The sequence below is a fragment of the Larimichthys crocea genome, chromosome III (assembly GCF_000972845.2).
Source record: "Larimichthys crocea isolate SSNF chromosome III, L_crocea_2.0, whole genome shotgun sequence".
Lineage (NCBI taxonomy): Eukaryota > Metazoa > Chordata > Actinopteri > Sciaenidae > Larimichthys > Larimichthys crocea.
In genome coordinates, this window is record NC_040013.1 from 51,539,922 (window position 1) to 51,668,123 (window position 128,202).

At 41.1% G+C, this 128,202-nt stretch overlaps 11 protein-coding genes across 15 annotated transcripts; 5 read left to right on the forward strand and 6 right to left on the reverse strand.

The window, feature by feature from the left end:
* Nucleotides 1-949: 949 nt before the first annotated feature.
* ift81 (intraflagellar transport 81 homolog) lies at nucleotides 950-14,545 on the reverse strand. The gene is made up of 18 exons (XM_010740213.3): nucleotides 14,402-14,545; nucleotides 14,205-14,308; nucleotides 13,941-14,121; nucleotides 13,766-13,855; nucleotides 13,577-13,642; nucleotides 13,166-13,276; nucleotides 11,890-11,974; nucleotides 11,262-11,425; nucleotides 11,081-11,176; nucleotides 9,792-9,938; nucleotides 6,535-6,684; nucleotides 5,532-5,660; nucleotides 4,359-4,448; nucleotides 3,537-3,623; nucleotides 2,587-2,658; nucleotides 2,248-2,333; nucleotides 1,935-1,980; nucleotides 950-1,704 (listed from the first exon to the last, which is right to left on the reverse strand). The coding sequence occupies exons 1-18, from the start codon at nucleotides 14,543-14,545 to the stop codon at nucleotides 1,522-1,524; spliced, it is 2,031 nt and encodes a 676-aa protein (XP_010738515.2). The 3' UTR covers nucleotides 950-1,521.
* si:dkey-91m11.5 (BCR activator of RhoGEF and GTPase) lies at nucleotides 14,541-46,711 on the forward strand. The gene is made up of 24 exons (XM_027277487.1): nucleotides 14,541-15,456; nucleotides 15,628-17,369; nucleotides 29,719-29,834; nucleotides 31,564-31,668; nucleotides 32,824-33,009; nucleotides 33,783-33,890; nucleotides 34,122-34,182; nucleotides 34,288-34,340; nucleotides 34,434-34,574; nucleotides 36,334-36,455; nucleotides 36,728-36,893; nucleotides 37,124-37,243; nucleotides 37,489-37,564; nucleotides 38,471-38,575; nucleotides 38,713-38,787; nucleotides 40,029-40,126; nucleotides 40,226-40,357; nucleotides 42,719-42,778; nucleotides 43,668-43,777; nucleotides 43,885-44,024; nucleotides 44,179-44,313; nucleotides 44,404-44,509; nucleotides 45,035-45,194; nucleotides 45,276-46,711. Exons 2-24 carry the CDS (start codon nucleotides 16,046-16,048, stop codon nucleotides 45,363-45,365), a joined length of 3,789 nt encoding a protein of 1,262 aa, XP_027133288.1. The 5' UTR covers nucleotides 14,541-15,456; nucleotides 15,628-16,045; the 3' UTR covers nucleotides 45,366-46,711.
* A 938-nt stretch (nucleotides 46,712-47,649) lies between these two features.
* On the reverse strand, nucleotides 47,650-50,183 carry LOC113745676 (uncharacterized). Its single transcript, XM_027278183.1, has 2 exons — nucleotides 50,058-50,183; nucleotides 47,650-49,060 (listed from the first exon to the last, which is right to left on the reverse strand). The coding sequence occupies exons 1-2, from the start codon at nucleotides 50,133-50,135 to the stop codon at nucleotides 47,762-47,764; spliced, it is 1,377 nt and encodes a 458-aa protein (XP_027133984.1). The 5' UTR covers nucleotides 50,136-50,183; the 3' UTR covers nucleotides 47,650-47,761.
* Nucleotides 50,184-51,570: 1,387 nt separating this feature from the next.
* Nucleotides 51,571-72,226, forward strand: specc1la (sperm antigen with calponin homology and coiled-coil domains 1-like a). 2 transcript variants are annotated; one of them, XM_010740220.3, is made up of 17 exons: nucleotides 51,571-51,788; nucleotides 54,714-54,850; nucleotides 58,947-59,109; nucleotides 59,210-59,348; nucleotides 59,427-61,057; nucleotides 61,202-61,409; nucleotides 61,638-61,711; nucleotides 62,381-62,556; nucleotides 62,825-62,988; nucleotides 63,087-63,205; nucleotides 63,767-63,857; nucleotides 64,373-64,462; nucleotides 64,579-64,735; nucleotides 65,046-65,148; nucleotides 67,493-67,609; nucleotides 67,715-67,774; nucleotides 68,682-72,226. In XM_010740220.3, the coding sequence occupies exons 3-17, from the start codon at nucleotides 58,984-58,986 to the stop codon at nucleotides 68,769-68,771; spliced, it is 3,345 nt and encodes a 1,114-aa protein (XP_010738522.3). In that variant the 5' UTR covers nucleotides 51,571-51,788; nucleotides 54,714-54,850; nucleotides 58,947-58,983; the 3' UTR covers nucleotides 68,772-72,226. The 2 variants fall into 2 exon arrangements, with proteins under 2 accessions (XP_010738522.3, XP_019119989.2); XM_019264444.2 differs by lacking the exon at nucleotides 54,714-54,850.
* A 300-nt stretch (nucleotides 72,227-72,526) lies between these two features.
* On the forward strand, nucleotides 72,527-80,045 carry adora2aa (adenosine A2a receptor a). The gene is made up of 3 exons (XM_010740221.3): nucleotides 72,527-72,733; nucleotides 75,242-75,957; nucleotides 77,095-80,045. The coding sequence occupies exons 2-3, from the start codon at nucleotides 75,614-75,616 to the stop codon at nucleotides 78,101-78,103; spliced, it is 1,353 nt and encodes a 450-aa protein (XP_010738523.2). The 5' UTR covers nucleotides 72,527-72,733; nucleotides 75,242-75,613; the 3' UTR covers nucleotides 78,104-80,045.
* A 1,309-nt stretch (nucleotides 80,046-81,354) lies between these two features.
* c8h22orf15 (chromosome 8 C22orf15 homolog) lies at nucleotides 81,355-83,458 on the forward strand. 3 transcript variants are annotated; one of them, XM_019264418.2, is made up of 5 exons: nucleotides 81,355-81,594; nucleotides 81,799-81,885; nucleotides 82,082-82,204; nucleotides 82,454-82,525; nucleotides 82,665-83,458. In XM_019264418.2, exons 1-5 carry the CDS (start codon nucleotides 81,570-81,572, stop codon nucleotides 82,790-82,792), a joined length of 435 nt encoding a protein of 144 aa, XP_019119963.1. In that variant the 5' UTR covers nucleotides 81,355-81,569; the 3' UTR covers nucleotides 82,793-83,458. The 3 variants fall into 3 exon arrangements, with proteins under 3 accessions (XP_019119963.1, XP_019119964.1, XP_019119965.1); XM_019264419.2 differs by having other exon boundaries at nucleotides 81,803-81,885; XM_019264420.2 differs by having other exon boundaries at nucleotides 81,806-81,885.
* A 930-nt stretch (nucleotides 83,459-84,388) lies between these two features.
* On the forward strand, nucleotides 84,389-88,861 carry upb1 (ureidopropionase, beta). Its single transcript, XM_010740222.3, has 10 exons — nucleotides 84,389-84,656; nucleotides 86,003-86,174; nucleotides 86,282-86,369; nucleotides 86,449-86,543; nucleotides 86,628-86,786; nucleotides 86,870-87,039; nucleotides 87,425-87,506; nucleotides 87,771-87,813; nucleotides 87,897-88,051; nucleotides 88,169-88,861. The coding sequence occupies exons 1-10, from the start codon at nucleotides 84,553-84,555 to the stop codon at nucleotides 88,250-88,252; spliced, it is 1,152 nt and encodes a 383-aa protein (XP_010738524.1). The 5' UTR covers nucleotides 84,389-84,552; the 3' UTR covers nucleotides 88,253-88,861.
* A 2,162-nt stretch (nucleotides 88,862-91,023) lies between these two features.
* On the reverse strand, nucleotides 91,024-94,409 carry gucd1 (guanylyl cyclase domain containing 1). Its single transcript, XM_010740223.3, has 6 exons — nucleotides 94,030-94,409; nucleotides 93,865-93,949; nucleotides 93,560-93,725; nucleotides 93,389-93,480; nucleotides 93,062-93,303; nucleotides 91,024-92,178 (listed from the first exon to the last, which is right to left on the reverse strand). The coding sequence occupies exons 1-6, from the start codon at nucleotides 94,034-94,036 to the stop codon at nucleotides 92,087-92,089; spliced, it is 684 nt and encodes a 227-aa protein (XP_010738525.1). The 5' UTR covers nucleotides 94,037-94,409; the 3' UTR covers nucleotides 91,024-92,086.
* A 1,232-nt stretch (nucleotides 94,410-95,641) lies between these two features.
* On the reverse strand, nucleotides 95,642-99,202 carry p2rx4b (purinergic receptor P2X, ligand-gated ion channel, 4b). Its single transcript, XM_010740228.3, has 12 exons — nucleotides 99,072-99,202; nucleotides 98,798-98,945; nucleotides 98,056-98,127; nucleotides 97,297-97,369; nucleotides 97,092-97,188; nucleotides 96,926-97,006; nucleotides 96,690-96,831; nucleotides 96,421-96,560; nucleotides 96,244-96,337; nucleotides 96,078-96,143; nucleotides 95,879-95,983; nucleotides 95,642-95,773 (listed from the first exon to the last, which is right to left on the reverse strand). Exons 1-12 carry the CDS (start codon nucleotides 99,200-99,202, stop codon nucleotides 95,741-95,743), a joined length of 1,182 nt encoding a protein of 393 aa, XP_010738530.2. The 3' UTR covers nucleotides 95,642-95,740.
* A 1,212-nt stretch (nucleotides 99,203-100,414) lies between these two features.
* Nucleotides 100,415-105,281, reverse strand: zbtb26 (zinc finger and BTB domain containing 26). Of its 2 annotated transcripts, none has more exons than XM_010756648.3 (2): nucleotides 105,015-105,281; nucleotides 100,415-103,784 (listed from the first exon to the last, which is right to left on the reverse strand). In XM_010756648.3, the coding sequence occupies exon 2, from the start codon at nucleotides 103,768-103,770 to the stop codon at nucleotides 102,463-102,465; it is 1,308 nt and encodes a 435-aa protein (XP_010754950.1). In that variant the 5' UTR covers nucleotides 103,771-103,784; nucleotides 105,015-105,281; the 3' UTR covers nucleotides 100,415-102,462. The 2 variants fall into 2 exon arrangements, with proteins under 2 accessions (XP_010754950.1, XP_027134257.1); XM_027278456.1 differs by lacking the exon at nucleotides 105,015-105,281 and adding an exon at nucleotides 104,766-105,005.
* An 11,187-nt stretch (nucleotides 105,282-116,468) lies between these two features.
* On the reverse strand, nucleotides 116,469-127,417 carry susd1 (sushi domain containing 1). Its single transcript, XM_019264375.2, has 20 exons — nucleotides 126,985-127,417; nucleotides 126,707-126,847; nucleotides 126,077-126,232; nucleotides 125,563-125,715; nucleotides 125,250-125,429; nucleotides 124,489-124,668; nucleotides 124,164-124,343; nucleotides 122,341-122,520; nucleotides 122,074-122,253; nucleotides 121,726-121,905; nucleotides 120,733-120,912; nucleotides 119,715-119,879; nucleotides 119,115-119,279; nucleotides 118,892-118,986; nucleotides 118,498-118,684; nucleotides 118,243-118,336; nucleotides 117,246-117,498; nucleotides 117,112-117,151; nucleotides 116,826-116,919; nucleotides 116,469-116,603 (listed from the first exon to the last, which is right to left on the reverse strand). The coding sequence occupies exons 1-20, from the start codon at nucleotides 127,034-127,036 to the stop codon at nucleotides 116,585-116,587; spliced, it is 2,874 nt and encodes a 957-aa protein (XP_019119920.2). The 5' UTR covers nucleotides 127,037-127,417; the 3' UTR covers nucleotides 116,469-116,584.
* Nucleotides 127,418-128,202: the final 785 nt, after the last annotated feature.

Sequence of the window (128,202 nt, forward strand, 5' to 3'; positions counted from 1 at the left end):
CAACCAGTCCATTCCCTCACACTGACTGCAGGCATCCCATTACAGATCCTCATGTCTTATTGTATTACTACCTCATTTACACTCGACTAGGGGGGCTGTGTTTTCCTTTGGCAGGAATGTGTGCATGCTCAGAGACGAGAACAAAAAGATGGGCTAACATCTCAGACAGTTTAAATGATCAACACTCACTAAGGACAAAAAATGAGCCACACTGAAGCAACCAGTGCCTCAGTATATATTGCAAGAAAGTCTTATTTGTGAGGCACAATCAATAAAGCCACACTACACTAGATTAATCAACTACATCCGCAGAACTGTAAAGGCAGTGTGAGGGCACTAGGTCAACCCCTGCCCCCCTCCTACTGTGTCCCTCAGGGGGGGCGATATCACTGTCAGATGTTCTACAGGACTGGCGTGCATCATCTGTTAACACATCTTAATAAGGCCTCAAGAAGCACAAGGTGCTGTAACAATAATAACTTGCCACTGCCCAGTTGGACATGAAGCTGCCTTTTACAATGCACACTTGATCCGTTTGGCACTGGAGCCACTAACATTGGTTGTCAACAGCAGATTAAGTTTCTGTTGTGGAGGGAGGGTGGGGTCATGAAACATCCATGAAGACATTTGTTGGGAACAATATGAGACACTCAAGCCATAGTCTATGTGGGCAGAAGTGTGTGCCATGTTACCTTGCTAAAAATAAGTAATCAACCTTAAGCACGGGAATGAAAAACTGTTCGGTCCTGTCAGATGTCAGGTGGAGATTAGTAATAAAGACACACAATTTGCACACACTTCCTTTTGTAAACTGTTTGTTATATATAACATGACACAAGGTGACATGCATTTAAGCTACTCCATTTAAAGGAAGCAAACATAATCAACATCAAATCTGTTACTTGATTTTCTCTCACAGCAGGTATTCACTTTTATGACAACTCAAAATGAATAGTAAATATATTTAATAGAAATACATAGACAAAACATGTCTTAAATGTTGAAATAATTTATCTTCAAATAAGGATCTATTACAGAAAAAGTGTTTGTTGTGATGTAAACAGAAAAGAAACAAGCACTGTTCCAAAGCAAAGGGAGGTCCCAGTAATTTCCAAAATTGGCAAGACACCCTGTCCAAGGTCATAGTAGTCCTTGACAAAAATAGTTGACCGCGACCACATCTGAAGTGCACCACTTTGTATGCTCTTATCGTTGAACACTTTGATTAAACATGTATTCTTAAAGACGGGCCAAAATGGAGTATAAAGGGGGCAGAGACAGTGGATCCCTGTGGCCTGCAACACCTCTCGGTGTCGGTTCTTTAAGTTGTGGTACATAATACATACTGTCAAGTGAAACAGGATGGCAGTGTGTAACAGAGAAGATGGATGGAAAGAATGCCAGTGAACCATGAAACAAACCAGTAACCGTTTACATAACAAAGGTACAGAATATGAAGTTAGACCCTGTGTAGTGAATGCTCTGTAGGGGACCTGCAGCTGACCCTGCCTAGATGTGTCCTCACAGCACTAGCCTATCCTTTCCTTCCTCCTGTATGACCTGCCCAACAGATGCCTGGCTCTGAGCTCTTATGAAGCACTGCTTCTTGCACACCATCAGCTGCTCCAGGTCACACCACATTGTCATCTGCTCCATGTTCGCAGCGTGGCTCTCCCTCACCATCTTCTGCTTCTCACGTAACTTCTGGAGTCCACAAAGGAAAAGAGTGATTAGTCTCGTCGGTGTTTGCAGCCCTTCTGATTACAAAACATTAAGAGGCCAAATTATAAAAATATTCCCCATCTACATTTATGTAAACTTGTAAACCAATAAGTGTCCTTGTCTGCTTTTCTCTTGACAGGATAAAGGAATATTTATTTCCAAGTGTTGCCTCATGGCATCTGCTAGGTCAGTTTCTAACACACTTTTCTCACCTTGCCGAGCAGCTCCTGTTCTGCGATGTTCTTCATGTACACTTCCCTACAAAAGAAGCACAAAGATATATTTCAAATGCAACCCTTTGCAAATTTCAAATGCTGATCTCACCCAGTGTTTTTAAATAAAAGGTGTGGTGCATCAGCATATCTTGATATCACGAGGTGTGGTAATGAGTTTCTGCAACTCGCTGTGCTGTATGAGAGAATAAAGCGACAAAGGCTTAACCGACTGTGTTGTAACAAGAGCTTCCTGAGGTAAAAGGGGTATTTATGTTGCAAGCAGCTGGCTGGCCTGGCTCAGCATGCTCACCTGATGGCTTTCTTCCTCTCTTGCGGATCAGAGGACACATAGGCCTTCATCTCCTCAGCCGCCCGCTGTATTTGCATTTCAATGATCTGTGGAGGACAGAGACGGAGAGATTGAGATTACGGTCACAGTGGGTGTTTGGGGGAAGGCCACATGTAAAATGCTGCAACATTTTGTTCACTCCTCCACATCCAGGTGGGGACAAGTCACTGTTCAAAGTTCAGAGTGTCAATTCTAATATTTTGGCTTGTAAAACAAATAGTGATAATGATGGATGACACACCCACTGTGTTAAATAGCTAAATGTTTGTTTTATTCTGCCACAATCTTTTTAATACTTGCCTCTGACATGGAGTTAATATAATGATATCTGTTTTCATCCTGTGATGTCTCTTCTCTCAGTGCTTTCACCTCCTGAATGAACATGAATAGAGATTTATACACAAACATACACTGAAATTGTCGACAATGAAATTAATGCTTGCCATTCCAAACCATAAAAAAACATTAAAAATGTACAATAAAGTGGAATGACACAGGTAAGAAGTATTGAACACATCGACTGAATTTTATTTAATACTTGGCTGAGAAGCAGCTTCAAGATGGTCTTTAAATTTAACCGCAGATTCAGGTGGGTCCACTGGTAAATCTTGATCTTCAGTTCTTTCCACAAATTCTCTATTGGGTTTAAGTCTGATGATCGATAGTCCAAGACCTTTATTTTGCTCAGACTGTCTCCTTTGCAGTATGTTTTTGATTAGTGACCTGCTCACGTCTCACCCCAGGTGAATGGCAACATATTCTTCTCCCAATACATTGCTCCATTTATCTGCCTATTGATTATTTACCAGTATCATGACAAAAAAATATAGCTCCTTACCATGATGCTTCCATCTCCAAACTTTTTTTGCAAACATATGCTGCATATTGTTGCTAAAAAGATTCATGGTCCTTTCATGATGAAGTGATGCTCCTTCCATTTGTGGATAATATCCACAACAGTACTTATAGGAGCATTTAGGAGTTGACAAATCTGTCGGGACGTAGTGCCACACCTATGTAGCTCAACGATGTTGCAAAGGTGTTGGGAAATCTTTTTGTGTCGACCGATCGTAGATGTTTCTTGTTTGATAGCTCGGTAACAAATGCTAACCCTTGGTGGCTAACCCTTTTTTCACTTTTTTATGGATTGGAATGTTGGTCCGATGTCTGGTCTAAATTTGACGGGAATTGGAAATATGTCAAATGAAAAGAAATGTTGATGTGTTGAATACTTATGTCTGTCTGTATACCTGCTCCAGTTTAGATCTGTTGCTCTCCAAACCAGCAGTACAGCTTTCGTACTGTGCCTTCTTTTCCTCATATTCCTGGCTCAGTTCCTGGTGAGACAGGAATCCAAACAGTCATACACAGGAACTGAGTGATAAATGACTTAACATATTACATACATATACGAATTCAGACAAATACATAGAATACACCATTTTCAAACCTCGTATCACACTCTGTTTCACATCAACATAACATCACAGTTGGCATTTGAGCAGTTAAACTTACAGCAGGCTCTTACAAAGTCTATTTATGTCTTCCTGTTGCAGCTCTTCATTAGCAGACATTACCCAGTAAGATGGAAGAGCGGTTCTGGGAACACGTGTTGGAAAATTTAATCCTCCGCATTAGCTCAGCGATATGGGGGGCTTTCCCATTGTGCATTTTATTTATGGACTACGTAAATTATTCTTAATGGACCCTGTCCATGATAGCACACAAACACAATGCAAGTTAACTCTTACTGGCTTGCAGGCACATGGCAAAGATCACACCATTTGTTTTGAAATTTAGGACTGATTCATAGTTCAGGAAAAATCCTGTGCACTGGCATATATTTCTACATCATCCTACATACTGTACATATTAATTATGTCACTTTTATAGCAGATTAGTGGTGCACAGATTCTGTTGACCCCCATCAGAACAACTCATAAATCTTGTCTGGATTCTTTTATGTCTTAGTTGTGTGTGTAAGGTCAACAACAATAATTTGTCATGGCTTTTGAAGCCTCACACTGATATAGTGAGGATTCTTTGAAGTAGGGGTGTTATGTCATTCTCACCTGACAGCGTTGTCTCAGTGATCTCAGTTCTTTTATAATTGGTGCTAGAGCAGCCTTCTTATCCACGATCATAGAGTTTAATTTCTTTACCTGTAAAGTCAAGGCAAAAACAAGATGAATTTTACAACAAGCACAGTAAATGTAGAGGAAATAGAATGTTTTGGTCAAATTTGTAATGAGCACATTTATCGTCTGCAGAAAAGACACTAGGGAATGTGTCTGAGACTAATGATTTACTGAGATGATGACATTAGACAGCATTATGAGCCAGACTTGAGCAACCTGACAAATCTGAGCAACACTTCTCAGTCGAAGAGGACACAGAGTGTGAAAGCTAGAATAGAGGTTTAGGAACAGTTAGGGAAGTATTCATTCAAACATTATAGATTTCAGCTTTATGGCTTCGCAATCAGATTCCAGAGTAAAGGTTCGCTTTGAGGTTGGAGCCGGGGATGTTCGACTCCGTCGTTAGCAGTGTTCTGCAGCTTGCCAAATGAACAAGCTGCCAAGGTGATCAACTAACTCACTACAGCTTGGAGCATGGCCTAATCAGTTGCAACTGCTTCCCTCTGGGCCTTGACACAAAAGAATGACAGGGTGATGGATAAGGTAGAGGCTGTGAATGATGCTGGGATAATGTTAAGCATTTACATTAAACTCAAACTTTTGAGTTTAATCAAATCCTCTGCACACCTTTTGACTTTGCCTGAGTAGACTTCTGCTAAAACTCGACTCGGGTAGAGTTGTGATGGAACTTACACGAGGTCACCTAACACCATGTGTTAATATGCCATTTTCACTTGTCGTAGCTGGACAAGGACAGGTGTTATTAATAACAGTGACAACGGCTCTGTTCCTTTTGAGTGTCCCAGTGAGCCAGCATCATTGGCCAGCATGCATGACAGAAGGACCCTGGAACCAAAGCAGCTACATAGAATACATCAGTCATTCATTTTATTGAGTACCATCTGTGTTTTTCCTACTGGGATAGGTCAAAATTTGCTGTGGAGATGGCCTGGAAGAAAGTTGTTCTGCGCCAATAGAGTGAGGGATACCACAGGACCTTGACTGTCCAATAAATGTTAGTATATGTATGATATTAAAAAGATAAATAAAAATAAATAAAATAATTTTCAGGGTGGATTAAACCCAATGACCTTTTGGTAAAGTTACCATTTCGGACATGTCATCCAGTGTGCGTCCCTTCTTTTCGTCCAGCTCGCTCTTGATGGCCGACACTCTCTCCAGCTCCTCCTGAGTGTTACTGTAGCCAGCGATCCCCTTCTCAGCTTCCACAGTTTGCTTGAAAAACACAACAGAGACACACAGTAACTTATCCCCGCACGAACAAATTCAGGAGTGAAATCAAATGTTCATATACACTTAGAATGAATTCATCTAAGGGAGTCATCCCAATCTCAGTGTGCTATCAGTGACAACAACTGAAGTGTGTTCTTTTTGGATCTTACAATACAAATGACTCTGGGACAGCATATTTCAGCTGCATTTACAGAGCTACCCGGCTCATCACATAATTCATTTGACTCTCTCTATCCACTACAAAGGTGTTAGAATGCATAGAAGATCCATCTAGCTGAAAAATCTGGCTCACACGTGAAGAGGCGAGCAGACACATCACCAGCTAGACATGTGATCAGAAGGAAAACTTTCATTGCTTTAACAAATCCTAGTGTGGGATGCAGACAGAGGAGGGGCAGCAGATGCAGCTATCAGAAATAGCAGCTTAGCCTGCGTCAGACAGCCTATCAACAAGTCAGGTGCTGGAACCGCACAGCAGTGTGTAAGGCCATTTCCAGGAAGCTTCTACCACTTCACTGTTAATGCAAAATGCGTGAATGGGGAGATCAAGTAAAAACGGCACATACGGAATGGCAGCATGAGTGCAGGGAGGAGAGGGGGTTGGGTACAGTATGAATGCTATGGGCAGAGAGGGCAGTATGGAGGGTTTCTGTGGGCCACGTAGAGCACACATTTAAAGTGATGCTACAGTACATTTAGAGATTCTACCGAAGTACTACCAGTGTGTAATGAAGCTCCATAAAAATATATTAAAAGACTTAATATAAAACCAACAAGTCCCATTTAGACAGTCCTTTCCTCCCTTTGTTTTGCTCTGAGTGTATGAAAGTTAAACACAGGAGTTAGTAAGAGTTACCAGTTTCTGTTGGACGGTCTCATGTTTCTGCTTGAGAATTTCCTCTGTCCGTTGCAGAACTCCGAATTCTGCTTTCAGCTCAGCGATCTCCTGACGTTTCTTCTTGTACACAGTTCCCTTGCTGCGCAGTTTCACTAACAAGCGTTTCAGCTTGGAGGAACAAGGAAAGAGCAATTTAAAGACAATAAAACACATTGATATTAGTTGTGAAGAGAAGTGAATGCTCAACAAAGCTTTTAAATGAAATTTTGTGGTTGCAGAAACAAAACTTTGTGAGTTCATGTCAGCAAATTATTGCTTATTTTGAGCAGTTACTGAGCAGCATTAACTTCAAATGTCACTGCTTTGGTTTGCTCTACACCCACTCACACAATATTTGGCTCTAGTGCTTTTTTTTCCGATCACAAATCACATTTAGCTGCTAAATGCTTCACTATGCTCGGCAGCTAGTCGCTAACTTTGTATGTCTGAGAGTTGGTGCAGGGCTGGCAGTGTACAGTGGGTTTTTAAGAGCTGCTTGCTGCAGAGTCTCATACATACAACACACAACTGTAAAACCAAAACAAGCTGAATGATGATAAAACGATTTGTAGAGTTTGAAGCACCTGCAGTCAGATTAACCCCTTTCCCCTACATATTATAGCATACAAGTTTCATATATTTTAATGTTGGGTCATTCAAATCGGTGTTCACGTGCCTGCTACAAGCAAGAAAACATCAACGTTTCTTCAGGAAATTTTGTGAAAGACATGTTTCTATTTGAAGACATGGTGTCCGGCACAGCTGAGACACTGTGAAAGGCAACAGGAGAAGACAATGGGCTGAGCCAGAGGAGGGAAGGGATTAGCAAACAGCAGTGAGCAGGGGCCATGCCATGATCTGAATCGGTCACTCGATCCTTTCAGAATCACAGCCAGCAATGCACTAGCAAACAGCTTCATCTGGCAGAATAACTGCTTTAAGTGGATGTTCAGTCACTCACCCACCCTGACCGTCTGACTGTCTGTCTGACTGTCTGTCTGTCTGTTGGGACACAATGAAACTCCTCCACAATGAAGAGCAGCTATAAATGAACATGGACACGAGAGAACAGCCCCAGAAATCACAGAATGTGCTTCATGTCCTTTGGGGATCCGTGAAGCTTGATGTGTGTGAGTGTCGTGTGTGTGTGTGTGTGTGTGTGTGTGTACATTTATTCTTTGTGTATTTTGGGACATCAAGGGCAGACATGGCTGAGAGAGGAATTAGCACAGCAGAATAATACTGCATAGCGTTCCCAACAGCATGTCCCCAAAACAACTGCTGTTAAACTGGCCAACAGCACAGTCATCACACCATCACTTGACTCAGTCACAGTCAAGAGAAGCATGAGTGGTGCAGGAGATACGCCAGATGTATAGAACCTTGTGCACAGTAGCAGAGTAACTCTTTGAAAATAAAATGTGGCTAACCACAATAAAGAACGCTGTGATATTTCATAAAAAAGTTACTCAGATCAGTGACAGTGTCCTGACTGCAGTAAGACTAAATTTAACTAGTGCGAAGAGGCTGCTTGATAAAGTGGTTTCACGTTACTGGCCAACCAATGACGAGCAGATGTAGTCATCCTTCTCACAGAGACCCTGCAGTTGGTGGGTGGCATGTGATGACACACAACCAGCAGAATGGAAAATACCTCTGATAAAGTGATCATCTCCACCATGGCTGGTGGCCCGAAACTACGGAGGAGTCTGATAAGCTGCGTTCGACAAAACATTTTCCATTAACTTCATTCATGTCTAGTCTCAAGGGCCCTCTTTGTCTCTACAAACAGGCTCCTTTCATCATTTCATTCAGTCAGACTTAAAAAGGTATGTCAGTCAGTCTTAAATTAATTGGAATATATTGCTATAATCGCCTTTGTCTGAACTTTTTCCATCAACATGTTGTATTTTGCTACTCTTCCACCACTGCTCTACTCAGATGATTGCTTTCTCTCCCCTCCCTGAAAAGAATAAACATGTTAGAAGTAATTTTTCCACTTATATTTCACTCTCTCACTCACTCATCATCTGCCGGAATCAGTGAAAGCATCGGTTTTGTCTCTGCTGCAAAAACACCCACTGTCAGTATTGTGCGATGTAAAAACCCAGACAATCTGTAAAACCATTACAATGCACTGCAGAGGCCAGAGACGGATGTCCACAGTCTGTATGCACTGGACTCACTTCTTTTAAAGTAATGTAGCAATAATGCATTGATGCTAAAATCTGTTGCAATGCTCAAATCTCTATCACAAAGATTAACAATGCTAAATGTTTTCCCTATTTTACCCCACACAGGCAGGTCAGAGGTCAGGTCGATCAGCATCGGAACAACCTCCCTGGAGTAGGAGGCACACATGCACTGGGACTGACGGCAAAGGAGGGAGAGCTGTTGAATTTCAGACATGCTATGGACCCTCTTGCCTTGGCAGAGAGCCTAGCTCATATCAATGTGCGTCAAACGGCAGGCTATAAAAAAAAAAATTCACATCCACACAAGTGCACACGGTCACAGCACAGCCTCCATCTATCAGCATCCCTCTGCTAATACAGAGCCGTTTATAGGCGACTCTTTAAGTGTAATGTATGCAGAGGCAGAGATGTAAACGCTCAAAGGCTTTCTTACTTAAGTGCAACAATATTTAAATTTTTCTCTCCCTGCAAATAGTCAGAGTAGACCATGCCATGCGTCTGAAGGGGGGAGTACATCCTCGTCATGGGATATAAATAAAGCCAAAGGTTTTATGCCCAAAGTCTGTTTAATGTGTCCAGCTGACTTGAATTAGGGGGGTTGATTACACTAAAGATTAGGGAAAAGGCCAACTTTCAGGCACTTTGTCCTGTACAGTTCCTTGTTCTGGATATTCTCTGTTGTGTTCTATTTCTGGCTCTGCATGGGAATGTGGGGGAGAGTAAGGAAAAGGGATAAGTAACATTAGACAGTGAGCCCGTCTGTGTTTGGATAAGAACAGAAATAGCCTCTTGTGTTTTCTGCGGTTTGCAAATCTACTAGAGCACACTTAGATAAAGATGTTAGCAGTTAGCAGAAGAGCACCAAGAAGAGAATCATACAGAAATCATACTTTTTTTTTTGGACTCCTGACAGTAAACTTCCCAGAAACAAGGCAAGACATCCTGTATGTCCACTTAATAAGATCAACATAGACTGAGAGATGGATCACATTTAGAGATTGCATTACTCTGTGACTGGAAGAATCACTTCCAACAGTGTACCTCATCACCCCGGATGACCTCTTCCCCATCTGAAGTTTGTGCCTGGTTGGTTCTCTGCTTAAGCTCCCTCTCTGCCGCGGCCAGCTCCTCCCTCGCTTCCTGAAGCTCCTCTGCCTTTGACTCCTTCCTTCGAATGATGATGGAGGCCTGCAAGAGTCACGTTACACTGGATTTACAAACATGACAGAAGAGTTTCTGAGGGATTATTGTAAACGTGGAAGTGTGAATGCAACTGAGCAATAGCAATGTTATGAGGGAACCAAATGGTCAAGAGATAGGCAGCTAGTATAAAAAGATATGTGTTAGAATGAAATCTAAAGACCCCCTACACTCACTTCACTTGGATGTTTTGCTGCGTGTTCACCAAAACTAGGCTGGGAGCCAGCTGTGGTCCAATGTGCAACTTACACAAGTGTGACGTGAAAACTTGAATCCTCCAGTGCATGTACACTGAGAACAGACTCTTTTTTTTTACTTTATAAATAACCCAAAATATCAATGCATTGACATGAATGAACCTAATTAAAGGTTTCCTGTGTTGCTGACTTTTTGACTTCTAGTAGCTAGTACGAATGGTTTTATTTACTGTATGTAATGCGCATGCATATATGTACACAAGTGTCCCCACACACAGACCTTCCAATAGTTTCACACTATTGAATTGATCAATAAGGTGGCGGTAACATGCCAAGATATGTTTCAATCAAGCGGCTTCCTCGAATGTCCACTCGAGGCTGGCTACAGAACAAGTCAGTCTCCATTAGTCCCCATGTTAAAATGTCCAACTTCACAGCAGAAATAAACATGTTTACAGCCTGGTACAAAAAAAGGTTTTGGTCTCTATACCTAGTTTCCCCGTTCATGACAACTGTACTGAGAGTGAATTTTCAGAGAACTCATCTGTTCATATGATATTAAGGCTTAAAGTTATGCAGGATTAACAGCATGGCTGCTTTTAATGACAGGTGGGTGCTGTTACAGATGTTGTGTGATTGTTTGAGCAACCAGGCGTCATTCAGTCTGTCTCAGGTCTGCCAATGATCTATTGGTCACATATTCTGAGCTTCAAAATGGCTCTTCTGAAATCTACGGATGATGTCATGCATACGCTGTCCATTCTTTACACTGTCAGTGGCTTCAGTGCTTAATTTTTAAATACTTCAGTTACTTTTGGTGAGTAACACTAAACGTAAACATAACTCACACAGCATCACAGTTAGCTCCTGTAGAGCAGAGCTCACCCAAGACAAAACAGACTAACAGAAGAAAGACATTCTATGTAGTCTCACCTGTTGCCTGTAAAGGGTCAGTTTATCGTCCATGGGGTCGTTTCTCATCATCCTCTTCTCAATCAGTTGGTTGATCTGAGAATCGACCTCTTTAATCTGTAAACAGTTACAGAGAACATTCGTCAGAATTTAGGACACTGTATGGAGGTTTAAGGATTTAACGCCACATCCTGGTCCTGACCTTGTCCTCCAGCTCCTGGAGATCGGCCTGGCCCATGGCAGGCTCTGATGCTATTTTGTGCAGGTACTGCACTGTACGCCTCATACCCTCCAGCTCTTTGGGGAGTTTCTCAGAGACCATGTAGGAGTTGATCTTGATCTCCTCTTCAAGCCTCTTCATTAAGCCTGAAAGACACAGAGCTTTTAAGCACTTTGAGCTTAATGTCTTTGAAACAGTAAATATCAGTTACACATGCAAATCAACATGCCGCTAATATCCTGTGTGTCTTTCAAATGTTACTTAGACTGAACAACAGCACCCTGAAATATTATTTTGGACACACGTAGAGTAATTGTGATAAGCGACTTTAATTGTGCGACTCCACCCTTGTCTCCATTGCTTTGGCATTTTAGAAACTGCAAATGTGTAAATCTCTCAGCTAGCTGAACAGTATCAGATGAAAACAAAAGGAGACAATTTCAACATCAAATAAGCTCTATCATAGCACTTCAAAATCAGTACAACTAGAGGATCTCAAAAGATGAAGGCCTATTAACTGTGGGACGCCCCCTCCTAACACTCTGCTGTGTCCTTGAACTACCAATCCAGCTGTGCCCTGCAGAGGAAACAGCAGGACGCGGGTACTCACTCTCTGGATTGGCATCTGCTGCTGCCTGTCGCAAATCCTTCAACTGCTGCTGCAATCTCTGCAGCCTCTGCTCGGCCTGGAACAGCTGAACACACAAAATGATTACTAGTGCAGGTAGCGTGGGAGTGTTAACATCCAGGGCCATGTTTAGAGTGACTTTCTACTTTCATTAGTGGGTAATCTTCTGTTTATTATCTTGATTAATAAATAGTTTGGTTGATAAATGTCAGAACAATGCACGTCATGTGTCCCCAACAGCATTCTAGATTATATCTTCAGATCACTTGTTTTTTCCCAAAGGGATTCATAATAAAAGACTAAAAAAAACAAAGACGAAGAAAATAGGTGGGTCTTCTTTATGTGGCATGAAACACGTTTATCTGCTGACCCCGTCCACAGCAGTTCTTTGCTCGACTTGCATACCAGTACTTCTGTCTGCTTCTCCAAATTGGGAGCACACCAAACGCTGTCCACTGTAGTTAGATATATAACTACCTCTTACAAACCCAAAGTATCCCTTTACTTGATGATCAAATTCATCTTCTCTACGATCTTTTCAACATATTTCAATAAAAGAATTTGAAAGTTGGTTCTTCCCAAGCAACTTCAGAAAATGTGTTTAAATACAATTCAGAAAATTATAGTAACAACAGAAAAAGCTGTAATTTTGCAGCAGGATGGATCAATTTTGTAATATTTAATAGGTCTCTTGATCCTAAAAGGGTGCAACTTTGCAGGAGATTGTTTTCTTTATCAATTAATTTGCAGATAATCTTCATGATGATTCATTGATATCATATCATATATCATTAGTCTATTAATCATCATAAAATTAGTGAAAAAAGAAGGTTCTAGATTTGAACCTCAGCTGGGGCTGTGTGCATGTTCTTCCCACGTGTCCATATAGATTAACTGGTGACTTTAAATTGGCCATAGGTTTGAATGTGAGTGTGAATGGTTGTTTGTTCTCTATGTGCCCTGTGATGAGCTGGTGACTTGTCAACAGTGTACTCCAGCCCCACCCGGATGAGGATACGCAGTCAGAGATGATGGATTGATGTTTCAGCCCTGATAGTAAACAAGAATCTAAAGCTCTTACAGTGTGAGGTGTTGCAAAGACTTAATGATAAATGGAGGAAAAAAACAGCTGAGATACTACATGTTCATGTTTCTTTTCAGTCCTCCAAAGCACAGCAGACAGAATATTGTTTAACTGGTGGAATGATATCTCAGGAGATGATACATCGATGAGTAAATGTGACTGTGAAGCATTTACTTGGTTCTTCTGTTCTTGCTTCTGGTGAGTCAGTGAGTCCTCTCTCTCCTTCTCCACTCGCAGCTGGCTGGCCTGTTCCAGCATCCGCTGATGGTTGGGCACTGACTCCACCTAGTGGATCCACACATTAATATGACAATGATATCTGATCACAGGCTTCCACCTGGTCAGCAGAAATAAGCAAGCATCTCTGACAGAGGGTCCGGTTGCACCTTTTGGCAGGGACTGAGCGTAAGGGTCGTTAAATAAACACCTCATTACTTCACAGCCTTGTTAAAACAGCTTTGCAGCCTGTCAGATCCCTGACAGGTCTATTGGAGAAGCTGGTAATATAGGTGCGGGGTCATGTTTTCATTCCTCAGTGAATCCTAAAGCCTTCGGAGTATTTGAAGAGCGAACAGCCTGCCTTACCCTCTTCTTCAGCCTGTCCACACGTTTGATTAGTTGGTCTTTCTCCTCCTCCATAGCACTAATGTCCTGTTGTTGGAGGAAAGAGAGATTAGTTTAGCGCATCATATCAACTTTCAGGAGGTGAAATATTACATTATTCACACACTGACAAACAGTTTCATACGGAGAAAAGCTTATAGTGTTTGTTACCCTTCTGATTTCTGCTGTGGAGAAGCCTGAAGTCCTCAGCTTCTCACACTCCTTGTGATATAACTTAAAACCTTCCACCAGCTCTTCATACTGTCAACACACAACAGTGTTTTAGATTGTTAGCCTTTTGAAAAGTGTGTAAATGAAATGTATACGTGACTAATACGTCGACGACCTGGTGATAGGTGTCGTTGATAACATCGTCCTGCAAAAACTCTGCAGGAATCTCCAGTTTGACTAGAAAGCGAGCCAGATAAGCCCTTTTCTTCAGCTCGGGGACCCTCTGCAGCAGCCAGTGGAGGATGTGGTGGACCACGGGCTTGCTGCCAGTCACCAAACCTTGTCTGAAGCTGCTCCTGCATGAGAAAAGAGCAGAATAATAGTATAGGATCAAATCTTCACAACATTGAGGTATTAAAACTGTCACCGGATGACTTACACATCAGAGAAGTTGCTGGGAGGTTTGTACTTCAGCATCCCCAGCAGAGCACACGTCCTCTTTATGGTCTGATCAGGCAGTTCTTCACGGATATCTATAGCTTGCTAAAGACAGAAGTAGCAGTGAATCAATGTGAATGTCACACACTTGACGTGGCTGATATGCTTAAACCAGTTTTCAGTGATGTGTGTCCTCACCTTTGGGTCGATTTCAGCCAGAACATCGTTTAAAGTCTGCAGCAGCTGCATCGACTCGAGCGAGTCAAACGTGATGAGGTTCAGGTTTTTCTTAAAAGGCTCTTTGTTGAGTTGTTCAACGACGAATTTCAGCTGTTCGCTCATGCTGGACGACGTAAAGCTCGTCTGCTGGAAGTCAACGAGTCCTCTTCTCTGCTAACGTTTAGCTAACTAACTCAGCTCCGTGTCGTCGACTTACAAACAACACAACGTGCGAATAAACCTTTAAAAGCAGACCTGAAATAATTATTCACACACGACAAAGACAAACTCACAACATTTGCTGGCTGGCCTTGTTGTCAACAAGCCCATGGTAACCGTGAACGCGTCGGGAGTTGGTTGCTAACAGGAAGTAGCTTAGCTGGAGTTATGTTGCGCTGAATATGCGCAAACTGCGTAGTCGCTAAATAAATTATAGAAACTCAGCCGTGTGTGCGTAACAGTCGATAATACGTTGAGCAAAATAGACACATATAACCTGCTGTTGCGGGTGAACAAATATCATAAAAAAAATTTATTTCTTATTTATTTAATTTATTTTCCTTCATTCCGAACGCACTTAAATGTCAAGCAGGTTCAACACGGCTAAAATAAAATGACTTGCTGTTTGGTTTATAATGGCTACATGTCGAGAATGTGGCTGTAAAGGGAGAGTATCTCGTTGTTGTACTTGAACGCACCGCGGTGTCAGTGTGAACTTTTGAACCGTCAGGTGGCGATGTCTGCACGAGGCACGGCTTCAGGTTGCAACACAATGAACTTTAGCAGGATTTAAGCATAGTGTACTCAGAGTAACTGAAAGGAAAAGAGTGCTGTGTCAGAGAGAGAGATCTAGATTTAGGGCTGGACAGGAGGGAGGGATGATAAAGAAGCTGATTTCTGTTAGAAAGGGATCACAATCATGGCTAAGTTTGAATTGTTTTGAAGGTCGGGACATCTTTTTTTTTTTTCTTCTCAAACAACACCTTTGTGCACCAAACCTCTCATGTGGATCACACCGTGGGACTGCCTTCAAAGTGTGTTATGTCTCGTCTTTGACATTTCCTCTGGAATTCTGCTGAACTGTCTCTTGTCGTAATCAGCTGTAACCTGAGATCACAATTTTGGATCATAAAAACAGCATTTTGACTGATCCTCGTTTGATTTGTTGTTGTTGTTTTTTTAATATTTGGATTCTGTCCATGTAGCCCCTCCTCTTTCGTAACGCTGCCGGAGAGCCAGAACAGCAGAGAGCTGCGAGTTAGTCTGACACCAAACACAGAGGAAGACACAGAGAGGATCTCCAGAGGATAGACGACCACGAGGAGAGACGCAGAGAGGGAGATCAAGTGCAGGAGCCAGGATAAAGTCACATTTCTTGGACTGTAAAGAGATTGGAGCAGTGATCCTGCCTCTGTAGGATTGTGTTCATGTCTTTGTGAGTACACTAACAGGTTTTCTTCCCTGCAAAGTTGATCCTTCCTCCTCACCCTGGACAGCACTTTTCCTCTCTGTTCTCTAGCACCATGGAAGCGTTCACATGTAAACAGTTAAATCCAGTTTGTGCTCTAGAGGTGTGTGCTTGTGTTGTTAGTTGATTGAGTGGTTTATGTCAGAGTAATAACAATGGTTGAACCAGTGGGCTTTGTGGAGGCATGGAGAGCCCAGTTCCCAGAGTCTGATCCCCCTTGCATGGACCTGAACTCAATGGGGGACATTGAACAGGAGCTGGACAAATGCAAGACTTCTATCAGGCACTTAGAGAAGGAAGTAAACAAGGAGCGTTTCCGGATGATCTACCTGCAGACTCTGCTTGCAAAGGAGAGGAAGTCTTATGATGGGCAGCGATGGGGATTTAAAAGGACGCCCCAGATGAATGACGGAGACCTGCCCACTATCCCAGACAACCAGAGGTCCCACACGGACGAGACAGCAGTGGAGGAGCACCCACTGAGAGGGCCTGGAAAGACAGCAAGGTGTAAACCACATCCAGAGGGAGAGGTGGATGGTGCATCCCCGGCTAAACAGAAGGGTGGGGTGTCACCCGTCCGCCAGGACTCAGAGGCTCCTGATTTCCCGCTAGGCACAGGCTCAGTGGCAGCTCTGAGATCCAACTTTGAGCGCATCAGGAGAGACAGCTCTCATGCAGCCGGAGATGGCAGAGGGTCGTCTGAGAAACCTTTCTATGTGAATGTGGAGTACCATCACGAGCGAGGGCTGGTCAAAGTCAACGACAGGGAGGTCTCGGACAAGATCAGCACCTTGGGCTGTCAGGCCATGCAGATGGAGCGCAAGAGGTCCCTGCACTCCCTCCCAGGGAACCTGTCGGCCGCCATGGGGGACATCAACAAGGCTGTTCGGAGAGGCAGGTCCACTGAAGGGAACTGCAGCTACAATGGGTCATACGATGACGCCGAGGCCAACCCACACTTCCTGAAAGACAATGTGATCCGTTCCACCGGGGGAAAGTCTGAGCGGCAGCCAGCAGAGTGCCAGCCATACACCAGTGTGTATGTTGGAGGAATGATGGCTGACGGGGACACTCGAATCATCCACATTAGGGACCACAGCATAGAGGAGGACGCTCACCTCACCTGGCCGAGGCGCTCCTACTCTCCCGGCAGCTTTGACGATGTGGGAGGAGGCTACACACCAGACTGCAGCTCCAACGAGAACTTAACATCCAGCGAGGAGGACTTCTCCTCGGGCCAGTCCAGCCATGTGTCTCCCAGCCCCACCACCTATCAGATGTACAGGGAGAAAAGCCGCTCACCTTCCCAGCACTCCTTTGACAGCAGCAGCCCACCCACACCACTGTCTCAGAAATGTCTGAAGCAGAGAGCGATGGTGTCTGAGGCCTCTATTATCAGGGGCCAGATCTGGCCCAGTGATGGGGACTCCACCACATCCAGCAGGACCTCTCATGACAACAGCCTTCAGGGAGATCTGGGTAGGTTCTTGAGACACACTGCACACACACACACACACACACACACACACACACACACACACACACACACACACACACACACACACACACACACACATACATGCGTGTTCCTAAAAAGTTTTCAGGATTAGACACAGAAAAGTACTCTAATGGATAGAGATGATAAAGTAGTAAGAAGCACATTAAAGGGTCCCTATAATCACTGTATGAAAGATGACTGAGTGCTCGCCATGGCTGGACTTCACCAAGAATAAGTCACTGATGAGTAAAATGCACATGTGGTCTTTTTTTATTTTGACCCGAAACACTATATCCATGTTAAAATGTTTTCTGGAGCCAGGATTATGATGCACTTCATTTTTTCAAACACATTTCTTGCTTGTTTTTGCTATTTTTGAGGGTTTACTTGAGTGGATGAGAGCTAATATGGCTGATGTGTCCTAGAAAAAAACGAGGCCAGATTTGATAGTATTCGTCTTCCCATCCTGTTAACGAGGATTTTATTTTCTCTCTTCCCAACTATCCATAATGTGTGCGTGTGTGTGTGTGTGTGTCAGGCGTGATTTGCCTTCCTACCAGAGAGGACAAACAGGTTTTCACCAGGTTGGAGCCTGTAAGAAGTCAGTCTGCCATGAAGGGGGTGGATTTGACAAGATGGCCTTTACATGCATGGACTCTAAACAGTAACCCTGGAGTGTTTTCTTTACCTTTTGTAAGCAGTCCTGCCCTCTCTTTTGCGCTCCCTTCTGCTCTTTGCCCACTGAGTGCTGCAGCACTCTCACAGAGCTACTCTGACCGAGACAGAGGCTGCCCCCGGGCTTCCCAGTCACTCAGCCCTGTCCACCCTGAGTGTTTTCGTGTCATCAAGCATCAGTGTTGTTGTGCTCGGTGGAGAGTAATTAACTTAAAGGGGTTTGTGTAGCGTGATAAATTTAGGGAGGTTCTTTGTTACGGGAGGCGGGTCAGGGCGAAAAAAAAAAAAGCCCTGACAACTCACTCAAAAAAAGTGGATCGAGGGACTTAAAGTGTGCTGTTTGGCTTCCAATCAAAGCGCCCGCCATCAGTGTTTCCTGTTGTTATGTGTGAACACAATAGGAGAATCATTCATTGAGCACGAGTATTGACATGTTAACAATATAACAATGTTAAGTGGGATAAGGAGAGTGGTCTGGGTAACTTGGTAATGCCAAGGAGAGACGGGAGTGATTGTTCCTCTATGGGAGTGTTTGTCAAAGTGAATGACACACGAGGACACATATTGTTGCTGGTCGAGGCCAAACAGGGATTGGGGATGGAGAGCAGAGTGTTAGGATTGGAGCTGGACCCTCCCTCACATCACCAAAAAAAAAAAGAAAAAGTGTTATCCACTGTGGGACAGATTAAGCAGATGAGCAGAGAACAGTGTGTTGTTATATAAGGAGGTACAGTCGAAAAGCTGTTTGACACAAAGCATGTGACCAACAAACAGATAGTCTTATAATCAGCATAAAGTGTAAGCTAGCATGTTGCTTGGATGACTGAAATCCATTCAGCCCATGTCATTCATCTTACAGTATTGTTAACATATTGTCAGGATGTGTTTATTGTCGCACTCAGAGCTCCTTCTTTCATTATGCAGGAAAACAACCAAGAGCAGAGTCACAGTTTCCAAAGACTAAATACATTTATGACAAGGAGATAAACTGCTTTCACTTGAATGATATTAAAACTGCACTCCAATGATTTAGTGTAGCACCATAAGGCTGAGATATCCTAACTTTTAGCCCAAAAACACTGGATCCTACATTTCCCATAATGCAACCGATATCTAACTTTTCTGTTGACTGCTTACATCTTTCAGGCTCCTGCAGTTTGCAGGCTGATGATCTGATACATATATAGTCGCAAAGTCCAACCCACTAACCTTGATGACATCACTATGACATTTCTCCCTTCTAGATATAGGAATCAATATTAAATTAACTTAAGTCCACTAAACTCCATCTTTGGAGTTCTAACAGAAGCTAATAAGTGGATTATAGATGTGTTTTATGTGTTATTATAATCAAGACTGATTTTCTTGCTCATTAAACAGCCACTATAGTAGATTCCATGGCAAGTAAACTGACCTTTTAAGTGTAAAATCAGTGGAGTTCCCCTTTTAAAGGACCAATGTGAAGCATTTAGCATTTAGCATCTAGCAGCATGACTGTGGACTGCAAATCCCTCGGGTCATCCTCTCCTTCCTACTGCGAAGGAGAGGCTATGGTGGCCGCAAAATGTGACAAAAAGCAAAAGGCCACACTGTGGAAGAGGACCATGGATGTATAATAAGAATTGGATACAGTGTCACTGCCCAGCCATGCTTCCAATTTTTCCCAGTGGCTACAGTACTTGGCTACAGTATTGCAGTGGCCCAGAAACATTTTCTCATTAGACCACCATTATTAGAGAGGCATCTGTAAAACTGTTGACAGGACATCCATAGAGGTTTTATATTTGTAAAACCTTCCTTGATCTGAGAAAAGCGATTTTAAAAATCTGTGATGTCACAAGTCTATGGGCCGAGTGGGAACTATTGTGCATAATTAGTGCACCACGTAACCAGGAAGTAAACCCAAACAATTCTTATTTTAAGTGAATAATGAATGAATACATAGATCACGACGAGACAACATCACCCCTTTTCTAGCTGCCTGTTCATGTCAGGATAAATTTCAAAATCTGCCTAATTGTCTATAAATCTCATCCCTAAATATATCTCAGAACCTCTCACCTCTCACATGTTGGTTGTGCCTCGATCGAAAAGGGGAAAAAAGGCTGGGGTCAGCGTTATATAAATGAAATGAAATTGAAACCAGTTATGGATATTCCATTTCTGCCATATTCTGTAATCAGAGCTGCCTAAATTTCACACGCTGAACCTTGAATGTACCCTGTGCTGACACCCTGTTTAAAGCCGCCATGCTTGCAGAGCCTGAGCTGCAGCTTTATGTCCCGAGCAGACTTGTTGCTGATATAATGGCACAGCTGCATCATGTGGACCTTTTGCTTTGTGGATTACCAGAAGTCTGGATTTACTTTCTGATGTAATAACATTACTGTGCACGTTGCTGGATTAGGCCTCGGGGCAGGGAGCCTCATTGTGGCAAGTTTTTGCAATAAACCAGTCTTTCTTGTGGTTAGTGACTTTTTTTAGGGAGCAGTTGGAAAGTTTTTCTTTTTTGTTGTATTTATTATCAAGCACTGCGGCATTCACTCAAATCTATTAAACTGGCCCAGTAAAGCTGACTTAATCTCAGAGTAAAGACGCTTTGTGCTCAAGTTAGTGGAGCATTGTGTAACCGTTCAGCTGCACGGCTTCTTAAACTGTACAGTGTAAGACACAAGTCAGTGGTTATACCTAAATTAGGCTTTCTGGAGTGTAAGATTTGGACCATGGAACATGTGAACACTGCAGACAGAGAATTGACGCGGTCGCTGCAGCTGTTGTGTGAGTGTTTTAGTTCATGGCATAGTGGCAGTCTGTCTCTGCCTGGAAAAATGGCCATCTTACCGTTAGAAACACCTCCTAACTGACACAAACAAACCTGCTGCTACATGGCTCCATCGGCTCTATGAAATCTTTGTGAAACGGCTGGTCTAAAACTGACTCATCACAGGGGACTTTTTCCTATGAATAGAAGAATAAGTGTTGTCTCCTGGTTTCTGGTTTTCTAGGCCATTTGTTAAGCGTAGCTGTGAAGAGCTGCTGATTAGCTGTGGGCTTTTAAGGAGGCCAACTCTCCGATGGGTCTATTTTGCCATAATTAATTATCATCATCAACACTGACAGCTTTCTGCTGTGGCCGAGGAAGCTGTCTGTGTTTGTAGACTGTCTCTGGGTTTATGTATTACAGTGAGAAGTTATAGAGGAAGATGTCAGCCAAAAGGGAAATAATAAATCTCACTATTAGTTGAATAGGAATCAGGATTTTGTCTTTTTAAGATGCATTTAGCTGAGCCTGCTTTGGTCAAGATATGGCACATTTTCTGTAGGTGGACAGGTCTTTGACATTAATACAAAGTGTCTGTCTGAATGTGTTGGCCTCAGCATAGAGGTTGCTGCTTCAGCAGGAGTCACACCAGTGCAGGTCCCAGTTAATTGCAGATTCATGAATATTTGAGGTCCCTCTAGGAAGCCTGGACAGGCCTATCATTGTACCTGGATATCAACATCTGAGGTTTAGTGGTTAAGGAAGCTAAAGAATTCAGCCTCACCCTTTCCTAGAGTAAATGTAGCCCTACAAGAGGAAGTGCTGGCAGCTCTTGAGGGCAGCCAAGCTTGCCCCTGTGTGTGTGTGTGTACTGTATGTGTGTGTAAGTAAGACACCTGTTCTTCTGTGCAGTGTACTGGGTAAAGTGGTCAAAAGCTAGCAGGCCGTGAGTACACCAGGCCAGGCATCGCCAGCTGCTCTCGCAGTAAAAGCCATGAATGGTCTTTTTGTTCCCATCTATCAGAAAAACAGATCAAAAACACTTGCTTAGAAAGAATGCAAGAACGATCACACTAGATTGTACTCATAGCTCATCTAGTTGCATACTAACATGCATGTTTTCATAGATAAACCTTAACAGAAAAAAAAAATCTTTGGCATGTTTATGAGGCTGCGGGCCCTTCCCAGCTCAGCGATCCTCCCTCGTGCTTGGCCTCAGCCCTCCGGCCCTGCAGTCTCAGCTCCCCTCCCTGGTCCCACTCAAAGGGCCCTCTGTGCTGCTGGCTGGCAGGCAAAGTGTTTATAGAATGTCTCAGCTGCTTGTGGGGTGTGGGGGGAAACGGCTAATAAAATGTTAAGTTTTGTATGAGTTCACCTCTCTCAGTACAGCCTGACCCATGGAGCTTGTTGTGTTACTGGTTAGAGTTTGTTTTAGAGAAAATGTGTGAGTAAATTGAGAAAGTAAATGATTCAACAACAGGTGAATTTGAACACTAAGTATACTTAAGTGTATTTAACCATTGAAAGGAGCAGTCCAGTGATTTATTTTTGCACTTTCATAAAGTTAGAGATGAGCGAGACAGATTTAATAAAAGAATACTCAAAACTGAAGCAGTGGCGGCTGAGGTATCCTACTTTTAGTCAAGCCCTACAATTCCCATAATGCAGCTCAGTATTGTCACATAATTAGACCCTGTCTGCCTGGTAGACTCCCATGTTTTTCAAACTCTATGCCCCCAATTTGTAACGCAAGCGTCCTGTTATAAACCTGTAGTCTCCAAGCCCACGCCAATTACCCCGATGACATCACTATGACATCAGGGGTTTATTTTCTCACACATTATACCACTTGACAAAGAAGGGTTAAACCAAACTCCAGTGCTTCCAACTTGTAATACATGCTTCCTTTTATAAAGTCATAGTGCTCAAGCCCAGATAACCCTGATGACATCATCAGTCATCTGTTGAGAATGATTGCTTTTCGTCATGTAAATTTTGTAATTCAGCAAAATGAAGCAAATCATTTCTAAATCTTATTATTTGAGTCGTTCTACACTGAGCCTAGACACGGTTAGTTTTTAACAACTTGCAAACGTGTGCAGAACCTGTGTTGCCAGGCAGATTAATGTTGAGCAAATCACATCAAAGCACATCAGGTGATGTCTGGTCACTAATATTTAATCCTATTCAGACATGCAAATGAATATTTGATCACACCTGGAGGTCACTGTCATTTTCTATGTGGCTTGGGACATCTCTCAGCATCGTCAGCACTATATTTGTGTTATAAACCACAAACTTAGGGCTATGCAGCTAAAGACCTGCCAGCTTCCAGCATTAATGACTTTTTAAAACAAGTGAGATCTGAATAATTCTCAGATAAAATAGTAGTTTAATAGTACCAAATACTTCATATAATATATCAGATGTGCTGTTATTCCCTTATAAAGCTAATCTGTGTATAGCCATGTATGTGTGCATGTACACCATTGTCTGTTTATTCACACAGACTGGAACAATTATTTGATTCTTTGATTATGCAGCACATTACAAACAGTAGTCTGACCACCCTGAGCTATTTCAACATGCTGATTAGTAGGTTTGCTGGGCTGGGCGGCCCAGTTCTGACCCACACTGCTCAATGAGTGGCACTAATTTTAGGCTGCCCTACAACAGATCAGAGGCGAATGCTGGTGGGCCTCGCTGCCTGTGGTTTAAAGGACCTCCCAATCCAGCAGACACTTCATATGGCCCAGGATGTGATGATGATGTGTTGGCTAATGTTTTTTTGCCAAAACACACAGCTGGTGTCTGCATTTGCAATAACAGATGCTCCGGGTTACATTTCAAGGTTAAAGGGGAAGTCTGAAAATGTACTACTGCCAGCATGTGAAACATTTGTTAATATTGGTAACATTTATATAATATTTTTGGTTTATAACCAAATATCTACAAAACTGATGACCTTTCCATCACCCTCGTCTGTGTCTTTTGAGTTCATTGCACATTAGCATGCTTAATTAATAATTAGCATTTAGCTAAAAGCACCGCTTTTCCTAGTACAGCCACACTGAGCCGCTAACATGTCAGTGTTTGTCAGTCAACGAAGCATAGATAAAATAAGCTATGGAGCTGGATTATGGGATATCTCATACTGACCCATACTGATCTATTGCCAGAAATTAAATATAATATCCATAATTATGTTTTCATGAGTGTATAATCACCTCTAAATCAGGATTTTTATGTTTATTTTACCTTACCTACCACAGAGGGAGCGGGTCCTCTTCCATTGAATCCACCATGTTGAACCTCCATGTTTCTACAGCAGCCCAGAGGAGACAAACCAAACACTGGCTCTAAATAGGACCTTTGGTTTTTTACATGAGTTCTGTATCCACTGTAGTTTCTCCATCCTGCTTGAAATGAGTGCGGGAGGTGAGGGGTATTCAGTTGTTCCTAATCTGTCTCTTGCAAGTCATCCAACTGTAACTTAAATTTCCTGGAATGCCTCATTAACATGGTGAAAAAAACCCACTGTAATGACAGGATTGCCAAGAAGTGGCACTGGGCAGATCAGTAACGGACAAAGAGCCCCCTCCTCAGCAGTGTTGAAGATTCAAGTAAACTCTTTGTAGCCTGTAGACCTAAATATTACCTAAGAGTGATTGTGAAGTGCATTACAGATAAATGTATCGGGATTTTTCCACTTGCCATGAGGTGGGGAAAATTACAAGGGCCACAGGCCGGGTCACCACTTCTGAAAAAGCATCACCCTTCAGCCTGTTCCTCTCTGTTTGCTCTCTCTGCCAGCACTGTTTCCCCAGTGACTACACAGTCTGGAGGAGTATCCATTTGCTGGAGCCATAAAGTGGTGCTAAGCTTTTAACAACATCTCACATTGGCATCTTCTGCTGCTTTTTTTTCCCCCAAAGGTGCAACTTTTCTCTCCAGATCTATACACCCATTAGAGAGGCGACAGGAAGGCTGTCCGTCATTGTACCTTTTTGTTTTTGGCTAAGTTATTGATACTTGAATCTCATTTCCAGCCATTTATGAGCTGCATCATTCTGTCAATAAGCTGGCTGATCTTTCTGTGGATGGTCAATATGTTCTGATTCCCTCTCTTTGTCAGATTGCAAGCGGAGGTCTGTCTCCCTTGAGCTATTTAAACATACTGATCGGTAAACAGTCAATGCGAGCTGGGCAGCTGAAAAATAATGTTGTGTGGTGATTGGATAGTTCAGATCGCTTTGGAGAGTCCGATCAGAACTCAGTGCTCGCCTTTACAGAGAGCCAATAACTAGGCGAATGAATGTTTTCTTTATTTTCTCTTTAGGGTATAACCTACTGCAATAATGGAGAAAAGGAGCCATAAACAGAGTACAGAAATATTGAAAATTATATAAACATATTTACAATATACATCTTACATATGATATCTGTAATATCATTTTAATAAACCTTTATTACACCTCATATTACTACAGAATTCGTTGAATCACATCTACTGCACAAATCTAACTTACGTGCCACATCCATAAATCCAAAAAATATAAGAGATACCGAACAAAGACAATGTATGGACTGTGTAATGTTATTATATGTACATAGTACGTATGCAAATGTCCCAAAACCTGCAGTTTCTTGAACGCTTCTCAACAGCTCTTAAGAAACCTGTGGGTGACATCATGCATACACTGTACATTCTTTGGCACAGCTGTTGGGAGTGATATGGAGTTCAGCATTTTGCCCAAGAACACAGTGCCTTCTCCCAGTTCTGAAATGGGGAATTATCGATGCTACTATTCTGGTTCTGTTTCTTTCTGGGATGAATCAATAGACCTCTTTGCTCGTTGATTTGTATTTTTAGGAACTGCTGTCTGAACTCTTCCCATCAGTCAAATAGAACTGTTCTTTTATTTTTGGTACTTTTTAAGCGATAAGTTAAATTGTGGTCCAGATAGGCTGAGTAGGATCCAAAGCTTGTTTCTCTAATTTTAACTTCCGCATTTTGGTTATTTCCAGAACCAATAGCAAACTCAAACTTCCCCATATTTAAATGTCCTGCTGTGAAAACGCTGTGTTTTCATGTCCATGCCACCCAATGATGACTGTACATTTGTAAAACATTGTTAATGTAAAAACAGAAAAATATTCATAAGCACGTCTCAAGGGAAAGTGCCTCCTGTTGATCTTGAAGTCAGACACGATTAGTGATAGTGAATCTCTGATGCTGTGTCTTAGCTGCACATCTGTCACTCCCTCACTGCTTGTTTATCATAGTTCATCTCTTTGGATTAGGATTAAAGCTTTGAATGTGTCTTTGTTTTGTCATCATGAGGACAATCGACATGTCCCCTGTGTTCTACCATGGCCTTCTTGTCTTCTGAACGTGGCTCCTGTCTGCATGCTGGAGGAAGGAAAAGTGTTTCATGATGACTGATTATTCTCCAGATGTGCACTGGAGAGTTAGGCACCAGTTGTTTGGCTGAGTCCTTATATATCCTTGAGTTCTATTTTTAGTTGGGGTGTTAAGTGTGGTAGTGTGGGAAAGCGAAGGCTCTGTGTATTGTGTATTCAAGGATGAGTCCAACTAAAATCTACAATATAAATGTTGTTCTTGAAAAACAGAATTAGAGCTGGGAGATGGTCCAAAACCGGCTTCTCTCTGATCCACATCACTCACAACCGCAGCTGTTTGGCTCAGCAATCTTATATAATGTCATTAGAATGTATTTATTACAGCTCTATTGCACAGTTGAAACCACTTTAAGCTGCAGCAAGCTGGGTATGGGACAGCGAGGACATACTGTCAGACTGCCAGGATTACTTTGACACCCCCCATCCCACTGTGTGATATTTTGTTTTACTGGCTGTGTTCAGTTACTGCACATTGTTTTTTCTCTGTCATCTCCGATGTGTAGTATCAACACTGTGCTATGGAGAACTATTTCACACTTCTCTGACAGAATAATGGAGATAATCAAGGCTCATTATGTAGACCGACTGGCCACTTCATTAGGTACACTTACACAATGTGATCCAACCCAACAACTCTGCCATAGATTCTACTTTTACAAAGTCAAAAGTAAAATTCTTGTTGTGAGTTGTTGTGTTCCATCACATTGGATTGTACCCAAGTGTACCTTATGAGGTGGCCGGTTAGTGTATATCTCTATCAGTATGTTATGTGTATACATGTGTTGGCACATAATAATTGCAGCACAGATATGGATGCTTATTATATGATTTAAAAATATTTTTTTGATTGAAATTTAGCAGCTGTCGCTAGCGTTGAGGACACCAACTGATGGCTTATGCTCATTAATATTTCTTAGAATATGGGGGATTTAATGATATATCATTGTATATTGTACTAATATATTAGTAAAAAAGCCTCATTCTGAAGTTAGAGTAAATAAATGAATTAAAAGAGACATGGGGGAACAAATTTACAAAAAAAAAAAAACATTATTTGATGTTATTTCACAGTAACATTTTTGTGATCTTTTTAAACTACTCCAGAAACAGAATTTGGTTGATGGTCAGTCAAAAACTTTTAGCTGGGTGAAGTTCTGCCTGTGACCTCGCTGTCTGTGTCTGTGGCCCTGCCTGTCTTCTGGTTAGAAAAAACTTTCCTTTCCTGTAGCTTGAATCACAATAAAAAATCCAGGGAAAGTTGCTGTTTTTGTTGTTGTTGTTTTTTTAACAATATTTCAGTATAGTTTATTATGCTTCAGATTTTTAAAAGAATTATTGGGTGCATTTTTCTGTGTGTGTGTGTGTGTGTGTGTGTGTTGTGTGTGTGTGTGTGTGTGTGTGTGTGTGTTAGGAGTGGGAGCTGTTTGTGAAAAGATGACCTTGTGCAGAAAGCCTGTTTCCGCTCTGAAGCAGATGAATTGCTGAATTTTCCGGACAGACCTGCCTGGACACTTCCTCAGAAGCGGTTTCTGTGAACACTATGACATCTATTGTGATGTCTACTTTCTCACACTTACCACGGCCAAACAAGCCTCATTTATTTAACAAAGTTCCTAGAAAAGACACAAATGGCTCAGTATTTCAGACTTTAGAACACATTCAAATCCTCCTTTAACTCATTCGTGTTTGTAGTGTTTTTACAGTCTCTGCCTGTTCCCCTGGAAGGAGATAGTTTAAGAGAGAGGATGTGTGATGTATAATCTCACTGGAACACAGAGTGGCCTTTCACTTGGACTTCCCCTGTGCTCTGAGGCTGTTTGGCCGGGAGAAGTCTCTTCCTCGAGCAGTCAATACAGCTCTCTGCCTTTCTGCTCGGCCCAGTGTGTTTGTTTGAGTCCTTTGTCACGGCCTCTGTGGATGTCAGCCGTCTGTCTTCCAGACCTCTCCAGGGTGACTCGGCTTGATCTTCCCCCAGTATCCGGAATCCTCTCTTTCCTGTTTTCAAGCCATGGTGAACCAGTTTTGTAGCCTTCTCTTAACATACCCTAGCCCACTTTGCTAGACTCGTCTGCTTTATATTTTATTACTGCTGTTCGAGATCGTCATTCTGCATATGCCAGCCGCCACATGCTTGACAGCGATAATGATGATAATAATGATGATAAGTGCTGGTGAGTCAGGGGTGGCTGACAGTAATTGCAGGATACAGAGCCTGTTGATCCTCATCTTCATCTTCAAACATCTCAAATCACAGGGATGACTAGCGCAACATATATTTCTGACTTGTTACACTAGTTTCTGACACATCCTCGCTGTCAGCCTGATGTAAAACTGAACCAGAACCAACATTTTTCTGATTGTCTGGAAGAACTGTGAATATTCTACCAGGTTACAACAGTGTCTTTCAGATTCTCTGTGATCCTGAGACACACTGCGCAATAAGGCTGGCATTAGCCTCTGCAGTTTTCCAGGATTATCTACCTGCCTGGCACAAGGCCCCCTCTGTGACTGCCAACAGGCTGTGTGGTAGATTTGTGGAAGTCACAGGTTTATTAAGGTTTCAATCTAGCTTTAGATTTACACAAGCAGCAGACACAGCAACGACATTAACTTTTAATTGGAGTCATGTTTGTGTCTAATAGTCCAATATTCACTCTCTTTTAGCTTTGTTTTAGTCTCTCCTGAGGGAAATATCGTCCTCTTTTGCTGCTAAATGCTTCACTACTATATTCGCTAACACTCTGTGTGACGTTTGGAGCTAAGTAGGTAGTCTACAGTGGGTTTATGAGAGCTTCTTCACTGAAAAACAGCTGCCTACTGTGGCTGGAAACAAGGTTGATGAGAGCCATGAGACAGGAGCAAAACAATATGGTTGCGGGCCATGAATCAAAACAACAAGCTGAAAGATGCTAAAACTCCTTTGACATTACAAATAGCCATTCAAACTATTATCTATATAGAAAATATGAATATATGTAGCTTTAAGACATCATTTCATTACTCATTTCAGACCCATATTCCCAAAGCAATTGTACTTTATGAAATGCAACAAGGCAATTGCTTTTGGGGCTTCAGGCCTGCTCTGTCTATTTAGAGATCCAGACTTGAATCCAGTCCAGCAACAAGTACTGTTTTAAAGCTACTGTGAAGTAGTACACCTCTCTGACGTGTCAACAGGTTTTATAATTTACAAGATAGCAGCATGTATTACCAGGTTATTTTATTGGATCTCAGTTTCTGTTTGATTTATCATATCACCATGATAACACTGAAGTGAGCTGTGAAAAGGCTCTGGCATCTTAACAACCTCCTGCTATCAGTTCCGCAATAGCTTTGTTAGCCACACCCACTCCATTGACCCAGTATTATGACACAGTTTGCCTCATTTGACATGGTGTTTCTCCGTGTTTACTACAAGACTTAACAATTTAATGACACACCATGTGACTATTGTCCTTTGTTTCTGACAGAGGCTCCCTACAATGAGACCCCTCCATCATATGGCTACGACCTGGAGCACTCGGAAGAGCACCAGCCTCGCCACGATCCTCTATCCTTCACCGGATCTCTGGAGTCCACGCTGTCGGTAATGTTACTGGGTCAACTTCCACCAGCATGTCTCACGTTAACTGTGTCTCACAGCCCACAGTGCTGCTGCTGCTGCTCTCTCATCTTCCTCCAGCTGCTCTGCTCTTGTTTCCTGGCTACTGCATTGTCCTTCACTGTCCTCTCTCCACGCACCACCCAACACTTTTAGCAGCTCTGACTTCTCATTCTGTGAGGAAAAGTTGCTGTAGCAGTGTCTGCCAAGCTTCTTCTACTGTCTGTGTGCTGTTTTTAAAACAAAGGCAGGACATTTGTACATTTCAGGTCAAGTTATTCTTGTTCCTTAATGTAATTATTTTGAAGAAATGGCACCAAAGGCGAAAAGATTTGTCACCTCTGTCCTATGCCAGTCGTAGTGCAAGTGTTTGATGTAATTACACCAATTCTCTAGAGAGTTATACATTATTTTCCTCCTGCATGGTGTACATTAAAAGAACTGGACACACCTAGATACTCTATTTTTGTTGGTTGACTCTGAAAGAAGAGCTCCCCCCTCATGTTTTGTGCTATTAAAAAAAAACACCAGTTCTCCTTTAAAATCCGACCAGAGATCAGTAATGTAACATACACACTTTTAAAGAGGCTGACACGTGAGTAGATGTTTGCTGGATTAAATCCTCATCCTGACCAGTTAAATCATGTGCAAATTAAAAGAAATAATTACATTTCTTGTTGGAGCTCACTCCCACAAGAAACTCACAGTTTCCACTTCCACAAATTTGGAGAAAGTTGCAAAAGACAGAATAAATAAAAGAACGGTTAAAAGGAGAACAGATGTTTTGACTTTTAGTTAGGATAAGCTATAAAAACACTGAATCCTACATTTCCCATAGTGCATCCTTATAGCATATGTCATTAGACCCTCCCTGCCTGATAAATGCGCACAACTTCCAAACCCAGCCTTTCTGCAGCTGTATCATCTAATCCACAAGACTATTTTCTCCTGGAGAACCATAGAGACAGTATACAGCTGTTCTTTTGCTGAACTACATTTGTAGTACCCTTCAGAAAACTACAGAAAAACTTCCTTTCATTCATTGCCATTGAATTCCAGATGGTGCGATGCGCAGTATGAAGCAGAGCGTTGCTGAAAAACACCATACTTGCCCAGCAAACATTCTGTGGGTGAACAGATGTTAAAAAGAGACCCAGCTCCCCTCCCCCTCTGCTCTGTTCCTATCCTATCTGTGGTATTCTCATCCTCTGATGTGTACACTTGGTGATCTGCAAAGTTATGGTGGAGGACTGGGAAGTGTGTGTGTGTGGCGGGGGAGGGGACACACACACTCAGCATACCGGTTTTTAAAAATCTGGCCAGTATAATGGCAGAGTTTGATACAACCCTTCTCAGTGCTCCAGTGAATTTCGTACTGACTGCTTCTTTATAGCATACCAGTTTGGAATAACAACGCCTGGACTAGAAACACATTTGTCTTCCTCACAATGCTAGGAGTCTCTGGTATAGGCCTCTTGGAATGCAAAACTCCTACAGAGTTTAATCAAAGCTGGTCTGTCCCTAATCCCATGACAACAGTATCTGCAGCTAGGAGTTTGTAGAGTTGTGTGAGAGGGTTATTACAGACCAAACCCATTTATGGTTTACATATTAATATACGTACATATATTGTTATCATAAGCCCATTTGTGCTGGAGAGTGTCTTCTCTTCATGTTTGACAGTTGTTTTCCTTCTCCTCCATGTTTGTGTCAGGTGGAGCTGGATCAGGAGAAGGGGCTGGAGATGAGGAAGTGGGTTCTGTCAGGAATCCTGGCCAGTGAGGAGGCCTACCTCAGCCACCTGGAGGCCCTGCTGATAGTACGTGTAACGTACAACACACACACACACACGCACACACTACAACCAACAAGATTGGTTGCAAGTGAAGTGAAGACAAAAATACACAGTCATTAAAATGGTCATATGGAGTTCGCCTTTTTTTTTTTTAAAGCTTGTGTGTTGTATATATCCTAAGTGAGAAATTTTTCACAAATGGAAAGTGGTAAATATTCTGAATAAAACATAGCCTTGTTCATTTTAAAGTTTTTTTTTATGACTTTTTTTGAAAGATCTTAGACTTAGACAGACTGTCAATAAAGTATTATATATATATATATAATATATATATATACTCTCTATATATTATCTATATATAATATATATATATATATATATAATATGAAATATAAAATATAAAATAGAATAAAAGAAAGAAACAGAATAAAATTGTGACTTTTTCACAGACATGTAGCAGCTTAATGTTAGCAAACGTTTGCCAGATATCGTCGTATAACAGACATTGCTGCTACTGTTAAAATATCTAAAGTTGGAAAGAAGAAATAACACATTCTTAGTAAGTAATAAATACAAGAAATAAAACACACCCTGCCCTACACTTGTGTGTTTTACAGCTACTGTACAGTGTGCGTCTGGTAAGACGTGTGTTATCTCACATTAGCTACTGTTAGCAGCAAAGTTTTGATAAACACAGGTGTTAGCAGTGATACTTATTAAGGTTCGGTTCTATTCGGGTCAGACAGAGTCAGGGTGATGCTGTGCTGCATGTTGTGCTCAAAAAGAAAGTCTCTGCTGAAATAAATGGAATTGAATCTTAATTAGTATCATTTTAAACACCTGTGTTGACCCTGCTATGTCATGCCAAAATGGCTGCTGTAAAAGAGGTCTCAGTGCTATTGTTACACCACATTTTAGCATTAACCATTATCCTGTTATCGCCACCTATGGTCACAGTGGCTTCTGCTCAGTGAGAGTTAAAGCCCTAATCTTTTTACTCGTTACATGAATATTGTTCTTTTTTAAACGAGTGAAATAATCTGCTAACACGAGGCAGTTGTTGTTTTAGCTGTGTACATGTTTACTGTTGAAGATAAGCCTGAATTACTCATTGTTTATTGTTTCATACTGAACATTCGGTCGCTGTATCCTCCATGTTGACTGTGATTATTTATTCAGCCCATGAAACCTCTGAGGGCCGCAGCCACAACCTCCCAACCAATGCTGACCATACAGCAGATAGAGACCATCTTCTTCAAAGTGCCAGAGCTTCATGAGATCCACAAGGACTTCTATGATGCTCTGCTGCCTCGAATCCAGGACTGGGGCCAACAGCAGTGTGTGGGCGACCTCTTCCAGAAACTGGTATGGTTAAGATATGACACCTGCCTGTTGTCATGAATACTTGTGTGCATCGATGTTGTAATTCTCACCATTTCCCTCTTGTGAGTTGTTTCAATCTATCTATAATCTATTTGGGGAAAACATGTCATGACAGTGTTTGAGAGCCAGCTCAACAAAAACCTGTTTTTTACACTAACTTAAACGCAGCAGAAAATCTTCAGCAAACAGAGAAAACCGGAAAAAAAGGAAATGTATCTGATATGTGAAGTGATGTAAAAAAAATAAATAAGTGTTTGATTTGTCACACTTTGAACACTACTGTGTGTGTCCTGAGTACTGAGTGCTGTTTGTCAAGTCAGTAACTTTCAGAAACTAAATATAGCACCCCTTAAATGTCATGCCTTGATCATTAATGACAGTTAAAGGAGGGGAGGTTTTCTGGGGAAAAAGGTGGGAGTCTTCGGCTGTTAGTAATGTTCAGAGGATATTGCAGCTTACATGTGAGTAGACTGCCTGGAGTCGTCTCCCGGCCAGATGAAAGCTTCGCTTCACCACATTACAGGCAGTAAACGAGAACAAAACATGTATAGGACGTCTCTGAATATTAAAGCTACCTCAGTGTTTGCTGTTAGATGTAAAAGATGAAAAACACTACATGGATAGACACATTAAATCACTCTCAATCACATCAGTTCCAGTTATGCCACCCCATGCCTGAGCTCAGCATACAGTGACACTGCAAAGTACCCAGTTGAAATCTTCTCTCTTATGGAATCTCTCTTTGTGTCCTGTAGGCCAGCCAGCTTGGAGTGTACCGAGCCTTTGTGGATAACTATAAGGTTGCTGTGGAGACGGCAGACAAGTGCTGCCAGGCAAACGCTCAGTTTGCAGAGATATCTGAGGTATGTAATCACGCTACGCACAGCAGGGCCGCGGCAGGCAACTTTTTGATGTTGTACAGCTGCCCGGGACAAGTGATGACAGGGCAGTTTTTAGCAGTCGTCTCAGTGTAAAAGAGCCACACAGCTCTTTACAGCGGTGCTGATTGTTTTAATTGCGCTCTGGGGCAGTTGCTGTGATTTAATGAGGTTATTTTTTTCTCACCATTCCCTCTGGTGTTATCTTCCTGCCAGAATCTCAAGGTCAAAAGCACAAAGGACTGCAAAGACCAGTCGGCTAAAAATTCACTGGAAAGTGAGTATTGAGTGAAATGAATGACCAGCCTCCACATTAATCAATATTTCTATAAGTAGTTGAGCTGTTACTGGGCCTGTTGAGCTAACTCTTCCTCCTCCACAGCTCTTCTCTACAAACCTGTGGACAGAGTGACGCGTAGCACACTCGTTCTGCATGTAAGTCTGTCTCAAACACAAATCTAGAGAGGCTTCTTGTCTGCATGAACACAGGATTTGAGATTGATATGTCCATTATTTTTTCTACTCTAGGACCTCCTGAAGCACACGCCCTCCAGCCACCCGGACTATCCGCTGTTACAGGACGCCCTGCGCATCTCTCAGAACTTCCTGTCCAGTATTAATGAGGAGATCACCCCACGTAGACAATCCATGACAGTTAAAAAAGGAGAGGTCAGTGTGGAAAGCTTTGTCGTCCCAAAGCTAACAATACTGTACAGTATAGTATACTGTATAGTACAAGATTTTGTATTCATTTTATCCACTACATTGTGTAATTAAGGATTATGCCTGCCTCTCGTGATTTTCGTCATATCTTGACTCTTAACAGTAAAAAAATTAGACTTGTCTGGAAGCTGCAATAAAACCGGAGTGTGAGTCATGCTGGTGCTGACTCATCTCAGTCTGTCTGCTTTAGTTGTAAAGGAACTGAAGCATAGAGGAAGTTTGTGACAAATCAGTGCAAACACTGGAGGCGAGCGGCTCTCTGTGTTGCAAACCAGGAAAACCTGTTGATTACCTCCACGCTCACTCCCATCCTTCCTCGCCGCAGTGTCAACTCTGCTTCCCAGAAATGACCTGCAGCTCTCCTTATCAACTTAACTGTCTGACCAGCCTTCTGCACTGGGCGTGTACCCATGCTTCCTGACCCCCCCCCACCCCCACAAACACCTCAGGACTCTGATTCAGATGACCTGACTGAGAACTTCCTCTGCGTTTTCTGGGAACTGCCCACCAGGGTGGGGTATTAAATCAAAGAAAGTTCTTGGCAACATTCTTCTCTGGAAGAAGTCTGGAATCCCACAAGGAGATTGACAGAAAACAAGCCAGCATATGACAATCCATTTAAAATAAGTTGTTGTTGTTGTTGTTGTTCAAGATTAGCTCTTGACTAAATTTGAACCCATTGTTGATGTTTTGGCCGCCTGTAATTACCATAACCGTTGAGACCCATGAGTTTGCTAAGCTTCACCTCCTCTACATGCCTTGCTGTTCAACATCTCATTATTGTGCACAAAAAAATAGATTCCAGTATCAGGAGGGTGTGAGCTCTGTGTATTTACAGCTCTTGTTTTTCTATTGGATTATTGACTATTTGTGGTCACGCTTGTGTCACAAAAAAATAAACGGATGTCACCCTGCCACCTCTATTTGAAACCAGGACAGTAGTGAACACGTTTGAAGGCTTTGCCAACAGCCCTGTAACCAGGCAGAACTCGGCTGGAGTGTGCAGAAAACAGAATAGGAATACCATGCCGCCGTGATTTCCTTGTTTTTGTTGAACTGTGGTTGGTGTGGGATGGCTCATATGGGCCTTGCCGTGTAAACAGCGTCAGGCAGAGGGGGGAATGTAGATGTGTGCTGCTGCAGGAAGAGCTCATGTTATCACATGCATGTCTAACCTCAGGCTGGATCAACCGAGATTAGAGGAGGCTGTGAAGTTAGGATTCATTTCTGGTATTATTCATATGCTATTGGAAATTCTATCGTTTGTGTTAGGGTGTAGGCACGGTGGTGCAAAATGTTAATGTCATTATGCTAACATGCTCACAATGACAAAGTTAACCAGCCATGTTTGCCATGTTCACCATCTTAGCTTAGCGAAATGATCGATGGAGTCACATCGCAAATGTTTTTTTTTATTGTGGTTATTTTGTTTACTTCATCCCACAGCAGTTGCAACACCACAGGCTGTACAGTAATTACAAGCATGTCCAAACATCAGCACAAAATCATTGTTTTTGAACCCCAAATGAAACCATTTTAACCTCTGCATCAATGAGAAACTTAAATTAGATACTATACTTTCAGCAGCTGCAGCTATTTCCTTTTGGTTCACTAAAATAGTTACTTAAAGCTCAGCTGTATTTAACACAAAAGAGTTATATACTACAGAGTGTGATGATTTAATTTCTCATTTCCCCGTTGGAAGAATCGTCAGCTGCTGAGGGATCGCTTCATGGTGGAGCTGGTCGAAGGTTCCAGGAAACTCCGTCACGTCTTCCTCTTCACCGACCTGCTGCTCTGCACCAAGCTGAAGAAACAGGCTGCAGGGTGAGTCTGGGGCGGCGCCTACCCGAGGTTAGAAATGCAGGCCTGTGACCCGGAAGATCCCATGGTTCAACTCTATGTTAGGAAATGAGAATCCAGACAGACATTAAACTTGCTAACTGTTCACTATGACCAGCTAGTGGTGGCAGTGATGGACAAAGGTTATAATTCATTTATCAGATTCTTGAATATCTCGTACTGTTGGTTTCACTTTGCTAAAAGCTGGACAACATTACAGTTACTGCACAAAGAACACACATCTTGTCTTCCAACAGAAAAGGGCAACAGTACGACTGTAAGTGGTACATCCCACTGGCTGATCTGACCTTCCAGACCATCGAGGACTGCGAGTCCAACCCCATCCCTCTCGTCCAGGATGAGGAGATTGATGCCATGAAGATCAAAATATCCCAGATCAAGAATGAGATCCAAAGAGAAAAGGTGTGAATACACAGCTGGTAAACACACCAACACAAAATACAAGGAAAACATGCCAGAATTTAACATCCAGTTTGTGATTTATTAACCTGTGAGTGGAGGAAATGCACGGTAGAAACACCAGGACAATGATAGCTTTGTTCCAAAGTCTGAAGATAAACCACTGTCCAATAAAATGAGGCACTAGACATGTGCTGCTGCAGTACATCAACCCTCTTACTGTTGATCTGCAGAGAACCACCAAAGGACCCAAGGTGATCGAGCGTCTGAGGAAGAAGTTGTCAGAACAGGAGTCTCTGCTACTACTCATGTCGCCCAGTATGGCGTTCAGAGTGGCCAACAGAAATGGAAAGGTGAGTCAGGAGGGTTTTTCAATAATGAATGTTCAAATGTGTGTGAAATTCAGTTTGCTTTGATTGATAAAGATGATTCTTGTATTCCCTGATGTTCTCTTCATGGAATATTGCTGGGAATATCTTAATATATCTGATGAACAGCTTCTTATGTGGTTACTGCTGCCCCCTGCTGTTACTAAGAATGACATTACAGCATGAGAGTGCAATAAACAGACAGTTTATCTTCCCGTAATTTCTTTCAGGGTTTCACATTTCTCATCTCTTCTGACTACGAACGTGCAGAGTGGAGGGAGATCATTCGCAACCAGCAGAAAAAGTGTGAGTTTTCCTGCCACTTTGTAGAAGAGAATAATCTGTAATTTCCCAGCTTGGGATAGACACATTCTCAATATATACAATCTACATCATATACACCTAAACATAATACAGACACAAGTTAAAATATTAAAAGCTGTTTCAAAAAAGGTGTGTTTTTGTCAGGTAGCTCAGTGCAGTCTTGGATTTTCGGTTAGAGAGTCCCAGAGGGAGGATCAGAGGTTGCAGGACCTACTGTATGATGTATATAACTCATTAAATACAGGTCACCTCCAATATGATCAGGGCCTTTATACTCTGACCACTTTATTATATCCTCACAGGTGTCATTATTGTTTACCTGTCTGACATTCTAAATAAAAAACAACATACAAATCAAACAAAACAAAAACTCCAACCAGGTTTAAATTTAAAGCACATGTTTTTATATACTGATGTGATTTTTAATTGGATTTATTAGTTCTATTTTCAGTATAGCAGTGCTAGAAAAGGGATCGATAAAACTGAAAGCTCAGTGTATTCTGTAATATATCATGAAATATACTAATTGATGGATGATAATTACATTTCTCCACCAAATATCTCAGATAACCAATAATCTTTATCAAACCAACTCTTCTGAATTTTGCAACAGTCCCATAAATCATGCGTCACTAAATACAGTTCTCTGATATATTTCTTATGAAATTATATGTATTAACTTTATCTCATCTACAGCAGATTCTGCATGTTATTTCATATTGTATTAAATGAAAATTGATTGTAACGTCGCTCAATTACTGTATTTGGTGAAGTGTGTGACTGACTAGATGATATCATTCAAGACTTTGTTCAATCTTTTTCCATCTTTGGAATATGCGACATTTTATGAACCCCCCCGGTGACTTTATCTTTAATTGTGTCCTGCAGGTTTTAAAAGTTTCTCTCTGACCTCTCTGGAGCTGCAGATGCTCACAAACTCTTGTGTGAAACTCCAGACTGTTCACACGATTCCAATGACCATGAATAAGGAAGGTATGGTTTCCTTTTTTTATTGTAGTTTTTCAGATTTAATATACATTTATATACATATACATACATACATACATACATACATACATACAGTACACAATTCATCTGAACCTTCATAATCTGAACACTGCCTTCCACAGATGATGAATCTTCTGGTTTGTACGGCTTCCTGAATGTCATTGTCCACTCTGCATCTGGGCTGAAACAGAGCTTAAGTAAGTGGTCTATCCTCCTGTTTTTGACTAGAAAACATCGGACTTATACTTCTAGAGGTTGCATGTGGTGTCACATCACCCTCTCCCCTGCCCCTCCCTCTCTCTGGGCTGTGGCTGTCAGCTGTGAGGGCAGCTGCAGGGGAACAAGTGGGATTAGCCACTACGTCTGTAAGCCATCTCAAATATTTCTTTGTCAAATCACTGCCTGTTCAAACTTTACTGCGTGCTCTCTGTAACAAAAGGTAGCCAGGCATTAGTTAGTGGCATGTTTGAACCACTGTCACTAAATACTAAATACTTGTGGCAAAATTGAGTGAGCCATTGTAGCCAACATAGAATTTTAAATAACCAAGATCTATACCTTAAATTACAAATGTAGTGTGATGTGGTCACAATGTAAAAATTCACTTTTAAGTGATCATTCCCAAATTGACTCCATTGACTGAGCCATGACCTTTTGATTGTGTAAACTGAATTTCTTACCACTCCGTGTAGCCAATTATGAGATAATTTTTTGGCATTTGTGGCACCCCGTAGTGGCTGAAGATCCCAGGTCTGCTCCCTAAGGGTGGTTACAATAGCTTATGCCATTTTTTTATTTTTGAGCCTACAAATCTGAACCTAAAAACAGATGTTTAGAAATGTATAATTCTAAAACTGTATTCAAAGTCAAAAATCACATTTTTTTTTTCTGGATCCGTCTAGACGGAGATGCTGACTGATCAAAATTTGTAGTGGAAGTAGCAAAATAAGTGATGTGGACAAAAACACATAATAACTGACCACATGGTGGCGCCACATGTACTATGTTGTAATATCATAACATTTTGACATGAGGCAGCTGTCCATAAAGTATAAATGCTTGTAGTTTTTTTGGATTTCAGCTTTCAAATATTACGTATAATATAGCATTATACATGTTAAATTTTCTATCATACATTTTTATGTTTAAAAAAGATGATATACATGTTAGCATAAAGAAAAATTGTGTGTGTGTGTGTGTGTGTGTGTGTGTGTGTGTGTGTGTGTGTGTGTGTGCTAGCATTGGTGTGGGAAGAGTTGTGAGGCAAATCAAATGTCTAAAGCCCGCACACTAATCACACCACAGAGAGAGTTCTGACAGAGACCTCATACTGTGCATCAAGCAGACATGACCGAACCAGTGAACTGAATTGACTCTTTAGTTTTATTTTCATTGTCATTGAACAGTGATTAAAAAACTTTCTGCTTGTTCCCACTAGACCTTTACTGCTCTCTGGAGGTGGATTCATTTGGCTACTTTGTCAACAAAGCTAAAACTCGTGTGTACAGAGACTCTACAGAGCCCAACTGGAACGAGGTGAGAGTGCAGACCAGAGTGGACAAAGTGAAGGAGCACAGTGTTATGCAATGGGCCGTCACCTTACAGTAACATGCATTTACTCTGTTGTCAATCAAGGAGTTTGAGATTGAACTGGAGGGCTCTCAAACTCTGAGGCTGCTCTGCTATGAGAAGTGCTACAACAAGACCAAGCAGAGCAAAGAGGATGGAGAGAACACAGACAAGATCATGGCCAAAGGACAAATAAAGGTACAAACTCATTTGGGGCGGTATGGGTCAAATGCCTTTTGTGGGTGTTTTAGGGAAATACATAGGAAGATCAGATGGCTACAAGGTGGTTATGTTATCTTTATTTCCCAAAATGTTAAACTATTCCTTTAACGCCAAAGTAAAATACTTCTTTCTCTTCTCTACTTTCTAATTCTGGAAATATATACTAAATATATTCTGGAGAACAGTGGGCCTCTTACACATCATACTGTATCCCATATGGCACCAAAGTAGAAAAATATTTACAGACTGAGTATGCTACAGTCCTTGCTTCTGTGGGGTGAACTTGTTTCCTCTTCTCATTCCGGTACCTCTACAGTGGTGACTTATTAGCACTGCTGACAGCAGTACCTTTTTTGGCTGATCTTGCCCTGTGGGGCCTTTCACTGTTGGAAACAAAAAGTGAAGCATAAAGTTGCTGGTGGGTCACTTTAGCTTTGACCCCACCGTAGGGTGTTGTGACAGAGGGCGGATTAGACTTTGGGGTTGACCAAATGTAGCTGTTGGCATTGCTCCAGAGTACGGCAGAGCGAGAGAGAGGCACAGAGAGCTCTTTGATCAGCCAGTGATGGGATTTCCCTGCTGGACAGATGGGTCAAAACACTGTTCAGCTTTAGAGGAGAGGAGCAGGTGAGTGCTGGCATCCTCAGTCAGATACTTGTCATGTTATTCAGGAGCCAACAGACCCACTTGGCACTTTCAGGTTGATCTGTTGGTGTCTACATCACACAGGCTGATGGTCGAAGCAATGATAATATAACACAACTAATTAGTTTTAAATACTTTATATTAAAAATGGAAAACAGAAAAAAGAAAATAAGTACAGATTATAAAATAAATGTGATATTTTATTTATTTTATTTTAATTTTGCTCATTACAAAATACTTTTGATCAAAGTATTATATTTTATATTTTATTTGGTTAGTCAATTAATTCAGTTAGAGATGTAAAAACTGGAAAATGAATGATTAATATTCTGAAGAAAACCCCAGCGTGACCCTTCAACAACACTGAATAATCTGTATTACCGTTCCATACCCAGGAGAATAAGATTGTATTAATTAAGGCAGGACCTTAGGACCTGTTCTGTGGAAAAATATATAATATAATGAATACTAAATATTGTTTGAGTTATGAGGGAGATGCCTGGTGTTAAAGGTCTCCAGCACTCATTAGTAATTAGCCCGCGAGGATCGTGTTTATGCTACCTGAGATACTAGATTGCCAGGCAGCATTCCTCACAGCTTAACTTAATCCCCCAAATCCATCTGGGAAGTAGAACAACACAGAGGAAAACGTGGTCGGCAGGCTGCCAGGCTTTGTTCCTTTTCTGGTTTCCCACTGGACTGAAACCTTTCGGAGTCTAACAATGCAGAGGCGAGAAGATGACACAGAAAGTCTTGTAAAGGTTCAGCCGGGCTGCATCAGTGAAAATCATCAAGATTCTTTAAGGTGATGGGATCAGTGTGGCTAGTTGCTCAGGGAAGACGGACCTGCTGCTCTTCTTAGTGCTGTGGTTTAGAAAACAGGGCGATCTGTGGAACAGTGCTGGTTTCTTTGTTCACTGTTGGTCAGTGAAAGCAGAATTTTAGAACTGAGAAAAAATGAGTGAGAGCAAAGCGAATGAGGAAGAGAGTGTGGATCAGGCTAACAACGGTCTAGAGGAAGAGGGAGACATGGCTCCAAGGAAACCCCTCAGCAGAGGGGCCCATCTGTGGGACAAGGTCCGCAGCAGTCTGCTCGGACCAAAGGTAAAGATATGGACAGACTGACATGGAATGTTCTTGTAAAGGATGTCTGAAGAACCTGCAATGAAGGACAAACTTATTTTTGCTTTTTCCTTTTTCTTTTTTTTGCTGATATTTAATGCTGTATGTGAGTTCTAGTTCACAGTTCACTGTGTCCTGTTGGGCTTGATCTCTTCTGCTATTTAGAAACCAGCAGTGAACTGCCCGTGTTTCTTTCTTTTGAAATCTTTTTGATAAAAATAATTACATAAAAGAAAATGTGCTCCTACCAAATTTATCTGAAAGAGATTTGATGGTTTCCTGGGTGACAAAATGTCTCATTTCAGATAGCGCTCAGTGGTTACTCTGGCAGTCTTGTATTAGTCAGATGACTAAAATAGATCAGTGGCACGAGTTAAGAGTACTTGACCATATGGAGTGAGGCTGAGTGAGTAAGTGAGCAGGTAATATTTACCTCTACAGAAAGTCAGCTTAACTCTTACTGCAGGTAACAGCATTACACTGCTCACTTTTAGTGCCATAGTGCTCATCTGGCATTATTGTGACTGAAAGTGACACTTAAATAAAACTTTTTATGTTGTTTTTTTTCAGCTGGATCCTCAGACACTGCAAAATAAAGACTGGCAGAGGACGGTCATTGCCATGAATGGGGTACGCTTTTCAACAACGCTGAATTCTTCTAGTTTAGGTGGTAATATAGATATTAGAAAAGTATTAGAAAGCAAATTAACATATGAAATGCTTAAAACCAATGTTCATATTTGTGAAACATTTATTTTAGTTGCAGCTTTGCTGCTTTTAATGTATTCAGACCACATGAGATCATGCCAAGATCAAAAACCATTACAGCCAGACATGTCAAAGGTGTAAATTAACATGGAAACTGTAAAAAAAAAAAAAAACATTTCAGACACAGTTTTAGATTTTTGAAGCCTTTATTCTAGTTTTGAAAACAAAAGCAGGGACTGATTTTTCTAGACCCAGACCATATTAGACCATGCCTAGTTAATTTACACTGGCCAAATCTGACCTACAGTCAGTCCAGTTTAGTGCAGTTTTACTGTTTTATTAGCTAGACCTGTTTTGACAAAAGTTTTAAGCAGTTTTTCAATGTGGCATCTAACACCTTTTAATCATATTAAATATCAAATATCTTCATTACTTAATTTTGGAGGATAACTGCTATTCAGCAGTGACAACACTAAAAACACAGTGATGCATTCAAGTGACACTATGTAACTTTTTAACTTGAAAATCTGAAGTAGCACAAAATAACATATCCATCCTCTCACAAATAAGCAAAGCAGCTACAAAGCACCCTTCTTAAATTGACTACAGTTAAACTAGATTTATTACACTCAGGCTTAATTTGTCTGGCATGAGCAGTAGCGTATGTTAGCTGATGTCAGTTAATGTTGACATTTTTGAGTCAGTTTGCTAACTCGTCTGTACTTCAGCATAAGTTACGTAAGCTAACGTGAACGCGTAGTGGTCTAAAATTACTCACTTTTTTCTTTCTTTCTTTTTTTACTTGTTCCAGATTGAGGTGAAACTTTCCATGAAGTTCACCAGCAGAGAGTTCAGTCTGAAGCGCATGCCGTCACGGAAACAGTCCGGTGTCTTTGGAGTGAAGATCAACGTAGTCACTAAGTGAGTTGATGACGTGTGGACCTAATATGTTTAAAGTATTTATATGATGTGCTGATATGTAAAAAGCCCTTTAAAACTTGTTACTGTGTGATTTGTGTCCTTGGCAGACGAGAGCGCTCCAAGGTTCCCCTCATTGTGAGACAGTGTGTGGAGGAGATTGAGCGCCGAGGGATGGATGAGGTGGGAATCTACAGAGTGTCTGGGGTGGCGACTGACATCCAGGCGCTGAAGGCTGCCTTTGATTCAAGTGAGTTCAGTCTGAATTTAATGTCTTATTTAAACTGATTTGACAAACCCAACTGGGAAAGAAGAGATACCGTACATAAAGACAGAGCTCTACAGAAGAGACTTATAAGCTCTTTGTAAAACTTAGTTACACTGTTGTCTCATCTGCTCCACAGACAATAAGGATGTGTCCGTCATGATGAGGGAGATGGACGTGAACGCCATTGCTGGAACACTGAAGCTGTATTTCCGGGAACTACCGGAGCCTCTTTTCACTGATGAGTTGTACCCCAACTTTGCTGGAGGCATCGGTCAGTCACCACTTCTTTATCAGTGCATCATTTTCAGGAATGCATCAATGCATCAATCCAGTTTGTGACACCAACACTTTTGCCTTGCAGCTCTCTCTGACAGCGTGGCCAAGGAGAGCTGCATGCTCAACCTGTTGCTGTCTCTACCAGAGCCCAATCTGGTGACCTTCCTCTTCCTGCTCGACCACCTGAAAAGGTAAAAGACTGCACAATCCATACGTTATTTGAGCTATTGTGTATTGTGTGGGAGTGTGTATATCTGTTACCCACCTTAAAAAAGTTGTTTACTTTCATCATCATTTGCAAGTGTGATGATAGGTGAGACAAATATGTTAAAACTGACAGAAGGTTTTAGCAGTGATTGTAAAATAGCATAAATATCTATTGTTTAGGATCTATTCAATATTTATTGGTTGAATATTAATAGTTGTAACACTAGTTGTAAATGGTAACTGTCCAACTGATTTGTTATGAATTTTCAAAGTTGTAAACTTTAGCTGGCTGCTGCCGCTAAGGATTGTTAGTCCCAGTCAATTTAAGGAAGTTTAGGAAGAAGGCACAGGAGTGGACCTGTGTGTAAGTTTCTCGGTAGCTGAGCTTTTGAAGAAACTCATCTAAAGTAACAGCTTTACGTGTTTCAGAATGAGTCAAAACTTTCTTTGAAGACTGATAAAGATGTAGTGTTTGGGTGAACATACTGTTTTTGGCTTTGTTCTCACAGGGTGACTGAAAATGAGAGCGTCAACAAGATGTCATTGCACAATCTGGCCACAGTTTTTGGCCCCACTTTGCTTCGGCCGTCTGAAAAAGACAGCAAAATCTCTAACAGCTCACAGCCAATCTCCATGAATGACAGCTGGTCTCTAGAGGTCATGGCTCAGGTAAAGCAAGATGTTAATAAGCGAGATGCCCACATTTGGACTTCTTGTCTGGGTCTAAGCATCTTTTCTGTGTGTCTGTAGGTGCAAGTCCTGCTCTACTTCCTTCAGCTGGAGAGCATTCCAACACCTGACAGCAAACGTCAAAGCCTTCTCTTCTCTACTGAAGTATAACAGGAAAATCACGCACTTAAATTTCCATAAATGTTCTGCTTGATGTGCTGGATGCAGCCGAGCAGCCATGGCTGGCTGTGGTTTACTCTGAGGATGCGTAATGTAGCCACCAGGTGGAACCATCGATACATTGTGAGGTAGAAAACAGCCGCCATGCTCAAAGTCATTTCTCTTGGAGAGCTGTGACGTGAGCATGTGTGTTCTGTTTACTTACAGGCTTACCTGCTGCGTCTGAAAAAACGACAAACCCTATATGATGTATGGACAAAATATATCATTCCTTTTTTAATTTAATTTAAAATTCAAGAAGCATTAACTTACTGTGCTGTCCCGTTCTGTCACTGTGCACATTAGCTCCATATTCACAAAGAGGGAATTCACTTCTGCTGTAGTTGGACTTTGTAAGATTTATTTCTGTGGATGGGTGGTGGGTTAGGGTTAGGGTTAGGGTTAGGATTAGAGTTAACCTCCACCCACCCCCCAAAAAAAAGTTTAACTTGGTTGAAAGCTCACCTGTGCCAATGTTTCCCTGCTGATGTCCATTAGAACATTTCAGTCACCCTAATGTTTACACACGCACTTAATTTTGTACAGATTTTAAAAAGTATGAGACTCAAAACTGTAGTTAACTCACAGCAACATGCAGGCATGTTGACCCGAGCATTTAAAGTGTTTTGTTATCTAGGCTATACCATTTGTATTCAGTTCAAAGGTTCTGCTGGTGGTGCCCGAGCCAACTTTCATGTAGATATGAATCCTTTTTTGGGAGGTGGTGCAAAGAAATGAAAAGCAAATCATTCCAGACAAAGGCAAAGCCTAATTGATACACCTGTGGAATGTATACTGTGCTGTGTATGATTTTAATGTCAGTGGTCTTTTGTCCATATCTCATATGTCCTGTGTCAGCTTCCGTTTGATTTGATTTATTCAGTTAAAGTTGATGTATATGTGTTGCTCTCTGCATTCCTCGTCGTCTACCTATATAGGAAAAAAAAACACACTGCTGTAGAAATGAGAGTACCTAGAGATTATCCAAAATACCAGATGTTCGATTATAGGACCCTTGAAGCACAGAGATTCACTCATATCCAAGTTTTATGGTTTATTAAAAGGTTTATCATCCACATACTTAATATTACTTTCAAAGCCATGTGAAAGTACACTGTGTGCTTGCGTTAATATATTTTCCAAATCGCTTCAAGTATTCAAACACTTGTTAGCACAATCTATAACCCTAAAGGCTTGTGATTTATATAAAATAAGCAATAACTCTTAGTGATCCTTAAGACGAGATATGATTAGTGGGTCTTGTATGTATGATTTATGTAAATAAAACTGTAATATTATTCTTGTAATGTGTCATTTCTTTGTATGAGACGGTACGCACTCACTAAAAGTTCAATCTCTGACATAACTCATGCTTCTTGCTCCCTCTCTTACCAGCATTAGCACCTGTACAAACTTTGTGAGGTCAGCCACTTTCCACCTCCATTGCTGAGCGAGACAAGGCTGCCCCAATCACCTCTGCTATTTTGCTGTCGCCAGTGAGCCTTTAGCGATCCAGCCAGAAGAAAACTTTGAGTGGTTCACTTGTTTATGAGAGAATTGTCCCAATACGCTGCTGACCTTCTCTTGCATGTGTCAGAAACACTCTCTTCTGTCAGTACAATTTTGAGGTTTCTGGAATGATTTGGTAAGTTCTCAGGGTACAAGCTAAATCTCCAAAAGAGTGAGCGTCTTCCCATGAATTCATCTGCCTGCTTGTTTAATTAATTATGATTAAGATAATTGTTTTACCTAAATTCTGGTACCTTTTTCAGCATGACCAGTGTTCATAAGGAAGAACTTATTTTTCAAACTGGATCAAAAAAATATTCTCATTTCTTTGGGTTAACAAACTGGTCCAGCTTCCCAAGGATATGAATTTCTTGGGCCTGCCAACTTTATGCAATATTACTGGACATGTAATATTCAGAAATTCGAATCGCCCAATCATTGCTTGTCAACAACTGAGCCTTTCAAAGATGCTCCATTCATACCCAATAATGATACTATTGCCTGTTACCAGTGAACCTGTGGAATGTGTGTAGTGATTTTAAACATTTCACAGCCTTCACAGTCTTTATTAAGATATTAAATTCAAAATGAATGTAGAGTCTATCATGTGAACACTGAATGTTTTGTCTTTGGACTTATTATGTAAAAAATGTACAGCTCTGACAGCAAAATATTTGAGAAACAAGACATTTAAATTTCAACATTTTTACTGAATCACTTGTGAAACCAGAGAATCCAGAATAAACCCACAATGCCACAGCAGACAACACAAACAAAGAGAGATCAGGACAGGAAATGATGACATGTCCTGGCTGCAATGCATTCTGATGAATATTCACCTAGATGACACAAACCCTGTTTCTGCATCTGAAGGGTGCAGTAAAGGACTTGGAATTGACTTGTTTCAATATGATGCCATTCCTGAAGCAGACAATTTTCAGGCCAAGCTTACATAACAAGTCTCTTCCTGCCAAATTCATTGGGCATTCTGGGCTAATGGAAAACGTGTGGTATAAGCTTGATACACCAAAGTACTCACATTGAACTGGACACAACTCAGTCACTTTACATTCTTTCAGCTGTCCTGAGATGTCAATGTAAGATTTAGTTGTTTGAGATATCTGAAAGGCTTCTGTTGTTGATCGCAATACTGACGTGTCTCCTCCCGTGTCAGCCACCATTTCATAGGTCTTGCCGTGGACTTTGATTTTAAAAATGATCAGTTCTCCAGGCTTGTAACTGAGAAACCTCGATCTTGTGATAAAATTATACAGTCTCTCAGTGGGGGTGATTCTTTCATATTTCCTCAACACTAAGCCATTTTCAGTGCAAGAAATTGTCAGGCCCAGTGCACATAACAAAGGTCTACCTGCCACATTCACTGGGCATTCTGGGTAAATGTAAAATTGTTGCTGCAAGTTTGAAATACCGAAATACTTGCATTCAACTGGACACAATTCAGTCGCTTCACATTTGTTCAATGCTCCTGAGCGTCCGGTGAGATTCCTAGATGCTTGAGACATCTGAAAGGCTTCTGTTGTTGATGTCAGTAATGAATATGTAGCTCCTGTGTCAGCCACCACGTCGAAGGACTTTCCATGGACTGTGATTCGAAAAATTGGATCCATTTCAGGCCTGTAACTAAGAAACGGGCACACTTGTTGCGTGAAGAACCTGCAAATGGTGCCATGTTTTTTTGCTGGTGTCGTCAGGTGATTTTTGAAAGTATCTATAATATACATTTGAACAGACGAGTCCTCTGAACACATTGAAACCAGCAGATTCTCTGCACTGCCACACTTCTTACACAGGTCCCTGAAAATAGCCTTGTCAAGGTCTTTTAAGATTTTTGGGGTGATATATAAAAATTCACCCTGGACTTTGGCCCATGTGCATTCAAACAGATGCTTAATGATGTCATCTTGGTTTCCAGTGGTCCAGTTCACCTTTCCTTTGTTGAATGTCCGCACAACCAGCATCTCAACGAGCATCCTGACAGACATTTTGTTTTTTTCTGTCTGTGATGTTGCATCCTTTGTGCCACGTGTCTCCTTAAATTTTGAGGCAGTCATTGCAGTAGTTGTCAGAGGTACACTTTTCTCAACATTATCCTCTGGTATCTCCTCTGTATGGTAGACCTGAGGGTAACAACACAGCATTTCAGAAAATACAATGATAAAATTACATAAAACATCACAACTTCTGAAAAAACACATGTACCTGTAGCATTGTTCGAGTTCTGGGAATACACAAATACTACCTATTTTGATTTTCAGTCACTGATTAATTAAAATCACAACTACGGTATGAAAATGTTTACACTGTCTTTCCAGGGATGTAATGATGAAACCAGTGCACAAATACAAAATGTTAACAAAGCAAACATTTACAGTATGTGTTACTGTAATTCAGTCAACTGACTGAACTGACTGTTCTCCATGCTGCCTCAAAACAGAGTTCACCTCACATGATTGGAGTTTGAACAGGTGAGAAGTGAAGTGAGACCAATTGTTTGGCATTTTTCAAGTTTTTCTTTCAACAAACAAGGAATGTTCTAAACTCTACGCTGCTGTGATTGGTTGCTTCGCTGTCAGGAAACTTTTGACTCTGGCCATGTGTTAACTAGAATTGTCAGCTACACAGAGTCGATCGTTCTTTCAACCCAGTTTAGATGAGGCCACTTCCACATGATGAAACCCTCCATGACAGCTACAGTAGCTTGGAAAATAGCAACATGGGACAATGTCTTTAGCAGAGGCTGTATTATGTGTTACTGTAGTATCCCACAGTAAACACACTGATCTCGCTGCCAGACGTGTGTGGTGTCTGTAGGGAGGGATAAGCTTGGAAAAAGCCAGGACCACTTAGTGTTGGTGGCAGCTGGATGAGGTTTGCTTTGAAAGTGGATTGGAGAGAGAGGACCTCAGGGTGACTCAGACTGTAACTCATAGATCTTTAGAATTAACGTTTCCCATTCATTAACAACACTCTGATAAACAGTACATTCATAAAATACAGCACCCCATGCTGCCAGTTTTTAAGCTCCTGTAGTTATCATATGCTGAGGCAGAAGCCATTTTGCTATTTGCACAGTTGTTGCACAGAAATGTTGTGTTTTGACCCTCAGGACCTTACCTCTGTCTGTGATCTTCTTGCTCTGTCCATGGTGTATGTTTCTGTATTATGATTGATCATCTTCCTTATTGTTTTCATGTACTGGTCTGATGCACATAGCAGAAATGAAAATGTGTATTCTGACAACTATTCTACAGGTTGTTGACATTCTCTGCAGAATGTCTTTTGGCATTTTACCCGATGTCAGAAATCCAAGGAAATCTAGCTCCATGGCAACTGTTCTTTGGAATCAGGTGGCAGATTCCTTCATGGAAGTCAAACTATTGACCAAAGGTGTCTCCTTTAGATATTAGAAGAAGAAGGAGAATTATATTAAAACTCACAATTTTATTCATAAAGCCTGTTTCCTGTTTTAAACAAATAAAAAGCAAAGCCCAGGAAAAATAAAGGAGAACAGACACTTGTATTGAAACCTGCAAAGCCACCTTCGTGTACTGTTACAACAACATAGAATATTTTTAGCCTCATCCTTTAAATGTGCTTAGATATAGTTCTGAAAGTGCTCCCATGGTACTCCCATTACCCCTGTGTGACTTTTCACACTTCTCCTTTTCCTGGGCACCATCAGGACCTCTTTCTCCATCCATCGCTATCTGGTACACTGCTGCCACTGCCAAGTACAAGGCCAGACTGCAGTGTATCATTTACTCCTCAAAAGAACAGGATGATCTGCCGCCTCACCATGACCTCGACAAATTGCGCCTGACCCTTTGTGACCCATGTCATGCCACAGGAACAATTTTTTCCACTTACAAGAACCCCACTTAGACCCCCTCAAGACTGAGTCTTGTATCCGCACCCCACCCAAGTTAACACACCTGAATATGTTACATTAATGCACATCTCTTGGACTCATTGTACATTGTAAATATTCTTTATACTTCATACTGTGAACTTTGCACAACTGTAGAGCTCTTTGATTTTTTTAAACTATTGTATAAGCTATCTTTTCATTAATTTCATCTTTTCTTTTTTTTATCTTTTCATCTTTATATATATTTTCTCATATTCGCTTTGTGTTATGCACCAGCATCAAATTTCTCGTCTTGTTGTTTAGCATCAGCCCTTCAACAAACCTTAAAAATGTTTCATACATTCTCATATATTTTTTGATTTTATAGTCAGCAGTGCAGTTAAAAATCAAACTTTCTTCAGAAATCGCCTTTTATATTTAATTACAGTTTTGCAAACTGTGCACATCACGTGGGTTTTCAACCCTGTCGCCTAGAAATTACATTTCAATCGTTTTCATAATTAACATAATTGCTGCCTGGATTATGATTAGATCATCCACTTTGGATGATGTTTGTGTGGTTGCTCCTGATTTACTGCCCCTGTCCATTTTACATGGCAATATTGCATCTAATTGATTCATAATGCTGCAACTTGCACAGTATATTCTCTAATTAAAGAAGGTGTGTGAAGATGCTTTAATTAAAAAAAGCTCTTGCAGGGTTTTTTTGGCCCAGGTCCAGGAGTCATTTGGAGACAACGATTAAAAAAAGTGTGTGGGGCAGTGATGCGTCCCTCCTGCACACAGGGGGGATGCTGAGATGATGCAACCAGAGGAGGGGGCAGAGGATCATCCGGCTGCTGCCAACAGAAAGGGGCTGACATCCGAAACCGATGCTGCCGTCTCAAGTTGTGGATTAGTGAAGTGTTAGCGGCCGCGAATGAGCATTCATCGGACATCTATCCACCTATCAAAGAGGAAACTCAGGAGACGCTGAGGTATGAATATTTGATCAGTTTACTGACACAGCGCTGTCTTTTTGCCGGCTATGCTAACAATGTTAGCCACACGGTAGCATTAGCAGCCTTAGTTTTTGCTGTTGGCCAGCGTTACTGACAGCTGAGGAGAAATAACTGTGTGCGAAAAGAAACACAAAGCGACTGCAAAGTCAGGGAGACTGCTCTGACTCGCTCTGTTCATTTAGTTTGTTTTAAATAGCACGGTAATTATTGTTTTAGCCCACAAACCAGATTCTGTCAGATCTGTCAAGGTAGAAACATTCACTCGGAGCTACACTGTGATTTATTTCAAAATAAGTGAGCCCGGAGTTATTCACGCTACATCAGTGATAGGTAGTTAAGTTAGGTTTATGGTTAAGATGCGTCAATTTGACAGTGTTTAGCACAGTTATTGCTGAATGCAGCGTGTTTTCCTTCATGCCAGTCAAAGGCAATTTACTAATTTATGTATTGACTGTAAAATTGCCGCTTAGAAATATTTTATCAGTCTCAGGAATGGTTAAACAAATATATGCGATACGTTTAGAGTAATGTTACTTTGGCTAGTACTCAAAACTACCCACAAATAATATATTTTTTGTAATCTCTGCTACATCTGTAATATAATATATGACCAAATAACATCTGCTACACTATACCTGCATCTATTACACCTCTGCTCCCCCTCTGTGTTATGCCATCCCCTCTTTTCGTGCATTAATCACAGTTTCGGTGAAGGTTGTGCCTACGTGTCTGGCGGTGCTTTTGTTTTGAAAGCGCTTGGCCACACAGGAAGTGAAATTGTTGAAATTCTCTGCGTGCCTGACCTTTAAGCTAACGAGCTAGCTGGGCTATTTCTCTGCTTTTTAAGTTTCCATTTGGTCTCTGACATAACAGCAACCGACGTGTGCTGTGAAATCAGGTAGCTGTCTTTACCCAGACGGTCTGAAAGATGTGTTTGTGTGTCTGAATGACGCGGTGTTACGTTAGCTCTTGGTGCTGCTAATGTAGGGCTTGTCCAGAGCAAAAAAAAAACATACATTTGCCATCCCCCCTGGGAAGAGTGAGCCGTGAATGATGTTTCAAGCTGACCCAAATGGCGTGCTGTGGCAGAACTGCAGCCTCTGTGTGTGTCTGATGAATTAAAAATCATCTTTGATAGACCAAAGGTGACCACAGATGTTTCCCAACTTTTCCTGGAAGTGCTTGGAAAGAGCAGTATGTCACAGCCCACTCCTTTAAATCAATTTCCAGGAGATATGACTTATGAGATTTTCCTCTTTGGCTCTGCGTAATCATCGCTTTGCTCTGTAGATAAATATTTTTTGGGAAAAATTCTTCCGGTCTTGGAAACTGCCCCCCCCCCCCAGGTGACATCGAACAAGGGGAAAGAAAGAAATACAAGACAAAGTCATCGAGCGGGACCAAATCCCATGTTCAGTTTGATTCAGCTGAATAAAGTCAATTCAGTTTTACTATACTATGACAACTCTTCTTCGGTGGAAGTTTGACGACCATAGCTCAATAATCTTTTTAATACATACAGTACATTAACACTGTGCACGGTCTTGTTTCTGCAAGGGCAGGTTGTTGCTGATGAAAGAGGAACATATGAGCATTTATGTTCATTTTTAACCGCACATTGTTTTATTTAAACACTGAAATTGAGGCTGTCTCGTGAAGGAAGGTGTGTTTTCAATGCGCTCCAGGCTAGGTGTATTAATAGCCAGGCGTATTGGCAAATAAACTTTAAGCTTTGACAGAGTCTGCTCTGTGTGTACAGTGACAAACAGGCACCAGTCTGCCTGAGGTGGTCACCCTTGTGGGGTTTACTTTGTTTTTTTTTACTGGAGACGCCACCACAGGAAGCTAATGTTATGGCAAGGAAGTGCCTCCCTGCAGTTAAAGCATGAATAAGGAAAGAGAGCAGGGCAGGGGTATTAATGAGTTACTAGACCACCACGACCCCCACCCTCTTCTCCTCCCAGACTTACCTCAGCTGTTTCTTCTGCGTGCACCGTCTCAGCCTCCAGCTTTGTTCAGCTGTCTGTAAAGAAACACTACGCACACTTGTTCTTTTGCTCAGCCTTGGGTCCTATCCATTGCATTCATTTACACTGAAATGAAATACTGGAATCTGTTTTATCCTGAATCAGGACAAGTGTTGTCTTTGTTTCTTCCTACACTGTAAATTAACACATCAAATCGAATTGATGGCAACTCTGAACCCTCTTGGCATTACCTCAGTCAGCTTCATGAGGTTGCCACCATCATCAACTCAATGATGAAAGTGGCTCTCATGAGGAACACCACAGCAAAGGAAGACCAAGAGTTACCTCTGCTGCAGAGGAGAAGTTCATTACAGTTGTACCCTTTGAAATCAACAATTAGCAGCACCACAGATTGGAGTCCACATAAAAGTTTCAGAGTTCTAGTAGCAGACACATCTCAACATCAACTGTTCAGAGGAGACTGTGACTCAGACCTTCATGGTTACAGCAAAGAAGAAGAAGAAGAAGAAGAAGAAAACCCAAGAAACTCAATGAATGGACATTAGACCAGTGTTTTGGTTCCAACCATTGATAAAGAAAAGGTGAACTGATGTTATCTGCATGTGTGGTTCCCACTGTAAAACATGGAAGAGAAGGTGTGCTTTGCTGGTGACACTGTTGGCGATTTCAAACTTAAACTTCCTAAACTGAATTGAGATGGTTTGGGAAGAGTTGGACGCAGAGTGAAGGAAAAGCAGCCAACAAGTGCTTAATATGTTTGAGAACTTTTGACTGGTACTGTACAGATTTGACAGTAGGGATACTGGTTTTGCAAAGTGACCGTCCAGGGACCTGAACATTCATACTACTCATTGTTTGAAAGATTAAACATTAGTGGTGGTCATAATTTTCTCTTTCCTTGCACTGCTTCTAGGTGGGAACCCAGTGTAAACCTACTGTGACTTGGTTTGTGGACAACCATTTTGAAGCCTGGAGTTTGGTAACATGGATGTTGCCATCTTAGTTCTGTGGAGCCAGAAGTGACCATATTTGGATAAAAGCGCTGAGCTGGTAAGTGACGTTCTGCAAGTAGCACTGGGTTTTGAGTCTGGTGTGCTGCTGAGACAGACTCACTGAGAATGACTTGTCAATGACATAGCATGCTTTACCTTCCATTTTTAATTTATACACTCCTCTGTTATCTTGCATTGAATTACAGTTTTCATTGTCAACCTTTGGATGTTCGCTGTCCTCACTCATCTTGGCAAGAGGCAAATCCAGTCACAGTAGCCCCTGTCAGGTCAGGTGGACCTGAACTTTTCACAGAAATCAATTGGCACTGCACAGATCGCTGACAGGCTAATATGCAACTTGCCAAGTATTAGCTGAGGGACATTATTATATAAACAAACACAAAATTCCAAGCATGACTCAATTTATTTTCTTTGTGAATTGGGAAATGGTCTGTGGGCCACCTGGCACCCTATCTGGCCCATGGGCCTTACGTTGAGTATCGTGGCTCTATGAAGCCTTATTATGCTCATAGTGGGGAAAAAGGGTTTCTCAATGATGGCCACAAAGACTATGACCAGTACTGCTTATTTCATTTGTACTGTTCATAAAGCAGACATAAAACTTAATCACCAGATAATACGTGACACTTTTGACAGACTTCATTCTTATTCATTATTCAAGTTCTACAGTCATTTTGCAGAGATCTGGGTAATTGAAATATGATTTCAACAGTTTTCAAATTTTTTTAAATTATGGAATCATATCCATATTTGGTAGATTTGTTATACCAGCCCAACAATCTCTCTTCCTCCTGTGAAGATTTCTGTAGTTGGCAATGAATCACATTGGCTGATATTTAAGGAAGTGTCTGCTAGTGGCATTTATTTCAGTGTTGTGTATTAAAAATGTAAGCTGTATTTAAACAAGAGTACATCATGATGTCGCGAGCAGCCATCCCAGTAATGTGGACTCAACAAGAAACAGCTTTGTTTTTGATACAATGTGATTCCTCACAGATGTTGGTGTGAACTACAGTAGTGTCAGCAGAACAGCTTAGTGAGTCTGACATGCGGGCGTCTCTGTTTATGGTGTGTGAATTATTCTGGATCGATTTTCTTTTAAGAGTCCTTTTAAAATGGCAAACACACACACTGACCTGTTTGCAGTAGATTTTACAAAGTGAGAGAGTGAAAGAACAGGCAGCTGCCTCTGTCCCATTTTAGCCGCTCTTTCAGTCCCCAGCCGACGATCCCATGTCTATTCAGATCCAATGAAAAGAGCTGAGCTCGAGCTAGCTGCTCTCTCTTTCAGACATCTGCTTTGACACACATTCAGCTATTCAGAAAACTGGCTAGTTGTTGAGTACACATGTCAGTACTCAGGGAAAACGCCCTGCAAAACCAAACGTACGTGTTATTCATACGACAACAGGCAGTATAGGGTTAGGTGTCCAAAGACAGCTAAGAATGGGAAGTAATATGAAGAAAGTATAAGTTCATAGCTGCTGATACTCATTTTGAATATTTGTTTTGTTGTGCCCAAAAGGTTTGTGAAGACATTACAGCAGTGCTGACAACGGCAGACTGTAAGACCACAAAAACTTTCCACATAATTCTATCTAACTTCATATATAATTTAAGATAACCTGAGATAAGTGTATGTCTGGGTAACCTGTAGTGAGAACTGCACACAAAAAGCTCTCTCAGACACTGACTGTGTGAAAGATGCACGGTGTAAAGCTGCAATGAATATTCTAATTATGAACGATCAAAGAGGCTGTACATGTAAACAAAATCTGCTTCAAAGTGGAGATCACATTCATATTGTAACCTTAAGCCTGCAGTGCATGTCTGTTTGAGTGAATAAAATCGACCTCTGCACAGAGCTGCAGAGTCTAACCATCTGAGACACATTATTTGCCATTTCCTCCACACGAGGCAGGGATGGTTGTTTCCTTTGTTTGCTTGTGGCTCTTTGTAAACTCACATAACTGTCTGAAAATCCATATTTTATCTTTAGAGCCAGTCAGACTCCTCATAACTCTCCCCAAAGTCTAGGGCAGTGTGTTTGTGTGGTTTGTATTAGGTGTAGGTAAACCCCACTCACCATCTACGTCAATGGAAGCCAAAGTTAACCTGACAGAAGAATGAGCCGAAAAAAAAAAAAAAGCTCATCTCAGTGGGGGAGAAAAATGAATCACTGCAAAGACTCTCTGCAGCCAAAGGGAACGATTCTGTGCCGGATGTCAGATTTTAAAGGAGCACCTGTACAGAGGAGACCCAGCTGAAATCTGTTAGAAAAGTATTTGTTTGTGAATAAAATGCAGTCGTGGTTTAGTAGCAGGTTATTTTGGATCGGGCTCAGATGTGAGCCGTTGTGTGCAGATCTTCTCCTGCTCCAGCTGCATCAGATTTTCAATATTATTCCATCTTTGTAGTGTGTATTTATTTAGCTTGGATTCAAGGAAAGGTTTCAGTCAGTGGAAAGTGTAAACGTTTGTGCTCCTGCTACAATGCATGGGTCAGCTTCTCACAGCGTTCTATTTAAAGTTTGATTTAATCCTGGTATCTGATATTTATTTCCATATCTAAACAATGAAACTTCTGCTCAGGAAAGCAACACACCTCCGACTCGGAGAGAGATTGTAACTGGATTTCCTGTGTACAATAAATAACCAGCCTACTTTTTCCTCTTGTGCAAAAAAGGCTCCAAGACATCCAAATCTGTGCTAAAGTACTTACTCTTTGTCTCCAGCTGTGTCCCAAATCACTTTTTCTTGCTATCGTGGCATCAAGTCAGGTTCTCGTCAGACCTGGATGCAACATGTGATGAATAAAGCCTCCTGTGTTTTCTACAAGCTGTTCTTATTTGGTTGCAGCCAGTTTCAGCACCTCAGTCTCTGCCAAATGAACACAGTTTATTGGCAAAATTGCAACAACATACAACTCCAACATAGTTCTCAGAGCTTCGTACGGGAACAGTTTGAGAGAGAGCGTGTTTTTTTTTGTATCACCTAATTCAACACACATTTCGAAACGCAACTCATCAAATTGTGCTCAAGAATTTCCACCCATTAAATTATTATTAGGATTCATTTCTGGGTTGTGGAGCTGTTGTTTTTTTTTCTGGGGGGGGGGCAAAAGTGAGCGTGAACTATGAGTGCATCTTGCACAAACATGGTGCTGAATGACTGAGTAAATCTGGGACAAAATTTCACCTCTCATCCAAGAGGCTTCTTCAGGTTCTGACTGGTTTTCCCCGCTAGTCAGTTAGAACCGCCTCTTAAGAGTCCAGTTTCCACAGATTTACTCTTTTGGAAGAAAGATGACCTGGACGGCAGTGCAGGATTAGATCCAGTACATCAGACATCGGTTGCCCAGTAACACTAACGGACTCACATTTTTGCCTCTCAAAGTATTTCACTTTGATCTGTGAAGAAATCTACTTTTCCTTTTTTGGGCTCTGATCATTTTTGTACACGCTGCTAGAAAATCCCGTCTTGCAGATCTCTTGTGTACTGAGGAGCAGTTTGTACACTGTAACCACATTCTTCCCACAAATAAATATATCGAAAGCAGCAGCCACCCACGCAGAATAAATTAAACTTCATCAGTGTCATCTTTGTTTTGGCTGACGGGCAAGTGAAACTCTGAACTGATTGAACCATGAGAGACACATGAGAGCCATCTAGTGGAGATATGGGTTAAGCCTGTATAAGCCTCATTTTCAGTGTTTATCTTGCATTCCTGTATCTGGGGTGGTCCCCCACAGCGGCTTTAACAGCTACCAAATGTAACTGCAGAGACGACAAAATGATTAAAAGCTTAAGCACCACACACGTGTATCTGGATGTAAATATAAATAAACATTTTGCAGCATCTACATTAACTAATCATTATAGGGATCAAGAGAATGAGCAAAATGATCCACTACTTACCCAAACACCAGCTATGTGGAGTAAACTTCAAATTACAGAGACAGACTGGGAGAAACATTTTCTAGAAGTGATCTGTTATTCGATGTGGTCCTTTTTTTATTTTTAGTGTTTAGGGGAATAGCATCTGTGGAAAGAATTCCTTTTCCATGGAAAACTGGAACTATCACTCTGCGCACTGACATACGTTACCTTTCTCCTCCCTCCTTTTGTGCACAGATTGAGCTGTAAATGTATCGGCATCGGAGACCTCACTATGAAGAAATCGGTCCGGCCAGCGGTGAGTAAGGTGAGTGCAGATCGAGGGAAGGCAGAGGCCACGGCTACCACTGGGACCGGAAAGCCTGCAGCCAAGACCAGTGCCACAGCACCTCTGTCTAAGGTAGGATTTCACATGAGCTGATCAGTGCTGCCTTGAATTTGATTTGATTGTTTTGTATGTGAGTTTGTTGAATTTTGTGCTTTTTTTTTTTTTTTTTTAGGTGAAAAGCAATGATGATCTTCTAGCAGCTATGGCCGGAGGGAATCCTGCGTCAAGTAATGCGGTCACCAAGACCAAGAGGACTGCATCCATTGGGACTACTGCTAGCAACCTAGACAGCAAGCCAAAGACCACATCAGGTATGTCTAATATTTCAGGCCTTTGATCTCTTGTAATGTTACTGTAGATGTAATGATGACCTTTTTCTTTCTCACCAGGTACTTCATCCAAGCGTACGACATCTTCGATTTCCAAGGAGCCAAATTCATCCCGAGACCGTCTCCGGACATCCAGGACATCAGCCAATAAGAAGCAGTTGGTTTCGGGGACTGTATCGGGGGATGTGGCCTCAGGAAAGCGCTGTCGGAGCCAGATCCTGGCAGAGACTGAGGGCCGCATGTGCAAGTCCAAATCAGATGGCCAGATCAGTGATAAGGTGGTGCTGGAGGCCAAAGTAAAAGACCTGTTAGGTTTGGCTAAAAGCAAAGATGTGGAGATCCTCCACCTACGCAGCGAGCTGAGAGACATGAGGGCTCAGCTTGGTTTAGGAGGGAAGGAAGCACCGCCGCAGGAAGAAGCTGGAGAGGAGGAGAAGCCCCACGTTTCAGCCATCACAGCAGCCGATGTGGAGTCCACTCTGATTCTCTTACAAGAGCAGAACCAGGCCATCAGAGAGGAGCTCAACATGCTAAAGAGTGAGAACCGAATGTTAAAAGACCGACTCAATGCACTGGGCTTCTCTCTGGAGCAGAGGCTGGATGGCTCGGACAAGCTATTCAACTACGCCTCCCTGAGCCCAGACCTGGCAGCAGGCAGCGGGCAGAGTGATGGTGGAGGAACAGGTACGCTGACCTCCTCAGTGGAAGGCTCTGCCCCCGGTTCACTGGAGGATCTGCTCACAGGACACCAGCATGGAGGCTCTGCAGACAACCTCGACAGTGAATCTAGCGAGGTCTACCAGGCTGTCACCTCCAGTGATGACGCTCTGGACGCCCCCTCTGGCGCTTCGTCATCATCCGAGTCGGAATGCGCACCGAGCAGGGAGCGCTCACGGAGGGGCAGCAGTGGCAACGCCAGCGAGGTGTCGGTGGCCTGTCTGACGGAGCGCATCCACCAGATGGAAGAGAACCAGCACAGCACTGCCGAGGAGCTTCAGGCCACATTACAGGAGCTGGCTGACCTGCAGCAAATCACCCAGGAGCTGAATGGAGAGAATGAGCGACTAGGTGAAGAGAAGGTGATCCTCATGGACTCCCTGTGCCAGCAGAGTGACAAGCTGGAGCTGTACGGTCGACAGATTGAGTACCTGCGCTCTCTGCTGGATGAGCATCATATATCGTATGTGCTCGAGGAGGACATCAAGAGTGGCCGCTACATGGAGCTGGAGCAACGCTACGCAGACCTGGCAGATAACGCCCGCTTTGAGAGAGAGCAACTGCTGGGAGTCCAACAACACCTGTCCAACACGCTGAAGATGGCTGAACAGGACAACGCTGAGGCCCAGGAGATGATTGGAGCACTGAAGGAGAGGAACCACCAGATGGAGCGCATCATGGAGTCAGAGAGGCAGGGTCGTGTCGCCATGGCGTCTGCGCTGGAAGAGTACAAGGCAGCCGTTAGCAATGACCAAGCGGAGCTGAGCCGCTGCAGAGCCCAGCTGGACCAGGAGAGGCAGAGGGTGGCCGAGCTGTACTCCCTTCACACCGCGGGGGACAAAAACGACATCTGCCAGCTGCTGGAAGGAGTACGACTGGGGAAGGAAGAGGCTGAGGCCAAGGCAGCGAAGTTGCAGGAGGATTTGGAACAAGCCCACAGTGACCTCACACGGCTGCAGGAGACATTTAGTAAGGTTAGTAAAAACACAGTGTGTGGGCCATCGATTTCCTAAAGCTAGAAGATGCTACATAGATGTATTTTTCAGATTCAAGGAGGAGATTGTACCTCATTGCTTGTTAATGAAATGAAAGATAACCTCCCTTCTGTGTGCATGCAGCTGGACAGGGAATACAGAGACTTCCAGGAGCAGGTGCAGCAGCAGATGGCTGAACAGCAGCGGGCGCTGGAGAAGCAGCGCGTGGACCTGCAAGAGAAAGAGACTGAGATCGCTGACATGAAGGAAACCATTTTTGAGCTGGAGGATGAGGTGGAGCAGCACCGAGCTCTTAAACTCCACGACAACCTCATCATCACAGACCTTGAGAGTAAGCGGGCAGCCAGAATCAACATCTACTAAATTAGCTGGTTTGATTGACATCTTATCATGTTCCATATGTCAAAAGTCTTAATCCACTGCCATCGAATGTTTGCCAAACTTCCCCAAACTGTCAATTCTTAGACGAAAAGTAATATCACACATGTGTAATAGAGTCACATCGTTCTGTGGTCTGTTGGCATTAATACCAACGGCATGTATTTAACTCCTGTTTTAGACTCCGTGAAGAAGCTGCAGGACCAGAAGCATGATATGGAAAGAGAGATTAAGATTCTTCACCGCAGACTGAGGGTAAGAGTGCTGCAGAGGGGTACAGGGCTACAAGAACTTTATTACTACCTTTAGTCATATCTCCATTGGCCTAAAATTGCTGCAGTTTTAGGCCAATGGAGATATGACTAAAGGTAGTAGTAATAATAATAATAATAAGCGTTGGTTTAGTACATCTCAGTTATGATAACATTAAAAATTCAGAAAGACCAGATGCAAGATTTAGTTATCAATTATTACAAAGTTCTGTGTAAACTCTGTAAAAGACCACGTGTTGGTCTGAGGACCAAAAGTGACAATGGAATCAGTTCCCTGTGGGATGTGTTGTTTGTGATGACAAATCCACAGAGAACTATCACTCCACTTTGAGGTTCTGCCAGTTCTACAGAGCCTTTTAGAGTCTTTCAGCTCTTTGTTTGGTTTTACAGTCTGTAACTGAATTGTTTTAGTTTACTTTCAGGACTGATCGCTGATAAGCCGTGAGTGAGCTAGCTAAGGAACATAGTCAACCATTTCTATAGCAACTCAGTAGCCAGATGTGTCACGAGTTGGTGGCGACAAAAGCAGAGCGACAAGGGAATGAAATGTTGGACATGGATCAGCTGGATGAAACCCGACTCTAAATATTTATGTTCCTCTGTCTGCCTGGCGTGTAAATAAGTTTGCTAATGTGTCCGTGTGCACGTGCAGGAGGAGTCGATGGAATGGCGTCAGTTCCAGGCCGATCTGCAAACAGCTGTCGTCATCGCCAATGACATCAAGTCTGAAGCACAGGAGGAGATCGGAGATCTGCGGCGCCGGCTGCAGGAAGCCCAAGAGAAGAACGAGAAGCTGAGCAAAGAGCTGGACGAGGTCAAGAGCCGCAAGTAAGACCCACAGAGACGTTTGGAAGCACTCCAGCGGTTTGTAAACAGCATATGGGAAGATTTCACATTGCTTATTTGTTTATGATTCTCGGTGCTCAGCAGCAGAGTTTGTGTTCATTTATCTTTGATGAATCCCACAGTTGAATCATAAATGACAAAACCATAATTATCCCTACAACACGATTGAAATATTCTCAAGCCATAATGTCGACGTAGACTGCATAGTGGCTCTGAGCACATGCTGAGTTGACTCCTTGATATTTCACAGACAGGATGAGGAGAGAGGCAGAGTGTATAACTACATGAATGCCGTGGAGAGGGACCTGGCTGCTCTCAGACAGGGGATGGGTCTCAGTCGGCGGTCGTCCACCTCTTCAGAGCCCTCACCCACTGTCAAAACACTCATAAAAAGCTTCGACAGTGCCTCTCAAGGTATACATTCTTATTTTCTGTATGCTGTATTGGTTTCAAAGATAGAAAGCCGAGCTGTCCTTTATTTATTTGTTGTTCCCTTTTCACTCTTGACTTAGGCCCACCTGCCAACGGTGCCTCTGTGACTCCAACAGCCTCGGCTGCCCCTCTGCCACGCACCCCCCTCAGCCCCAGTCCCATGAAGACGCCCCCAGCAGCTGCTGTTTCACCCATCCAGGTACAGGAGGAAAGGCTTTGAACGAATGTTACCTTGATATTTCACACATCTTGGTGGTTAATTAAGAACTTAATTTAGTCCTTGGGTTCACCAGACAGCATTTAGACTACATAAAACAAGTGATGAGGACAGACATCAAGAACTATGGATAAATAAAGAAGTAGTAGAAGATTTCAAGCAGGACCACAGCAACAGGCTTCACCCATTGCTGATCCAGGTGTAGCCACAATCCATGAGAACCTGCGAGACGAGAAAGCACAAAAAGCACTGTTTAGTACATCTAAACACAGTTATGATAACATAAAAATCATTTAAAAATCAGAATTTCATAGTTTTTGTGGGTAAAATTTGTAGTACAAGTAAAAAAAATCTTTGCATCTCCGTGCTGATTAGATTTTCAAGCCATGCGGATTGGATAAACTGAGGCTTTAAGAAGTGGAGACATTTTCTCCACCAATAAAGGAACACGTGATACAGTAGTTTTTCTGAGAAATGCAGAATTGGAGATCAACTGTTTTCTTTGGTGTATTTCTACTTTTAAAATGTTTTTCTTCATTTCAGAGACACTCCATAAGTGGGACTATGTCGGCAGCCAAGCCCCTCTCCTCCTTGAGTGACAAGAGACCCAGCTACACCGACATCACCATGCCAGGTTAGGCAGCCTTCACAGTCATCATATACTGTATAAATAATCTCAGAAATGACATTTAGATGTTACTGTCAAACTGTTGAATATGAGTTCTTTGTCCTCTGTGATTCCTGTGTCACTGTAAACAATCTTGATGAACTGGAGTGCACTGTTTCCTCTCTCGTGAGAAATTACGTTTTTCCCCGGAACCCCTGAGTTGAGAGTTTAGTTCTACTGTGTGTTGACTTCATGTTTTAGTTAATCAAAATGTTAGAGTGGACCATAAGAGGGAAATAATGAGCCATCATAGACTGCAGAAATTCCCTCAGTCCATTCTCACCAGTAATGAGTTCAAGAGTCTCATATGAACGTGTAGATTTGGCCGTAGCCTCCAACGTTCCATTTATTTTAGTCTGATTTATTGTTTTCTGCCAGTATTCCCTGAGCTCTGAGGGTCTGGAATGTGGCTCTTTACTGACCGTGTCCCTTCTGGAAACACACGTAATATATGTGATGTAAATACTGTCATGTGTCCACAGCTGAGCACCTTCTCAGGGGGACCTCAGCTAGCCGCCCTGCGTCCGCCCTCCAGAGGGTCTCCAACATGGACTCCAATAAAGCAATCTCAGGTTAGAGATGTTAAGTTCTAGAAGTGCATTATAAACGTTATAAATGAACTCAGTCACCAGTTTAGTTCAAAACAAAAAAAAATCAAGTCTATAACTGTCTCTCCTGTCCTGAGCAGTGTCCCGCCGGAGCAGTGAGGATATAAAGAGGGACATGTCTACTTCAGATGGGGCCTCCTCAACCTCCCTGATGGCTATGAGTGCTGCCTCCTCCCCGCTCTCCCTGTCCTCCTCCCCCACCGCCTCCGTTACACCCACGGCACGCAGCCGCCTAAGGTACCACCTCGTGTGGAAGTCGCTCATCTGTTTGTTGTACTGATTGATAAAAGTGGGTTGGGTTATTTGCCTGTAATCCAGTAAACGACCATTTTAAAATCTCTGCTTTCATTCTCGTCAATACTTTTTATCAGTCAGTTGTAATACTGTGGTTATGATTGGTCTCCTGACAAAACACACAGCGAACGACAGCTCTCCTAGCTCATTAAGAAAACATACTTACCGTCTAATCTGCTTACATGACATGACAAATATTGTTTTAAACGGTGGCAGTGTTTGTTGACACGTCTGTTCTGTGTGTCTGTTACAGAGAAGAGAGAAAGGACCCGCTGTCAGCACTGGCCAGAGAGTACGGCGGCTCCAAGAGGAATGCTTTGCTAAAGTGGTGCCAGAAGAAGACAGAAGGTTATCAGGTAGGTTCCTGTCGAGTCACCGGAAGGAAGCAGCCGCTCTAATCCCTCGGGATTAAAAGTGTCTAGAACTCTTCTCCTCCTGGCTTGGGCAGGAACATAGTTAAAGGGAAACGCCACAGATTTTAAACATTGAAGTCTATTCAGAGGTCTGTGAGCTCAGTGTGTGGAAAAAAAGTTGGATAAAGCTTTTTGCAGCTTCAGAGGGGAGCTGTGTGAGCTCTGATAGACTTGATGTCTTCAGCCCCAAGAGTGTTGGTTGGAGATTGAGACATGAATTTTGAAAATAAAAATAAATCTGGGTTTTGGAGTTAAAAAGAAGTGAGCTTGCTGGATCTGTAGGCTGCTCCTCATCTCTGCTTGAGGCTGGGTAGTTGTAGGTGCCAAGAAAGAAGTATGCATGGGTTAAAAAAATAAAATAAAAATAAAAAGTCACATGACATCAGGTTGTTCTGCATTGATTTTGATCCTTTGAAAAAGACTGTCAAATCCTACCAATGCTTAACCGTGGAGTACTCTGTTACACTGCACACAGAACTCTCTAACACACCTGCAAATTAATTATATCTGTTTGTGTCACTGTCAAAGGTCAAAATTTCAAATAGGATTCATAAAGATCATAAATAAAAAGAAGGTCATTCATTCCTTCATGGCAGATGGAGTTCCTCTGATTAATACAGTGATACAAACATGTGACAGCTCCTGTCAAAAAAAGGAAACGATAACTAACTGCTTTTTACAGCTCTTCAGATTATATTTTTTTATCTTATTATAATTGGACATGATGGCTGTTATTCAGACCTGCAAGCTCTAGAGCAGGGAGAAATGTGGTGAGGTACGAAGGTCAAGTAAGGCAGGTCTATCAAGAAAGGTTAGAGGGTCAGGAAGGTGAAGTCATTTTAATATACAAATGAATCCTTATGGAGTGTTATGAGCTCAGGAAACAGTGTAATGCTAAAACGTGAGATGTTCCTCATTGTCTAACAAGGAGAAAGATGGTTTACACAACAAGTATTTGCATCAAAATGACATATTATTGGATTATAACCACTGGTATATTCATGTATTCCTTGATTTAATGTTGTGGGTGGCAAACATGCAGCCAATTTTAATTTATCATATATAATTTTCCATCCTGTTGGGTATGTTGCGAATCTCCCCTTGGGACCAGTAAATCATCTATATTTACATTTAGTCATTGATGCTTTTATTTAAATCAACTTACACAAAGTAAAAACAATCGGTACAGTGCAACAATAAGTACTACTTGCATAGAATAAAGTAACAGTTGTAGAAGGGGATAGATTTAGCATGTCCACTTGTTGGTAGTGTTGAAGAGGAGGGTGTTACAGTGATCTAATCACCAGAGGATCACAGCCCATATGAGGAGTTGTAAAGTGTGAGTCCAGTAAGCTGGAGGTGGTGTGCCTTCATCCATGTAGATATGTACTGAGGGGTTGACAAGTGGAACTGACAGATAGAGCTGTGTGTCATCTGCATAGCGGTGATAGGCGAAACCATGTGAGTGGATAATCACACCCAGAGAGGTGGTGTAAATAGAAGAGGCCCCAGCACTGAGCCATTATACTTAGTGATATAATAACATCATAATTTATTTATTGATAATATCCTGTATTGTTATATGACTGCTAAGTTAATAGGGACTGAAGCTGTCAAATAAATGTAGTGCAGTAAAAAGTATTAGTATATAAATATTTGTGTGTGAATGTCTATCAAAACTTGAGGTAAACTTTGATTTGTATATTTACTTATTTTAAGGTCTAGTCTCAGGGGCCAGGACCAGGACCCTGTGACTAAAAACAGTGATTATGTTTGCATGGGATGATTATTTTTTATTAGACCTGTACAGCCACTGACCTAGAAATGGAAATGGCTGTGTCAAGAGTCACTTGCCATATTGACTCTTGATGTAGGTTATGGTTTCCAGGCACTTTAGGCGTACTCCAGGAAGTGTAGAACATTTAACACATCCTGTCATTGACCTGCCTGACAAAAACACGAGGCTTTCTCTCACTCGTAGAGATAATAGTCTTGGCACTGAGGGGACTTAACAGATTTACAGCCCCAGCAACGGGTCAGGTGACAGTCGATGGTGAAAAATCTGATAAATGTAATATGGATGAGTAATGTTAGGCAGGACTGTCATCCGGCTCCATGGTAACTGAATTTATTGTAACAATATATTGTTGAAAGTGATGGCAGTGATATTCATGACCTAGGATAAAATGTTGTACCCACTTAGCCCGGAAATTGTCTTTCTATTGATTTTGATCCTGGGCTGTAAATGCTCTGTTGACCCAAAGTGCACTGTCGCTTTGCATTTCAGAACATTGATATCACAAACTTCAGCAGCAGCTGGAACGATGGCCTGGCCTTCTGCGCTGTGCTCCACACCTACCTGCCTGCACACATCCCATACCAGGAGCTCACCAGCCAGGAGAAGGTAACTAGATGTTGCAGGAAAGCCCTGACCTAAAGGCCACCATTACTGTTGTTAGCCATAGTGTGTGTGTGTGTGTGTGTGTGACTCTTCTTCTTTTCTTTTCAGAGGAGAAACTTCACCTTAGCTTTCCAGGCTGCAGAGAGTGTGGGCATCAAATGCACTTTGGTAAGCTTCACACCAATGTGAACTGACTTCATTAAAAACAAAACAAAAAAAACTCTACTCCTAGTGTAAATAAGATATAGATACTCACTCACTCGATGGGTTGTTTGGGACTCATTTTACACTTTGTAAATGTTTTTGTATTGATTGAAATTATGAGATGTTAATTAGGGAACTATAGAGGTGCTGGTAGGCAGATTACGTTACCTTTAGACAGAGACAGGTCAGGTGGTGTCCCCCTTTTTCCAGGCTGCATGCTAAGCTAACAGCTGCTGGCTGTAGCTTCGTATTTACTCTACAGACACAAGAGCTAACTCTCCACATACTGCTCAGACACCAGCATCTTCACATTTCTCAGACGTTTTGTCACAGGTCACAGAGGTGTGGCTGATTAAGTAACATACTATTTTTAAAGAGTAAGGTCAAAAATGTATGTTTTTAAATGGGTTCATATGCAGACTTTTTATAGATTATCCAGTCTGTATGTTATTATGATTTTAGTTAACATGATCTAATTTTGACATCGGACAAAGCCTCATGGACCCCCTGTGATCTTTGAGCCAGACCCCAGTTGGGAACCACTGTGTTAAGGTGATAATGTCTGATCTGGTTCAAAGGTTGTTTGTAACGGACAGTGAGGTTTTTGTGCTTCTGAAGGTTCTTGTTTGAACTTGGAAGTAAAAATCTTGACTCAGGGTTACTAGATTTTTTTCCAGAGCTTTGAGCCATCAGTTGTGGCTTTCATCACTGGATGGAGTTACTGTGGAGATGGTTTCATAGTTTCCACATATACACTGCAAATTAATTATGAATTAACTTGTTAAATTAAACAATTCTTTATGTTTTCTTTATCTGAAATGGGTTTTTTTGGGACCGAAATCTTCAGTTAACGTCTCTTTCTTTATTTCAGGACATAAACGAGATGGTGCACACGGAGAGGCCAGACTGGCAAAGTGTCATGACTTATGTCACAGCCATCTACAAGTACTTTGAGACCTGACGTCACCGTCTCTCTCCACTCCGCTCTGCTACTGCAGCACAATCAGAGCCACGCAAGCGCTCATAAGCTCTCAGCAACCTCTCAATCCCCACGGTCAACTGTTATACCTCACTGACCTCGCCCTCACCCCCACGCCACAGCAACACGCAGTCATGCTGCATGCCGTTCCTCAGTATTCAGCAGCACTAAAGGCAGACCACAACCTCACTGGACACACTCAGCTACTCCCAGTGCACCGTAGAAGGCGCTTTGTATAGAGTTTTAGTCCAAGGGCTTGCCTCTATGTCTCCTGTTACACTAGTAAGCCATGAGAAGTAATGCTGGTGAACCAAGTATGAACTGACCAGCGATGAAATCTTGTAGGTCATTGTTGCCTTCAGGAAAGAAGGAAGGAGCAGCATGAAAAACCAAGTCTCAGTGCCTTCCACCTGGCTTTTTCCTGGCAAATAATATTCCCTCACTGTTAACCCAGTTTTCAGGGTGTGTTAAGGGGGACGTTCAGCGTGCTTCTTGCGTGTCATTTTCATACAGTTCCTGTGTGTTTTTGTTGTGAATATTTTGTGGAAACATCAGCTTCTACAAAATAAACCAAATGTCACGTCATGTTGGAATTCTCCCACAATTCGCTCCGAAAGGAATTCAGTCAGCCGCAGCCTTTTTTGCACCAAATCTTCCAGACATTACAGTACGATACAGATGCCTCAATTTAAATGGATAAAGTGCCTGTGTGAGTTTTGATGCAGGAAAAACTGGAGATGCTCCTCCACAAAAAAAAAGTGTCTTTCCACTGCAACAGAAGATTTAAAGGAGTTGTTGCCAAATATGTTTCTGAGCCTTTTGGCTTGTTGATCGCCATCAGGACGGACTGATGATGCCGACAGCTACTACATCAGCCTCTGATCATGAGTGACTTTCCAAGCACAGAAATATGCTATGTTCTACAACACTACTCTACATTTTTGTTAAGGAACACACTCTTACGATGGGTTTTTCATGAAGGTTGGACTGAAGTTCATTTGATGTGTATGGAGTTGAACGCTAAACTGTTTAAATGTGAGTGCTTTGAATTTTGTAGGCCTGCCGTCTCGCACTAAGACGTCTTTCATCAGGCACATAGAGGACACAGCATCATTTCATCATAACCAAAATATGAGTATGAGTAGCATTTAGTTTTGATTGACCTGTGAGTTCTGTTTGGATCAGACAGCCGTAAACGTTCTCAGCCTGAGGCTCTAATTAGTAAAATAGTGTCTCGCCGAGGGACTCCATGTGATAAAATATGCTCTAGTTTCAGGATCAGGTGAAGACACTCTTTTGCAGGTCAATTCAGCTTCACATTGAAGGAATAGTTTTAACTCACTTTCTTGCAGAGAGTTAGATGAGACAATTGATACCACTCTAATGTTTGTGCAGTCAATATGAAGCTAGACACAGGAGCTGGTTAGCTTAGTAAAAACAGGGGGAAACAGCGAGCCTAGCTCTGTCCACAGTTAACTAAATCTACCTAGCAACACCTCTGAAGCTCAGTGTTGCATATCGATTGTCTTGTTTTGTCTGGCAACCAACCAAGATATGAGATATGAGTTTTGTTAGCTTTGAGCCCGGCTAGCTGTGTGAGTGGTATCAATCTTCTCATTTCACTCTCATCAAGAAAGCAAACACATGTACTACTCAAAAAGTTTCCGTGAACATCAGCAAAAGTCGCAAAACTCTTTATTTTGCGCCTCAATCTGTTTAAGTGCTCGGACAATGCATTGCACCGTTGACTTATTTTGTGTGTTTATACTGATGCTGTGTTAGACAGGTAGTTTTTGAAATTCCTAGTATGACTAACCGTTACTGTAGAGATACTTTGTAGCACACAATGTAATTTAGGTTGTCTGAGAACAGTCGGCAACATTAATAAGTCCCCATATTTAGTATTTATAAGCAGTATAGTACACTAGAAGGACTTTTTAAGTGTTTATCAATGTGTAGTTGTTGACAAATCAATCAATAAACACTTATAACTACAATATAGTACCAAGTATTAAAGGTTTATGTCCACTTCTAAATGCTAAGTAGGGGTACTAAAGTGTTGCCATGTAAGGCTGTCTGACTGCCATGTGTTTATCGTGCCTCAACATACCACGTTCACTGTATTTATTTGCATGGTTCCCAGTCATTGTAGTGAGCTCATTGCTTTACTTGTGTCTGAAGTGTATATGAGTTTATAACACATACTTTAAGTAGCTGCACTGAGATAAGCTTCTTTTTTTTTTTTTTGTATTCCACACTAATTTCCTGCCTTAACAGTTTTGGCCGAGGCTTCTGCAAGTGAAACTGTGACATTCGAGGCTGCCGTTATCTTTTGCTCACCAGGCTGGTGTCACAGTCTGTAGAGGTCTCTGCTCGTGCCTCTAGAGGAACACTAATGGTCATAAACCGCCTCTGCGAAGCTGGTTGAATCCCCCTCGTGTGTCTGGGGATGGTGACTACACACTGTTTTGATTTGGATGAGTTGAAGCTGCCAGCTGGTATCAATAGCAACATCAGGAACAGCATATTTGTCTCTGTTTAGAAGCACATCCTGCCACGCCGTTTGCAAAGCCACATCACCACAGTGTGTACAGCTGCATTAGGCATTCAGTGATACAAAGTTAGCACAAGAGCCTGAAACAACTATATATTCTTTTTTTTGTGTGTGTGTGTGTGTGTGTGTGTGTGTACAGGAGAGAGTGTGGGTGAGTTGTTATTTAATGACATTTGAAAGAATTGGCTCATTGTCGACAGGGCTTTGTGACGCTGAAGATTATCAGCCAACGGTTTTATTGTGTTCTGCTCGATTCCAACACTGGCCCCATGACTTTTATCGTTTCCTGACAGGAACGTCTAAGAGCTACAGAAAGATTTGAAGCCTCTCCATCTTGGAAGTGGAATGTATTTTTGATCACGCTTTAGTGATCCTGGGATGTTTATGAGGTCCAGCGCGTGCTGATGTGGAGTGATTGATTGAACATTGAGCCTGGCCTGCTGTGAAGAGACCAGACGGCTGGCAAATGCAAAGAAAGCACATTCCACCTCCACATGATGCAGACATGAGGGACATGTTACACTGTGTGGGACCTGAGAGACGACGCCCTTCAAGTGTAAAGCTTTACCACCAATGTGAACAGCGCAGTATGTCTTTACTGGGTCCACTTCATGCTACATTTGTTCTTCTTCTTGTTTACTTGAAAATGCTCTGAGGATTCCACTGAACCTGCTCCAGTCTTTTTGTTCCCGTGTTGCCTTTTTTTGTTTTTGTTTTTTGTTTCTTTCAGTCCATGCCACATTGAAATGAATGGGCCGGGCTACAGTATTAAGTGCACACTATGATAATAATCAGTTGTAAAATATGCTTAAAAAAAATGCTGTCAGGTTTTATTTTGCTTTATTTTCCTGGCTATAGTTATAAAATACCATTGAAGCAGCCACATTTGTCGTCTTTATTGTCTCAGCAAGCACTCTCGAATAACCAACAAGTCACATCTTCAGATGACTGATACTTATAAGTCATAACTCTGTCTAATGTCATATTTAACTCCATATTTATCTAAAAAAATCGATCTGGATTACTTGGTGTGTGTGTGTGTGTGTGTGTGTGTGTGTGTGTGTGTGTGTGTGTGTGTGTGTGTCAGGTTTCAACACAGATACCCAAAGCTTAATGTGTGTCATCAACATACAACAGGCTTTTAACTGATCCGCCCCGAAGAGGAAACGGCCACACAAAGTGTGTGAGAGAGAGACTCATCTGTCATACACCACACACAGTTATTTCTCCCTGTGCAGCAGCAGGATCGAGTGGTCAGGTTGTGAGTGTGTTTATTTTCTGGATTAAAATAGTGTCAAATCGTTTGCGTAATATATTTTTTTAATCATCACGTCTCACATCAGACATTACATCATATGTCATATTTGTCGGACGGACGTGACGGACAAAGGTATGAAAAAGCTTCATTTTTAAAAATGATTTTTACATTTATTTAACTGATATATGACATGATATTAACTTTGTTCAGGCATTATGCGTGAAGTCTTACCACGTTCATTTTTCGCCGTTTTTGTAACGCGTGCGGTTCGTGCACAACCGCAGGTTTGGTGTGAAAGCGTGCGGTAAATGTGTGAAGAATGGAAAGTGATGTTTTGTTTCACACCGGGTGTTGAGTTTCCTGAGAACAAAAAAAAAAAAAACAAACAAAGAAAAATCATGCAGGCATTAACGTGAAGAAAAGTCACCGCAGTGAGCAGATCATCAGCTGGCTTCATCACGCTGTCAGGGGCCAAATGTTTGCTGCTGGGCCCCCTACGGATCCCTCCATCCATTAACTGTGACTTAATATGAAGAAATAAAGCAACAATAATGCGTTTATGTTGTACTTAGGTAATGCAGATTCTTTCAAACAAACAGTAAAATCAATGGACACAATACATTTGAAAGTTTTTGCCTTGTGATAGAATCAACTGCATGTTTGTGTTGAAACTGTATTTACCTGGAAAACTTCAAATTCAAGTTTAAACAGGTTTGAATCAAGTTGAATCCGGTCTCATTAAGTATGCGATAGGTCACTATCAGAGTAAAAGTCTCGAACTATCTTAAGAGTTGAATCGTTACGTAAAAAATGAGTGTACTTTTAACCAAAGATTACAAAAATGTTGATGAGGAAGATGACAGAAGATTAAGTGACAGATTTTCAGGTTTACGGTGTTCACAATTTTCTTGGAATACTGACAGTTCAAATATGAAGTATGACATCAAATGATACGTGCCTCGAGGCAGGTGCTGCATTGTTACCTGCCTCGTCTGCTTTTCCTGGTTGTTTGGATCTCTGTCAAAATGTCACTAAATTATTATTAACAGGGAGTCACTGGGAGTCCAGAGCTGTCTAGTGTGTCACTCTTCAGTGTGGACCATGTCACAAAAGAAATGAACTGCTGCTTTCATTATCATTTGTATTGTTAAACTTATAAAGGGCGCTCTCAGAGGATTTACCGGAGCTGGTGGTGGTGGTGGCAGACTCTTGCTAGTCTAATCACTCATCAGCCTGTCACAGTGACAATGTGTGTTGTCAGGAAGCGGAGAGGTTTGATGTCTGTTCCTCCTGTGCTTCCTCTGCATGGCAGGAGGAAGATGATCAGGTGATTTGTTGTTTTTTTTTTCATTGACTGATCAACTGGATAACACAAAGATGATTTAAGATTATCAATTTCCGAGACCAGTTCATGCCCTGTAGTCACTAATGTGAACCAATGTTTGTCCTAAGACCTCACATTCACCATAAATCCCTGGAGTTTCTGTGATGTATTTTGTAATTCCACCTCAGGGCAGCTTGATTGTAGGATGCATTGCGTAGTATGAGAGAATCACTGTCGTAGTTTATGGAGATTCATTATTTCCTTTACTGTCCTCTGGGATTTTTGTGTTGGCTGCACCACTGCTGACTAAATCATTATAACACACCAAACATATCTGACATAAAGACAAATAAATATCCTGTGCTCAGAGGAAAGAGACCAACAAAAATGTTATTTGTAAGTCAAATAGAATGAACAAAAAAATGCAGCTGATAGCTATCAACCCTGAAATAACAAATCTTTGGTATTAATAAAAAGGCCTCATGTGACCCAAAGGGAAAACCCTGACTCAAAGAGCAAAGACCTCTCTGTTCCAGCACAGCTGCAATCTCCAAAAACTAGACGTAACCTCAAGAAACAGGATTTTCATGGACTTTAAGTCAGCAAGTAGAATTAAAAATGATGATTACTTTCATATCAATCTAAAACCTTTACCAGTTTGATAATATAGTATTTTTATTATAGTCTCAGCCTTCATCTATGATGCTCCAAGAAGTATTCTCCATGTTTCCTCCATACATACTGCACTAAAACTCTGGGAGCGCTACTACATGTCTATTTGACACCGATGAAGTCTACACAAACCGCTCCACCACTGCTCTTTTGCCCGGTCAAGAGCACTGTTTGTAGAAGACATCACCACAAAGTCCCACAAATATAACATATAACATATTGCAGACTGAAATGAGTATGGAAGCTGCTGAGGGTGTCATCTTTGAACATGACCATTTGAATGCCCAAGTATCACCCAGAGTGACCCCTGCCAGAGTGTCTGAAAAGTCTGAAGAAGTGTTATTTCTAGTGAGAGTGATTTCTAGTCTGTTTTTAGAAAAATAGTCAAGGAAGAACTTTTGTCGTTGTCATTTCACTGGAAACATGTATAGTAGATTGGTCAATATGTGACATTCAGTAAGCCAATATCACTATGATATGATTTTGGAGGAAGTAATACTTTATTTTTAAGTATGTTTAAACATGTTTAATACAATCCTCCTCTTGCTTGCTCTAAAGATGATGCAAGTGTGTGTGATGAAATTCATTTCCTCTCTTCTAAAAACCATTTCCTCTTTCTCACTTCTGTTCCTCTTTATCTCCAGCGACATAATGTTCCGGTGGTGTGCATTGTTGGCATCATCTCAACTCCTCAAGAAGTTCATGGGAAAACGTTTCTAAGGGGAAGGACCTGAAGGGAGACCACAACAGACAAGCTTTCCACCAGGAGAGAATGGAAGCGACTGTGTCCCGTGTGTGAGCTGAGGAGAGATGACAGCTCCATCTGAAGCTGAATAAAGTTTAGTTTGAGCTGAGTTAGTGTGAGGGAGTTGGCACAGCTGCTTGGAGGGTCTGGTGGATGTTTCTCAAAGTGTTGGGGGTGAGGAAGCTGAGCTCAGCGGCTGCCAGGCTGCAGCTATGGTTGTTGAGGTCAGGTTTCCTCTCTCCTCATCAGTGACCTTGCCAGTTGTCTCACCATGCCGGACAACCCTGCTTCCTTCACCTTCATCCTCTACATTGTCCTGGAGCTGCTGATTGCTGTGTTCTCCGTGCTGGGCAATGTGCTGGTCTGTTGGGCCGTGTGCCTAAACAGCAACCTGCAGAGCATCACCAACTTCTTTGTGGTGTCCCTGGCTATAGCCGACATCGCCGTGGGTGTTCTGGCTATTCCCTTCTCCATCGTCATCAGCACTGGCTTCTGCTCCAACTTCTATGGTTGCCTGTTCCTCGCCTGCTTTGTGCTGGTCCTCACCCAGAGCTCCATCTTCAGCCTGCTGGCCATCGCTATAGATCGCTACATCGCAATCAAGTTGCCACTCAGGTCAGTAACCCAGAGGACACAACTATGGGGAATTCTTAGTTACAAGTGTGGCAAAAGTTTGGTTATACTTTATAATAAGACAACATTTATAAAGGTTTATTATAAGTTGTGAATAGTGGCTTTATTATTGGTTAATAAATCATTTATTAACACATTATAGATCAGTTATAGATTCTTAAAACTATTTTTTGCTTTCTTAAGTGTGGTAGAAAAGTTAAAAAAAGAAACAAAATACAAACCCAAAGCGCATAAACCTATTGTCTTAAACAGAGAGGATGTTTAAAATGTGCCATAACTTTTCTTTTTTTCTGTCTCTTCCAATCTTAGTCTATCTGTCTGTTCACATAAAAATTCATATTTCATATCTATCTGTCAGTGAAGTCATGACATTTAAACCACAAAGTCTTAACTGAACAAGTGAGTCCATAAATGGTGTCTCCCGTGAGGCTGTGTCCCCCTGGAGCAATCAAATGAGTTTAGCTCTAATTGCTTATACAGACAGTGTAACCCCCCCTTATAACCCACAGTGTAAGCCCACGTTACTGTTTATCTTGAACGTCTGCTTTCAAATTTGCTAAGGACGGTATGTCTACAGAGATTGAACTTGTCACCAACAGCTTCAGCTCTGACCTCATCCTACTAAAACACTGAACCTCAGAGCCACATCGAGCCCGGCCTTCCTGTTTTCAGTACTCCAGCTATCTATTTTCGCACAGCCTCCTCCTCCTGCTGGAGATACGTGAGGGTTTCTCTGCGTCTTTCTTTGCGTTACTGATGGGGGGCTTGTTTTTGCAGCATTAACCTCTGCACTTTAACATCTCAAGAATGTGATAGAAACTAGCCAAATGTCTCAGCTGCTCTCCCACACTGCACTACAGGCGTACTCAAAATAGACTCTTCCTTTGAGGAGTCCTGAAAGACTTTGTTTATTCTTGCTCTTTTAGTTCCAGGATGAGAAGTACTTCCGCAGAGAAATCAGATCAGTGAATTACAAGTCAAGGGGAACTTCATATACTGTATACAAATTATTATTAGATGTTTGAATATGGCCGTCCTTTGGGAAACAAACTTCTGACTTTCACAGAGTTTTGAACAGACATAGCTGGTTCTTGATGTTTGTATTGTCTCCTTCTTCAGGTACAACAGCTTGGTGACAGGTCAGAGGGCACAGGGCATCATCGCCATCTGCTGGGTTTTATCCATCATCATTGGTTTGACCCCCATGATGGGCTGGCACAAGCTGACCGAGAGCGCCAACAGCACCTGCTCGCCCGGCCTGATGAAGTGCCTGTTTGAGGAAGTGGTAGTCATGGAGTATATGGTCTACTTCAACTTTTTTGCTTGTGTACTCATTCCCCTGCTGCTAATGCTGGCCATCTACCTGTGTATCTTCATGGCAGCTCGCCACCAGCTCAAGCTGATCGAAGTGAAAGCTTTTCATGGGGAGAAGTCGCGCTCCACGCTGCAGAAAGAAGTCCAGGCTGCCAAGTCCCTGGCCATCATTGTCGGGCTGTTTGCGGTCTGCTGGCTGCCTTTACACATCATCAACTGTTTCACACTCTTCTGTCCTGAGTGTGCTCGTCCTCAGCCCTGGATCATGTATGTGGCCATTATTCTCTCCCACGCCAACTCTGTAATCAACCCCTTCATCTATGCCTATCGCATCCGGGAATTCCGACAGACCTTCCGGAAGATTATCCGGCACCACGTCCTGGGCCAGCAAGAGATGTATGAGAGCAGCAGCAGTATGCGCCAATCCACACACAACAGCATCACTGACTCCATCAGACTCAAAGCAAACGGCCGCAGCTTTGACCTTTTCACTGAACACAGCACCGGTAGCTGTGAAAGCACCTACCACTGCCCTGCTCACATCTCTCCTGTAGGCAGCGGTCTGATGGCAGTATCCCACCCCCCTCTGTCAGTGGTCATCTCGCACTGTCCTAGGACAGGCCCGTGTCCATTACAAGCCCTTAGGCAAATGCCCATAGGTCATCATCTACAGTATGCGGAGGAGCAGCATGACTGTACTGCACTCGAAGTCGTGGAAGAGAAGGACAAACAGAACCTTGATTGTGCCCAGGTCACATCACTGTTCAACAAGCAGAACAAGAGCTGCTTTAGTGAGCTAGCAATGATGTCCTGACGTATGCAGGAGGGGCCATTCACTGCTATCCAGGAGCCAGTAACATTTCAACATCACATCAGCAGCAACTCTCTAAGCATCGGGATAAGTCCTGATCTGAAATGGCAGCAATGTGAACAGAAAATGGACATTGAATGCTGAGACACAAACATGTCTCCACTATATAGTGACTTCCTAACAGACTAGAAGGTTGCAGGCGCTGCCAAGAAGACTGGTTTAAATTGACTGAGCAGCTGTTGCTTCCATCTTTAAGGTGCAGGCATTTCACAACCATCACAAATGGTTTGGTATTAATTTCAATAAAGAAGAGCACCAAATGCTTTTGCTTCCTCTTTGCAAATAGTTCAACACAAATGTACTTTGACCAGGGACAGTATGGCTCTATCACCGTCCTAACACATTAAAAATGGACAAAGTATTGATGGTTGCCTTTATAGGAAGTCTCTCTCTGTTAAACTGCAAGTTGGAAATAATATACCATGTGTGAGAATTGATTTCATCCTGTTATTTCTGGTCTGAATAGATCGAGGATAAAAATCCATCCATCCATTTTCTGTAACTGCTTATCCTCATCAGGGTCACATTGTGGCTTCAGCCTATACCAGCTGACTTTGGGTGAAAGGTGGGGTACACCCTGGAGTTGCCAGCTCATCACAGGACACATAGCGACAAAAGCTAAAATGTTGATTTATACATTTTTTAGGGACATGGATGTGAACGCTTTCACCTTGTACCACTAACACTGCCATGGTTCATGGACAGAGGATTATTTCTTAGCACCATAATTTGTACCAGTTTTCGATTCACTCCCTCCTGTGGACCTGTGAGGTGCAGAGACTGAGCCACTATCCTGCCTATCAAAGTTCAGGCTCTGCAGAAAGTTAAACATTTTTCACATTTTCCTTTCTCTCACGTTGTAATTCAGTCACATAGCAGAGATTTAAATGGCTACTGATTTCATCATTGGTACTGTGGCCCGTGTGCTGTTTCTAATTGGACTGAGAACAAGAACAGTACTTTCTCTGGTGACAGAATGGTTCATGTGTCTGCAGGTGTGTTTCACATTTTCAAAAGCAAAGCCTGAGGCTGGTAAAGTAACGCAGAAATGTAACTGTTTATTTTTGTTTGTGCGACAATGTGACTTGATTGTAGGTTTATTTAAGTTATGTTCATGTAAATGTTGACTTGCGAGTTTGACGAGTGATGGGAAACGTTTTGAAGAGCATTGTAAGTTATTACATTTTAAATCAAACATTTTTCATTTCTCCTGATGAATTCATCCTCAATCCAGTGCAGCTATTGCCTTCTGTGTTCTCACAAACAGGCTAGCACAAAGTTTTGTCTCTGAATAAATCCTTTTACATTTTCAAAATGCACTTTATTTGTATTCAGCAATGACCACAAAATGTTCCCAGTCATTATTCAGTAGCTGCAGGAACAACGCCAGCCTTCCCATTGGGTTTTCGCCACGCAGGGTCATGTTTCATATCAGATTCAGATGAGATCTGGTTTGCTCTTTCTGGGAAATAGTTAGTTAAGCAGTCAAACTATCTTTGGAGTGCTTTATTTTCCCAGCTTTTATCAAAGTTCCCCTGTGAGCTCAGGTTACAGGGCACAGGGCCCACTTCTTTTTGAAAGCTTCCCCCAGGGGTCTTCAGTGCTTTTTTAAAGATTTGCCGCAGAGACCTCCCTCGTCCTCGTGCTCTGCTGTTGTCCTGCGTGGTAACATCTTGTCTCCTCAGCTGGGTCATGTAAAGGTTATGATGCAGAGTTTTAGGCTCGATTGGAGATCTAGTGAGAAAGCTCGTCGTAGTTTGACATTTTGTGATTTGCTTTCTTGCTGATGAGAGGATCAAAGCTTTCATCTAGCTTCGCTTAGAACTAGACACAGAAAAACATCCAGCATGACTCTGTCCAAAGGAAACAACATCTCTAGGCACTAATAAAGCTCAAAGCTCTAAAGTAAAATGTTATTTCTCTCTTTTTTTTTTTTAATCTGTAGAAAAAACAAATGCTAAAAATGGAGGCTGTAGTTTTACTCTGGATTATGTGCCAGACTATGTCTTGGCTGGTCAGTTTGCTTTGTTTCTCCTATCCTTCAGATCAGGATGATTCCACCATGCAGACAGACAAAGTTAGCAAATTGAGTGTGAGCACAGTAACACATTCAGCAGCTAAAGAGCCAGCCTTTTCCCTTAAGAGTTGGCGGAAGCAAAAGAACTATGAGACAGTAAATGCGGTGCGTCTTCCACAGGGTCTGCCATGTTGAACCGCCTTTTTTCTGCAGTAGCTCAGAACAGACAAACTAAACACTCGCTCTGGATAGTTGGATAGGGGTTTTTTTTCGCACTGGTTGTGTCTTCTGCACAAATGGAATGCCAACCACAATTATTCTGTTAGATGCAACTAAATCCACTAATGCACTAAAAGATGACGATATGTGATATGTGAGATAAAAGAAAGAAAAAAGTCTGACATATCATCACTGGGAATCGGCAACACTGACATATCATCTCTGGAAATAAATTGCAAAACCACTGGCCTTCTAATGTGACATGACAAACCTGTTATCTAGCCAGTAGTTATGGTCAGAACCCAGTCCACCTGGTGATTGTAAGTCCAATATCCAATTTCTTTTGGCTCTGTTTTTGGCCACTCCTAAGGGAATTATCTGACTCTTTAGCCACTTAATGCTCCCATGTTTCTGGTGCTGAACATACCTGGACAGTGAGTTTTTAGAACAATTTCTCTGAAAAGAACTTCCTGCTACGGCCAAAGACAGAGAGTTAACTAAAACAGTAAAGTTAAACAGCTAAGCAATGACATGAAACTATGCACTATGAAGCTCTTTCATGTTTTACTTGCAAATTGAATTTCATATTTGGACTGTCTCACACAGCTTCAGATTTAAGATTAAAACTGGATTAAAATTCTCCTACAGTCGGCAGAAATGGAATTGGGTCAGGTTATTTCTTTTTTTAGTTCCAATCTGTGACGGGAAACAATAAAAAGCCTTTTTTTTCAGTCAATCTTGACATCACTGTCCAACAACTATAAAGTCCAGAGTGCCGGTCTGTCTGTGTGTAGAGACTCCATGGATACAAGCAACAGTGGTGCCTTGTCCCCTCATTTTAAAGGCTTCAGCTTTGAAAAGGAATAGAAGAGGAGGAGGAGAGAGAGAGAGAGAGAGAGAGAGAGAGAGAGAGAGAGAGTGTGTGTGTGTGTGTGTGTGTGTGTGTGTGTGTGTGTGTGTGTGTGTGTGTGTGTATTTACCATCTCTACATTACAGGGGCCAGTTCATGCAGTGTTTGTCACAAAGACCACAACACTGATTTAAGGGCCTCTATTGTCGTACTTTGTGCTCAGTCCAAACGTGTTACTGTCTGGGCTCTTTGGAATAAACAGATGCTTTAAACCAGCGGCAGTGTCAGTGCTGACGGAGCCCAACTGTAGTCAGGACCTGAAAATGTTTGTCACTATCATGTTTGGAGGTCAGTTCCTGAATTAATTTATTTCTCTCTGACTGTCCTTTTTGATGTAGAGCAGGATTAAACCTGGTATCAGAAGGCTGTTTTTGAGTTCACTGGAAATGTTTGCAACATATACTGTATTTAATACAGCAGTAAAGTAAGTACAATAGTTAAATGTGCAATATTTTATGTTTAATAGAGGTAACAAGTATTTTTTCTTGTCAGACAGCAGGATGGAAATGTTCAATCTCAACTGTAAGCTGATAAACTTCATCCATCATTTAAAGGAGAGGTGTGGTCTGGACTTCAAAGGTACTTAACAGCAGCAGCAGGCTGAAACAACCCTTATGTATTTCTTCACTGGGATCAATTGAATATCATCATGTCAGAAATAGCATTCATAATTTGATTAGTGAGACTTTTGTAAACTGATGACAGTGACTGACATCAGAATTCTCTTTATATTTCTAGTAGTACAAACCATTAAATGTTATGCGTCCTCCTGCAGACTGTGTTGATCTGATGGACAGGAGTGGTAGAGTGATGAACCTGGAGGGGAAGCAGCAAAGCGTGGCTCTGACCAGCAGCGTGCTGGAAGAGAGACAATACTACGTCCTCCTGCGAGTCAGCCGTGAGTCCATCCAAATTTAAAACCTCATCCAGTTAACAATCTCTGGCCTGATTCAAAGATTAGATATCTAATATTTATGGAAAGGGACGATTTTAGTTGAGTGGGTGTTTGTTTTTGTTTTATTGTGCTTTTATTTTGGAGGATATAGTAGTTTAAACTCTTGATTTGCTGATCATGAAGGTATTCTACAGTAAAACTGGGATAGTTGTTTTATTATGAATAAATGTTCATGACTTTACTTCACTTCAGGAGATGATACTGGAAGTCGGAAATACGTATCTCTACTAACTAACTTCAGCCAGAGTCATCCTGAGTTAACAGGTAACCAAACCCCTGAACACTGATCAGTGTTGATTACCTTGAAGTGGCTCTCTGAGGCCTCCTATTGGTCAAACTCATGTTTACAATAAAAAAATATAGTATGTCAACCTGTGATAATTGGTCAACTCTTTTGTTGTAGAGCTGCTGAATAAACTGTCAAACCCCAACAAGGAGCGAAACAGAAAGATGAGAGCAGGACGGACACAGAGGAGCAGTCCTGGCAAACGAACTAGGAGCAATACCCGCTCTGCAGATAACATGAAATAGTTTCTATATGAGACTTCACATTCAGAAAACCTGAAACAAAACTGACGTATTTACACCCACACCAGCTACTGCAAGTGCTGTATCTATGGAATCTGGTAAATTCATCAGAAGTAGGAAGTTGGCAAATGTCAGACAGTGCCACGTCTTATTTTGTTTATTCGTTGCTCCATTGCAAACCACAAAGGTTTTGAAAGAACCTTCAGATGTACATAGAACTCTCAGAGGTGATGCTTATGTAGACGTTGTGAGAGAACTTTCCATTCCAGCATGTCACATATGTAGTTAGACAGGATCAGGCATATGTGCTGAGGTCACTTTAGGGACAGTGTTAAATGTTAGATTCTTTCATTGAGATGCGGAACAGCTGTATGTTTGTGTTTAAGGAAACAGGAACCATTCTGATTATTACTATGGTAACTGAGGTCAGAGGACAGGGCTTTCTCACTCTATAGACACAACACATACCCTTGATGCCGCCACAGAGTCAGATAACAATGACAGACCTCTAAGGGGAAACATAGGTCTGCAGACTAGTGATCATTTCTGGACAGAGTAGTTGTGCCACTGTCCTGAGGGCAGAGAGGACAGCGTCTTCAGAACTGAGGCAGCATCATGACAAGACAAGTGTACTGATGAATCCTCTATTTTCTTTGATCAATAAATCTTTCAGCATAAGACATCTTGGACTACTGTGCACTTTCTCTCTCCTGACTCAACTGACCATCGATGAATCAAATTCTCCACAACAGATGTGATATCACAGACACATCTGATACAATAAATCAGAAAAAATGCATTGTTTTATTTTATATGTACCTTTAAGCACAGTTTACTGTACAAGAAGAGCAACTAAGTCATGAATATATATAAATATATATGAATATATATATATTTTTATTTATTTTTTTTCTTTTAATGAAAAATGACATTAAAGGACCAGTCTGTGGAATTTAGAATCACTGTGTGTGGTGTGCATGTACATGCGTGTGCACCTGTAGGTGAATCCATAAGAGGGCAACATGTGTTTCCTCACCTCTCTGAAACAAGAAAGATCAGCTCATTTGACTTAAATTGCATATTTAAATAATCAGTGGGCCCTGCAGGAGAGTATATATAGATATGCAGAGAGAGTGGACCCTGAGATGGTTTTATTTAGATTTTGTCATGATGGTTGCTGGGTAATATGTATGTCTTTATTTAATCATGTGATGACATGATACAACATGCTGGATAGTTGGGCCCCATGACGTGACTGCACACATTTCAGCGTGAGCCGTGAGCAGAGGCAGGAAGATATGTTGATGTGGTGAACGTGAAAACGTGAGATTTTCCTCACATCAACAATCCAAATCATATTACGGCAATTTCAAATCAAACTGTGTCATTTTTGAGTTATTCTTTGTGGGAAGTCCATTTAAAAAGGACTTCATATTTTTAAGTGTGTGTGTGTGTATGTATATGTGTGTGTGTAGTGGAGTGAACAGTGAGTTTCTGGTTAAATAATGACAGTATACACACACACACACACACACACACACACACACACACACACACGTGCGGAGGGATACATAGGGTTAATGACTAACCTTCCCGATCAGCCGGTGGATCTTCTTCCGAAGTTCCTCAGCTGCGTGAAGCTCTGTGCCTTGCATAACGAGTGTAACACACATAAAACGTGCACACAGTTAAGTGACCGGAAGACCCCAGGCTGCTGCTGCTGCTGCTTCTGCTGCGTGAAACTCCCGCAGAGACACGCAGAGATGTCCGCATGTGAGTTTGAATCTCTGGAGAAATGCCTGGAGACGCACCTGCCGGAGGCCGAGATCACGGAGGTGAAACGCATTTTATTCGGGAAGGACACCAAGTGAGTTGTAGGACAGGTCTATGATTTGATTTTCTCTGTCACTGTTTTTCATTCCCTCTGTTCTGGTGAATTATTATTGTGCTCAGTGGACTTTGGTCTGTGTTGAAAGAGCTGCAGCGTCCGATAAACAACCTTTAACCTGTCCTAAACAAGTTTTTAAACTTTATACACGAACTTTATGTGGAAGCAGGTCACAATTGACTAATTACTAATTACTGATGGTGATAATAATGGTGTTATTGCTGAGTTCATGTCCAGCACACAACCTGAAACTAGACATGTAGAGATTTATTTACATCTCCATTTTTGAATTATTTACAATTTATATTGATAAACTATGATAAAATATGCCAGAATTAGCCAAGAGGCTAGTCTTCATCTGTATGCCCTGGCCATGTGTAATGTGTAAACCAACTAATAATTATTTTAATTATCGATTCATCTGCAGATGAATTTCTCAATTCATGGATTATTTTCTGTCAAATGTGACAAAAAGTATAATATCATAAGCACAAAGCAAACTACTTAAAGGACCAGTGTGTCGGATTTAGTGCCATCTGACAGTGTAGTTGCTGATTGCAGTCACCTCGCCTCATCCTTTCCTTCCTTGCATGAAGGAGAAACTTTTGTGGTTTCATGATGTCTGTTCATTTGTTAACAGACTCCATGGAGGAGCACCTGCAGCGTCTGCAGATATACATGTCTCATTCTAAAGTAACAAAAACATAACAATTCATATTTTCAGGTGATTTTACACTGATGAAAACATGTGAACAATAATAAATCGTACATATTGTACCTTTAAACAGTTTACAAAGAAACAAAGAAAAGCAGATCATCTTCACATTTGAGAAGCTGCAACAAGCAAACGTTTCTTACAAAATGACTGAAATAATTGGTTATCAAATTAATTATATGACTCAATGGTTCATGTACTAATTGTTTCAGCTGTAAAAACAAAAACAGGTGGTTTATTAGATGTACCTTCAATTTGTTCACTTAGAGTTCACTTATCACAGACTGTAATATTAATGGGCAGGATCTGTGACATCTGTAGTCATGCTGATTTGATTGAAAAAAAACAAAACAAAAAAAAACAAGTGAGAGACACAAAAACAGACTGTGGTTCAGGAGGTAGAGCGGGTCGTTCACTAATCAGATAATCAGCAGTTTGATCCCCGCCTCCTCCGGTCTGCATGTCGAAGTGTCCTTGGGCAAGATACTGAACCCTAAATTGCTCCTGAAGGCTGCACCATCGATGTGTGACTGTGCATGATTTCCTTCTCTGCAAATGTAAACGTGTCACTCGTTGTGTATACACTCATGAAGAATCCTCTCTGTTACAGGAAGTTGGACCTCCCATCATGTGCCGTGAACGCTGCCTCCGAGCGTGGCTTTGAGCTGAAGGGTTACAAGTTTGAAGCTGTGCAGGAACAACTGAGGCCACCCAGGGAAATCCGCGTGGGACTGATTCAGCACCGCATTGTTCTGCCCACTGATGCCCCCATCCTGGACCAGGTATGGAATGAGACGCCAATTGTGGTATCAGTGTGGTAGAGACAGACAGGATGCTGCATACTGGGTAGAAGTCACTGGTGTAAATCCTCTGGTGGTCCCCTCCACAGATCAATGCCATGCATAGCCGAGTTGGTGAAATGGTTGAGGTGGCAGCCATGTGCGGTGTAAACATCATCTGCTTTCAGGAGACCTGGAGTGAGTGATTTCATGAGTTAGACCTCCACATTACGTATCTGCCAATAAAATAGACTGACCTGTCTTTTGCTGTCCACAGCCATGCCCTTTGCTTTCTGCACCCGCGAGAAACAACCATGGACGGAGTTTGCAGAGTCTGCTGAAGAAGGAAGCACCACACGCTTCTGCCAAGAGGTGAGATTCCAGAGGTCTGACACAGTGCAACGATGTGATTTACCACAGAACACAAGCCTAATAACACCAGAATTCTGTCAATAGCTGGCCAAAAAATACAACATGGTAGTTGTCTCTCCAATTCTGGAGCGAGAAGAGCTGAGCGGCACTCTGTGGAACACTGCAGTGGTCATCTCTAACTCCGGGAATGTCCTGGGAAAGAGCAGGAAGAACCACATCCCCAGGGTTGGAGACTTTAATGAGGTTAGTGGGTGTTTTCTGTTACACTCTGTGATCCACTGCACCTGTGTGATGGTAACTGCTATGCTATTTATCTTACACTGCAGTCTACATATTACATGGAGGGCGACACTGGTCACACAGTGTTCCAGACACAGTTTGGGAAGATAGCTGTGAATATCTGCTACGGTCGCCATCACCCTCTCAACTGGTTCATGTACAGTATGAATGGAGCTGAGATCATCTTTAACCCTTCAGCTACTGTTGGAGCGCTCAGGTAAGGTACAAAATGGAGGAAGGATTTCTAGCATGCATGCATCTACGTATTAACAATTTATAGAGGGTGTCATTTAAACTGCTGGGCTCCTGTTAACCAAATGTTTCTCCGTCCACTCTTTGCACTCTGTACTTTGCATGCTTCAGTGTTATCTGCCCACATGTTTGCATGTTTGCTGTGTGGCAATTTGATGAAAGTCTGATTGGGGTCCGGGGTAGTTGTCTGCTTTTCCCTGCAAGGCTTGATTTCAGAGAATGCAATGCAGTAGTAGTACTCTCAGCTGTAGTTTTAGTGTTATCAGACTTATTGCAATCTTTATATGCGGTGCTGAAGTTGTTGTTACATTGTTATTTATGCTGTAATGTTATTTCTTCCTCTTCTGCAGTGAACCCATGTGGCCTATAGAGGCCAGGAATGCAGCAATAGCTAACCACTGTTTCACTTGTGCAATCAACCGCGTCGGGACGGTAAGTAAGTCTCTATAACTACAATCTGATGTTGTATGATGCAACAACAGCATATAGAATTATGTCTATGAAAAGTGCAGGGCTAGAGGATGAAATACATCACAGTTTGTATTTAATTAAAGAAATATGGTATCAGTAACCTATTCGTCACCATCACCGATTATTGAACAGACACACAGCATTAGACTGTGAAGTCCTCCAGACAGAGTCCTCCTGTGCTCAGGCGTGTCGACTCATTGTGTGACTTGTATGTGTTTCACACAGGAACATTTTAAAAGTGAATTCACGTCTGGCGATGGAAAAAAAGGTAAGAGATTTATTTTGCAAGGATAACCTTAAACCCCTCGTCAGTCACTTCAGTGCCACTTACAGATAGCTCTCTTTTTGCAGCTCACCATGACTTCGGGCATTTCTATGGGTCCAGTTATGTGGCTGCTCCTGACGGCAGCCGCACCCCAGGGCTCTCTAGGACCTGTGATGGGCTACTGGTGGTAGAGATGGATCTCAACCTGAACAGACAAATCAGCGACAAATGGAGTTTTAAGGTAAATATGACTGGGCTTAGCATGCATGTAGAAGCCTCCCTGTATGTCTTAATCTGACCTACTTTAAAGTTAAATGTTTGGTCATGACAACTCTGTTTATTGTACCTTGCTTTGTAGATGACTGGGCGGTATGCTGAGTATGCAGAGGAACTCACCAAAGCTGTCAGACGTGACTTTAAACCCAACATCGTGAAGGAGTAGATAATATTTCACTGTAGTGCACTGAAGTATGAAACGAAGTTCAGGTCCATTCAGTCATTTCATGTCAGTCTGTCAAGATTGTTTTAATTTCATTTCACTGGTTTTAATCATCAAAGCTAAACCAGAGCTCTGTTTTTCGATATGTGGAGTACTAACTGATTTCATTGTTAATGGTTTGACACATGCCTGGATTGTTCAGTCCTGTGAAGCTGATACTGGCCCAGCCATAAGTGAGTGGAGTCATGGTACAGAAAGTACAATAGAGCACTACTGTGGACAGAGTCAGCAGACAGACATAAAAGAATGCCCACAATAAAAAAATCTAAAATCTAAAACATGTGAACATAATCATTAATAATTAAGAGCACCCTCTCCCCCAACCAACACACCAAGTTTTAGTAGGAAGAGACTGACCTCATGGTAATCCTCACTTTATACATCTACTTTGGTATTCTATGATCAAAAAATAATGTTAATTACATTATTTTATGACAATTTTAATACTATTACTTAGTTTCATAAATTCTAAAGTGCTTATTATTGTATATTTTATATCATTGCATAATTAGAATAAGTCTTGGGAAAGATTCCTTCAAAAAAAAAAAAAAAGGAAAGCACTGATGTTTAAGAGAACTTTATTTACAATAATTAAAGCTGCAAGCAGCGATGGTCGGGCCCTCGCATATGCGCGCACGTCGAAATGTGCGCACGTCGAAATGTGCGCATGTGGAAATGGCCACACCGTTTCCCCAAAATTAATCATTTTGATAAAAGTTTTGGTAATTATAGCGCCCCCTAGAGACGAAATGACACCATATTTGTTTCCTGGACTGGGGACAGCGCCTCGAAGCATGACATCAAATTTGGTTCCGTTTCGCTGAAGCGTTCCTGAGATATGAGCTCACATGCAATTTTGTTCATTACAGCGCCTCCTCGTGGACAAATGAGTTGAAATTATTTCTCAGATGTCAAGTCCAAGGCCTTGACAACATCCATGCTTAGTTTGAGGTGGATATGGTCAATATTGTCCGAGCTGGACGTCATCTCGTAAAAGTGGTCTTTTTTGTCTCCACTAGGAGGCGCTATGAAAATCACAGAATATTTTTGTGGAAATGTATTCTAGGTCAGACTACCGTTGTATATGAGAAGTTTTGTGAAGATTGGAGCATTTTTCACAAAGTTACAGCATTTGCGAAATGGGGAATTTCGTGGCCCCGCCCCTCTGACATAGTAAATCAAAAAGTTATGATTTTGATAACTTTTCATTGTCAAAGCCTCATAAACCCATGCAGCAAGTTTCAAGAAGATCGGACGAAAGCCCTAGGAGGAGTTCATTCAAATACGACCCCTTCTCAACAGTTCGAAACACAGAAAATGGTGATTTTCATGCTTAAATATGTCACTTCCTGTTAATTTTACAAATTGCTCCAAGAGACTTTTTTGTAGGTCTTGTGATGCCCCATAAGTCAGCTGAGTTTCATAACTCTGTGTTCAAAACTGTGGCGGGGCTGCTTCAAAGAAAAATTCAAGGGGGCGCTATAGAGCGATTTTGCCCCTCCCCCTCATTAATTATGCAACCGAATTGTGCATAATACTGCTGTTAACAAGGACAACAAGTTTCAGACAGCTCTGACAAAGTATATGATAGCCGCACAGTTTTGCCCGAAAATCAGCCCAAAAGTCAATGGAGTCTTGTTTTTTTGTGCAGCGTCCACTTTGACGCACCGTCACGGCCACGCCCTTTTATGAAAAGTTGAAATTATTTCTCAGATGTCAAGTCCAAGGCCTTGACAACATCCACACCTAGTTTGAGGTGGATATGATCAATATTGTTTGAGCTGCACGCCATCTCGTAAAAGTGGTCTTTTTTGTCGTCACTAGGAGGCGCTATGAAAATCACCGAATATTTTTGTGGAAATGTATTTTAGGCCAGACTGCCATTATATATTCAAAGTTTGGTGAAGATTGGAGAATTTTTCACAAAGTTATAGCACTTTGAAATTTTATGGCAAAATGGAGAATTTCGTGGCCCCGCCCCTCTGACATAGTACATCAAAAAGTTATGATTTTGATAACTTTTCATCGTCAAAGCCTCATGAACCCATGTGCCAAGTTTCAAAAGGATCGGACGAAAGCCCTAGGAGGAGTTCGTTCAAATACGACCCCTGGAAATGAGCAAAAAATCACAAAAACGTGAACTTTGACCCAAAATGGCCGCCGTACCCTTTACCGAAACCCGGGTCACCAAGAGACTTTTTGGTGTGTCTCGGTATGTTTCATACACCCTCCAAATCTCATCCGCGTGGATGAAACCGTGTCCGGGGGCTCCTCCGACAACCGAAACCTAGATGGCGCCGTAGAGCCATTTCTGTACGCGCGTGCGCGAGACCCCCAGAATACGAAATTTTACGCCCGACTTTGGGGGGGTACGCAAATTTTCATGAGTTTTTGGGGATATTAAAGCCTTGAAAAAGGCAATTCATTTGGGGGAATAATAATAAAAAAAATAAAAATAAAAATAAAAAAAATAATAAACATTTGAAATACAATAGGGCTTCGCACGGTTTCCGTGCTCGGGCCCTAATAAGTCCTCCCTCCAAAGACCCAGGTTAGCTAGATGAACATTAACATGATCATACTAGCAGGCTAACATCATGATAGCCCACATTTATATGTCACATGTCACAAAGTCACATGAAAAACAGATTATATTCCCTTCATCTTTAGCAAAATGTTTGTATATAAAATGAGGATAAAATAACAAGGATGGATATGTTCAAATCCTTTAATCACAACATAATAAATGCAGCTCTATGTTGAATTAAAAAATAACGTTTGTGGTTTAAAATGTGGAAGAAATCACATTTCATGGATCCAGAAAAGTAATTTCATGGTGACATGATCTTAAATAACAACTGTGTCCGGTCTGAGTAGCATAGTGCAAAAACGTGTACGTAATAACAAAATGAAAAAAAAAAAAAAAAAAAAAATCACCTGGTCTTCACTGGTTTCAACAGAGAACAAGACTGAGCCCACGTCACACCTTCATTCTGTAACATGTTCAAAGCAACCAAACACTGTAATCATCCACCCGGCAACAACAAAACAGAAGATGCAACAGGTGAGTGGATGCTTCAGTATGTCAGTCAACTGTCCGTGTTCTTCTGTGTGCAGACCGTGCTCCATAGACACACTATGGAGTGTTACGGTGAACTCGTTTTTATTTGATGTCACACTTTAGGGCTTTAATTACCTGAGACTCACAAAGCACGACTTCCTGTATTCCCTGTCGGTAGAATCATCAGAATAAAAAGTGACTGAGAAGATTTTTTTTTTCCAAGAAAAAAAAAGGCAAGTGGATTTGAGGCTTCAGACTTCAACACTGAACAGCACAAAAAAACTGGACACACTAAATGACATCATGAGCCCTGAATTATGTGCACAATATCTCGTGGTAGTTTGTATTCTATGCCATGATTCCCACATTGCATCCTCTGAAATACTCAGCTCAAATATATATGAGCAAATGTATGACACGGAGATGATCAGAATGAATTTGTTTCAGCATCTCATCATCTCTAAGATGTTAATCCTTCACAGGTCCTGCAGTATTAACTGTATAAGAGGGAACAGGAGTGGTGGATCAGCAGCTGAGTGTCTTTCACGTGAGCAGTTGGGGCTTATTTAGCACCGGAGAAGATGGCCCGGGGGAGGGGAGGATCTGTGACAACGGCGAACAGGAGAAGCCACTAGTCCGACACTTTTCACCTGCAGCATCGTGTCCCTATGATGATGAGCTTAGGAAGTGAAATTTAACTCCATCATTGCTGTCCATCAACTCTCCTTAAAGATGAACAGGATGTCTTCATCTGTCCCATAGCTCTGCCGGGCCTCTTCAAAGTTACTGACGCTGGTGCAGCACACACCTGAATAACACACACACACACACACACACACACGTGTAAGTTCCAAACTGAAGACACAGCATGTTATAAGATTATAGTAGATCAAATATCTTCCTCTCATTTTTGATGAATAATAATAATAATAAAATAATAATTTTCCTCTCACACCCAGGGGTTCACATTTTTCAGTGAGATGTCTCAAAAACTATTGGATGGTTTGGATGGCCATAAAATCTGCTGTGGACATTTATGCCCGCTTTAGTCTCCATTGTAATGACACTGGCATTTCTTTTCTTAACTTTGCCTCTAGCACCATCATCAGTTCAAATACCTTCAAAACTCAAATGATATTTCCATATCACGTGTGTCCACATGAGGTTGTAAGTCTTAAGGTTTTCAGCAGGCGAATGCTGAGGGGAGGCAGAATTGGTGTCGTGCCAGAACCAGAGCTGGGCAAACGGGCAATGTAACCGTAACCGCAAAGTCTTGTTTTTATGAAATAACAATCATTTCTATTAATCTATTGGGTATTTTTAGATTAATCTGTTAATTGTTTAGTCAAAATACTTATGATTTACAAATGTATAAAAGACAAAAAAGCAGAAATTCTTTCGATAAGGAAACAGGTATCAGGGCAAAAAAAGTTAGGGACGGGCGACATGGCCCTAACATAATATCACGATTTTTCAGTGTATTGCTATAATAATGATATTTTTGACAATATGACAAAATACATTACTGAAGTTTCGCCTCTACTGTGGAGCGGGTAGCTGTTTATTTTTAGTCTCACTGGTCGCTGTACAAAACAGTATGACACTACAGTTCATCATCAACCTTTCCCTTGTAGCCTTTTGATACTATACAGTTACTACTATAAAGTTATGATGCATAAGAGATTACTTACGATCAGAATATGCAGGGTTGTTGTAGAAAATACAGCCAGTGGTCCTGTTAAACCCGGACACCACCACAAAGTGACCCTGGTACTCTGGCTTCCTGCAGAAACACTTCTGGCCCACAGGCAGGAAGCAGCAGTATTTGACAGGCGAGGAGCAGAGTTCACACGTCAAGATGACGGCGTTGACCAACACTATGGCAACATGGCCCTGCTCCAGATGAGACTGGATTTCCTGAACTGTCACAGAGCTGTGGAAAGATAACCACAGACACATTTCAGCTTGTCTGAGGCCAGTGGTGTGTCCAAATGAATAATCATTAACAGAAAACTCACCATTTCTTCACCACCACTCCTTTGCTCTCGGCTTTAAGGAAGAGCTCATTCACTCTGTCTTCTTCGGTGTCAAAATGTTTCTTATAAAAGGACTGCAAACCACAACGAAAGACACCGTGAAACTACATTCAAAAATGGGGTTAGAACATAGCTTTAGACCTTAGAAAGTACCTGATTCCTAAAGCCCTTATCAACGCCCAGAGTCTGCGTGCAGAAGCAGTGTTTGATTCTTAAATGGCACATGAGGTAGGCCAGGTCAATAGTCCACACACTCTGTGTCAGCTTCAGCTCCCAGCATGCTCTCTGAAACTCCTCGTCACTGACTGGATGGAGGTACCTGCAAGATCGGACACACGCAGACTGTAAATCCAACAATGTCGTGTGATAATCAGATATTTTGAATGGTGATGGATGACTACACAATCCCAAAGGATTCATTAATATTCATGGTTGAATAAAGTTGACTGTGCACTTACTTCAGGACCATCCTGGAGCAGGCTAAGCCACAGTCCCAGTGGTACAGTTGCCGGATGACAGGTACATCCAGCAGGACAGCATCGTCTGAGGAGAGCCGCGGCGTTAACACATCAACAAACCAGCACTGCCACACAATGTCAGCTGTGCTCAGCTTAAAGACTCACCTGTCATTCTGCTGTATTCTCTCTCAGACGAGCGGCCGACGAGCTAACTCCAGACGGGCTGCTCGGTCTCGTTCACAGCATTTAAAAAGCTGGAGCTGGCTTTCCTCAGCGATGCTAACTGAGAGAAAGCAGCTGTCCAAACTTCAGCTGTCAGGCTAACATGAGCTAACTGTTAGCTCCGCGCTCCTCGACGCTGCTCGACATGTAAATTAGAAGTGAGCTGAACACAGGGAGTCAAAGTTAGAGAAGCTGTATTTTAACAAGTTTTTGTTAAGGCGCTTCTACCAAACAGGCTCTGCTGCTCCTCTCCTCTGCTGCTCGCTAACACACTGAAAAGCTTCGTGGGTTTGCTGATGTTGTCGCTTTACGTTATGCCGCCCCGAGCGTCGTGGGGGAGTCATAGCATGTCTTCTACTCATTTTTATAATTTGTTATATATATATTCTTTATTTAAAACAGCATTCTATCAGAAATACTGTACCATTCATTCTGCTGTTCACAGATTAGATACAGGAACTTTGTACAGTTTGGGAGACAAGGAGTGCACACAGAATGAGTAAAACATTTGTCATATGGAGATGAACAAATACTAAAACAAAGAGAATAGAGGGCCATAAAACTTACTAAAGAAGGGGGAGAGAGATAAATAATACTAAAAAATCACCAATCATCAATTTAACATCTATACAAAACCTGGGCTTTACATATTCTACCCACTTAACCCAGAGTTTTATAAATACATTTTTTTTAAGACGGAGAGAGATTGTAATTCCTTCCATGATATAGATATCATTTACTATATCTGTCCCCTCTTGTATTGTGGAGCATTCAGGAAGCAACCAGTGTGAGCGCTTTGACATGCAGACATCCAAATGCCAAACAAGTATTCATCAGGACGCCTTGCCTGAAAATCGACATTTTCTTAAAAATAAAGTGCTAAACTGCAGAGGCAGATTACTATTCATTACATTTAGCGATTTGTGGAACTCAGCCTAGAATGGGTTTATCAGTGATTGGCTTCCCGAGACCCACATTGACTCCAACATTTAGCATCTCCTCTCCTGTGCTTTCTGCTTTGGTGTAATAAAAAAGGTTGTACATTTCCAGTCCTTATCTGATATTGTAAGGTTACCCTCTCGCTCCCATTTTCCTTTAATGTATTCTGTAATGTGGGGTTTTTTCAGTCAAAAAGTCTTTGTAAAGTCTAGAATAACACCCTTAATTGGATCATTTTTGTAAGCACCAATATATATTTTCAGAATAGGATCCTCCAAGTCTGTTTTATTCTTAATGATATGTTCAAAGTAATTGCGTATCTGGAGATATCTGATTCAAGATGATAATGCTTCCTCAGAGTCTTTCAATTTTCATTTTTTTGTATATGAGCAGAATGTTGTTATTCACTTTGTGATCCAGGATTTAAATCTCTGATCCAGTATATTAGGTTTAAACCCAGGGTCATAAGCATACCACTGAATTATTTGAAATTTATCATCTAGTTTATATTCTTCACTTAATGTGTTCCAGAATTTTAACTGAGCTTTGAGCCGTCTTATACTAATTTTATACATTGACACCACATTTAATTAACCAATTTTATTGAAGAAATCATGTGACATCAAAGATATCTGTTTGCATGTTAATTATTAATTAGAGCCGCTTCGGATTCCACTGCAAAAAAAAAAAGTGCTTCCACGTTGATGTGACCGTGCTACTGGGTTCCATAGCTGGTGCTCATTGACACCTGTGTAATAAAAAAAAACAAAAAAAACAAAAAAACAAACAAACAGGTGAGCTGTGGAGTCAGGACTACCGACAGTGACAGATGTAAAATAGTAAACTCACTTACAGCTTCAGTTTCAGTGTCCTCATTCAGATATGAGACTTTGTGTCTGCTGTAAAGTTCTTTTTTTCTCATGCATGTCAACATAAACCAGTCAGAGACCATAGGAACCTATGGGAAAACACCCCAGTGCTGTGTGTCATTGCTTTTTCGAGAAAAATGTTAACATAAATAGATAATAATCATATTTTAACTCTCTACTCACCAAACTGAGAAATGATAGAGCTGCTCCCAAGTTCACTATGGTTGGTACAATTCCAAACTTTCCGGCCTGCAAGATAAATTGACCCCACAGGTTTTATTAACACAAAGAGAACACACACATGTTGTTGATGAAGTCATTTTAATTTTAAGATTCATTCAGGCCTCACAGTTCCAAATACGATGATGTCAAACCGGATCCCGTATGCTTTGATTAAGGTTCTAGTTTCTTCTCCACCTGGGGTCTTGAAGTACTTTGCAAACCTAAAAGCAGTGTTTTTTTTAAATATCTAAACATTTTCTGCTTAATCTGTTTATTAATGAGCATTTGTTTAAAATGGTTTCACCTAAAGTTGTATCCAGGAGCCACATTATTGATCGAATCTCTGCTGTCCAGCCTGCGGAAGCTGTACTCGGGGTAACACTTCTTCCTCGCCCACCAGTCCAAGTCACAGCTCCAGTCTATAATAATACCCAGGATACCGCCCTGCATAAACACAGAATAAAACATTTAAAATACGTTCATTGCCTAACTGTGTGTAAGTGTAAACAAGTATGACACTTTAATCATTGTGAAAACCTGAAAACTGAAGTTCAAAGTAGATTCTCAGCTTACTTTTGCAGACATTTCTTGAAATTCCTCTCCAGCCTCTGAAACCATGTGTTTGAGGCGGAATATAGGACAGTGAGGGTCTGTTGTACGATTAAATTCACACGTCTTCAGGTATGAGGAGTTAATATGTGGAAGTATGTTTCTTCTGGGGGAGGAAAGAAGACATATGATTGATATTATGACACACAATAAAACAATATGTTCGGGTTAAGAGCCTGTACCGAATCAGAAATACTGACCTGTTAACTTTGAACTTCGGGTATGTTATGCTGTTTTTGATCAACACAGTGAAGTTCTCTGCTGCAGCCAGCAGGGCTTGTCTGTGTGACAGATAAACAACATATAAAGCCATATCTACATTATAATATAATTACTTATAAATACTACACTTGTATATGGTCTTACTCAGGCAGCTTGCTGTCTATTTCAAGAGGACACCATGAGATCACTTCACAGGTCTGGACAGTTGTGGAATAGTTCTCGCACAACCCTGTTTGTATACCTGAGTGGAAAATGAATGTCAGGTGGTGTTTTATGGATGTTATCACATCATTTAGAGCGGATGTATGAACACACATGAGTCTGACGCCACCCAATGAAGAAGGCCTACCATTTCCTCGAGGATTACTGTATCCCTCGACACAGTCACAGTCATCCTGACAAACAGTTGATGGGTTTGGAAGCTGGAGGAGAAATCACCAGTGTTAATCTGTTAACTGCGTCATGATGCAAACTGTACATCCTTATCAGAATGTCTCTTTAGTAAATGTATTGGCCTGAGCAGGTTGGTGTGTATGCAAGCAATGACAATGCATTTTGATTTGTCATAGCAGGAAATGTTCAGGTGATCCATTAAGTCTTTGTATGGCGACATACTAATATATAGCAGGTCCAACACTTACCATGTTCAACATCTTCATCTAGTGTGTTAGCATGGTAACATTTAATTAGCACACAATATAAACTACAGTTGTGGCTAATGGGAGTTTTGCAGGTAACCAAAATACTGGACAAATAATTTTTTTGTCCTGATGGTGGCACAAGAGGAAAAGTCAGGAGATCATCAAAGTTATTAAGATTCATTGACTGTGCACAATCAGTATCAGTCATCAAATAATTATTGAGATATATATAATAATATATTCATATTGCCACCCTTAGATGTCTCTAACATGGCTAGCCAAACATGGTTCCACTTTTCCAAATATGAAGAATACTTATCATCCTAATGGGGATATGTTTGTACCTACTATGGATTGGACAAAACAAGCACTTTAAAGAAACAGCGCTGGGCTCTTTAAAAAAGATGAGAAATTAGCCTAAACTCTAAGATTATTTGGAGGAAGGAATATCAGAGAATAACACTCACCTCAGGACATCTGGACTGAGTCTGATCTGGTGTAACAACCAAATTTGTTAACACAAAGAATGAATTATCACCCTGTTGGACAGAAGAGAAGCACACGTTACAAAATCTGCTGAGAGTCTAGTTCAAACTAGAGACACATTGACTCACACAGCATCATATATTGAAGCATGATTGAGGAAAATGGAGATCAGCCAAATTCTGAAGGTTTTTTCCTTACCTGCCCTACTGAGATTCATTGTGTGTCCAAATAAAGTCATTGTTCACATCTAAACATGTGTGACGATTGCTTATCTAAGCTAACTGAAGTCATGTTGTGTGTCATCTTCAGTCACACATACACACACACACACACACACACACACACACACACACACATACTTTCTACAGAGAGACCATTTGTCTGTCTGAAACTAAAGAAAGCTAATCTTGACCTTGGGTGTTAGTCTTGCCAAGGCAGCTGTGTGTATCTCATCAGTCTAACAGACACAGAGTTGAACTTATTGAAGAGCCACAGGTACCTGAGGCCTCCTTCACGTTTACCAATGACCCCTGAGTGGCACAGGGAGCACTAAACCATTTTAGCTAGTAACAGTAGAGAAATTTCTTTTTAGCAGTGAATAATCTTACTCACAGTTATAGCAGAGCAAACTGGTCTATTCAGTTTGCTCTGCTATAACCGTGAGTAATATCATATCCTATGGATGATGAGTTCAGATGGAGAGTGATTACATTTAATAAATACCTTTGGTGGGATAACATAATCAGCCACGTCCCAAAATCGGGGGTCCATGTCAGAGGTGTTGGTATAGGCAAAGCCTTTCACTTTGGTGGTGACACTACTGAGGACAGAGTCTGTCTCCTGGTAGGCCTTCTGCACCACACACACATACCTGCAGGTTTACAGCAGTATGCGATCAAATCATTACAGTATTTCATAACCACTTTAGCTTTATATCCACATTTTACCAGTACAGTGTCAACAGCATGTTCCCAAGTCAAAGTTTGTTGGTACTTACCCCACCACATACAGCAGCACCAGAAGCTGGGTGAACCTGAAGACACATCCTAACCCAAAGTTAGGAATAACCAGTGTTTTGGGTGTTTCATAATCAAGCAAATAATGCAGACAGCTCTTGCAGTAGCTCATCGCTGCACCACACACACACACACAGTGTGTGACTGTGCAATGAGTGGACTGTTTCCTTATTCAAATGATTGTATTCAAATCATATTCACACAGTGAACACGTACCTGTAGAGAACATGCTGTATAGTAGGTTTAAACAAAGCATGTACAGTAACGGCTGGAGAAAAGCACTTAATATTTTCTGACTACAAATCTAAAAGTGGTTTGTCAGAAACAATTCAGGCAAATAAATCACTCTGTTACAGGTCCTTTCACCAGCATTAGAACAAAGTAATAACTGTAATGCATATGTATAAATTAGTTACTTTATTATATTAGTTAGTTACGTTATTATATTAGTGTTTAGACATGTCTAGGTATATTCCTGTGGCTTGTATTTTAACACAGATGCTTGTTGGTACTTTATTATAAAGTATTTATTCATAAGACAACAAATGATTGCTACTATACTATACATAAACACTTAACATTTTGTATATTTAAAGGTTTTGATTGGCATGTGGTGCATAATAGTTTGAACAAACATGTAGCATGCATACTGTGGTAATGAGTCATAAAGACAAGATCTGGCTGCAGTATTATTCCACCGTACGCAGGTGGAGTAAATACAAATACTTTAGCTGTTATCATGACATGTATGATGTCATATATTTAACATGGCAGACGCTGCACAGACCACAGATTTTTACTGTGTCATTAACCAGTGCATGTGTAAGTCTTTTACACTATATGTGACAGCCTGTAGGTAGCCTACACGTAGGTAGTAGCCCTGTCCACTCCTTAGCTAACGGAGTCAATGGAGCTTCTTTTCAGTTTACAATAAGGCAGATGTCTCCAAGAGTCCAAGTGTCACCTCAACATTCAGAAAGTACCCTGCTGTGTCCTCCTGTCTTGTCTGAAGGTATTCTGACTATAAACCGACATACTGCAGCAAACATGTGAAACTTTGATAGATCTCTCCACACATTTACATGCCGCTCTCAGATACTCACGCTGCAAACTCTTAACTGATGAAATAGCTTGTAAAACAGATGCACACGTGCACACTGAGGAAGGCATTAGCTGAAACATTTGTGCTTGTTATTCTGGTTTATAATTGAATAAATTCAGCATCGGCAATATGGCTTTTACATTTTGAATGCACTATATTTTTCATAAATACTCAAGTGTGATGTGCATGAATGGTGGAAAGTGCGTAACAACAAGACTTGCAAGACTCATTAAAAGTTTTTAATTTCATAACACACTGACTTCCATGAACACAGGACAGATACAATGTCACTTTGGTCCAGTAGTACCTCAGATATGAAGTCTGTATAAAAGAACCATTTCAGCTCACATAAACACTTTGGCATCCCATTTGTCAACGCTGTAGCTTGCCTTCAATAAAATATTATTCAACCCACACTCTTTCAAGTTTCTTTAAGTTATGATGTCCATGTTATATTCACACAGTAAAGAAAGAAAGGCTACAGTAGACTGTATACACAACATACAAATGAATATATAAATACAGACGGGTGACAAATAAAAGGAAAACTCTGAATAAATGAGCGGAGAAACATCATGAATGGGTTTGATGAGTATGAAAATCATATGTTACATCACAGTAACCACATCTCAACCCAACTGAACACCTATTGGACATTTTGGACCGACGTGTTAGACAGCGCTCTCCCCCGCCATCATCTAAACACCAAACAAGGGAATATTTTTTGGAGGAACAGTGTTTATCCTCCAGTAGAGATACACTGAAGCTGCTCTGGCAGCATGTGATGGCAAAACACCTTAGTAAGACACTTCATGTTTGTTTTTCCTTCAGTTTGTCACCCGTCTGTGTATATATCCATACACACTACTGCTCAAAAGTGTATAGAAGAATGAAAAATACTGTTGTAACCATTTTTAATTTGTTTTTCAGTTCAGAAAAAACATAAGTGACCTGAGATCATGACTGAACTAGAACAGTATAATTTGTCTCTAAATATTTTAGGATGCTGTTTCTCTTTGGACCATCTGCAGTCTACTCAGTGGTTACACTGAACAGGTTCAAACTGTGATTTGTCACTTCCAGTACTGTATTTTTAGTTTGAAGTTTTCAGAATAGATTTACTGAATAAACATGTCTGTTCATTCCAGCTGGTTTTAGACATTATTGTGCTCTGGACACTGAAACAGGAAACTGTTCCTGTTTAAATCAGCTTCTAGTTTCTTTAACCAGTGACTGCTGATATTCTTATTTAAAGTGGCTCAGAGGGATCTTTGCTCCTCTCTGTCCTCTCACTCATCAGTCTGGTTGAACCATTGTACAACATTTTGTTCTCTGTATATAAATCCTTCGTACTAAATAACATCTGTTTGTAAAGAGGACTTTCTGCAACCCAAAAGCCTGAAAGAACATTTCAAATATTGAGTATTACTGGCATCTGACTTTAGTGAACCAAGGTTTTGGGGCGACCGTGGCTCGGTGGTAGAGTGGGTCGTCCACTCGGTCTTGCTGCTCGAAATTGGAAGGTGAACTGACAGCTGGTGGGGTGGCAGTCTAATCTCCTTGCCATGGCCGTGGAGCCCTTGAGCAAGGCACCGCACCCCCTAACATCTGCTTCCCGGCCGCTGTGAATTGATGCCCACCGCTCCAGTATATATGTGTATATGGCATCTGTCACTATGTGTGTGTTCCTGTGCATGTGCATTCCAGCAGGTGCCAGCTGGATGGGATAAATGTGAAATTATTTTGTGTGTACAACATGATTAATAAAGTTTCAACTTACTTTTGTAGCAGGGGGTTCCTACTTTTGAACGCTAGTGTACAATTGTAGTGTATGTATGTATATATAGATATATATAGACAATGTAGATACATACGTTAATTCATGAATAATTAATGAATGATGTACAGTCTTTATGTTTCAGTGCTGAATTTTCAAGTACTATATGAAGGCATCTACAATATATTGTAGAAAACAATTTAAAAAAATAGTCCACAGTAATGAAGCTACAGTGAAATGTAGACCTATTCTTCTTTCATATTTATGTTCTCCAGTTAAACTCATCAGAATGAGGATGAAGCCTGATGTTCACTCATCTGTCTCTCTTTAACAATGCGAAAGAATAACAGGCAGTAATACTCCAGCTTCATATAAACTGTTCTTGAACTACTCAGGATGACTCAGTGGAGTAGTGTCCCATGTCGAAAGTCTCATTCCCCCTGTAATGACTCATGGCATCCAACAAAGCTACGAATAAAAATGTCCACAGATTTCAGATTTGACTAAAATCAAAGTCCAGCCCTCCGTCATGCAGGCTGCCTTCGTTTGCGTTGTCAAAGCTGTTTTTACCATGGATCTGTTTGAGGTGCTTGCGGAGAACTGGTTTATGAGCGAAAACCATGTCGCAGTAGTTGCAGCGGTGCGGCTTGTCTCCACTGTGTAGGTTTAGGTGATCCAGCAAAGAACACTTTTGGGTGAAGGTCTTACCGCAGATTTTACACTGGAAGGGCTTGATGCCGGCGTGAACTCGCATGTGTCGGTGCAGGTTGCCCTTCTGCGTGAAGGTCTTGCCACACAGGAGGCACATGAACAGCTTGTGCATCTTGAGGTGGTTGGCATAGTTCTCCAGCTGACGGAAGACCCGGGCGCATTTCGGGCACTGGTGGTACCACTGGAGAGGTTTGTCATAGTTCCTCTGGTGCCCGCTATGTTTCTCTGCAGGAGGAGATGGAGGAGGGGGACTGAGCGGGTATCCTGACACGCCGGGTGGAACCGCCATCTCACTGCCACGACTGTCCACAGTGGAGTTGATGAGGGAGTGCTGAGGCTCAGGGGAGTGCAGGGAAGCAGGTGGGCTGGTGGGGAAGTGGCCAGTGATGGAGTTTTCTGCTACGTCCGACACAGACTCCACTTTTACTATAGTGATGTCACTCTCCATCGTACTGTGCCTTGGACGTCTGCCTAAGATCTGTGGAGGAGACTTAGGCTGTATGATCACATCATCATCATCATCATCTTCGTCGTCGTCGTCATCATCGTCACCATTGTTGTCATCCTCAACCTGCTCCAACTCCTCATCTTCCTGATGGACAGTCCGAACCTGAGAACGCTCTTGTTCTCTCTGAGCCTGGGAGGACAAACCCTCCTCTCTCCTCATATCCACATCCATCTCTAGCTGCCGTGCAGGCAGAGGTTTGATGAACTTGCTGAGAGCTTGAGTGCACTGCTCCACAATGTGGCCCATTTGGAGGAAGCTAGCCACAGTCAGATAATGCACCAGCTCCAGCTCAGGGAACTCAAGCTGACCTGTGTAGCAGGAAAGCAGCAGCTGCCGGCCCACCTCCGCCTCCTGGTTCATGGAGATCTGGACCTCCCTGGAGTCCTGCTGTAGGATGAACTGGTCCCTCAAGAAAGAGGAGCCTGCAGCAAACACTACCTTGTGACCAGGGACCTCCAACTGGTTGATGCGTACAATGACATCGCAGAAGCGCCTCTGGTGCCGTAGGAGGTTCATCTTCTGCAGCATGGTGTCTCCAAATGTTGCGAAGCGGAACTGCAGGATCACCTGGTTCTGGGCCATGATGAACCGAGTGCCTGTTGAGGACAAATCCAGACAACCAATCATCTCTCCTGAACAGTTTTACACTACAGACTGTCTAAATCTCATATTCTGTCTTTAACAAATGTACCTCAGATGGCATACAATCTTACACGCAAAGATAAATTTAAAGGTTTTGTTCCAGAGAATACTGTAAACTCAAATCTCTTTATTAAACTCTACCTCAAAGGCATGGAAACTAACTATGTTCTACAGTGAGAAAGACAGAGCCCATGTCTTAATTCAAGGTCCAGTGTGTAGGATTTAATGCCGTCTGGTGAAGTTTCAGAATTTAACCAACTGAATACCCCTCACCTCTCTCTCTCAGTTCAGGCGTGAAGGAGAAACTACAGTGACAGTAAAACTTGTGAAATACACAAAACATCCTATGTAGTGTTTGGTTTGTCCCTTCTGGGCAGCTGTAGAAACACGGAGGTTCAACATGGCTGAGGCCATGGAAGAGGACCCGCTCCCTCTGTAGATATGAAAGCTCATTCTAACATTACATAAACAGAAATATTCTAATTTCCAGGTGATTTTACACTAATGAAAACATAGTTATGAATACTACATTTAAATGATGTCAATAGATATCCTTAAATGTTACACACTGGACCTTTAAAGATAAAGAGATACATTATAACTACCACCGCCTGGTGTCAATCACACATCATGTCATCATAGATTTATCAACGTGTCATTTAACACGAGCAGTGTGCGCGTGTGGCTAACGCTAACTAGCCTGTATTTGTCTGGTCCTGACAATAGTGAGCAGCCTATGAGCGAAAAAAAGATGAAATACTGTTGAAACATACTTAATACCATTTCATTAAATACTAAAACACGTTTAAACCACTCTGACAAGTTGCAGTGTCGCCAGTGTGTGTCGATAAATAAAACATGAGTGTGTGAGGCTGGCACCGAGCTAACATCAGTGTTAGCTCGGCGCCGCCGGTCACGTCTGAGTATTGGCTTACTTTAGAGGAAAACAGACAGCCTGTTTATTACAGTAAGACAAACGATACGTTTGAATGACGTGACTCTCAATGACTAACATTAGCTGTAGCTATGCAGCTAGTAGCTGTGTGAGAACAATCAAGTCGCCTCCATGTCTCCTTTGGCCTACTGCTCCACTCTCTGTCTGATAACATGCAACACTGCAGCTAACTAACCAGCTACACTGGTATGTTCTTCCTTTTGTTGACACGGTAATATGTGTTGTGTACCTGTTAACCCCTTGTAAACAAGCCCGTTAAAGGTGTGTTTTCATCGGTGGGACACTGGCCCGTGTCTGTCTGGGGATATGACGACAAGTAGGTCTGTCTGCGGCTCCGCAGCTGCTCCACACACTACTACAGGACACCCCCCCGAAACGGAGTGTGCTCCAGTCTACGTGATTAAGCACAACAACTGCTTTAGGTTTGAGCACTAAAAATTATCTGTAAGCTTTAGACATAAATATTATAAAAATGTACGTTAATTGAGGAAGTTCTCTGAGGGGGCGTGGCGTGTAGTGAAGTGGGCGTGGCGTGTAGTCTGCAAGACTGCAGCTGCTCCCATTTAAAGGCGCAGCAGACTTTAGCTCTCGCCGCACTTTTTATTAAAATAACTTCCAGTATTCCTCTAATATTTGTTCTGTAGTATGTTTAAAATAATCCATAGTCTTATAGTCAACCAATATTGTCATAGTTTGGTGAAATTAAAGATGAGATATCTTCAGAACTCAAAACTCTTGATGAATGAAATGAATGAATGGGGGTCTGCAGCCCTGGAACATGTAGGGGGTTTAGTTGTTGTCGGGGGGAAACTCATGCATGCTGAGTGATGGTTCTGTAGGTTTTCGCATAGACATATAAACGTAGACGCCGCATTGAGCGCTGAATCGTACGTCGCGTCGCCGCCATATTGGATAAGGCAGAGCTGCCCTTACACTAATACAAGGAAATGGACTGAACTTCATAAAGCGCCTTTCTACAAAGTTCTTTAAGTTAATGTCTCTTATACACCCATTCACACACACACTAATATATCTGGGAAACAAACAGACACCAAAAACAACGTATGTAACTTTTAAAGTGATGATTATAAATGTTTACTCCTTATGCAAGCACCAAACCAACGTATGTATTTTTCTAATGCTGAGTGTTTACAGCTACTAATGTGTGTAACACTGTTACTGTGATGATAAATATTGAAATATTTATATTTAACATTTAATCTGTGTCTATAATAACCACATCCTGAAATGTAGATGTGACATGAGGGTTTCTGAGAAAGAGCACTAACGTGTACATACACGGAACAATACAAGCCTAGTTACAATACATACCATCTATATCATTATACATCAACAGTACTATGAATAGATATAGTATATATACGGAATATGTATATAGTAGAGTATATAACACACACAACTAAATAGAGTAGTACGTAGAGAGATTATATATATATATATTTATATATATATATAATAATATATATAATATGAATAGACACTATGATTATACAACACACACACACACACACACACACAGTTATATATATATAATATATATATAGATAATAATTAGTGCGTCAACTTAACGGTTATTTTCGTTCTGATTTAATTTTAAAGAATAACCGCTGTTAAAAAAAAATTAACGCATATAACGGCTTTTGTTTACTTCCGGTGGCGTCCGCCATTTTTGATGTGGGCAAAGTAGAGCTTGTTCCATATATTCCCAGGATAGTGTGTGTTGTGGATGGGGTATAAGAGGCATTAACTTAAAGCCCTCACGGAGACTGCGCCTGGCCGGTCCGCCCACAGTTTGCCCTAGCTAAACCGGCCCTGCGTGTAGTTGTTTACGGGCAAATCATGCCACATCAATTGGCGGACATGTTAACGCTATCGCAACAACGGACCAACCTGCCTCAAATGCGGCCGTCCCTATGTATATGTCTATGATCTATCCTAACTAAAGGAGAGTCCTAGGCGGAAAGATGGATAAGGAGGATTTTTTTATGTGGGGAAACATTCATTTTAAAAAGTTGCACGATGGCTTGTTGGACAAAAACAAGCTAATTTGCACACGTTTGCAAAGCCGAATTTAAAATTCTCACAGAATAACACGACTTAAACATATCACCTCAAAGCAAAACACCCTGTCACACTACGGAGTGTGTGCACTCGTCAGTATAATTTCCTCATTCGGGCTGTTTTTTTCTGTTTGACTGTGCATATGTGCACCTAAGCCATACATGATGAATTAATATATACTTTCTCTGTGTTTTATTTTACATTAATCTGATCATTTTACATAAATAAATATTCATTATAAGCTTCAGTCCAGAAAAATGCATTTAATGTATTTGATATATTTATTGATAGATTAATCGGATTAATCGCGATTAATTACAGAAATTTTGCGATTAATTAGTTAATTTTTTTTAATCGATTGACAGCCCTATAATATATATATATATATATATACACACACACCAACACATACATGTGTACTAATATGTATGTATATAGTGCATGTGTATGTACACGTTGGTGCTCTTTATTCAGAAAACCCTGATGTGCTAGCAAATTAGCATTAGCAATTAGCAAACATTAGCATGTTAACATTAGCTTGTTAACGGTGACGCGATAGCAATTATCATTAGCCTGTCAATATTAGCATGTTACCATTAATATGTTAACGCTGATGCGCTAGCAATTAACATTAGCATGTTACCATTAATATGTTAACGCTGATGCGCTAAGCAATTAACTTAGATGTTAGCATTGAGCATGTTTAACATTAGCTTGTTAGCGGTTGACGCGATAGCAATATCATTAGCCTGTCATATTAGCATGTTACCATGAATATGTTAACGCTGATGCGCTAGCAATAACATTAGCATGTTACCATTAACAGTTAGCGCTGATGCGGTGACGCGCTAGCATTAAACATGTTAACATTAGCCATGTATTTAATTCCTTAATGGTGAATGCAATTAGCATTAGCATAGTTAGCATTAGCCTTTTAGCAATTAACATGTATTTAATTTCTAGTGGTTAATGTTAATTAGCACTAATTTTAGCATTGCTAACGCACTAGCTGCTCTGCTATCTCTGTGTGTCATTTTAGACAGCCAAGTTCCCAATTAAGCGCCAAAACTGCTAAGATGGCCGCCGCTGGGCTTCTCCCCCCTCTCCTCTTCAGGCAGGCTTGAGGTTCCAAGCAACCAGGAACCTAACAGCTCTTTCAGCACACTCAATAAATAAAATTGTAAACAATGGCTGTGAATGTCTCCATTCATTTTGGTGGTGATTTTTTTTTTAAAGGTGTGCTTCCGAGTTCTCCGCAAACTCTGAAACAAGTTGAGTCACGCTTGAAACAGGTTAGTGTCTCACCCTGCAGCACGCCCCAAGTACATTGTGTTAATTATAAATAAATAATATACATATCATTATCAAATTATCATTAATAAATTAGCTAGCATGTTTCATGCAGCATTTTAATTTAACGCATAGACCAATTGACTCTGTAAAAATATAGGATGTAGTGAAGGTTCAGTGTATGTCTAATGTATTTCAGTGCGGATCTCAGGAATAGTCCAGTGCTGTGTGACGTAATCTGGTGGAGAAGCTCGGGGTCACTGAAGAGATGTTTGGATAACAGAGAGGCAGCTGAAACTTTGTAAGTACAAGCTGTGGCAAAGTCTTAGCAGATTTTATCAAAATGGCAGCAAAGCTTCTTACCCTACATATATGCTAATTCACTGGATAAAAAATTGAACATTGCGTGTGTGAGAGGTCAGTCCAGGCTGATGCTAAATAGAAAAAAAAAAATAAAAAAGGATCCTGAGCTGAAGAAGAAATCCGTATTATAGGAAGGAGTAAAGAGGTCATGACAACATGAAAAGTGTGAAATGTTATTAGAATAACTATCTGAAAATATTCCCCTTAGCCTGAATTTTAAATGGATACTTTTCAATATATATATATATAAAATATTCAAATATTTTAAGATTTCCACGTTCCTTGAGGTTGCATTAAAAAAATGTTCTACAGGTTCATTCGGATAATTTAGTTTTTGTCACCAGCTTTTAACATCCTGCTCTGAGATCTGTTCCTGTGTTGATCTGGCTGTAGAGACACAGTCCGCTGCCTCAGCAGCTGTCTCCATAACTCCATAATCTGTGTCTGACCCTCCAAAACTTTAGGCTTCAGTCCCCAGACCATCCTAAACTTCAGAGGTTGTAGTGGCTTGTGACGATGGTTTCCTCCAGTTTATTTTGTTCATATAAATTGAGGGGAATATGAATTTGTGGATGTTCAAGTCTAAATTAAAAAAATCTGATGAGCCATTTGATCATGTTCACCTCTAGTCAAATGGAGCAAGGTGCACTGAGCTCATGATGAACTGAACATTTCAAATGTTGATATACGGCCCACAGGCCTTGCTCAATCTTAAGTGTCCACGTCAGTGATTCATAGCCAAGATGAGTTTTTCTCTATTTTAGCAACAACTTTATTACTGCGGTCGAGCTGTCAAACCTGCAGCTCGAGGTGAATCAGACACTTCTATTTCTCAGGTGTTAAGCGGTTGTTTCAAAGAAACCTGTCTTCTGCTTCTGTAGTGGTTTTCAGCCTGCCAGACCTCTTCCTGTCAGTTTCTTCCACTTTACTGTCTTTTTGAGGGTGTAAGAACGAGGGCTTGAGACTCTGGACCTCACTCTCAACAAAGTTTGGAAAAAGGCGCCCCCTCCACTCTGACTTAGTTTACTTGCTTAGTTTTGCTAAATTTCTAGATGTCTATGGTGATGCTATTTGATCCCTTATTGACACTCCTAAGATGTTCATTAGTTTCTGACTCTGGGAAAAACGGTAAGATTAATGGTCTGTCTGGCTTCCTTTGTTAACAGCCCTTTTCTTGCTGTTAGTATAGCACTATATTGTTTCCTGCAGTGTGATATTGTCCAAATAATGCTCCAGAACTGTTTGTTACAACACTGCTTTATACAGAGGGTTTGTCAGTACCATCAAACGTTGTTTAGAATAGTTTGCAACACATTTCAAGTTTAATTTACTTCCACTGCTGCAGAACTACAGTTTGTTAACCCATAATTTGTCCTTTATTACTTAATTTTACCTTATTTGACCTCATTCAGTTCAAGTTTTCCATTACCATTGTACCATCAAGGTGTTTTAAAACTGTAGGTGAGTTGTGTACATGTATATTCGATTCCAAACATACAACTCTGGAATATGGACTGATGTCATAAAATTTGTTCAGGGTTTTACAAAGTTATCCATATAATTTTAGCCTTTAGTGGAGAATCTGTTTGGAGGCATTTTATATCCAAAACAATAGGTGAACATCCAGCGGATTTAGTATTTAAGAAGCTTCGTGTTAACTCAACATCACTGAGGGTAAAATATCTCACAGAACAGTGGATCATGTTACATAAATTAAATGTTCATTTATTGAATTTAACTCCAAACCTATTGTAAACAAGAAAGATACTGCATGGTAGGGACTATGTGTAGGATTTCGAGGCAAACTGTAAATAGAGTGCCCTCAGTGTCACACACTGAAGTGTCAGTGTGTCTTTTCTTGAGTGTCTATAGTTTCTGAGAGCTTCACAGACATGCTGCCACAGAGGAAGAACGTAGTGACAGCTTCATCTGCACAGCTGAGTTCCTCTGGACCGTCATCTTCTTCTGGTTTGGTGAGCTCTGGTTTTGTTCCTGTAATCTGAATGAAGCAAAAATCTAAATTTTGTGTGTGAAGCGCCGTAGTCTGGTCCCCTCCTGAGACCAGTTTGTCTTGGGACACCCGACCAGGATACTCCAACAACAACCACGGTCCCAGGGTCACAGGAACACGCAAACCCTCTCCACCACGATAAGGTAGCGATTCTTGGAGAGGAAAGTTTATTGTTTTCAATGTTACATTACATTACATTACATTTCACTACATTACATTACACCACATTACATTTTAATACATTACATTACATTACATTTTACTACATTACATTACATCACATTACATTTTACTACATTACATTACATTTTACTACATTACATTACATTACATCACATTACATTTTACTACTACATTGTTACATTTTCCTACATAACATAATTACATTACTTTACATTTTGCTACATAAACATTACATTAATCAACTACATCTTTATCTTGTTCTCAATCTTCTCGATGTCAGAGGAGGGGAGGAATGTCGGCACCTTCGTTATCATGAGGACATCCTATTCGTAGGTTTGTCCCGTTCGTCCCACGGATACAGTGATGTCTTCTTCATCGACAGGATGGTCTACATCGGCCCAAAACAATCCATGATGATGAGGTTGTTGCCATCTAACATTCTCTTCTCCTAGGTGACATGCAGTCACAAGAAGACAAAGTTTCCATCTGACGACTCCTCATCACTGATTGTCATCGGTCTCTTATCCATCCATGTCGACTGAGCTGCCTCCTCTGTTCAGGACTCTTCTTCAGAGACTCCTCATCATCGACTGGATTCCTTCCCATCCAGTCAGACGAAGAAGATTACTCCTTCCAGCGTTTCCCTGGCCTTGGACTGTTAACATTACATTATATACATTAACTACATTAATACATTAATACAATTTACTACATTACATTAATACATTATATTCATTTACTACTTATATTACATTACATACATATATTACACTTACTACATATATTACATTACATTACTTTACCACATTATATTACATTACTGACATACTACATTACATTAATATTACATACATTACAGTTTACTACAGTAATATTACATTACATTACATTTTACCTACATTATATTAATTACATTAATTACATTTGACTAACAGTATATACATACATTACACTACATTATAACATACATATAATTACTACATACATTACATGAATTAACTAATTTTACTACATTATACACATTACATTTTACATTTTACTACATTATAACATTTACATTACATTACAGGTATATTACATTTTACTATAGTATATTACATTACATACATTACATTTAACTACATTACTATTAATCTATATTACATTACATTTTACTACATTACATTACTCTAATATTACATGTATACATTACATTTACTACATTACATTTTACTACATTATATTAATATTACATTTACTACATTATTACATTATATTACATTTACTTTACATACATTACGCTATATTACATTTACTACATTACATTATATTTACATTTTACTACAGTACATTACTCTATATTACATTTACTACATTACATTACATATATCACATTTTTACTATAAACATTACATTTACACTACATTACATTAATTACATGTTACATACAAACATACACACTACATTTACTACTACATATTACATTCTACATACTAATATACATATTTACATTTGCTACAAACATTACATTAATCAACACATCTTTATCTTGTTCTCCATCTTCTCGATGTCAGAGGAGGGGAGGAATGTCGGCACCTTCGTTACACTGAGGCATCCTATTCGTTAGGTTTGTCACGTTCGTCCTCACGGATAACAGTGATGTCTTCTTCATCGACAGGATGGTCTAACATCGGCCTCAAAACAACCATATGATGAGGTTGTTGCCATCTAAACTTCTTCCTCAGGTGACATGCAGTCACAAGAAGCAGAAGTTTCATCTGACGACTCCTCATCATCATGATTGTCATCGGTCTCATAGCCATCCATGTCGACTGAGCTGTCCTCCTCTGTTCAGGACCTTCTTCTTCAAAAAGACTCCTCATCACAGACTGGATGTCTTCCACCATCCAGTCAAGAGAAGAAGATCTCCTTCCAGCGTTTCCCTGGCCTTGGACCGGGGGTCCAGTCCTCATCACTGTCCTCCCTGCTCCTCTTACTGGAAACGCTAGTACCAGAAGAGGAGGAGGTGGGATCCTCGATCTGCTTGAGGACTCAGGCGATGATTTCACACTCAACATCAGCGCTTCATCGACCTCATCAGCACCCAGAGAGACAGTGATGTGGCCATCGTCTTCATCTGAGGAACTGATGCCAAAAAAGGCTCTGTCATCATCTGAAGAGCTGAAGGCCGAGGAGCCTTCGCCTTCAGATGAAGAACAGAACACTGAGAAGGCATCGTCCTCATCTGAAGAACTGGAGAGGGAGTCTTCGCCTTCGTCTGAAAGCCGTAAACAGGGACGTCTTCGTCTTCGTCAGAGAGGTGGATCCCTCGTCTTCATCCGAAGGGATGAAGTCGGGGTCACCATCCTCTCCGTCCAGAAGAGGCAGAGCTCTCATCTTCATCCGAAGAGAAGATGTCGGGTCCACCACCTCTCCGTCAGAAGAGATGGAGCCCTCGCCATCATCTGAATAGATGAAGTCGGGGTCACCATCCTCTCCGTCAGAAGGAATGGAGTCCACGTCATCAATCAATCGAATGAACATAAGAACAGCTACCTCTTGCACGAAGGCGAGGACATCTGCAGGAAAATATTAAAAGAAAAGTTGAGTTATAGAGTTCAGTTATAAAGTTGTGAATAGTTAAAAATAGTAATCCACCCAAATAACACTTAACAACTTAAATTGCATTCTGTCATAACGTTGTTTGTGAGAAATGAGGACATGACAAAACACACATGCAAATATCTCTAATACATGTTCACAGGTCACAGCGTCCATGCAAGACCACATCACTTATTTACGAAGGGTGATGATGAAAACACATCAAACGGCTCACAACCACACACACACACACACCACACACAACACAACACACACACACACACACCACCACAGTGGTACCAAACATGGACTGTGCACCTTAAACATGCAATAACCTTATTACAAAAATATCAGTTTGGTTCAACGGAACAAAAGTTGTCTTGCCCAGTCTTCCTACAAGCACAAAAGGATGACTGAATCGCAAACAAGAGAAGCAGAGACAAACCAGACGACATCACATGCCTACTGAACAAGACGTGACCGAACAGAGGCATTGCAGAAGAAATTTTAAAACCGTATGACAAAGATAAAAGATTTACACAAAAATCTAGGCCAACCTCTGACACATGATGTAAAAAAAAAAACAGGATTTGCACTAATGAAAAGTGAAAAACCGCACATACTGGTTACTCCTCAAGTTAACAATAAACTTTTACTAAGTTAAATTAGTTTCAGGCTGTGGGCCAAGCAAAACACACGGACATTTTCTTTAACACAGACCACCATGTTATACATCATTCACTCCATATCACACCACCATTGTTAACAATCACTCATATTACAGTTGTACTATAAAATATAGTTCCTCTTTTAACATAAACATGTTAAAATGACTATTTGAGGTATTTGAGGAGCAGTGTCAGTAATATGTATGGGGCGACGGGCCAGAGTCAGGCACACTCAAAATTTCTTTAAAAATTTTCTAGTTAATTAAATCAATCATCTAATCTCACAAATAAATCTCATTTCACACTATTGTTTACAGTATATTTAGTTTTGTCCCTAAAAATGATTCATTACGTGAGAACTTTAAACGAAAACAGCTCTGTGTACGTTTAAAACCAGGTGAGCTCTGATTAGGCATGCGCGTTCAGGCGTTACCTGCTAAAAGTTCAATTGTCTCCATGGTGATAAAAATGCTGATGATAAAAAATTCGATGCGTTTTATGAAAAACGGCCCAGTCGCCATCTTGACTTTAAAAAATGTTTTCACTCAAAATCGACAAAATTAATACAAATACAAATATATATATATATCAAAATAAAAACGTCAGTACATCGCTGCACTATTGTTAAGATGTTTCCCGAAGTTTTAAAGCGCTAAAACCAACTAACAACACGTTTACACCGAGTATGACCCAATCTGTATCTCAAACAACACGTCTACTTTTAAATTACACAGGTTCTGCTCACATATTAGAATAAGAATAAGAATACATTGATTTAAGTGTCTTACCCAGAGGCAGGTCCAGCCAGGCAGGCCGGCACAGGCAGGTCCAGCGCAGGCAGGTCTCCAAGGGAGGGAGGGGTGGGGGCGTCCGGAAGGAGGCATCTTTCCCGCAGTGTTTTTCTCTTCCTTCGCCTTTTCTCCTCTCCTCCTCCTTTTTTCTCTGCTCCTTCTGGTGCTTCTCCTTCTTCTTCTTCCTCCCCTCTTCTTTTCTTCTCCCTCCTTCTCCTTCTTCTACTGCCACTGTAAATAAAGCTGAAATAAAAATCCTTCCCTCCTCCTTTTCTCTTTTCTTTTTCTCCTCCTCCTTCTCCTCCTCCTTTTCCCTTTCTCCTCCTTCTTCCCTTCTCTCCTTCCTTCTTCTCCCTCTCGGTTGTCCGGTACAGGTTTTCCAAGCGGTCAGTTTTTGCAAGCAGGTCGACTCCGGGTCAAGTTTCACGAGCAAAGTGAGAACGTGCGAAAGGTCAGCAGCCTTATATATGACCTCGTCTGCGCGTCACCGTTCTATTTCCATGGCTACTACTGACGCACGCGCATATACGTGTGGGCGTGTGTGCGCGTTAAATATGAACTTTTCTGATTTTTATTGTTTCCACAACTTCCACTATATGTTTCTTATCACTGAATAATCAGATCATAGGCAAACAATAACTTAAGCAGAACATACTTGAAAATTAAACATGTACAGTCAGTAAATCTATTCTATTGATGTTTTGCAGGCAGCTATTTTTCTGTTTTCTGATGTTTTTTGTTTGGCCTCATCATCTCTTTTATGGTGTTAATTTTTAAATGTAAGTGTGAAGAATGACTTCTGATTTTACCCTCAGTTATTAATTTTTAAAATAAATATCCACCACCTCATTTTACTTTTTTACCTTCTATATATTATATATACTATATATATATATATATATATATATATATAGATATATATATATATAGAACAACCATCATGTGCCTCCTCCCGATTAGATCCGGGGCCATAACAGGTAGTATATGATATGTAGGGAATATTTAGTAGTAGGGTGGTGGTGGTGCAGTAATTCATATACTAGAAGTATAAATACATATAGCATATACACACATTTATTCAGAAAACCCTCGTGTCACATCTACATTTTTCAGGATCTGGTTATTATAGACACAGGTTAAATATAAATATTTCAATATTTATCATCACAGTAACAGTGTTACACACATTAGTAGCTGTAAACACTCAGCATTAGAAAAATACATACGTTGGTTTGGTGCTTACATAAGGAGTAAACATTTATAATCATCACTTTAAAAGTTACATACGTTGTTTTTGGTGCCTGTTTGTTTCCCAGATATATTAGTGTGTGTGTGAATGGGTGTATAAGAGGCATTAACTTAAAGAACTTTGTAGAAAGGCGCTTTATGAAGTTCAGTCCATTTCCTTGTATTAGTTTACAGGCAGATCTGCCACATCCAATGTGGCGGACCCGTTGACGTATCGCGACCAACGACCAACCCGCTCAATGCGGCGTCTACGTATATATGTCTATGGGTTTTCGGGAATCAGAAGAAGAACAAACCATGCTATCTCAGCCAGAAACAGCAAATATGCTTTCATTTATCTTATTACTGTAGTTTCTGATAATGGAGCATGTCACAAGGTTTATCATCCTGACCTCCAAAAAGAATTACTTACTGAGCAAATATCCACATCCAATAATCACACAAGCATTAATTCAATACACATCCAATAGTGTCTGAAAAAAGGGTTTTATTCTAATTATTTACAATATTGTACAGGACTAGAAGACTAATTTAATTAACCACACTGACAAATACAGTTCCAGAACATCAGCACTTAGGAGAGTCATGTCTTCTTGAAAATCCTGAAAAAAGAGACAAAAACCAATCTGTTCATTCAGTGAAATATAATGGGGAAAATTTCAATAAAACCTTATATTAAACCTGAATGTATTTTAGTTTTGTAATTCTAGACACTCTAGATTGAGTTTAGACTGTATTAAATCAGTTAATATAGCGATGGATCAATCTTTCACATATAATGACATTAACAGGAAGGGTAATATACTGTATTATATCCCTCATACCAGATGAAACTGTATCCAACCAAAATGATCAAAGCAACCAGTCCTATAAATGCAAGAGCGGACAGAGATGAAACCCTCAGAACATAGGATGTACCTGCAACAAGGAAATGCAGAGTAAGTACCTGGCAAACTGCACTTCCTACATCTGCTTGTCTTTGTATTCCACAATGCATTAAAAAAAAAAAAAACTTTGAATGCCTTGTGCCAAGTAAAATGTAATTTCCCCAAATAAATCTTAATAGAAAAGTCATAATTTCAGGTCTGGGTTTTATGGTCAGTGAATTACCTCTTACTTTAGCCCATAGGACACAGGAACTTTTTAAAACCTGGGAAAGAAAACATTTAAGTAACTTAACTTAAGTCTGATGCAGTTTCTAAGTCAATACATTTTTATGTATACTGTACAGTAGTTGCACCCACCATTTTCCACTGATTGACAGCTCGTAAGATGATATAATAGTTCCTGCCATTCTCCAGTGGAGCATTAAAGAAGCCTCCATAGTAGAGTGCATCCCCTACAGTAAAGTTCATCTCTGTCCCGACATGTGTGACGTCAATCTGGGCAGTGATGTACTCTGTTAGGGACAGTTTGCTTGTGGGGTTTGAACTCGCTGGAGACGAACAGTCAAACATCATAATCCCCTCTACAGGAAGTACAAACACTTGGTACAAACTGCCAAATGAAGAACAAAAATATCATTTATTTTGAAAGAGTAACGTGCATCATTGTGTTTTGTGTGTTCAATATAATGAACATATTCCATCCATCCATTTACCATGGAGCCATGCAGCCAGAGGACAACAGAGAAATCAGAGAAACCAGAAAATCTTTTCTCCATAAAATATGATCCGGTTAAACCCAAATCACTGATAAAGTTGTGTTTTTGTGCACGTCATTAAGTTGTTTCTGTATAGTAATCAGTCAGCCACACAAACACACTGTTCTATGATAATAAATCCTTGTTCTGTAACTAAAATGAAGATTGATTGATCGGTGGAGGTCATGATATTCTTTATCCATGAAAAGTGGATGGAGTCTGATATGATATTCATGCATGTTCAATCTAACAGTTGGGAGCTATGAACTAGATTATTCTAAAGTTTTTTAACTTTTTTATACATAATAGTACAGTAAATCCTACGCATTCATGGGCCAATCTGAGTCAAGTTTAAAGCAAGCTGTAGTGTAGTAGTATTGTAGTGAATCATAAATATTTAAACAGAATTATACATTGGGGACATTAGTAGGTCATTTGAAACATGAACTGTCAAGATTTAAATTTCGCTGTACTGTATCCCCTGTGAATATTTAACAAAATAACATATCCAATGAGACCTGCTAGCTCAGAGCAGTGTGTTCAACACCTGCCACATACAAATCCAATATTGTAAATTGTCTCTTGCCATTGGTTGGTACCTTATTGGGTCCAATGGGTTTGGTGATCTGTGTAGCCCCAACGTTGGCACAGGAGTCTCAAATTCTCTGTAGTAGACAACTGGCGCTGGAGGCACTGTCAAATGTTATATTTGATGTGTACAATAAATGCTTGTATACAGAAGAGTGCATCAACTAAAATAAAACTATAGCAGTCCTACATGTTTTGCAGAAAGCAAACAGTTTTTACTTTAATACAGGAAAACATTTTGATCAGTGCTGGCTGTGCAGTAATACCTGGTAAACTGGTGTTGGTGGTGATGGTGGCTGTGAATCTGGTAGAGACTGCAGTGATTGAGATGCTGTAGTTTGTGACTGGAAGCAGATTCAGACAGAGTTCCAGCTGTTGAGCCTTGGAGCTCAGAAAGCGCTTTCTTTTATCATGAAAGGACCTCTGGAAGTCTCTGGATCCGATGTATGTCACCTGGAATGGTCATGTCAAACATCACTCACCCTCCATAGTTGGATGTATGGTAATTGCGTATGCTAAACTGTCACATATTTACATATAATCAGATAATTAAGTGATTACTGAAAGCAAGTATTTCCTAGGTTAGCAAATAACTACACATAAATATGAATAGTTAAACAACAGCTAGACTGAAGTAAGGATGATAAAATCGCCTGTTACCCTGTAAACTTCAGTATCGTCCTCATACTTCTCTGCTTTCCAACGCAGACATTTTTCATTGAGGACAAATAGGTGACTGATGGGTGGCTTTATTTCTGTGAAAGAATGAAAGGAGAAGAAGAAAGAAGAAGATGTCCCATTCAGATGTTTTTATTTTTCCAGGCCTGATGAACATTGCAACTTACAGATGTTTCCAGTGTCTTCAACTTATGTTCTTACTCACCTATGCATCTCAGTGTAGCTTCCTGCCACAGCCCAGAGCTGTCACACACAGACACATTGCTGCCCCTCCAGCTGTGATATCCATCCAGACAGCGGTGGATCACAATGCTTCTGTTATGCCACACCACTACTGAGTTGGCAATGAAGGGGACTGGGCCACATTTAGCTGGAAGATCATGACACTGGTTGGTTAATAATTCATTTGAAGTATCATGGTTTTTCTTCATTTTCCATATTGTAGATTATCACTGAACAAATCAAAACTATGAAGTAACACATATAGTAATATGTGGTAAACAAAGAAAAGTATGTCTTATATTTTATATTATTTTGCTTTGATGACAGCGATAATGTAAGGGGCCCTCTGACCGCCACAGCAAAGGAAGACCAAGAGTTAGCTCTGCTGCAGAGGAGAGGTTTGTCACAGTTAGCAGCCTCTGAAATCAGCAATTAACGGCACCACAGATCAGAGCCACCATTAATGTTTCACAGAGTTCTAGTAGCACATGTCAACATCAATTGTTCAGAGGAGACTGTGTGAATCAGACCTCCACGGTCAAATTATTGCAAAGAAATCATGACTTGTTATGTTCTTACTCACCTATGCATCTCAGTGTAGCTTTCTGCCACAGCCCAGAGCTGCCACACACAGACACATTGCTGCCCCTCCAGCTGTGATATCCATCCAGACAGCGGTGGATCACAATGCTTCTGTTATGCCACACCACTACTGAGTTGGCAATGAAGGGGACTGGGCCACATTTAGCTGGAAGATCATGACACTGGTTGGTTAATAATTCATTTGAAGTATTATGATTATATACAGTACATAGTTCCACATACACAGTAGCAGTCAAAAGTTTGGACAGACCTTCTCAGTTAGAGTTAGCTCTGCTGCAGAAGTTTATTACACTAAGCAGCGTCTGAAACCAACAATTAACCACACCTCAGATTAGAGCCAGCATTAATGTTTCACAGAGTTCTAGTAGCACATCTCAACATCAACTGTTCAGAGGAGACTGTGTGAATCAGACCTCCATGGTCAAATTGCTGCAAAGAAACCATGACTGAGCGAGAGCAACAAGACAGAGAAGTCCCTGGGCCAAAAAACACAAAGAATGGACATTAGTGGAAATCTGGACTTTAGTCTGCTGAATCAAATTTGTTGTGTAAGGATGAATTGATTTGTAAAGTAATTATCATCAATCTTTTCAAACATTGAATTAGAAGGTATGTTCAAATATTTGACTGGTACTGTATCTATCTTTGTTTGGGTTCCCACTGGAATACTCATCAAGTGGCAAAAGCCATTGCTGAGAAAAGTCAAACAAATCAAATGCAACATTTTGTTTCCTAAATATTATTTTGTCAGTGGACGAACCCAAAGAAAACAGAATTCAGGATAATGTGAAAATTACCTCAAAACCTGCAACAAGCACATAGTATAGAGTCAAAGTAGGAATATACAAGGTAGCCTCTAAACACAACAGAAACATAATAAATCTGAGCATTCATCAGTTACATACCAGATAAATCTAAGCATCAACAAAAACACAAATTATAAAGACTCCTCCACAGTTGATAACATGCACATCCATGTATAGAGATTATCACTGTACCTTTGCACTTAACAGACACTCTTTCCCACTCTCCTGACAGTAAACATGTGGAAATATTATTTCCACTCTCCTGGTAAAATCCATCCACACACTCATACAGCACCACGCTGCCTGGTCTACTAGTGCGATCCCACAGGAGGTTAGTATGAGGGAGGTTTAGTGGGGGACCACAGCTTATTTCTGCACACAGACATTAATCAGCACAGACTGTTTGCTATTAACAAGCATACAGTATATCATAGGGAAACCACAGTCCAATGCTCCATGACGACTTAACAGGAGATGCAACATAAAGACAACAAGAACACTCTTATTATATGTGCAAAGCACAGCATTGTACCAATACTTATATTTTAAAGCAAGAGTTTGACATCTGTCAGATTAATACCACTCTTGTATCTCTATGGTAAATATGAAGATACAGTCAGCAGCCAGTTAGCAAAACTTAGCACAAATACTGAAATAGGAAAAACAGCTTGTATGTCTTTGCCCAAATGTGAAAAATATGAATTATATATTATATATTTATTGGTTAATTGCAGTAACTCTAGTCAAGTTGAGGATGTCAGGCAACTGATATAGACCCAAGGGAGTCACTGCATCAACCCAAGAAATAGTCCAGCACTTAAGACACAGTGTTTCACTTTTATACTTATGTCTTTGTGTGGATTAAATAGGATATCATGTTAAGTTGTGAGTTTTTAAGGTGCAGGTAGGTGGACTTTCTCACTGATGAACAGAGCCAGGTGTACCAGCTGTTTCCTTCCTTTAAACTTTAAGATAAGCTAAGGAGCTGCTGGCTGCAGCCTTACCTGAGCAAACGAATATGTGAGTAGTACTATTAATTTTATCATCTAACTTTTAGCATGACAGCAAATAATTATATTTCCCGAAAAACATCAAACTATTGCTTAAGTATTTAAAGTATTATTTAATTTAATACTTTGATATTTTGAAATTACAGTAGTTTATTAATATCATCAAACATAGCACCTTCACACCATAGATCAATGTCCTCCCACAGTCCATTCTCTCCACATATAGTGTAGTTTCTCAGGTTTCTTGTGTAATATGTTTCCTCACACTGGTAATATACCATGCTGCCAATATGTGATGTGCCGTCCCATAGCATTTTAGCATGAGCCTTTAAAGCAGGTTCCTGACAATTGATTTCTACAACAAAAAGACAGCAAGTCATTGCAGGTCACTGGTAGCTGGGTAGATGTTGAGTGAAACTGTTCAAATACAGCATGCAAATTGTAATGTGCTGGATGGAGAGGACTGCATTGTTACTTTTATTTGAGGCAGGTTACCCAGAAAGTTGACTAATGTCATTATCACCTTGACAGAGCAGAGATGCTGGTTCCCATTCTCCACTGCTAGTACAAACGGATACATTTCCATCTCCAACATTGTGATATCCAAAGTTACACTGATAAACAACCTGCGAGCCCACAGTGGCAATATTATCCCACTGCATGACTGAATGAGGGATGGGTGGGGGCACACCACAGTCAACCTCTACAAGGATAGAAGTTAGATTATTCAATTGAGCGAAAACAACTCAGGATAGCAGAGCATCCAAAACAGTTTGTCGGAAGTTGTTACCTTTGCATGAGATGTTTGGTTTTGTCCAGAAACCGTTCATCGTACACAATGATATGTTTTTTCCTTCATCATGATAAAATCCTATTTTACAGTAGTAAGACACTGTGCTTCCAGGGGTGGAGCTGCCATTCCACACTTGTCCTGTGTAAGGCAGTATAGGAGGATCTCCACATAATATCTCTGGGACAGCAAATGATACACACAGTTCATACAGAATTTAAAATATAGATAATAGAAGAAACAATACATTTGAGTACATAAAGTACGTTTTTACTGTTGTAAAATCACCTGAAAATAAGAATCATTGTGTTTTTGTTTCCTTATTAGAGAGTGCTCTGTAGATGAGATGGATGCAAAGTTCCTAACTGAATGAAATTATCCAGAAGTATTTACATGGCAGCCATGATAAGAGCTGTTTGAATTCTGCAAATGCTTTGGAAAGGCTGCTTTATCTCCTTCAGCATAGGATACACTGGAACATTCTTTATGAGAGGAAAAGAGATAATTCCTTATGCCAGCAACAAAGAAGTGACGCACCAAAAACAGCAACTGAAAAATGTAGAGAGAGGCACAAAGACGGTAAATGGACTGTACTTATAGAGCGCCCTTCTAGTCTTCTGAGCACTCAAGGTGATTTTACACTACATATCTCATTCACACATTCACATACTAAAGGCACAGCCTTCGGAAACAATTTGGGATTCAATATCTTGCTCAAGGACACTTCGACATGCAGACTCAAGGATTGAATCACAGACTACTACTTCCCAAACCACAGCCTCATAGTGAGGCAGAGCGTGTGAATATAGACAAAGCTTTGATCATGAAGTCTGAAGTTACTCTACAGGTCTGTAGTTTATTGGTACAGACCGTCACTCGTGTCCTTTATGAAACCTGCTCTGTGTCCTGTCCTGTGTCTTGCATTCTCATAAACTCTGATAGACTGATCTTGGCTCGTTCCTCTTCATCTCCTGCAGTTCTCTACATTGTTGACTGTGGAGCTGCTCTGACAAACAGATGTGTGAAAACTTTGCTGTCTGCTATAGTGAAAAAAAACTTCTTCTGGCAATTCAAAGTAATATGTAAAACATATTTATATATCCTGCATGAAACACATGAGAACACATGAGGAGAAGTGTCTAAGATGTGCTTTTTGTAGTCCATCTTCTAAATATTGTAGTTTCACCATTTTCACATTTTTCATAAGTCCTCATGAATTCTCCTTCACATCTTTCCTTGACATCATGATGTTTTCCATCCAAGTCAAAAAATAGTGTTTAGGAAAGGACACAGGATGCAATATTTTAGACTATTTGATTGAAACCTTGGTCCTCCTTCCATGGAGTCTGCCACGTTACACTGCCATGTTTCTACAGTAGACAAACCAAACACTGGTCCAGTGTGTAGGATTTAGTGTCATCTAGCTGTGAGGGTGCAGATCGTGTCCAACTGAATATCCCTCGCTGTCTGAGGTGGTAGGAGAACCTATGGTGGCTGCGAAACAGGTGAAAAATGTGATAGGCCCTGTATAGAGCCAGTGATTGGTGTGTCTGTTACATAACTCTGTTTAAGAGGACCTGTTTGCTCTGTAGATATAAAAGGCAACGAAAACACGATTTTTGCTTTCAGGTGATGAAAACATACTAATTATTATTATTATACACTAATGTATATCATATTCCATTTCTGACAAAAGCTCCTCCTGAATGTTACACAATGGGTTAGGGGGTTAGGGTTAGGGTGAGGTCAGTATAAATAATCCTAAAACTAGTGACACAATAAGCCATGACAGAAATGACATTGACATTCATTGTTTGATTTACCTTCACACAACAGAGTTGGGACGGTCCACTGACCGTTTTCATTACAGATCGATACATTATGTCCTCCTGTGTTATAAAAGCCCTCTTTACAATAATAGAGCACGGTGCTGCCAGGGCTTGAATTTCTGTTCCACACCTGCTCAGTGGATACAATTATAGGAGGACTTCCACACAATGTTTCTACAAGGAAGAACATGCACCACAACCAGGATCTTTCTGTTTACTCAATTCAGAAAGTTAAAAGTGCAAGGAGAAAAAAAAAGTATTGTAAATTTAATTTTGTATTTGAAAACTCTACAAAGATCTGAAAAAACAGCAACTGTACCTTGGCAGAGCATGGACAGTCTCTCCCACTGTCCAGCAGCAGTACAGATGGATATGTTGCCCTTTCCAACATTATGATATCCAGTGTTACACTGATAAAGCACCTCGGTGCCCATCTTTGAGCTCTTATTCCACAGCATATGAGAATGAGGGAGGGCAGGGGGAGAGCCACAGTCAACCTCTGAGAGCCAAAGCAGTGACATGCTGCATGAAAGCGTATTAAAATTGGAAAATCTCGAGGAACTCTGTCTTTGCTGGCTGTAATCACGATGCTGATGGAGGACAAAATCCACAGCCCTATTGTTTTTGACAGAGTATTTAATTTTTAAAAAGATTCAAACAAATATGTAAAGTAGTACATCTTCTCTAACCTTTAGTCCACCACTTCCCCCACTCAGTGTGTTCACATGCAAACATTTGCTAGTCAGCACTAAACACAACGTACAGCTGAGGCTGATAAAATGGCATTAGTTTTTACAGATGTTGGATACATTTTGACCTGATGATGGCCCTAGATGAAAAGTCAATGGATCATTAAAATGATGCAGCGAAATTCTATCAATAGTTTTTGCGATATTTTTATCCAGAAAAGTCAATCTATCAATAAACACAAACACATCATTCATGAATGTCACAAGCAAAAGAACAAAGGAAGCCAAGTGTGCTGATGAACGATCATGAATAGGTGTATAATGCTAGAAGAGGAAAAAAAAGAGCTGTGAAGAGAGGCAGACAATTTTTGTTTGGCTTGTGTTTTGTTACCTTCACACACCATGGTGAGTCCTGTCCACAGTCCATCAGCTCCACACACAGAGCTGTTGTCTCCGCTCCTCCACACAAAGCCTTCATCACAGCCAAACATGGCCACACTGCTGTATGTGGTCCCTGAGACTGACAGCAGCACCGTGTCCTCTACTGAGGCAGGCTGGCCACAGTCAACCACTGAGTGGGACAACAACATACAAATACTAAAATAAGTTTTCAGTTCTTCACCCACTAATAACACCATTGGAACAGATTTCACACACCACTCATACTACATACTAATGGTAAGCAGGTTTTAATGCACTTTTACCTTTGCAGGAAGCTTTGTCTCTGTGAGGATGGAAGGGATCCACTCCATTGTGGACTTTGTATCCCAGCTGGCAGCTGCATTCAAAACTGCCGTCAAGATTCCTGCATTGACCTCCTTCTCCACAAAGGCCTGTGATCCTACACTCGTCAGTGTCTGCGCAAGGTAGGTAAATAAGCATGTGACATAAAAACAATGATATCAAAAGTTCAAACTTTTTATTACCTTTCTGAAATAATTACAAGATGCCTCTGTGTGTGATTTAAGTCTAAAATGCAGTATATTACTATCAAAACAAAATGTGTAACATTTTATAAAAGACCTCATGGTTGAAAATTGTATTCATGTTTGTCATTACTCACTTTTACTCCACGTTTCAGTAATTCTATAAATGAAATTATGTTTCACATATCATCTTTTTGAATGTCTCACTTTATAATTTTGGCCTTTCCTTTTTCTTTATTTCCGTGCCTTTAACAGGTCTGTAAAAAGAGACCAAGATCCAGCCTCAACTCACCCTGGCAGTGTGTTCCATCATTTGGGATGAAGCTGCTCATGTTGTTAGAAGGGCTGTAGCCATCCAGGCAGGTACAGTAGTAGCTGCCATATGTGTTGTGGCAATTGGTGTGCTGCCCACAGATCTTACTGGCTCCTATCTGACATTCATTTTTATCTGGAAGACAAAAATATTTGTCACACTTAAGCACGGTGAAGAAGGAGCTGAAATCAATGAAGTGTAACTGCAAAGTAAAAATCCAAGTGAGTGACCTAAGTGCATAACAGACATAAATTGGCTTTTTCTCTCATGTGTTATGTTACAGTCACTAAACTTTGTTCAGACAATAATGGTCCCCAGAGGATGAATCATATTGATTTTAGTGATCCCAGGACTTTTTTCTTATGTAGCACCGTTAAAATTTGAATTTGTGCTTACTAAAGTAATGATATTCCCATCACCTTAGCTGTACTTTATGTTTGTGCACCAACTCCTAACAGAAAAACGATGAGCAGTTGTTTCTTTTTTTTAATTATTATTATTTTTAGCTCCTTGTGTAAATTATGCTGATGTGACTGAACCAAAACAGTAAATTGCTGGCAGTAAAACCAAAACAATGGGCTGAAAGGTGCTAAAAGGCTTTCGTCTTACCTTGACAAAAAGTTCTCCCATTTCCAACAAACCCGTACTTGCAGTTACAAACTTTTCCAGAGCCGTCTGTCTTGTCATCACATATTGCATTAGGGTGGCAGGTATCACACACATCCTGAGTGTGGCCTTCAGCTAGCATATCTCACAGGGTATAAAGAACATCCATCAGTCAATACACTGAAAAGTTTTTCATCCCTTCTCTGATTGTGTTGATACATTATAAAACATTATAAAAAAGATATATTAACTAATCATAATGGGAAGTATGATATTCTCACCTGCAATGACACAGAGCAGAAAAAGCAGCATTGCTATGTTTCTCTTGTCCATCCTCTCTGAGAGTTTGTGATGCTCTTCACTTCACCAGGCACTCAACCTCCTTATCCTCATCTATTTTTTCTTCTTTTTATTTTTTACTTCCGTCATGATGGCTCTGAGCGGATTTGATAACCAGGGTTAAGATGAAGCAGTGAGTGGGTGAGCTGAGGTCACTCTGAGAAATAACCCTTTTTGTCAATGACCTTCTTGCAGCTGGTGGTTTTGTGGCTTCATCTGTCATCTGCTGACACATTCAGTTACACTTCACATGTGTTGATGATATGCTCAGTGCTCTCTGGCACACTGATAACAGCTATATTTGGCTTAACGAACCTGCTGGATGTCCTCTGACAAAAATTGTGGTATTTTTTTTATATTACTGCATCACTGTTGTGTGTAAAAACAATGATAGCTTTTTATAAATATGCTGCCAACCGTTTGTATTTCATGTATACAGATAAATAGTCCGCAAACTGTTTTTTTTAAGTCAATGGAACCAACACCCTATCCTGTCCCACAACAAAGTCTGTAGTGGGTGTCACTGTCATGCTGTGGGCGAGGGAGATAACTCTGGTGAGCTGCTATCTTTCTTGCCAGCAGGGTCCATGGGGGAGGGAGCTCTGCAGTATGCATACACAAGGAATTCTATTGAAAAAACTAATCCTCATTGATAAATATCAGATAATGAAATCAATAATAGGCTACAGAAGGTATAGTGTGGAGTGTGGTGTTCAGTGATGTTTCTCTACAGGGATCCACATCGTGATATGTCAGATGGGTAGTTCAGTCTTTCTTTCACCAGTAGATGTCAGGCTCCACACAGTTTAAGTTTTTCACACACACATTATTATGTTCTTAAAGTGTTGGATGGATTTTCTTTCTCATAAAACATTTGGTAATCAGTCATTGTGGCCAGGCTAGAAGGTTTCAACTTCACTGCCTTTGTTGGCACATCACTATGCTTCTTCACAACTTACCACCACTAACTGCTGATCAGTGTTGGGTTTGTTCCTAAAAGATGTCATTTATTACTCATTACTCTTTTCAAAAGTAACATAATCACTTCACCTATTACGCCCTGTCGGCAATAACAGTAATTTGTTACACTACTTGTTATATTACTCTTCTGTTACACCCCACAAACTTAATTGTGTCGTTCCCTCTCAAAATTCAAACTT

Excerpts from the sequence above, each read along its gene's own strand:
- susd1 (XM_019264375.2), bottom strand. The coding sequence starts at position 127,036 with ATGGACAAGAGAAACATAGCAATGCTGCTTTTTCTGCTCTGTGTCATT. Across the intron at positions 126,848-126,984 it reads TCTGCTCTGTGTCATTGCAG|ATATGCTAGCTGAAGGCCAC; the intron begins GTGAGAATATCA and ends ATACCCTGTGAG. Across the intron at positions 119,880-120,732 it reads AGTGTCTGTTAAGTGCAAAG|CTAAATGTGGCCCAGTCCCC; the intron begins GTACAGTGATAA and ends ATGATCTTCCAG.
- p2rx4b (XM_010740228.3), bottom strand. The coding sequence starts at position 99,202 with ATGAGCTACTGCAAGAGCTGTCTGCATTATTTGCTTGATTATGAAACA. Across the intron at positions 97,370-98,055 it reads CTCAGTCCAGATGTCCTGAG|CTTCCAAACCCATCAACTGT; the intron begins GTGAGTGTTATT and ends TTTCTCCTCCAG. Across the intron at positions 96,561-96,689 it reads TTCAAGAAATGTCTGCAAAA|GGCGGTATCCTGGGTATTAT; the intron begins GTAAGCTGAGAA and ends GTGTTTATGCAG.
- gucd1 (XM_010740223.3), bottom strand. Across the intron at positions 93,726-93,864 it reads TGCTCCAGGATGGTCCTGAA|GTACCTCCATCCAGTCAGTG; the intron begins GTAAGTGCACAG and ends CCGATCTTGCAG. Across the intron at positions 93,304-93,388 it reads GGAGTGGTGGTGAAGAAATG|CTCTGTGACAGTTCAGGAAA; the intron begins GTGAGTTTTCTG and ends ATCTTTCCACAG.
- zbtb26 (XM_010756648.3), bottom strand. The coding sequence starts at position 103,770 with ATGGCCCAGAACCAGGTGATCCTGCAGTTCCGCTTCGCAACATTTGGA.
- LOC113745676 (XM_027278183.1), bottom strand. The coding sequence starts at position 50,135 with ATGAAAACAATAAGGAAGATGATCAATCATAATACAGAAACATACACC. Across the intron at positions 49,061-50,057 it reads CAAGAAGATCACAGACAGAG|GTCTACCATACAGAGGAGAT; the intron begins GTAAGGTCCTGA and ends TGTTACCCTCAG.
- specc1la (XM_010740220.3), top strand. The coding sequence starts at position 58,984 with ATGAAGAAATCGGTCCGGCCAGCGGTGAGTAAGGTGAGTGCAGATCGA. Across the intron at positions 59,110-59,209 it reads CCACAGCACCTCTGTCTAAG|GTGAAAAGCAATGATGATCT; the intron begins GTAGGATTTCAC and ends TTTTTTTTTTAG. Across the intron at positions 59,349-59,426 it reads CAAGCCAAAGACCACATCAG|GTACTTCATCCAAGCGTACG; the intron begins GTATGTCTAATA and ends CTTTCTCACCAG.
- adora2aa (XM_010740221.3), top strand. The coding sequence starts at position 75,614 with ATGCCGGACAACCCTGCTTCCTTCACCTTCATCCTCTACATTGTCCTG. Across the intron at positions 75,958-77,094 it reads GCAATCAAGTTGCCACTCAG|GTACAACAGCTTGGTGACAG; the intron begins GTCAGTAACCCA and ends CTCCTTCTTCAG.
- si:dkey-91m11.5 (XM_027277487.1), top strand. The coding sequence starts at position 16,046 with ATGGTTGAACCAGTGGGCTTTGTGGAGGCATGGAGAGCCCAGTTCCCA. Across the intron at positions 37,565-38,470 it reads TCGCAACCAGCAGAAAAAGT|GTTTTAAAAGTTTCTCTCTG; the intron begins GTGAGTTTTCCT and ends TGTGTCCTGCAG. Across the intron at positions 42,779-43,667 it reads CGGTCATTGCCATGAATGGG|ATTGAGGTGAAACTTTCCAT; the intron begins GTACGCTTTTCA and ends TACTTGTTCCAG.
- ift81 (XM_010740213.3), bottom strand. The coding sequence starts at position 14,545 with ATGAGCGAACAGCTGAAATTCGTCGTTGAACAACTCAACAAAGAGCCT. Across the intron at positions 13,277-13,576 it reads TGGACAGGCTGAAGAAGAGG|GTGGAGTCAGTGCCCAACCA; the intron begins GTAAGGCAGGCT and ends TGGATCCACTAG. Across the intron at positions 6,685-9,791 it reads AGGTCATCCGGGGTGATGAG|CTGAAACGCTTGTTAGTGAA; the intron begins GTACACTGTTGG and ends TGTTCCTCCAAG.
- upb1 (XM_010740222.3), top strand. The coding sequence starts at position 84,553 with ATGTCCGCATGTGAGTTTGAATCTCTGGAGAAATGCCTGGAGACGCAC. Across the intron at positions 84,657-86,002 it reads TTATTCGGGAAGGACACCAA|GAAGTTGGACCTCCCATCAT; the intron begins GTGAGTTGTAGG and ends TCTCTGTTACAG. Across the intron at positions 86,544-86,627 it reads CCACACGCTTCTGCCAAGAG|CTGGCCAAAAAATACAACAT; the intron begins GTGAGATTCCAG and ends TTCTGTCAATAG.
- c8h22orf15 (XM_019264418.2), top strand. The coding sequence starts at position 81,570 with ATGTTTGTCACTATCATGTTTGGAG. Across the intron at positions 81,595-81,798 it reads TGTCACTATCATGTTTGGAG|ACAGCAGGATGGAAATGTTC; the intron begins GTCAGTTCCTGA and ends TTTTCTTGTCAG. Across the intron at positions 82,526-82,664 it reads GAGTCATCCTGAGTTAACAG|AGCTGCTGAATAAACTGTCA; the intron begins GTAACCAAACCC and ends CTTTTGTTGTAG.